The sequence below is a fragment of the Liolophura sinensis genome, chromosome 11, assembly GCF_032854445.1.
Source record: "Liolophura sinensis isolate JHLJ2023 chromosome 11, CUHK_Ljap_v2, whole genome shotgun sequence".
NCBI classification, from domain to species: Eukaryota; Metazoa; Mollusca; class Polyplacophora; order Chitonida; family Chitonidae; genus Liolophura; species Liolophura sinensis.
In genome coordinates, this window is record NC_088305.1 from 6,907,848 (window position 1) to 7,050,298 (window position 142,451).

A 142,451-nucleotide genomic window follows, 5' to 3' on the forward strand; every position below is an offset into this window, starting at 1 on the left:
TGAAGGCAGAAGAACCGCCTGCAGCTCGCTCTTCTTCATCTGAATAAGCGCTTAAAATGAATAATTTTCAAAAGTTATTTACCTTTGTCAGATGAGTTTCAGCGAAGAGAAAGGGCAATATGATTTTATGATTGAACTGGCTGTTGTTTCAATAAAATTTACTTTATGACCTCGACATTTCCATTGTATATTTTGTCATATATAGACATTACGGAAGGAGATATAGGAGATTTATCTTTATGTTTGGACCGAGGACTACCCTTCCTTGGAGATCGGCTGGACGATCTCCAAAGAGCGGGTGATGTATCCATCACATCCGCATCCGATGTCGAAGGACCAGCGTCCTACAACGATCCAAACGTAATAAAAGTTTGAACAGGATGCAGATTATTATTATTACTTTTCTGATGTATATTTTTCGTATTGTTTTTACAGGAATTGGGTTCCGGTTTGGTCGGTACTGTTTTCTGGTTTTATTTGTTGTATTGAATGTATTGGGTTGAGCAAGAATTAAGCGCAGGTTGAGCCGAAAGCTTCACAAAAGTAGAACTAGGTTTGTTCTTTCCAATGGGGCAAGTCATTGAAGTTTGAGTAGCAACAGATGCTACTCGCTTGACCACATTGGCAAAAGAAGTCTGTCGAGAAGTATTTTTAGAATAAAACTAATTTGCGGGCTTCCTGATAAAATATATCGTTTTTGAAGTTTATACTGGTTATTTGTTTCTCTTCGACCATAGGTGAACAGCTCCTAGAAGAGGTCATGTAATCTCCACCACAACAGCAGAGCTTAACCTCTGCTGCTACACTCGAAACCTTCATGACCGTCACTTCCGCATCAGAAACAAACCAGATCGAGCACATTTCCTCTTCTCGTAAGTCAATGATATCGTGATCCCTGTCACCTGTTATACCCTGACAGATCCTCGGGGAATTGTGAGGTCATGTAAAAACAGGAACATCAGTTATTTTTCTTTAAAGCTAATAATTTTTTTACGATTGTTGTTTCCGGAAAAATGCAATGATAATGCCTCCCGGATCGCCATTTTTTACGTTTTTTAATGTACCGAGTGCGCCCTGCACAGACCTTTTTTTAACACAAATGGATGAATTTTCGAGGCCGCCTTGTGTTCACTCATTGAGAGAACAATGAAAGCCGGTCAACTGTCTTGTCCGTTATCAGTTGAGTGTGACAAAACCGCGAAATTTCCTTTTTATCATAACTTGAAATCGGCTGAGAGAAAGTCCTCGCACTTAAAATAGAGACATTTGAAGAAAGATTTAAAGAAGACATCGCATATAGATAATAAAACTTCACCCCATGTGTCCCCTACCTGCCACACAGTGCCAACAAGTGCGATGCCTGAGCCTGGAGATACCCAGCAGGAAACACACCAAGGACAAAACATACGCACAAATCTGGAATTTAATTACAACAAAAGCAAATATCACACTGAATGTAAACAGTTACAATTGCAGTATCCATTATCTCATTATACCTATTATTACTGAACAAATATTTCGTAAAATTTACTAATTTTTTCTGACTAACGTTTATTTTACTTCGTCAAATTCCGAACATCCAGTTTAATATAAAAATGTACTGTTCTCTGTTCTACCAATTCTCACGCGATTAAAATTCAACGCCACTGGAACACGCAATAAATACAGAAATATACTCGTCAGTTTACATAGGTGAAATAAGTTCATGCAGATCCTAATACATCACACATGTCGCACCCACGGCAAACACAGGTGACACACATTTTAAGCGTTCTTCTACTGTATGCTCCAAAGTTAACCCGGATCCTGAAGGCAGGGGGTACGCTTACTCCCATTGCACTGTTTTTGATCAAGGCGGACCTGAAGTTTACATTGCAAAATTCGACTGCGTTTCACATTTTCCAGCAGTCTTCATACCCGGTGTTTGGCCTCTATGTCAGTATAGATCCGTGTCACCGCTTTAAGACACTTTTACCTGTCGACATATTAATTTATTTCATTGGTGTTTTACGCTGTATTCAATAATCTTTCACGTATACCACGGTGGTCAGCCTTGCAATGGGAAAAACCGTTATAGCTGTAGATAGCAGTATCTTAAGATGTACAGTCTTTGAAGTGTTGTCTGGTAAAAGTATGCATGGAATATTTAAGTCAGTCTATTTCTTCTCCGTATAAACACGGCTACTGACTTAAGACAAAAAGTACGAACACTTTAACAACTGCACTCATAAATCATGCAGAATGAAAGTCGAATATGGGGTCCTTCAGGTGACCGTGTCACATGTCACCAAATGGAAGAGAAACATCACGTTCTCATCCATTTAGCTCTGTATCTTTAGTACATAAGGAACTATTAGCTCTGAATTGTACTTTTTTAACTAAATGGAAGACCGCCTACTTTTCTTTATTTACCAAGAAAACAATAATTTCGCCTGAAAGCAACGCCACATATAGATCTTTGCTCTCACGTATGTTCAGCGTCACAAAAGAAATGGCTTCCAGTGACTTTATCTTAAAGCGTACAACAACATACTGATACAAGTGGGCTGCCGTTATAACCGACAGCCAGCCTCTGTGATGTGACACTATAAAAGTTTAACATCATTTACGATTTTTTTCTTCATTTCTCTTTGAGGACAATTCATGTGTGATGGGTATTTTGGAATACAAATGGGACAGGTTTGTAAAATGGAGGAAATGGATGAAAGAAGGATTATGACGTAACGTCACGTCGGTAATATTTCGGCCACATCGTGCTGAGAACATATTGAAAATTGGCAGTAAGTGGACTTCGAAAGAGGGAGTCAAAAAACCAAACTAAAATATATATACTTTCAAAAACCAGTGAGAAAAACCCATAGAAATTCGGTAAAATAGAATATGTAACCAGAAAAATGTTACATATCTGTATACACAGTATAAAGGTATAATTTATGACAGGCCAACAGTTCTCATACAATGACCACATCACCATGGACGCTGTGACATAAATCATACATGTATATAGAGCTAAGCCATCCGTGAACATTTGCAAACTGTATACTATCCAACTAGGATTTGTAACATGCCATATTAGGCACCACAAATTTTACACCCCGGAGCAATGCTCCAATCCCAGACTAAAATTGTGTGTTAAACGAGAAAATGACTAATTGGTCTCTCAAAAACATACCCTCTGTTAAGATTTTATCACAGGGTGAATAATATGGAATTTATTATCGCCACCTTAACACCCTGCCTGAGACAGGAAATACGTTTGGTCTCCCTGTGTGCGATAGCAGTATGATTTAGTATTCAACATCACTAATCAGCTCTTTTAAACGATACACGGAACGGGTTGTTTTTATTTCTCAACATGCAAGTTAGGATATCTCCTAACAGTTACAAGTAAAAAAAAGCTTCTCACGTTTCTTCTTATGTCGCCAAAATGTCTTTAAACTACAGTTTTCTCAACATCAGTCGTGAAAATTAGCGTGCAGTGATGACGTCAGCTTTAATAGCTGTCCAAACAGCTCACAAATCCGGTTTGAGCAAGTAGATATAGAGTCACTGTACAATGTCACGGTGAACATACAATCTTTAGTCGAGAGCTGTCAGATTCTAACAACCCAAGATGTTGTGCGTTATGTGTGTACTTCTTATGTTGAACACCGGCTTTGTGGCGTCTTCGTACAACACATTTTTGAAGAAGTTTGATGTTCAACTGTTGGTGGAACAAGCCGATGAGGTCGATCTTTCCTCGTGGACCGGTATGTATACCTGATACCATGTATGTAGTCTCGATTTAAGGAAGAAGAGAACAGTGGGGTAGATCACACACATGGAGTTGTGCTCGACTGAAATAGGAAATAATACTTATTTATTTGATTTATTTATTTGATTGGTGTTTTACGCCGTACTCAAGAATATTTCACTTATATGACGGCGGCCAGCATTATGGTGGGTGGAAACCGGGCACAGCCCGGGGGAAACCCACGACCATCCGCAGGTTGCTGGCAGACCTTCCCACTTACGGCCGGAGAGGAAGACAGCATGAGCTGGACTTGAACTCACAGCGACCGCATTGGTGAGAGACTCCTGGGTCATTACGCTGCGCTAGCGCGCTAACCGACTGAGCCACGGAGGCCCCTGGAAATAATACGAAACCGTTAGTGTTTCTGTATGTATTGTATTTTGTATTGGAAACATTCTGTTAAAAACACGATAACTGCAACTAGGAAAATTAAATTAAATTTGCCATTTAAAACCTTACCTGCAGGATTACAAGCTGAGCCACTTGAAGAAATAAAGTTATTCACCTGGATTCTAAAGGCCTGCTACCCAGAGCTTTGTTTACACTTGAGGAGCTGTCAACCGAACTTAAGAGAGAAAGATGCGATTCAGATCATGCGAAACCATAAATAAATATACCAAGTTTGTTTATTGCACCAAAAAATGTTAAATGTTAAAATAAGGGTTTAAATTTAAGATTAAGTTCACGGGAATAACTCCAATGTACTTGTTCTTTCCCACTGAAAAGTGTAGTACGCCTTTGTTAAAGGGAACACGATTATCCGAAGCCTCTCACTGATGCGGTCGCTGTGAGTTCAAGCTCAGCTCATGCTGACTTGCTCTTCGGTCGTACGTGGGACATTCATCGTGCAAGTTAAATATTCCTCAACAGAACGTAAAATACCAATGAAAACATTGAATAAATATATAGAGGGGGCATGCAGTGAATCGAATTGTGAGTATATATCGTGCTGAGCCTGCCAGTTTAAACAAAATAAATAATCCATATGAATGAGTAATAATCCAGTAGAAGAGAACTCACCCTGGCATGTGAACATTACAAACTGCAGATGGATAGTTTGATGTCCCATGAATCCAGACGGATTGTTTAAAACATCGAACACGGAAAGGACACAGATCAGAATTTAGTCACCAAACATGAGAAAGTCTACTCCGCTACGATGGAGCCAGCGCTAACCTCACAGCGGTACAAACAGCAGGAAATAATCGCCATACTTCTACAGATAATTATTAGATTATTCCATGCTCGGGTGTGGCTTCCGTCTGCAGTAACACAAGGTAGGGTACTGTAAAGTTACATGCATGGCCTTATTATGCCACAAATTTACAAAATATTGACAAGATCTCGTCAAAAACGCCCTTTGATTACAGGGCACACGACTGTAGTTGTACAAAGCTTTCTAATTCAGCCATATCTTCTAACAGAAAAGACCGGAGGACGAGCCCTACAATATCCCCTCAAAAATCCAAACGAAAAGGATGTCTGGATTTTCACTCTCTGAATGCAGAATTTGTTTAGCTACATCCTTATTTGAAACAGCAGCCTGTGACACGAAGTGAAGGAAGTCGCCAGTAACCTCCTGTAACGGTGACTAAGACACATTTTAGTTTGGCATTTCTATGAGTCACCAACCGTTGTTTCCATGCAGTAAAATTCATGCCTAATTTATTTTTGCCGGTGATAAAACACAAACGATTTACTTGATTGTTAATTTTATCGGCGTTGACAGGCTGTTGTCAACAGTGCAACTCACAATCGGCTGGCCCGACAGCATGGATCTTTGGGTCTAATCCAGCATTGCTCAACTTGGCTATAAAAAATGTATAGCCTGCTAATTGCGACACCGTAACAAATTCTCCACAGCTACTGCCATAATTCGGTGGATATCCAATCGATATCAGAAAAACCAGTCGAGAGCGCATTTGTGTCATCTACGTGGCCGAATTTTGAGCGAAAATCGGTCATCATATCCCGCAGTTGCTATGCTGTGCACGATTTTCCCCGTTCTAATACAACTCCGGTAGCCTATCTTTCAAAGTATTTCTTATAAAACTGTTCAACTTATATTATTTTCATGGTGCTTATAAAGAGGTGTACATGTAGGGGTACATTGGGTAGGCCTAATGCATGGATTGGGCTATACTTTGCAGGGCTTTTCAATGCATAATCGAGGGAGGTATGCACAGCATGACGTCACCCGGCCAGGGTTCCGGGATCGACAAGATAGAGAGAGGGTTCAACTTCAATGATTTTTGCTTTTTTAATGTAACTGGATAAAATGCACCTTACGGGTTAACACAGCATAACTATTATGTTTAGGGAAAATTTAGTGTGAAAATAAAGTCGTTGGAGTTCTTTTAAAGCACTGACTGGCTGTGACTATGTTGACCAATAAGTGGTCCGGCGTTCGAATCCAGACTTCACTGTTTTGGTCCGTTAGTCCTTCCAAAAACCTGATGTCATCCCATAGACATATGGTAACTCGTACTTATTTCTCAGTGGATAACAGAAAGACAAGATAATATTATGATTAGCACAGCCCTAATTTTCGTTTGAGAAGAAAGATGGCAATATCGGATTTCGGTAAAAATGTGGGCTACCTTGTGTGGAGCAGAAACATTACAAAAACTGTGACGGACAGCTACACCAATAAAGGCTGGTTAAGAACTCATGTTTTCTGATAAACGGTAAGGCCTTACCTTTTCTCCGTGATGTTTCTCCAAACGGGATCATGGAATAGATATAGTGTCCCGCCCAGTTTTGTTAGTTCTCACATCGACAGGGACAGTTACAGTACTGTATTTGGCGTAATTCCAGTAAATCATTCAGTTATGGTTTTGTCCAGAATTCGTCATCATAGGCTGATATTGTACAGGTCAAGTGTTTTTGTGTACATATGTTTGGAGAGTATCACCAAGATCGACGTTTCGTGCATTGAACGACGTTTTGGCAATTGCAATTTTTATCACGCCAGGATTTTTTTTCAGATCACAGCAATTCTCTCGAGTGCGCATATCCTACCGATTGTACAGTAATACAGCAATGCAACCACACAAAGAGCGGCGTGTACCAAGTGTTTCCGTTCGGAGTGGGAAAAGGCTTCCTTGTGTACTGTGACATGGTGACGCAGGGCGGTGGGTGGCTGGTGAGTTTGTAAATAGGGATAACAAAATGACAAACCTGTAACTCTCGTCATGAATTACGACAGATATACGAATGTCTACTACGACGCCCAGATCTAAGTCTGATAGACAATTCTAAACAGTTGGATGCCGTTTTAGAGATAAGTACGACACGAGTTTTAGGCCGTAAGTGGTAATAATTTTAAACAAAATACATAGAAATGTAGTTAGGTCCGTGCTCTGTAATGCTGCCTGCCACACATTAAACAGAGTTTCAACAAGTTAACTTGATTTTTTTTTTCATTCATTTAATTTTTTACGCCGGATTTATGAAGAAGAAAACTAGCGTACCTTAAAATGTTTCTGAAACAAAAACTCCTGGCCTAAGGCCAGTAAGAACTAGAAACATCTGAGGCCAAACCGTCAGACAACACGTAGTTTAGATTGTAATGAATTCATTTTCTTAGGTATGTTGTCTAATCTGTAGCAGACCAGATCACCCGGGCCGTAAAGGAATAAATAATATTCTCAAAGGAATAATCTCATGTGTAGGTCGACATCGTTATAGTCTATAGCTCTGCACCTCACTGCTAATTAACTATGTCAGTCCGGGAAATAAGCGCATTTGCGTTGAATGACGTGGCCAATGGTTAAAAAGGGTGGGGTCCAATGATTACCGTCCCCCAGCTCTTACCAGCTGCGTCTGTTGGACTATTGAACGAATGATTAACGATAGGTTTTTTTGGTTTCTTGAAGCCAACAAATTTTTATCTAATATTCAATGTGGTTTTCGTCAAGGTTGATCTACTTTAGATTACCCTGTTCGATTTAAAACTTTTATTCGTAATGGTTTTATTAATAATGAATATGTGGTGTCGATATTTTTCAACCTTGAAAAGGCCGGATACCACATGGAAATATAGTACTTTAAAAGATTTTTTTGATATGGGGTTAACGGGTCGCTTACCTTTATTTATATTTTAATTTTTATCTCATCGATAGTTTAAGGGAAGGGTGGGGCCCACTCTCTCGGACTCTCGGTAGCAGGAGATAGATGTGCCCCAGGGCAGTAACCTTTCACCAACACTGTTTAGCATAAAATTAATAGTTTGTTTAAAACATTGACACCTGGCACTGAGGGTTCATGAAATAGAGATGATTTCCTTATATGCTATCGTGCTAAAATATCAATTACATCGAGCGGCAACTGCAGTTTGTCTCAGTAATATCGAGAAATGGGCAGTTCCCGAAGGTTTTAGATTTTCTACGTCTGAAACTGTCGGTATGCATTTTTGTAATACACGAAAATTCCATCTAGACCCTTAACTTAACTTGTATGGTAAACCACTATGGATCCATTATTTACGGTTCCGCTAGGCAGTCGTATGTTCAACTGATGAGTCCGGTCCATCACCAAGGTATGAGGCTCAGCCTTGGTGATTTTAGATCCTCACCAGTAGAGAGTTTATAGTTAGAGTCTGACGAACCGTCTTTACATCACGGGCGTACAAAGCTGAACCTTCAGTATGCTTCAAAGCTTAAAACTCACTCAACAAATCCTGCCTATGCCTGTGTTTTCAATACATTATATGTAGACAAATATAAGAAATGTCCCAAAAGATCGCCTCGTTTGGTCTTCGTGTTCGAGACGGTATTCTGGAAGCCGGCATCAAGCCTGATGACATAGATCCAGAGACTTTTCCAGAGTCTACTCCATGGCTACTTCCACAACTTAAATTGATACTCGATTTAGGTTGACATGATAAATTAGATACAAACACTCTGATAATTCAGCAAAAATATGTTAAAATTAAGGCTATTTATATGGATTATAGATTTATATATACTGACGGGTCGAAGGGTGAGGACAAGAATGCGGCTGCAACTGTCTTAGAACCTCTAACTGTCTTGCAACCTTTCCAATCTTTTCTGCATTGGCCAGGGCTATTCTCCTGGCCTTATCATATGTTTCTTCTGGGCGTGCTCAGAGGGCTGTGATATGCAGAGACTCGCTTGCTTGCCTTTTGGCAATTGGGAACAAAAAATTTAAAAAATCCGTTTATCTTTCAAATTTTAGCCGTACATAGACAACTAATCAAAAGAGGTAAAAATAGTATATTCTCCTTGATACCAAGTCATGTTGATATCCATCCAAAAACAGTTGCAGACAGGGAGGCGAAAGCTGCCCTCAATAAACCCATATCTAAGATTAAATTTTCTTATACTGATTTTAAGTCTAATATGCTTAAATATATTCGTCTCCATTGGCAGGGTGAAAGGGACTTCAAAACAAACTACATGCCATTCATCCTGTCATTGGCTGTAATTCTTATCCTCTTGGAATGTCTCGTAGAGACGAAGTAGTTTTAACAAGATGCCGTGTTGGAAATTCTCGTCTAACACACAGTTTTAACGGGTTTTAAACACGTCTGTCCTTTTCATTGATTTATATGTTCACATTCTCTTCTTGAAACCCATATACTGATTCATAGATTAAAACATGTTCTAGGAACGATATGGTTGAAAAATTGCCAAGGTGGCGTAAAGCCATAATCATTCATTCATTCATTCTGTTTGGTTAATGGTAAGCTTGATGTTAACTGACATTCCAGGTGTTCCAAAGACGACAAGACGGCTCTGTTGACTTCTATCGTAACTGGCAGAGTTACACCGATGGCTTTGGTAACCTCTACGGGGAGTTCTGGTTGGGTAAGTTACCTTAGACCAGGTGAAGTGTCATGCAGTAAATTTTACTTAACTCAATTTAATAGCATCAAGTTTACATCACGGTAACGATAGATGTTTCCTTGTTAACTGGCTTTGGCGGGAAGTATGTTTTACTATATTATTCTTTTTGTTTATTTGACCACAGTCAGCATTATGGTGGGGGAGCCGAACACAGCATAAGGGAAACTATTCTAGATATATACCAGTAGAACAATTCGTATAATATATGAAATACTGTTCTTGTACTATGTATAAAATCCTTAACCCAGTCTAAGAAGGAAACCGACAAGTGATCTTATGACCAATAAATTTGCAAAATAAGGTACATGAAGTGACTTAGCAGTCATTAGTTTTCAGCGTTGCAGAGAATAGAGTCGATTTTCTAGGCATCGATATTGTCAGTATCTCATTCGCACTTTAATTGCAACTGCTCAAGAAATTATTATGTCGAACAATAAACCTAAGTGTTTAGGCAGCGTTAGAAATCAATGCGTCGAACCAGCCGTCGTGTACCAGCCGTCAACCAGTAAGGACGTTCAATGTCAATAATCGCAAGGCCAATTCCCCAAAACGACTCTGCTATTCGTACATGCATGCTGCATATAACAATGGACTCTAATGATCTGATCGACCAGCTGCTGACGGAGGTGCCGGCCACGAGTGTTCTTCCAAGGCCCGCCAGGAGGATTCTTCCAGGACAGGCCACAAGGGTTCTTCAAACGACACACACGCCCCTACGGATACGTCGTCTGATTAGAAGAATCGGCACAGTCAAGGGATACGCTAGCTCTTGCGTCAGGCGGGCAGTCCAAGCGATACCTGGGAAAACAAGTAACGGCCGAGAAAATTGACACTATGAGCGATGAGCACATCAAGAAGCTGTACTCCCCATATGAAGCTCGTCTTGGGGCTCAAATGACGAAGACTCTCGGGGAAGCCGCATTGCGATTCTATTCAAGGGAGGTCAGCATGCCACCCGAGAATCGTCCCAAGCTCGTAGCAGAGGTCGAAACCGACTTATATGTCGAACATGAGCTTAAAAGTGCTACTTGTGGGCTGTACCACAGCTATAGCATGTATTTAGCCCTGTTAACCAAGGTGCTGACCACTGCTAAGCATTGTTCATTTGAACACAGGTGCCCTCGAAATATGTCGTGTGATGACCAACAAGATGAGTACAGAGACTGTTACTGATAACCAGCAGGAGGAATAGCGGGTGACAATGGCGAACAGAAGTCCTGTGCCACCAAGTGACAAAAGTGCCACTCATCTCAAAAGAATCGCTCCGGGACAGGTTGATGCTGCCAAGGCGGAAAAGCCCATGGATGAACTTTGCTAAGCTAAAGCTTCTTAGCTACGGAGCGGAACGGCCGATGATCTCCCCAAAGATTTTGCCTCAGTGCATGCTGTCGGTACACCAAAGACGAATGCCAGCCTCAAGAATGCTCTACGGGGCGCTGTTGTTCCTGCGCCAAGGGCGTAAAGAAGTCACTACTGTGACAGCCATTGGGTTCACGCGATCCACAGACTCAGCAAGTACATCATTTAAAGGCTCGTCGCGACCCTTTGTCTATGCAGTGATCTAGTAGCGATGTTTTCTCCCATCAGTGATGGAAAGGTGCTGGCCAAAACGGCCTACCACGCAGCAGATGTCACTCCCCTGGCTTCTGGGTACGCGTGTCTAGGCAAGATCTTCTTGAAATGACCCATGACAAAGCTAGACACCACAGCCCAAGACATGGGAATGGTTAATGTTGATGTCCGCCTGGCTATAGTGTCGAAGGACATGCTAATTAAACAGGGGATCCTCCCTTCGGATATTGTGTGGTATCAATGTCCTCGATCACCATGATGATGGGCGGCGCGCTCGTAAACGCTCTGGTCTTAGGCTCAAACTATCTCTCCACGATGCTAAGGTCCTGAGGTGTAGACGAGGAGCGGAAGCGCCATGACAAGGCAAAAGAACAGTTCCAAGCCACCCAGGCAGCCCGAAAACGAACTGAGCCCTTAAACTGGATAAATGAAGTAGTCTAAACTTTACGGGATGTCGCCGCTGCAATCCGCGAGTACGCTGCGGTCAGGGGCAAACCACTTTTACCCAATGCACACAAAGCACTGCAGGGAACCGTAGCACAGTTCCTCAATTTCTATGTGCCGTCAGAAGACCAAAAGCTTTGGGAGATTACCTTCGTTATCCTGGCACTGTGCTTGGTAAGCCTTGCCAGTTATAGGACAGCTAGATCCAAAAAAGCACGCTGCGACAATGGTAGTGGCCTACAAACTAGTCAAGTAAAGAGACCGTGTTTTATCGCCGGAAGGCGTTTGGGGCCTTAGTGCCGACACAAACTTAGTAGTGAAGTGGGCAATTTTTTTTTTTTGCGTTCTCTTGATAGATCAGACCGTGCAATGATGGGTTTGCCCGAAAATCTATACTTCGCGATGCGTCGCCAATTTGCTGGTCGCCACAGGATTCCCGGCCCTCCGGCTAATGCGATGATTGATAGCGCGCAAAAGTCGCTCGACCTCTGGCGACAGGAGGAAAAGGCCATGATGTGTTTCCCACATCGGTGCTGGCGGGTACGAGCAATCGCCGAGCGGCGACCGGGCGGCTGCCTGAGCCTGTGGCTTCCACTTGTTTGAGATTGGTTGCACTGCGTGAATATGACGCAAGCCATGTACCCCAGCAGTAAGACAACCGCTCGCCCCGCCAGTATATACTCTAGCCCAAAGTGCCACTGGAAAGGGCTCGCAGCCATTAAGAATCATTAAGAACAGAGGCTCCCTTCATGGGTTGGTGTTTGCTATCTCTACCAGCCCGGCGAGCTGCGCGACTAATCCTGTGTGGTCCCTGAATGTGTACCGACTCTGGCGCTCTGTAAAAACTTTTTGAGGTGCCACCGGACACTCGGTTTTCACCAGATGAGGTCCTACAGCGTTGCTACGAGCTCATCTATGTAATCGTTAAATTCAACTGTGTCCACTGGAAGGGCATTTTGGTATCCATACGCCAGCGTGTCCACCCATTTTCAGCTATCCAGCGCTTGGAGTCGAAGGGTGAGAGCGATACCTTATTCAGATACCCCGTACCCCGTAGATGCGATGGCGCTCTGACTGCAGGACATCCATGCCATGGCGGAAGCTCTGCTTTTTGTAGAGAGCCTCTTTGTCCTGCTCCTGTCTGATATTCTCCACGGTGGCCTTTTTGAAACCTCTGGCTTTTTTAAGTTGTGGCCGCTGGTCTCAAGAATGCTGTACATCTTTGGGCGCAGGCCGATGTAATTGGCTATTGGACCTCCAGCACACCCATCCTTCTTCTTACCCAACACCTTCTTGTTCGGCATGCTTTGCAGTGAGTGGTCTTTTGGGTAGTCAGACGTCTCAGGTCTGTCTGGGGTCTGCATGTCTGTCCATATCCATGTGCACATCGTCTGTCTGGATCTCAAGGAGCAGGTTCTGTGTCAGTGTAAAGGAGTTGGCAATGCTCTCCGTACTGAACCTCCATCTGGTTGTGGTAGAAGTCATACATCAGGTGTTTGGAGAGGTCCAGGATGCGGCTGAGCACTTGGTGGAGTGTTTGCTTGTTGAGTTGAATGCGATTACTTTTCACGAGATTCTTGATCTGAGAATGCTTCTTAAGGAACTGTTGCTTTCGCATTTTGATGCGACAGTGACCATGCCACACCTAAGTGCTGATGAACGTCAAAGAGACATCGGCACATTGAGGCAGGTTGGAACGTCTCAGGTGTCGCCATACATTGTGGTACTCAGGAGTCCATCATATACAGACTGCATCACCCCTACCAGCGGACGCCCTCGTGTGACGTCAAACCATCAAGATCGCTTCATTGTCAATTCCCATCGTCGGAATCGATTCCTGCAAGCAGCCACTACAGCTCAAAACACAGTTGGAACAACTGTTTGCGTTGCCGTCCACCTTATGTTGGTTCACGTTTGATTCCATGTCACAGACGTACTCGACTTAACTGGGCCGCAGGTCATCGGAACTGGCGCAATGGGCAATGGAAGAATATCGTCCTTCAGATGAAAGTAGATTTTGCATAAACGCAGTGGACGGCCGAGGTCCAGTGATCCATGTGTATTGTAGAATGACCGTTGGGGAGAGCCTTCCGTCATGCTTTGGGGAACAATGTGCTGGGTACGTTACGGTCCGCCTGTGATCTTCCAAAACAATCGACAAGGATGTGGTACAGGCGTCACCGCGCAGCGTTACGTCGATGAAGTGTAGAGGCCTGTACTCTTTCTATTTTTTGTTTCAAGACGCAATCTTGTTCTAAAGCAAGATAATGCAAGAATGGTGTATAAAAGCTTTATATATCAAGGCGTAGCAGTAAGAATTCGTAACAACAGTGTAAATCAATAGTTGCTGCAATTTGCAGCTTTGTGGAAAACGCCGAAGCAAATATTAAAAAGAATAATAATCCTGGTAAGTAAGCATTCAGTTGGAAGCTAGTTGATAAGTGATGTGCCTGTTGGTGGGACAAACAATTGATCACCACTTGTTGACTGTGGACAATATGAATTAGATGAGAGTAAAACCAAACAGTGATATTCGCGGGTAATGTGGACGGTTCCCACATTCACCGGTGTTGCTGGCAACACAAAACTGCGTGTTTGAGAGCTCCAGTAACATATTGGAGTGTACTACTTATTATCAGTTAATTAAAGACCATCCGAAGGGTGATCAGTAGATGAAAACTGTACTGAGCACACTGGTATTACGCTTAGGTGAAGGATGTCAGCGGCTTTAAACTTTATGGTATTTGTTTGAAACTTTGGAATGGCTGGTTATTGTTTGCTATCGACTGGCTGAAAACGACTCAACAGATGAACCTGTATATCAAAGAGGGATTCTCTAATCCAGAATGACTACGATACATGGAGTATTCCTATAATTGAAAATGCTCAATGCTAGTCTACTGCCATATAAACCAACAATATCTTTTAAACAGCCTTAGTTAACATAAGAATGCAGTTCACCTCAGTTAAAAACTACAGATTAAAAGTGAAATCTTTATCGCAAGCGTTTTTGACTTCCACTGCGAAGACCTCGCTGTAACATTTTATTTCCATTTGCTGTCTTACCAACACACAGCTGAAACTATTTTCCGGGTTTTCAATGTAAACGTGAAATCTGATCTCTACAGCAGCAGAATAAATATGCCACAGTGAACATATTTGCCCAATAAGAAATTTTTAGCAAAACCAGTTTGGCTTAAATTGCGATCACATCTGTCAGACATCTTGACGACATTAACAATGTAACATAATATGCCGAAGAGATAAAATACGATGAACTGCATGCCACAAACAGCGCTTTGCAAGGTAATTCCCACAAATACAGTAGTCTGTCAAAACCATCCAATTTTGTCTCCCCAGGCCTGCAGAAGATTCACCTCCTGACCTCTCAGGCGCACTTTGAACTCCTCGTGAATATGAGAAGCTACACCCTGGGAAAGGGTTACGCTTCCTACAGCAGATTCCGTGTGGCAGACGAGTCTCAGAGCTTCCGACTCTTACTGGGCACGTTCAACGGGAATGCCGGTTAGTTGACCGACATGTTTTTTTGAGAGAAACATAAGATTAGAAAATAAATTTAAGCACATAGCAACTAAAATGGCAAAAATTATTTTGAAAAGTTTCAACTAAGCGTGAAAAATACGTTGGCGACTGTAGGAAAGATGATGGACAAACTCTGGGCGAAAGATGGAAGAGAAGTTACCAAAATTAAAAATATTCTTGATCATAGAAAAAAGTAAGGTGGGTGAGAAGAAAAAAATAGTCACCGAGGGAGGAAGAGGGGAGAAATTTTGGCGGCTGATTATCCTCAAAACTGAAAATATTGTCCGACACCCTAAGTACACACTCTAAATTTGGGTCTGAATTTTGACCTCATAGTTGCAATAGGACAATGTATGATTTGTTTATAGACATCACAAATACATGTAGTAGGACTCAGATAGGCCCAAAAATTGATAAATTTTACTCTGTAGACCTATTCATGCTAGCTGTTTATTTCGAATATATCAATATATTGATGACTTCTGGTCATCTTTGGTGGTTTTTATGTTAGATCACATTATGTGATATACACTGTACTTGTGATGTACCTTGTACGTGTGTCAGTATCACTAGTGATACCCTGATCATGTACAACACTAAAATGTCTATATACATTTGTGGTGACGGTAACCATGAACCACTATTCTATCAGATATCGGAACAACCAATACAATTTTGATTACAATGCTGGCTTGAGCCAGGTAATTCTTGTTAGGAAAGAAATGCGACCACGTATCTTTTGGTTGATTCGACTCCTCCCCGCAACTCCCACCCCACCCCACCCACTACCCACCCCACCTCCTAAAAAAACTGTTACTTGCGTTACTTTGACCCCATACTACTGACGAAGGAAAATCTGATCCTAAATTATACGGTCACTTCGACTCTTTACTTTTGATCAGCCGATTTTAGGGATTGGGCTTATGTGGATAGTGTCTGGCGACCAACTGTGTCCAGAATTTTCAACCATTTAATTTGTTCTCTCAGGTGACTCCTTGGCTTACCATAACGGTTTGGGGTTTTCAACATATGACCGAGACAGAGACTACAACGAGGCAAGCTGTGCTAAGGTATATAAAGGGGGCTGGTGGTACAATACTTGTCATCAGTCCAATCTCAATGGACGTTATGTTCATGTGAAGGAGAAATCCACAATAAATTCTGCATCTATCACGTGGTCCAGATGGTCGTCTAAACATCTCCCTCTTCAGTTCAGCGAGATGAAGATACGCCCGGTGAAAATCCACTAAAGAGACAATACTGTTGGTTGTTTAAAAATTATGGGCGAAAATAGATTAAAAGTTCTTGGTAATCGTTCCTGTTAAGCATTCACTTGATCTTTCTTTTTTTCTGTTTTTCGTCTTGTTTTAACGTTTGCAAATGATTTTAATGCCAAAAATGTTTAGAGGAGAAAAAAACTTTAAAAAAATGACACTACAGGTTGAAAAGAGCACATTTTTTCTATCTGATTGTGCATGTTGCATAATTTTGCGATTTTTCCTCACCATACATGTAAAGCCTGAAAACGGCAAAGCTTGCATAAATCACTGAGTCCATCGCGTCCACCATCTTTAACACCCTGTAATTTATGCTGGGGATGTGTTGCCTCTCAACCAATGAGAGTCGTTAAAACCGCCGGCTTGTTCGTGTAAACTCGGAACCTACGTCCAAAATCGGTTTTCCAATCGTCATGCGGAAAACGAACTGTTCTGTTCGCCTGTGGGTGCGCATATCCAACCACGCACGAAAGAGAACCAGTTTTCCTCGATGGGCGGTGAAGGTGTTTCAGAGCGCCAGGTGGAACTGAATCCGGTCAGACAAAGAATTGACGTTACTACAAGTGTGTAAAGTCGTCTAATAGGAGTGAGTGTTTGGGGTATAATGCCATACGTAACAAGTTTTCAGTCATATGACAATGAAGGAGTCCACAGATTGCGTGCAATGTGCCACATTGTTCCAGGACGGATATCAACGTCTCTTTTATGTAGTGCCGCTTCACTCAGACAACTTTCCGAAGATAAGTAAGGTGTCTCAACCGAAGCATTATACTTAAACGGGTCAACCAGTCGTTCCTCTATCCTCGTTATGCTGAGCGCCAAGCGAAAAAGTCACAAATTCCCCTTTGAAGGTGTTAGGTGTGACCTGACCCAAAACTGACCCTGGATCTACCACGTTTTGAAGCGGGCGCTCTACGAGCTGTGCCATTGGAGCAGGGGCATCTGAAAGGAGGAAGTGGTATTGCCCTTCCTGGTAGCGACGTAGGATATTGGAATGATTTAGAGCCTTGTGTTCGTGGGTTCGAACTCCGCTCTACCGTTCACCAAACGAAGGAGTACTCAGGTGACACAAGCTTTTACCACTCGAACCACTAACACCAAAGTGTGTATTCTTGAAAAATAATCAACTGCTCAGACACCAGCGTGACGTCATATCTGTCCTTTAACAAACAGAGTATATCCGTACCTTCCCGTCACACAGACAAACCACAACTTCACTGCACTCCAAAAATCCATAAATCTCCATACATTGCTCGCTCTATTGCATGGTCGAGAAGCTGTACCCCCCAAACTTGTATCTCCTCTCTAAACAAAGGCACTACAGGAAGATCTACGTCTTTAACAAAGGTACTACAGAAAGACCTAATTTTTAACATAGGCACTACAGGAAGTATCATTTTGGTATAAGCACTTTTTAGGCGTCAACCGTGTGGGTTCTTCAAACCTCTAGACGTCTGACTGAAGGACTAGAGTCGCAGATACGCGTACAGTATAGGGACATCTCCACGCTATTATTCTTCACGCAGATGTAATTGACAGAATTTCATTATATCTATTGTTTAATCTCTTCAGAATAATTACAGACTTCCTGAGTACTGTTCCTCCACATTTCGCCTTTCATTACTTACAACAGTTGTCATTTTATGAAATATGTTTTGTTACAGCAATTTGTAGACGATGGAGTGTTCGCAGTTCTGCATAATTTTTATGTTCATAAAATTCGTTTGCGCAGCTTTAATGTTATTGTATATTAAATGTGATGACATTACAGCCTTTTCAGTAATTCTAAACCAGTGACGTCTAATAAATTGCAGTTAATATCACTGCATTTTGGCACCTAATTCTACTTAAGCCAATATGCTATGGAGTGTGTAATTGGCTTCTATTTAACCATTTACATAAACAGACAAAATCTCTTTTTTAATTGAGATAAACTGACAGTCGGTAATGTGTGACCATTTGTCTCCTATCACACAGTTGTCACCACTCCAGTTTTATTCTCTATGATCCAAGTGTTGAATAATATCGCATATGGATAAAGTAGTTTTAACGATGTGTCGTATTGGGTATTCTCTCTTAACACAAAATTGTATTTCCGATGGCGTTAGTGCTCCTGAACACGACAGCAAACATATCCCTGTTAACTGTGTGATGTTGTCATTACTTAAAGTGTATATATATATATGTGTCATAAGAATATCATGGTCTTTCGGTTTTCACTAAGGTTTAGTTCTTTTAACTGGCTTTTTTAACTTGTCCGTATGTTTTTGGTTCATTTTGAATATTGTTAGATCGAAAACAATTCTCTGCTTCCTGGTGTGCTGTATGTCTTGGACGACCTGGCGTTAAGCCATAGTCCTTTATTCCTTCATTATCCAACTGGAATGGCTTTATAACAACATTTACATTGCCTACAGCATTGTACAACGCCTCTCCTATTTGAGCTGGTCTAGTGCTTTTTCTCCTTCTCCTAGCTTATGGAACTGTTCCGTGCACCTCCTTTCCTCGTGGAAGGAGCTACAGAGAAATCCATGCTGTTATATACATCTTCATCCTCATTAGCCGTCTTGGTTTTCCTCCACAGCTGAGTCTAAAATATCTAAGTGGAAACTCAGGGGAGGTTATTAGACAAACCGTTACTGTTATAATTGTAGGCACATAGATTAGCTGTGCGACAGCGGAGGTAAGACGGCAGAAGCCCTGATAGAAATGGCGCAGAATTACGTGGTGTAACTACAGGGCAACTATAAATTTAATACACTAAATAATTTTAAATTAAGTACACATATATCATACATCGGGATGGCAGGACAATGAAGATCATTCCACGCACCACCAGGACACAGATTGGCCCACCAACGACAATTGCAACAATACGACACAACTACCAAAGCAAAGTCGCCCTCCGGAATAAAACAGCTAATTGAAAATAATTATCCACTATGAAACACATATATTTCAAAAAAAAAATAATAAATGTATGTATGTATGTACATATGTATGTATATATGTATGCTTCGCGCTTTACGTCTTACTTCTAGGATAGAGTCATATGACGAGGAATCATTAGGTGTGTGTACATGTGTCTTCCTCTGGCAGGGCAAGTCCATGCCGCAAAAATGCTCCCTCACACCTTATCCCGAGGATGCTTTGACGTTAGGTTTGGCAAAAATATTGTTCGGCCAATCCAACGTCAGGGTGTGCTCCATTTAAAACCCCGATACGGTCGCCGGGACAGGTTGTCACAGGGAAAAATGAAATATTACATGAGTCTTAATGGACAGACATTTGCAGACACTTATGTTCCTTATCTTTTAGTCTGTCGAATTATCACAAGAACAACGTCCATCGCTCATTACCTAGGGTGTGTGGGCCCTAGATGCCTTGGTAATGCTCAAAGAGAAAGGCTGTACTGACAGTTTCGAGACACCAAGACCTTAAATAAGTATATCCGTTGTTGTCACTGTGGCGATTTTGCACACATGCAATTAGTGTGCTTCTGAATCGGAAGAGTGTAAAATCTGATTGATTATGAATCGTTTGACCCTTCGGCGAATGAAAAACGACAACACGATTAGAATCTATGTCCCAAATCATCAAACACAAGTATTTCAATCAAAACTGGTTTTGATGTGACACAATGGCTTTACGAGTGTTGTTCTGGAGTGAGCAATGTTGAGTGAGTGAGTCAGAGCTTGGGGTTTAACATCGTACTTATGACGACGAAGGAATTCTTCGAGTGCATGTAATGTGCCGCCTTCTTGCATTGCGGATTTTCACCGCTCTGTGATTTAGTGTTGCTTCACTGCGACGCAGCGCTACACTTCTGGCTAAACGCCATGTGAGGAATGTACAATTTCTTCTTTTAAAGTCTTAGGTGTGCCTCGACGATTCAGGATTAACCTAGGATCTACCGCTCCCGAAGCTCTACCAACTGTGCTATCGGACCGGTATTGAAGCAGTGGTTGAAATTACTCAATAAAAACGTCATGTGGTATTTCATAAAGCGTTCTACTGGTGGTGGTCATTGCGTGCAAGCAATCACGATCTGGCCATAAGGGGTACTGTCTTGCACAAGGAATGGCACCATCTTCGCCCGCAGAATATCAGGGGGTTGACAGATGGTATGACGAGGAGGGTTCAGGCTGTTTTCTAGACACACAGTGGATACACACAGCTCCCCTAGGTAAAGGGCTATAGCAACTGATTTCTGTACATAGAATATGCATCGTCTCTAGTGGGAGTGACGGGGATCGTTCGGGCGCTTTACAGTCCTTGATTTTAGATGTGATTTCCAGAGCTAGAAAGTGCTTGGAAATCATGTTTTCTCAAATAAGAGCTTGAAATTTAGAAAACGGTTCTTATTTTTTCTTGATCTCAAGTAGTTTACTACCAACATATATATGTAAAATGCTTGATGGAATTTATGTAGACTGCTGGTCAAAGTGGTCGAACACAAATTAAACCGTCATTCCACACATCGCTGCTAACGGAGGTTAACCACCTGTTAGATGTCGGTCTTGTCAATCTAACACCGCCCTGTTTTTTCCGAAAGTAATACCTTTTTTTGTACATCATTGATCATTGTTATGTTAACTGGAAGTTATATAACCAACTAGTTAGACAGATGAAGATAAACTTCAATCTAACAAATAAAGACTGGTAGCAGTGGGTTGCACATAATGTATAATGCTTTCAAAGCGGGATGACGAGCAGTGGATTGGGAGATCAAGATTTGTCAAGTCTGTACTTTTGATTTAAAGATAATCCCACAAGGTGTGAAGACTGGAAAATCCATCATACCTCTAAAATACTGCATACACAAATGGTTAGAGTATATTCCCGTTGTAGATAGTGCCCAAATTGTCTGGAAATAAACAACCACCGAATATACAATGTCGAATGTCATAAAATCTTTCCATATCAAAGGTAAAGCGGGCGAAACAAAACGAAGATTAAATGACTTGCCTTTTTGGGAGTTTCAGATTACTAATATTTAAGAAAGGAAACAAATACATGTACAGACGAAACATTGCAACATACCGTGCCTTGTATTTACATTTACTTAAATACATGTAGCCAGGATTTTACAAAAGCAGCCTAAATAAGTTGTCTTTCTTTAGCAATTACTTCGTAGGCCTTCATCAAACGCCTGTTTTGTTGGGGATTCATGATGGAAGTCTTGGTGTCCACGTGAGTTTCCTCGCCCAGCGCACCAGCATTGGGAACTGTTTCTTCACAAACTAGTCTAAAGGCCGCAGTTTGTCAGTGTAACACGCTGTAACATAAACACACAGAATGTTGTTCTGCGTCAGTTTTGCCAGTAAACTTTCTCCCTGGTGTGCCTTAATACAGCAACTTAAACTTAACAGCAAGGCTACAAAAAAACTCGCCTGTATGAGACACAAAAACTTCAGCTGAATGCATAAAGAACTGAAATCGTGGATTTGGTAATTTACCGTAGTTAATCAGCGATGGGGCACCCACGACCCCCCTCCCCCCGCCACACACCTCTTGCGTCACTGTACTTTATATCCATATCAATACATACAATACCTGTTAAGATACCAACTCGAGCATTTTGTCTAACCGTGATTCTAATATGCACTTTATAATACGTCAGAAATTCAGTAATTCACGATATTTAATACGCAACAAACCCAATCAACGATGGAATATCCACCAGGTGGTATTGTGCTCTACATGTGTGCAAAGCCTGACCCCAATATCTGCTGTACTTTTATAGATACCACCCTAACATTTTGTTTAAAATTGCTTTCTCTATTATTCGACGCCTTAGGACTTTCTTTGGTTTCTGAAAATATGGGACCATGACCTCGTCCACATGGACACAGACCCCATTACAACTTCCGTCTTTTGGGAGGTACGAAGGTAATTCTATGTATTTTAGGGTGTAAAGTCTTTTTTAGCTTCTGCCGTTCTTGGTGTGCAGGTGCATGCTTGGTATCAAAAAATATATATATGGAAATATATATGAATGGAAATTGTCTAAGGTTTGGGCAGTTATGAGTTTTAATGATAAAAGTTTGAAATTCTGGGCGAGAGGACACAAGGAGACAGGTGGTGATGAGGCTGCGGGTGACATCCCCTTCGCGTTGTTAGGCACCCCTCCCAGCTGCAGGCATGGAAAGGTCCAGATTTTGGCGGTCAGTCTATGTCAGTCTAGGTCAATATCTATGATTTTTACGGCTTCTTTCTCACAGGCTGGGCCAGGTATGTACCAAAGCTTTAGCGCTATAGCGCTAAACATTAACATTGTCGCTTACGGTGACACACTGGGTGGCCACATACCTCAGCATGGACTAGTCCGTGATCTAGGGGCTGAAAGTGTGGGTGCTACTCCAACCAGCCAGGAATGTGACTGTTCCACGCTGGGACTGGTTGCCGCCAACATCAAAACAAAATACCCTAAAATGGCGATTTTATTATTTTTCTTTATAAAATATTATAATGTGCGCATTGCAGTGTTTGGTGTATTTAACTGTTAGTTTATTTTTTTATAAATGCTAAGGATCAACCGATCAACTGATAATTTAAACGTGGACTCCAATGTTATGGAAATATATAATAGGACTACCTGACGAGGCCGTTAACATACAGTTGAACTGCCAACCGAGCATGAATATCGTTACGGACAATGTTCCAACAAAGGCAAAATGTTAATGTCAGTATCATAATTCACGTTTGACAGTAATTAATTTTCACGAAAAACAATAAATCTTAGAAATCATAAATAGTAAAGACAGAAATTCTCATAAAACCCAATTTTTGCTCAGTTATGTTTTTTTTAAACCCAGGTATCGTAAATATCAATCAAAAAAAAAACAAATACATGTAACATCGTTTAACAGCCAACTCGTCTAGGTCAAATCGTCTAATACCTTAGGTGGAATAGTCCATAGTCTATAAGTCAGGCCGCTTAACAATATAGGCTATGTATTGGATATTTTCTATTACTGGTTCCCTTTTATCTGCTTTTGTTTGTATTGTGAACTTGTACCTCATTTTTAAAATCTATATTTCTGGAAAGCTACATATTTACTGTTCAGACTAGAGACCCCGAGTAGCCTTGGAAGCGGAGTTCTGCAGTGCACAACAAGTTATCTCCCCTAACGTCAGCTCGCAAAGCATGAAGAGAAAAGTCAGATAGAGAAGACATTGACATGTGGATACATATACTGTTTTTGTTTTTAATAAAATACCGTTTTACAAATATTTGTATCTGGTTTGAGCCACGTACGCTTTGGTTCCTAAGACTAAAGTACATTTTTATTCCAGAATCAGAAATATTTTCATACTAATGTATATATAAATTTTTCTTACTTCAAAAATATACCATGATAAACATATATTTAATACAAAAGATACTCATCAGATATATTGGTAGTTTATGTTATGCACCAGAAATATTTTTATACATGTATCTTTCTTGAACAAGTTGTGTACAAATAATAGACATTGACTCACATGATAAATACACCCTGATAACAGTTTATTATTTAGTGCAGGATAATATACCGATTCTTATCCTAGTCCCTTACAGGGCCGTTTACTCCTGAGAAGTGTGTCAGCAGTTGGTCGGCAGCGATGATGCCGTCTGAATAATTTCTCCATAACACAAATATCTTCGACTGGTCATCTCTGGTGGCCTTACGCTGAACCTTGGTCAGCTTTCCCTCTGACACAAGTCTCACCTGAAGTCTCACCAATTGCGCTTCTTCAAACAATAGTTTGATAAGAATGTTAAACTACAGGTCACCTCGCCTTGCCCGGTGGTTGATTTTGCGGTGTCATCCCTCCACGAATGTAGGACATTTTCCCCTCCGGACATTCCTCACTCCCCGTCATTTTCCCCTCCTGGACACCCCCCCCCCCCCCTCCCCAGATATTTTCCCCTGTTAGACATTTTCCCCTGAGTACATTTTCCCCTCCCTATATATGTGCATGTATATATGGTTATTGGGACATGTAAATAGGATCTTCTTAGTGAGGTGTCTTGTAATGAATAGTCCAGGGGGGTCAAAATTAGCAATTTTCAGATAATGTTCACAAAATTCAGGTATTTTTCTTCATATGTGATAAAAGATTATGAATAGACCTCAGTTCTCTAGAATTTGAAGTAAGCTGTGTTAAGTCATTAATATTTATATACTACCAGGCAAAAGAAAGGTTTCACCCACTTCTTGAGCCCATAAAACAAAAACAAAGGCAGATATAAGAATTAAGAAGATTGGTTTATAAACAAGAATCATTGTGAAATATTCTCTCAAAAAGGCTTTAAAATATTGGCATTCAATTGGCCACAAAACACAATGAAAGAGACAAGGGGTCAGAAGAAAAAATTACACAAATGTAAAGTTAACAGGCAAGTGCATGTATAGTCACAGTATCCACAGAAATGAAGGACTACAGTCATCAGTAACGAGTGTGGCCATCCTAGGCATCAATGGAAGCAAGCACACGCCTCCGCATTGACGTCGTCAGTCGCCGGATGACGTCAACAGGGATAACGTTCCATAGGTTTAACAGAGCTTGCTCAAGTTCCTGTTGGTTAGTTGGAGGAGGCACCAGCTGTCTCAAACGGCGGTCAAGGTGATCCAAGGGATGCTCAATGGGGTTCATGTCTGTTGAGTTTTCTGGCCAGGGCAACACGATGACGTTTGCGGTCTCGAGGTAGTCTGTAACAATGCGGGCAGTGTGAGGTCTTGCGTTGTCGTGTTGCAAGATCGATCCTCTTGGCTGTCGTTGGAGGAAAGGAACGACGACAGGTCTCAGTACCTCATCAACGTATCGCTGGCCAGTCAGATTACCTTGCACAATAACCAGCTGCGTCTTCATTTGGTCACAAATCCCTCCCCAAACCATGACGCCTCCGCCTCCAAACGGATAAACCTCTCTTACGCAGTTTGGCGCGAGACGCTCGCCTCTTCGTCGGAAAATTCGAACTCTGCCATCGTTCCTGAATAGACAGAGCCTGCTCTCGTCTGTAAACAGCACTCTCGCCCAGTCACGTCGCTGCCACCGACGTACAATACGTGTCCATCGCAATCTGCGTTGACGGTGTAAAAGGGTCAAGGCCATCCCACGGAAGGGGCGGTAAAGTCGTAAACCAGCTGAACGAAGACGACGCAGTGTTGTTCTGGGGCCGCTGTTGACGTCGCCGTGACGAATCGGTTTCGGAGGTGGATCTGCCGGATGTAGCGATCTTCAGCCGCAGTTGTTAACCTCGGTCTTCCCGATCTTGGTCTGTCTTGGGTCTGGCCTGTCTGCTGATAGCGTATCAACAACCTCCTGATGGTGGTTTGGCTGCAGTTGAACGTTCTTGCAATGTGACGTTGCGAGACTCCCATGGTGGACATACCGATGGCCTGGTCTCGTTGCGCTTGCGTTGTCTTAGCATACTGTTTGTGTTTTTTCGGTCACTGAATGTCTGCTCTTTCGAGCAAGAGTATTTATGCAACATTACTGCACGTGCATCACGAGCCATGCCTCAAAAGGACGTTTTGCATGTGGTCGCAATTTCACAATTCCAATTGCTGCGTTGGTGACGATGCGTTCTGGTAGAGGAAACGATGCAGTCATACACTAAGTCCTGCTTAGACTCAAACCCGGAACCGCGCTTTTACTGTTTTTATGACAAAAAATACGGTGAAACCTTTCTTTTACCTGGTAGTTTACTTAGGCTAACCAGCTCTCTATTAATGGATTAACCCAAAAGCCAGGTATACTGGCTACAGTCATTTATTTGCATTGCTGGTTTGCCCTTCAAAGGCAATGAGCTCCTGCAAATAATAAAACATCTCTTTATCATGAATGAGATTTCCGTTTACTTTGTCTACTGTCTTTTCCCATATAAGGCCTACATTGTACTGACTGATTGTCTTACAAAGTTTTGATTAAATTAAATTGAACGCCAGATATGGAAAAAACTACTGCAAATGTTTTAAATGATTTAATGATTAAGAACAAGTCTGACTATGGATAATGGAGGACGGACCGCAGAAGAGGGGAAAATGTCCAGGAAGGGAACACACTCACACACACACACACACACACACACACACACACATTCGCGCCAAGGCGATAAAATGTGGGTCAGGGATTTGGTCAATCCATAGAGAACTATTGCCACAATAGTTCTTCTAAGATCTGTTGATCCTACATAAGTAATCCCCTACAGCTTTAAAAACTAAACTTGCATTTTTCGGAGTTGGGTTAACAATTCCAACGTCTGCAAAGTCAGAAAAAAAGATTTGTCTGAGTAGACTCATGAGTAAAACATGATGGATGGTCTTCTCAGCCTGACAAACATTACACAGATCTGAATCTCTTACCATGAATCTTTTCAAGTAGCCATTAACTAGGAGATGTCCTGACCGAAGTCGGAAACACAAGATTTCTACTTTTCTGCTAAAAAAGGAAAAAGGGACGCTGTTGTGAAGTTTGACAACAGGGTTAAATGAGTGATAAAAACGACCCTTCTCTGAAGCGTCACACTCAATTTGCCTTAGTTTAAATGATAATGACTTCACTTTGTTCAGGGCCTCGGATATCGTGAGTTTGAGATTAGAGGTAACATCACACAGCCTTAGGGCTCGTTTGGCTAGTCTATCTGCTCGTTCGTCACCAGGCACCTGAAAATGCCCAGGGACCCAAGCGAAGCAAATGTCAAGACCAGCAAAGAACAGAGAGGACGACTGAAAAACTAGTTCGCACAGGACAGGGTAGCATTTTGTCAACTTAAATTTCGTCATTGACTGTAAAGCACTAAGAGAATATCTGAATGTAACAGCTCTTAATCGTCCTAAATCCCAAAGAAAGAGCTGAGTATTCAGAATTGCATAGAATTCTACTGAATATACAGACATCCGACAATCTAAGAACTTTTTCACATCGCAGTTCTGAAATGCAAACCGAAACCCCAACCTTACCAGTGCCAGGGCACTTAGAGCCATTGGTATCAATTTGCATGTATGTAGACCCATTGCTGCTTGTGTATTCTGCTTAGAAATCACAGAAATATAGTTAGGACTTTAAAGTAAACTTTAAAGTATCGCAAGCCGAATCAAAAGCTTCACATCCATAATCAAGCCTGGGTCGAATAGACGACCTATACATTAAGAGTAAGGATTTATAATCAGCTCCCCAGCTTTTCCCAGATATAGACCTCACCAAGTTAAGCACTTTTTTTGCATTTGAAAACAATGTTTTCAACATGTTTGTGCCAAGTTAATTTGATGTCAAAAGTAACACCCAAGTATCGGAAGGATAAAGACAGCTTTTTGTTCGTGTTACCGAGCTTAAGTGATATGTGCGGCAAAATCCTCCTTTTCATGAACACAACCGCCTCTGACTTCATACACGATAAACGGAACACCCAAAGCTTACTCCATGGTGTTATTGCATGTAGACCCTGTTGGAAAAGGGTTGAAAAGGGTGGGAGATATTACACTACAGGCACTGAGGAGTACCATTCTCACTAGTCATTGGATTTGAGTACGTCCTACCAATTTGAACTCGTATAACTCTCGCAGACAAAAAGCTTTTCACCCAGCCGAGCATTTTACCTCCGAAACCAATATTCTGCATCTTGATGAGTAACCCTCTTCTCCACATCATGATGTATGCCTTCTACATATCCAAGGACACAACCAAGACAGATTCTCTGTTTAGAAACGACTTTTGGATAGAGGACTCTAAATGCACTAATTGATCTGATGTGCTCCAGTTATTTCTAAACACACTCTGCACATCTGAAAATATATTATTTTTAGTTAGAAACCTGAAGTTTACCATGGTCTCTATCATTTTACATAACACTAATGTTAAAGCTATCGGACGGTACGACCCCGGCTCTGCAGTATTCATTCCTGGCTTGGCAATAAGAATCACAGTGGCTGCTTTCCAGCACGCTGGGAGACTCATTCTTGGCCATAATTTTAAGGCGTTCATCAGGTAGGTTTTCCAACATAGAATAATATACCCCATCCTCCTCTGGTGTGGAATCTTATTTTCATACTCAGAGCTTGCTTAAGTTCCAGGAGAGAGAATTAGTTATTAATGGCCAGACCATCGAATAAAATATTATAAAAACTATGGAGTAGCTCTTATTCTTTGTGTTTGATAAAATCAGAATCAAAGTTGCTAGAACTTGAAACGTATGCAAACCTACCCAGTAGCAGATTACACTTATCAAAGTCACTAAAACAGGAAGAATTATCAAATATCAATGCAGGGGGCAGAGGGGGGCTCCGTGGCTCAGTTGGTTAGCGCGCTAGTGCAGCGTGAAGGCTCAGCAGTCTCTCACCAATGCGATCGCTGTGAGTTGAATTCCAGCTCATGCTGACTTCCTCTCCGACCGTACCTGGGAATGCCTGCAGCCAAAAATCATAAATATGGTAAATCATAGTCGAGGGTAACCCCCGGGTTGACTTTCCATAAGCCATAATGCTACCGTCGTAGTAAGGCCGCCGCTGTATAAGTGAAATATTCTTGAGTACGGCGTAAAACACCAATCAAATAAATAAAAAAATAAATGTAGGAATACTACTAGGCTTCTTAGCACCACTTACTACCTTTACCTGGGCCCTTACCCTCTTTAGTGGTGTTGAACTAGTAATGCCAGAGCAGTACTTTCGCCAATAGGCTTCCTGGGCTTGCATTTCCGATAAAAAAACGATATCGTTGATGAAGCGGATGTGAGACGCTCTGTTCTTAGCTCTCTTATTCTGACGTTTGGCATTAGCACACTCTATCGTCCACCATGGAACTGGGGGTTTCAACCAGGCCACCCCTGAAGACTTCGGGATGGAGACACTGGCTGCAGAGTTTATAGCGCCTGAAATGTTGTCAGTAAATTAATCAATGTTCTCAGACACAACAGATTCATTAAATCACGACAAGAATTCAATGGCGTAGGTATTCCAATCAGCTCTTTGTATTTTCCATCTAGACTGGTTACCTACATCATCATAGTGTGGTGATACCCCGAACGTAGCAACCACAGGGTAGTGATCACTTTCATTAGGTAAATCATAGTCCATATACTATGAAAAGCCAGGACATAACTCACTGGAACACAAAGTCAAATCAAGGGCAGATAACTTGTCCGAGCAGACGTCGAGTCTTGTTCCACATGCGTCGTTCAACATAATAGAATCATTAACTTCGATGATGTCTTCAACTACAGAACCACTGGCATCAGTTGATTAGCTACCTTACAGCACATTATGTGCATTAAAATCACCACAAATTATTTTAGGGCTCTAAGCAGTTGATACAATGACGCAAAGCTCAGAAATAATTAGTCTATTACTAGCATTGTACAGGTTTACTACATTTTTACTCTGTAAGGAAAATTTGAAATCCCTGGACTTTAAATTTCCCTGAATGAAATACCACTTTTCCTTAACCAGCGCACCTCTGGCAATACCAGTTCTATCAGTTCTTTTTATGATATATCCTGGGAATGTAAAGTTATAATTACGCTTAAGAAATGTTTCTTGGAGACATCAGGCTCAGCATTAAGATCAGCTAGGAAAACTTTGAATTCTTGACCATGAGCAAAAAAAGACTGAATGCTTTGATGCAGTATACAGAAAGCCGTCGTGAAAAAATAAAAACACGGATTTTAAGATTCTTGTATAATCCATTATTTACCGGCGATTTTCCTTTGCTTCAGCACAACCACAAGCTCAGAAAGAACAACAGTATCACTACCAAGATGGCGACGAGCACAGTTAGCGATGAAACTCATAACTTCCGAGTTCTTAGGAACTTTAGCACAATGAAACAAAATTTCTGTTATCATTACCACAACACTCGCGAGGGTAACATCTGAACAGTAGTCCGCCAGGATAGCCATGTCATTATCAGTCTGTACGCCAACAGAATTAGTTTGTGGTTTGGGTTTAGGGATAGGTGGGATAGGTGATTTCGGGTGTGATACACGCTCAAGGCTTCTAGATGCCTGGGTCGTCGTCATATGACTGAAAAATTGTTGAGCACGACGTTAAACCCCACGCACTCACTCCAGAAACCTGGGAACACTCTGTATCCTTTTGATCGGACAGCATATGGTCGGGATAAGTGTGTCCGGGACGAGCGTTGCGGGCAGATTTTTAAGCTGCGGAGTACGAAACATTTTCGGTAATTCTGATATACTGAACCTTACTTGCCTCCTTCCTGGCCACAGACCCCCATAAGTTTTCCATAAGCGACAATGTTAACGTTTAGCGCTGTAACTCAGTCCCAAACATTCCGAGGCCAATAAGCTTTGGGGCATACCTGGCCCAGCCTGTGAGAAAGAAGCCATAAAAATCTTAACATAGATTGACCACCAAAATCTGGACCTTTCCATGCCGGCAGCTGGGAGGGGTGCCTAGCAACGCCAAGGGGACGTCATTCACAGCCTCATCACCACCTGTTTCCTTGTATCCTCTCGCCCAGAATTTCAATCGTTTATCATTAAAATTCATACCTGCCCAAAGCTTAATTTCCATCATTTTGATACCAACCAAGCGCCTGTACACCAAAAACGGCAGGCTGGCAGCAAAAACAGACATTACAGCCTAAAATACACAGAACTACAATCAAACCCTACTGAAAAACGGAAGTTGTAATAGGGGTCTGTGTCTTCCTGGCTAGACAGCCGCCATAAGGAGCACTATGGCTACATCCACAGTTAACACGACATGACGACATAGATGGCTGGCAGTAATGTATGTCTTTGCCCATTATGGAAGTCAGCCTCAGCAAACGCTTGACCTGACCCCTGCCAGAGCATGTTACAAGTAACTCACGTGATGGCAGTCTTTTCACGGACTTCAAACTCTCAACAACCTCATCTGAGGCTTCAACAAATTTTACAGGATTGAACGAGCATACAGGGGATTCACCTACACCAGACATGACAACATCTAAACTACAGTTTGTTTCAGTTTCTCGTGCTTTCTTTCTGCCATCGCCTTCCTCACTATCATTTCTATTTCGCACCCGCTTGTCCCACCTTTAGGGTCACACCATAGTGAAATCCATATCGTCGCCATCGCTCTTCATTGTGGCTCAAATGACAAACAGTAGCCTAAGTAAACTAGGTGCAAGCGGGGTGAGATAATTTACAAGAAAGTTAGGAGAAAATGTATGGCCATGTATACTACAAAATAACTAAGTTACAAAAGACTATGTACAATCACGCCAACGTACTTAACTATATACATTTACTTTGAAAATTATACGGATTTAGTCAGCTACAAGCAACTGAAGTGCAAAAACAACATAAGCTCAGCTTACAAGTGGAAAAAAACACGTCTGTCCCGCTTGCTGACTCAACTGGAAGTCCCAGGAAGGGAAAACATCCAGAGGGAAATATGTCCGTTCCCCTTCCTGCACGTCACTTTTTGTCCAAATGGAACGCACTCGAGTGAATGTCCACACACTGTTTTCCATCTAGGTGACTGGACATAATCGAATAGAGATATCAGTTCTAGTGTTGTTACATTTCTCTCTTGCTACTTCTCAAAGGTGGGACGCACAAAATCAGCTAGCAAGAGCCGTGGCCGGGTATACGTTTTCAGCCAGGTATATCTTCCAATTTCCTGATCTCTATGATTATTTCAATCCTGCACATCCTGCTTTCCTGCTAGTTATGCCGAAGCTAACCTAACTATCGTTAGTGATCATCTCATTATTGTAGCATGTAATTCAGACATACTTATGAAGGGAGCTTATTTATTGTATACGTTTGATTTCCGTGTTCTTAAGCTGATATGTTTTTCTATGGCTCCAGAAATTTGGCAGCAGTTCCTTTCCTGTGTTTTGTTTCCGTCTGTTAGGTAGGGTATGCATGATATGTATGTAGGCAGTAGGCCTACTAAGGTTTCCCCGAAACGGTTGGTTTTTATCTCTTGGTATACAGCTTGGGTTGTGTCCTAAGATATAACGACACAATAAAGCGCCACAGCTTTCTTCTTTGGGACGTAAAATTGGCTTTACACTACAGTTTTAATGGCCCAGCGGTCAGTCCAGAAATATAGTAATCTGCAGTGTTGAGGTCAACAATGATAACTGTCAAATAAATGTGTGTGGAGAAAGAGTCCGAATTGGGGGTGGGGTTGAGTGGGTGCACGCACACCTGACATCGCGTTCTTTTTAAGTTCATCAATAACGTCATTTCCGAAAATTTCCAGCTATCCACGGAAAATATGTACAAAAAGAGTGGTTATCAAAAGATATAACATATGCCTCAAGACTTTATAGAAGATTGTTTTCTTGCATAACTTTTCCCTTAAAAGCAAAATCTTCGTTTTGGAGTTCTTTTTCATGTGTCCTTTAACAATGTTAAATTCGCCATATAGTAATGCAGCACATGATGGGCGGTTTATCTGTGTAACAAGCTTAATATATCCATAATTACTTTTGGTAGTTTGAAATTTGCATTTAAAAATTTTTCAGCATGGAGGACATCGGTTTTATATCCGTTTCTATTTGCTCATGCTGGTTTTCTCTCTGGTCGTACGTGGTCGCAGGTGCGCATGGTCGTGGATTTCCCACGGGCCCTGCCCAGTTTCCTCCTACCATTAGTGGAATATTCTTGAGTACGGTATAAAACACTAATAAAGTCAGATAATAATATGCAATAAATTCAGTTTTATTCTGTCTCCATAAGTTTCCTTAAACTTACCTTTACATACAGTGTGTCACACACTCTATGTGAGTAAAGAAAAACTTTTTTACTTGATTGGTGTTTTAAGCCCTACACAAGAATAGTTTACTTATACAGTTGCAGCAAGCATTATGGTGGTAGGAAATCGCAAACATTCACAGGTTGCTAGCTGATCTTCTCACGAATGCCGGAGAGAAATCCAGTCTGAACTGGGCGTGAACTTACAGCGACAGCATCGGAAGCTTTGAAAATTTTTCGAATTTAAAAAAGGGGTTTAAATCGTTTTCAAACTGACTCGTTATTTCGAAATTGATGCTACAATAAAAAATATATTTCTGCTGTAAACAGTCATTTCTATGCTAGTATATAGAGTACAACATACATTCTCGCACAGCTAAGGGACCCAAAGGCTTTCATCGGACGCTCCTTGTCCTCGATCATTTCTGTCATTCATACTGGTTCTAATCCAACTCTGGATAGTTTGACAATGGCCTTAAGTCGGAAATGACAAAATGTATAGCTTGTTGTGAACCAATTTAGTAGTGTTTTGCTGATCGCTTATCTTAAATCCCACTGATTAGGAGGATGCCTTCTGCAAACATTTGACTATAATCTGTACACAACTACTTGTGAAGACCTGTGCAGTGTGGACCATAGTGTATGCATATGTTAACAAAAACAGCAGCCTTAACCACACACCAGGGTTCCATCGCTCAGGACTTGTAACGATACAACACCAATGTACGCTTTCATGGAGATTATATTTTTTTTTCAGAATTTTACACAATTAAATGTATAATAATCTATTCACAGTTTGACTGAACATATCTTGACTGAAAATAATTGGCTAACAAAAAATTTATGAATGTTGTGACACATGCATGAGGCTCATTTTCATATGGTGGTTCTCTGATATCTATATAGACTATAAAAATGGCCATCCCCGGCGTCGATTTGTAGTACTTGCATAAGCAGTTATAATGACCAGTCCCGGCGTGGAGATGGTTCTACAGTGTCTATATAGGCTATAAAAATGAACAGCCCCAGTGTCGAGGTGATTGTGTGGTATTTACATAAGAATTTACAATGACTAGTCCCAACGTGGAAGTGGTTTTATAGTATCTACATGCATATAATTGTAATTCTTTATTTGTTCATTGAGGATTTCCCACAGCTCTATAGCCACGACGGGATCTTCTCGACATAATATCAACGTATATACATAAAATAACATAGAAAACAAAGAGAACAAATGACAGATCCATGTACACAATAAGGTGATGGGAACAAAGAAAGATCAAAATCAAATGATATTACTGCTGGGCTTGGATGGTGAATCTATCGCTTAGTTCAGATGAACCAAATAAGAGTAAGTACAAATGTGTTTAGAGCAACTGGTCAAAAATACAGAAGGGTGAACTTTTGGAGATATAATTCTAAAGATGCTTTTTAGCATGCGCTTTCTATGTGTGGCATGGGGGGGGGAGGGGCAGTCAAGGAAATAATGAGATGCATTTTCACATTTATGTTTACATTTACTACATGACTGATCGTCGATAATGTTATATTTAAAGAGGTCACCGCGAAGAGCGCTCAGTGCCGTTCTCATTCTACAAAGCAGAATAGAGGGAAAGGTGTCAAATGAATTATACACAGAGTTTAGATCACGGTTAATACCGTATTGAGAGTACAAAAAGTTCTTAACTGTTTCCAATGAAGAGTTTTGGATATGATCAGGCAATGAATTCCATTCTTTAGTAGTCTTGGGAAAGAATGAAGAAGAGAAAATCTGAGTTCGGCATTTAAATAATCCAAAGTGATATAGTCTATTTCTAAGATTGTAGGCAATTGATTCGCTGTAATACCTTTGAGTTAGTAAGGTATTTAGGTATAGAGGAGAGAGCCCATTGACGATTTTATGAAAAAAATAACAGAATGCGCTTGGATCTACACCGACTGTATAAGAGTTCCCATTTTAGTTCATTTAAAAGAGATTTATATAAAGTTCGACGTAAGTCTCCTGTATATAACAATGCTGCTCGGCGTTGGACATTTTCCAATGAGTTGGATAATGTAACGCTGCAGTTGTCAAATAGAAAATCTCCATATTCAATAAAAGACCTGATCAAGCCGAAGTACAGTGTAATCATACACTCTCTAGTTAGTGTTCGCCTGGCCCGACTAATCGCATTCAAATTCATATTACTTTTCTTAACTATAGCTCTTACCTGCTCATTCCATTTACCATTTTGTTGCACAATAATTCTGAGATGTTTGTGGGTCGGAACGCTCTTCACATCTACGCCATCTAAATACAATCTCGGATGTGAGGGATTGCTTTTCAATGATATTAAGAGATAACACAAGCCATTGACTAGCCCAGTTGAACAGACGTCCAAGATCACGATTAAGTTTAGCCTCAGATGTTGCTAAATCTAAGATTTCTTCAGACAAGGATGTGTCATCTGCAAATATGTTAATATTACATTCAATGTTCATATTAATATCATTTCAACCACGCAATTAGAGGATCTTCAGTTCCCAACTGCTCTAACTTAAACAGGAGACCATCATCTTTATCAAATGCCCTACTGACATCTAAAAATAGTAAATAGGTGTCATTTCCACTGTCAAGACTTTTGTATATGTCATGAACAATTTTTGTAAGCTGGTATACAGTCGAATCCCCAGGTTTAAATCCAGAGTTCCGTGGTATAAGAAGATTATTTGACATACAATACTCACACAGATGTTTATACATGACCTTCTCCAAGATCTTAGAAAGAGGGGGTTGAAGGGACACTGGTCGATAATTAGAAACTTCATGTCTATCTCCTTTTTTAAATACAGGGCAGACTTGAGAGAGCTTTCATGCTGTTGGAAAGACAGCTGTAGGTAAGGAAACATTAAAAAGATTCATTACGGAAGCTGCAATACAATCAGCAGAATTTTTAAGCATGAAGTTGTTCATACCATTAGTACAGAATTCATTCGCGTTTTCATCGTCATTTGACATGTTTTTGCCATTGACAGTAAGAGGAGGAATAGGCGGTTTTGTTTTCGATCCTAGTAGAGCTTTCATTATCGACCAGTATGTTTTTGTATCCAGCTGGGGGTTGGAGAGTTTACCTTTTAAATATGTGGAGTAACGCAGTATTGCTTGACGTTTAGCATTATTGGCCTCCCTTCTAGGTATGTAATATCGAAACTTATCCCCATAGGACATTTGTCCGTTTGTCCGTTTGGATTTTTTTGGAAACAACGATTCCTTACTCGTATCTTGTACCGAACATCGTTGGTCATCCAAGGCTTGTCACGTGGTCTAATAGTGGCTTTCTTTGCAACATGACAAAAACAAACTGTTCCAGACAAATAATTTGTCATTAACATGAGAGAAACTATTACGAACGGCATCAAATGGTGTAACAGAGATAAGATTGCGCAGAGCATGTAAATCGGCACATTTGAAGTCCCACACATGTCTTACAAAAGTCTTTGGTTTATCGTTACATAAGATTGTATAGGACCATAAATAAGACAATGGTCGAGATTAGCCATTGGTGAGGCAACTCCGTAGTCAATTACATAACCAATACAATCCGTTATAATTAAGTCCAATACATAAGCAGCATCATCAGTATATCGAGTGGGATCATTAATTAGTTGAAAAAGATTTTTCCCAGCTATCATATCATCAAAGCTCATTTTTAATTCGCTCATATCGTGGTATTTTTCCCAGTGTACACATGTATCATTAAAATCAAACATTATTAACACGGTATCGGGATCTTCTGTTAAGACCGAATTTAAATTTTCCTCCAGATTACTTAAAAAAAGCTTACGTAAATGAGCCGGTTGGTTAGGTGGGCGGTAACATTATGCAATCAGCACGCCTTTGTTATTCTGTTCCACCATTACCCATATCATCTCATTGCCATTCTCTAAATCCTTACGTCTAGTAACATTAAGAGATTCCTTGCAATAAATTGCCACCCCTCCTCCGTGTCTGTCTCTGTCCTTTCTTTCTATGCAATACCCATCTAGATTAACAGTATCATCAGGGATATCACCACTAAGCCAGGTTTCCCTTACACACATAACATCACAGTTATATTCCTTTGATAACACAGTGGACATTTCATCTAACTTAAAATAAGAAGACAGCTGATCATCACCTTGAGCCAATAAACTCATGGCATTAAACTGACAACAAGATAAATTGTGCAGATTTGGGGGTCATGGGTTTCTATGTACATCACCACACCTCATTAAGATTGCCATATGTATAACTAACGAGTAATGCAGATTGCATTGTGTACTTAGAACAGAAAAAAATAAATATAACAGTAAGGGATTCAATTCCCAAGAATATATTTCGCAAGTCTTCAAATAATGTAAATAATTTTCGAAGACGAAGACTCACTTTATAACACATATAATTATGCCATGCCCCAATTGCCACTCATAAGCTGTATGGTTTTATAAGCTATAAAGTGACCATTCCACACGTGGAGGTAGTTCTACATGTAGAAACCAATTAAAAACAAGCCTCGGACGAATTAAATATGATCTGTCCACAATAATGTGAGATCATCCAAGACAATGGACTATTTCTAGTCTGTACACGGAATTATCCGCAAGAAATAAAGACTTCAGCAGTTTAAAGATGCATATGTACAAATCTGGAATAATTTGAAAACTAAACTAAAATCATATACCACTGTGAATGTCAACTGTTACACTTCCATTAATCATTATCTTATTATTATTACCAATAATGAAACAATATTTTTCTCCATAAAATAATAATTTCTTCAGAATAGTTGACCTTATTTCTTCAGAACAGCGAATATTTTACTTTGTAAAATACCGAAAACCCAGTTTCAAATCAAAATGTACTGCTCACTGCTCTACAAATTCTCGCCTGATTTAAATTCAACCTCACTGGAACACACATACAAAAAATACAAAAATATACTCGTCAGTTTATATGGGTGAAGACAGTTTGTGCAGGTCCCTAATACATCACACATGTCACACACGTGGCAAACACATGTGACACTCATTTTAAGCGTCCTTCTATTGTATTCTTTAAAGTCAACATGACCAAAAATCAGTTCACGTTACGTCTCAAGAAATTTTACACTCCGACCAGCAAACACACTGGGTTTGATATTTCATCGTCGACCTTGCTGTGACGCTTTTGTTACGTATACGTGAATGTATAGATGTAATCTGGCTAAAGCCGACTCCTTTATTTGGTGTAGGCTTACGTCGAGTGCCTCATTGTGTATATCTGGTTTCGCTTAACCCGGTCCTGAAGGCAGGGGGTACGTTTAGTCCCAGTACACTGTATAAGGGTTTTGATCAAGGCGGATCTGAGGTTACATTTCAAAATTCAGCAGTATTAATACCCAGTGTTTGGTCTCCGTTTCAGTACAGATCCGTGTCACCGCTTTAAGACATTTATAACTGTCGACTTGTTAATTTATTTGATTGTTTTTTTCCGCCGTACTAAAAAATCTTTCAGTTACACGACGGAGCCCAGCAATATAGTGGGCGTAAAAACGTTATAGCTGTAGATAGCAATATTTCAAGATGTACAGTCTTTTAAGTGTTGTCTGTTGAACGCCCTTATGCATCGAATATTTCATTCAATCTATTTCTTCTCTGTATAAACACTGTTATTAACATGAGACAAAAAGCACAAACACTTTAACCAATACACTCTTGAATCTTGCAGAATAAAGGCAGAACATGGGGTCGGTCAGGTGATCGTGTCACATATTACAAACTGCAGCAGACACGTCACGTCCTCTTTTGCCGAACTAGGCTCTTTCCCTCCATTTAACACTCTGACTTATTATAAGGCACCATACATGTTCTGATCTTCTTTTCAGGGTTGTACTTTTTTAGCTAAAAGTAAGACCACCTACTTATTTTTAATCCGCTTTTTTTGTTGCTAAGAATTCAGTTTTTTCGGCTAAAAGCAACGCCACATACTAGTATAGATCTTTGCTATCACGTATGTTCAGCGTCACAACAGAAATGACATCCAGTAACGTTACTTTAAAGTGTAGATCAGGAGGCAAAATATTTATTATACAAGTGACTTGCTGTTATAACCAGTTGCTAGGCTATGTGATGTGACACTATATAACTATAACATTATTTATGGCATTTTTTTCTCGATTTTGTCTTTAAGGAAAATAGTTGTATGCTGGATATTTTGGAATACAAATGGGACAGGTTGGTAGAATGGAGGAAATGGATGGAAGAATGAATATGACGTAACGTCACCTCGGTAATATTTCGGCCTTATTGTGTTGACGACATATTCAAAAAAGTGACAGTGGATTGACCTTGAAAGACAGCGTCAAAAAGCCAGACTAAAATATAGACACTTGTAAAAACCAGTAAAAAATATTCAAACAAATTCGGTAAAATAAAACATGTAATCAGGAAGATGTTTTATACCTGTCCACAGAATATAATGGTATGGTTTATGACAGGCCAACAGCTCTCAAATAATGACCGCATCACTAAGGACGCTGTGACATAAATCATACATGCATATAGAGCTAAGCCATCCGTGAAGAACATTTGCAAAGTGTACATTATCAACCAGAATATGTTACATGCCATATTAGGCATCACAAAATACACACCTCGGAGCACTGCGCCCATCAAAAATAAAATTATGTGTTAGACTGGAATGTCCAAAATGACACATTGTTACAACTACTTGGTCTCTGCAAAACATACGCTCAGTTAAGACTTTATCTCAGGGTGAATAGCTTGGGGTTTATTATGTTCACCTTCACATCCTGTCTGTTTCACTAAAATACGCCTGACCTACCTGGGTACAATACCAACCTAACAGGTACAAGTACAAAAAAGCTTCTCATGTTACTTATGACGTAAAAATGGCTTTAAATTACAGTTTTCTTAACATCAGTCGGGAAAAGTAGCGTGCAGTGATGACGTTAGTGTTAACAGATGTCAAAACAGCCTACGTATCCGGTTTGAGCATGCGGCTATAAAGTCACTGTGGAACGTATGTGAACAAACAGTCTGCAGTCGAGAGCTGTCGAATTGTAACAATTCAAGATGTTGCCAGTTATGTGTGGAATTCTTTTGTTGAACACCGGCTTTGTGGCGTCTTCGTATAACACATTTTTGAAGAAGTTTGATGTTCAACCGTTGGTGTAACAAGCCGATGAAGACGATCGTTGCACGTGGACCGGTATGTACTTCTAATAACATCGATTTGAGGAATATGATAACAGTGCGGTAGTTCACAGGTATGGAGTTGTGATCGACTAACATATGACATAATACGAAACCGTCAGTGTTATCTTCTTCAGAATATATAAGCAACGTGTATTTCGTATTGGAAACAGTCTGTTAAGCACACGATAGCTGTAACTGGTAATTTCACATGATACTTCATGCATGGATTAAATTTGCCACAAAGTTTAAAACTTCACCTGTAGTATTACAAGCTGAGCCACTTAAAGAACTAAAGCCGTTCACCTGGAATTACCCTGAGTTGTGTTTGCACTTGAGGAGCTGTCAACCGAACTTAACAGAGAAAGATGCGATTCGGATCAATGGAGAACATAAATAAATATACCAAGTTTGTTTTGGGCACCATAAAATGGGATGCGAAAATAAGGGTTTAAATTTAAGATAAAGCTGAGGGGAATAACTCCAATGTACTTGTTCTATCCCATTGAAAAGAGTAGTACACTTTTGTTAAAGGAAACATGGGAGACCTTTGTGACGGAATAGTTAGTGTGCTAATGCAGCACAAACATCCGAAGCCTCTAACCAATGAGGTCGCTGTAAGTTCAAGTCCAGCTCATGCTGGCTTGCTCTTCGGTCGCACGTGGGAATTTCTGCCAGCGTGTTTCCCCCGGTTTCCTCCCGCCCTACCTGCTGTCCGCCATCGTATAAGTTAAATATTCTTCAATACAACGTAAAATACCAATACAAACAGTGAATAAATATATAGAGGGAACATACATTGAATCAAATTTTGAGTATATATCGTGCTGAGCCTGCCAATTTGACTGAATTAATAATCCATATGAATAATAATCCATTACAAGACAACTCTGGCATGTCAATATGACTTATGGTGGCCTGGCTAACTCAGATAATGAAAGTAGATCCCCATCTCTGGGCCTTACAAACTACAGATGGATAGTCTCATGTCCCATGAATTCAGTCTGCTTGTTTTAAACATTGAACACGGAAAGAAAACAGGCCAGAATTTAGTCACCAAACATGAGAAAATCTACTCCGCTACGATCGAGCCACCTCTGACCTTGTGAGGTCTCAGCAGTACATTCACTGCTGATATCTGGGGTCTCTCTATTTGTACAACACAAAGAGCAGGAAATAATCGCCATACTTTTACAGATAAATATTACATTTTTCCATGTTCGGGTGTGGCTTCCGTCTGCAGTAACACAACGTAGGCTACTGTATAGTTACATACATGGCCTTATTATGCCACAGATTTACAAAATATTGACAAGATCTCGTCAAAAACGCCCTTTGATTACAGAGCACACGATTGTAGTTGTACGAGGCTTTCCAATTCAGCCATATCTTCTGAAAGAAAATGCCGAAGGACGAGCCCGTACAATATTCCCTCAAAATTCCAAATGAAAAGGATGTCTGGATTTTCACTCTCTGAATGCAGAATGTGTTTAGCTACATCTTTATTTGAAACAGCAGCCTGTGACACGAACTGAAGGATGTCGCCATTAACCCCCTGTAACGGTAACTAAGACACATTTTAATTTGGCATTTCTATGAGTCACCAATCGTTGTTTCCATGCAGTAAAATTCATGCCTTATTTATTTTTGCCGATGATTAAACACAAACGATTTACTTGGTTGTTAATTTTATCGGCGTTGACAGACTGTTGCTGAAAGTGCAACTCACAATGGGTTGGCCGGACTGCATGGATCTTCGTGTCTAAGCCGGCACCGCTCAATTTGGCTATAAAAAATGTATAGCCTGTTAACTGCGACACCGTGACAAATTCACCCCAGATACTACCATAATTCGGTGGATATCCAATTGATATCACACAAACCAGTCGGGAGCGCATTTGTGTCATCTACGTGACCCAATTGTGAGCAAAATTCGGTCATCATATCGCGTAGTCGAAAATTTAATGTGAAAATAATGTCGTTGGAGTTCTTTTAAAGCACTGACTGGCTGTGACTATGTTGACCAATATGTGGTCGGGCGTTCGAATCCAGATTTCATTGTTTTGGTCTGTTAGTCCTTCCAAAAACCTGATCTCATCCCATAGACATATGGTAAGAAGTACTTATTTCTCAGTAGATACCAGAAAGACAAGAGAATATTATGATTAGCACAGCCCTAATTTTCGTTTGAGAAAAAAAAACATGACAATGGCAGATTTCAGTAAGAACCTTGTATGAAGCAGAAACATTACAAAAACTGTGACGGACAGCTACACCAATAAAGGCAGGGAAAGAACTGACGTTTTTTTTTTTAAACGGTAAGTCCTTACTTTTTCTCCGTGATGTTTCTCCAAACAGGATCATGGAATAGATACAGTGGCCCGCCCAGTTTTGTTAGTTCTCACATCGACTGTACAGGCATAGTACTGTATTTGGCGTAATTCAAGTAAATCTTCCAGTTATAGTTTTGTCCAGAATTCATCATCATAGGCTGATATCGTACAGGTCAAGTATTTCTTGTGTTTGGATAATATTACCATGATCGACGTTTCGTGTATTAATGTAAATCGCGATTAATATAATCAAGGAGGCATGCACGGCCTGACATCACCCGGCCATGTCTCCGCTGTCGACAAGATAGACAGACAGTCCAACTTTAATGGATTTTTTTAAAAAATGGAACTAGTTAACTTAATAGTTTTAATTGGAGTTTACAGACTTTGTGTTGTGTGTTTACGGAAAATTAAGTGTAAAAATAAAGTCGTTGGGGCTCTTTAAGGCGCCGACTGGCAGTGACTATCTTGAGCTATAAGGGGTCGCGTGTTCGAGATCTGTTTTCGCTGCTTTGGTCCCTTTAGTTTACCACGATCGACGTTTCTTGTATAGATGTGATTAGCAATTTTTCTCACGCCAGGATTTTTTGTCGAGTGCACATATCCTACAGACTGTACAGCAATACAGCAATGCAACCACACAAAGAGCGGCGTGTACCAAGTGTTTCCGTTCGGAGTGGGAAAAGGCTTCCTTGTGTACTGTGACATGGTGACGCAGGGCGGTGGGTGGCTGGTGAGTTTGTAAATTGGATTATAAAATGGCAAACCTGTAACTCTCGTCATGAATTACGACAGATATACGAATGTCTACTACGACACCCAGATCTAAGTCTGTTAGACAATTCTAAGCAGTTGAATGCCGTTTCAGAGATACGAACGACACGAGTTTTAGGCCGTAAGTGCTAATAATTTTTTTACACAAAATACATAGAAATGTAGTTGGATCCGTGCTCTGTAATGCTGCCTGTCACACATTAAACAAAACCAGAGTTTCAACAAATTAAGTTAATTTTTTTTTCTTTCATTTAATATTTTACGCCGGATTTATGAAGAAGGAAACTAGCGTACCTTAAAAAGTTTCTGAAACAAAAACTCCTGGCGCAAGGCCAGTAAGAACTAGAAACATCTGAGACCAAACCGCCAGACAACACGTAGTTTAGATTGTAATGAATTCATTATCTTATGTATGTTGTCTAATCTGTTTCAGACCAGATCAGATTGAAAAGGCGTCATACCACATGGAAATATGGTATTTTAACAGACCTTTTTGATATGGGATTAAAGGGTCGTTTACCATTATTTATATTTTTATTTTCATCTCGTCAATGTAAGGTAAGGGTGGGGCCCACTCTCTCGGACTCTCGGGAGCAGGAGATAGATGTGCCCCAGGGAAATATCCTTTCACCAACACTGTTTAGCATATAAAAAAATAGTTTGGCTAAAGCAATGACATCATTCTGACACAGGGGGTTCTTTATACGTGGATGATTTCCTTATATGCTACCGACCTAAGGATATGAATAATATCGAGCGGAAACTGCAACTTTGTCTCAGTAAGATCGAGGAATGGGTAGTTGTCAATGTTTTTAGATTATTTACCTCTAAAACCGTTGCTATGCATTTTTGTAATAAACGAAAATTCCATCTAGACCCTGAACTTGATTTTATAGTAAACCAGTGAAAATTGTTAAAGAAGAAATTTTTACGGGTTATATCTGATAGGAAATTATCTTTTTTACCTCACATAAAAATGCTTACGGCTAAATGTACAAAGGCTCTGGATATAATTAAGGTCGTGTCCAGTACCGACTGGAATGCTGACTGATCAGTTTTACTTAATTTATATTCATTAATTCATTATATCGTTCTCTGGTGAGGTCTAGATTGGACAGCGGTCCATTATTTACGGTTCCGCTAGGAAGTCGTATATTAAAATGATGGGTCCGGTCCATAACCAAGGTTTGAGGCTCAGCCTTGGTGCTTTTAGAACATCACCAGGGGAGAGTTTATACGTAAAGGGTAACAAGCTTTCTTTACATTACAGGTGTATAAAACTGAACCTTCAATACGCTACAAAGCTTAAAGCTCACCCAACAAACCCTACCTATGACTGAGTTTTCAATCCATAATATGTAGACAAATATAATACTAAATGTCCCAACAAGATCCTCTCTTTCGGTGTTTGTATTCGAGACGATATTGTAGAAGCCGGCATCAGCTCTGAGGACATAGCTAAGGTAACTTTTCCGGAGTCTCCTCCATGGCTTCTTCCACAACCTGAATGGATATTTGATCTTCGTCGACATGACAAATTAGATACAAACCCTCTGATAATTCAGCAAAATTTTGTTAAAATTAAGGCTGATTATATGGATTATAGATTTATATATACTGACGGGTCGAAGGATGGCGACAAGGTTGCGGCTGCAAATGTCTTAGAACAGCGGGTCACCTCCCTTCGTCTTCCATCCTCATCTTCAGTCTTTTTTCAGAGGCCAGGGCTATACTCCTGGCCTTATCAAATGTTTCTTCTGGGCGTGCCCAGAGGGCTGTGATATGCAGTGACTCGCTTGCTTGCCTTTTGGTAATTGAGAAAAATTTAAAAATTTTACATGGACAACTAATTAAAAGAGGTAAAAATATTATTTTCTCCTGGATACCAAGTCATATTGACATCCATCAAAACACAGTTGCAGACAGGGAGGCGAAAGCTGACCTCAATAAACCCATATCTGAGATTAAATTTCCTTATACAGACTTTTAAGTGTAATATTCTTAAATATATTCGTCGCCTTTGGCAGAATGGGTGGGACTTGCAGGTCCATAACAAACTGCATGCCATTCGTCCTGTCATTGGCTATAATTATTATACTCTTCGCATGTCTCGTAGAGACCAAGTAGTTTTAACAAGATACCGTGTTTGACATTCTCGCCTAACACACAATTTTTTCCTGCATGGGACCAGTGCTTCCGAGTGTGTTGGATATAATGCCTAATATGACATCAAACAAATCCTTGTTGACTGTGTAGACTTTGCTCATATTCGGCAGAGATTCTACACGGTCAACTTTATAGTTGACCTATTTGACAGCGTCGCTGGCGATGCTGTCATTGATTACCTAAAATATATAGGTTTATATTATAAGATATAACCCCTTTTACATTATTTCTTGTTTATATATACACATTAGAATTTAAAAAATGATTGTGGTTTTCAAGTTTTAAAGGAGGTTTAGCTGTTTTGACGGGTTTTAAACACGCCTATCCTTTTTATTTGATTTATATGTTCACATTCTCTTCTTGAAAACAATATACTGATTCATAGTTTAATACATGTTCTCGGAAAGCTATGGCTGAAAAATTGCCGATGTGGAGCTTAAAGCAACAATCATTCATTCATCCGTTCTGTTTGGATAATGGTAAGCTTGATGTTAACTGATTTTCCAGGTGTTCCAAAGACGACAAGACGGCTCTGTTGACTTCTATCGTAACTGGCAAAATTACACTGACGGCTTTGGTAACCTCTACGGGGAGTTCTGGTTGGGTAAGTTACCTTAGACCAGGTCAAGTGTCATGCAGTAAATCTTCCTTAACTCAATTTAATAGCACCAAGTTTGCATCACGGTGAGGATAGATGTTTTATTGTTAACTGGCTTTGGTGGGAAGTATTTTTTACCATGGTTATACATTATTTTGATTGTTTATTTGACGGCAGTCAGCATTATGGTGGTGCGAGCCGGGCACAACTTTAGGGACATTGTTCTAGATATAATGTACCAGTAGAACTATTCGTACAATATATAAAATACCGTTCTAGTACTATGTGTAAAATCCTTAACCTAATCTAAAAAGGAAACCGACAAGTGATCTTATGTCCTATGAATTTTAAAAATAAGGTGCATAAAGTGACTCAGCAGTCACTGGTTTTCAGTGTTGCAGGGAATAGAGTCGATTTTCTAGGCATAAAATCGATATCAACATTCAAAATATTAGCCTGGAAATAATATTCAGGCCATATTCAATTGTAGGTATCTCACTGGCAAAAAAACACTGTTCAAAAAACATTATGTCGAATGATAAACCTAAGTGTTTAGGCAGCGTTAGAAATGAATGCGTCGAACCAGCCGTCGTGTACCAGCCGTCAACCAATAAGGACGTTCCAGGTCAATAAGTGCAAGTCCAGTTTCCCAAAACGACTCAGGCTGGTATTTCTACATGCATGCTGCATATAACAATGGACCCTAATATTCTGATCGACCAGCTGCTTGACGAAGATGCCAAGGCCGGCCACGAGTGTTCTTCCAAGGCCGGCCAAGAGTGTTCTTCAAACGACACTCACGCCCTACGGATGCGTCGTTAGATTCGTAGAATCGGCGCAGCAAAGGGATAGGCTATCACTTGCGTCAGGCGGGCAGGCCAAGCGATATCTGGGAAAGCACGTAACGGCCGAGAAAATTGACACTATGGGCGATGTGGATATAAAGAGGCTGTACTCCCGATTTGAAGCTCGTCTTGGGGGTCAAATGACGAAGACTCTCGGGGAAGCTGCATTGCGATTCTATTCAAGGGAGGCTAGCATGCTTCTGCGTATACCACCCGAGAATCGTCCCAAGCTCGTAGGAGAGCTCGAGACCGACCTCTATGCTGAACATGGGCTTAACAGTGCTGTTTGTGTACCAACGCTATGGCATGTATTTAGTCCCGTTAACCATGACCCTGACCACTGCTAAGCATTGTTCATTTGAACACAGGTGCCCTCGAAATATGTCGGACGATGACCAACAAGATAAGTACAGAGACTATTATGGAGAAGAGAGGAAGAGAGGGTGACAGTGGCGAACAGAAGTGCTGTGCCACGGAGTGAAAAACGTGCCAAAGTTCCCAAAAGAGTCGCTGGGGGACAGGGTGGTGCTGTAGGAAGAAAAGCCAAGGCAATAAAGCCCATGGATGAACTGCGCGAAGCTAAAGCTTCTTTGCTACGCAGCGGAAGGGCCGATAATCTGCCCAAAGATTTTGCCGCAGTGCATGATGTTGGTGCACCAAAGACGAATTCCAGCCTCAGGAATGCTCTACGGGGCGCTGTTGATCGTCGTTGGCCTTGGAGTTCTATTGTTCCTGCGCCAAGGGCGTAACGAAGTCACTAGCGTGACAAAGCCGTTGGCTTCGCCCAATCCACAGACTCAGCAAGTGCATCATTTAAAGACTCGTCGGGACCTTTTCCTTATGCAGTGATCTGGTAGCGATGTCTTCTTCCATTAGTGATGGAAAGGTGATCGCCAACGCGGCCTACCACGCAGCAGCAGTCACTCTCCTGGCTTCTGGGTACGCTCGTCTATGCAAGATCTTCTTGAAATGACCCATCCCAAAGCTAGACACCACAGCCCAAGACATGGGAATGGTTATTGTTGATGTCGGCCTGGCTATGCTGTCGAAGGACATACTAATTAAACAGGGGGTCCATCCTCCAGATATTATGTAGTAAGAATACCCTCTATCGCGATGATGATGGGCTGCGCGCTGTTAAAGGCTCTGGTCTTCTCAGGGTCAAACTATCTCATCACGATGCTAAGATCTTCCGGTGTAGACGAGGAGCGGAAGCGCCATGACAAGGCAATAAAACAGCTCCAAGCCGCCTAGGCAGCATGGGCTCGAAAACGAACTGAGCCCTTAAACTGGATAAATGACGAACTTCGCCGCCAGGGTCACGCCGTCCAAACTTCACAGGATGTCGACGCTGCAATCCGCGAGTACGTTACGGTTAGGGGCAAACCACTTTTACCCGATGCGCGCAATGCACTGCAGGGAACCGAAGCACAGCTCCTCAATTTCTTTGTGCCGTCAGAAGACCAAAAGCATTGGGAGATTACATTCGTTATCCTGGAAGTGTGCGTGGTTGACCTGGTCAGTTATAGGACAGTTCTATCCAAAAAAGCACGCTGCGACCGGCCTAGTGGCGTACAAACTAGTCAAGTAATCCGAACAGACCGTGTTTTATCGCCAGAAGGCGTTTGGGGCCTTAGTGTCAACACAACCTTAGTAGTGAGGCGGGAAGTTTTTTTTGCGTCCTTTTGATAGATCGAACCGTGCGATGATGTGTTTGCCCGCAGAGCTGTACTTCGCGATGCTTCGCCAGTGCGCTCGGCGCCACAAGATTCAAAGCCCTCTGGCTAATGCGATGATCGATAGCGCGCAAAGCGACGACCGGGCGACAGCCTGAACCTGTGGCTTCCACCTGTTGGAGATTGGTTGGGCTGCTTGAATATCACTCAAGCCATGCTCCCAGTACTAAGACAACCGCTCGTCCTGCCAGTATATACTACAGCCCAAAAGGCTGGAAAGGGCTCGCAGCCATTAAGAATCATTAAGAACAGAGGCTCCTTTAATGGTTGGTGTTTGCTATCTGTACCAGCCCGGCAATCTGGAGGATGACCGTCGCTGCGCGACTAACCCTGTGTGGTATTGAATGTCTACCAATTCTGGCGTTCGGAAACCAAGCTTGGCGAAAAACTTCAGCTCCCACCGAATGTGGTCCTCCAGCGCTGCTTCGAGCCCATCTATGTATTCGTTCATTTCAACTGGGTCCACTGGAAGGGCATCTTGGTGTTACGCCAGCGTGTCCACCCCATTTTCAGCTATCCAGTGGTTGGAGTCGAAGGGTGAGAAGGATACCTTATTCAAATGCTGCCCGTAGATGCAATGGCGCTCTGACCGTAGGACATCCATGCCATGGCGGAAGCTCTGCTTTTTGAAGAGAGCCTCTATGTCCCGCCCGTGTCTGATATCTTTCACGGTGGTCCTTTTCAAACTTCTGACTTTTTTGATGTTGTGGCCGCAGGTCTCGAGGATGCTGTACATCTTCGGGAGCAGGTCGATATATTCGGTTATTGGACCTCCAACATAACCATCCTTCTTCTTACCCAACACCTTCTTGTTCGGCATATTTTGCAGTGCGTGGTCTTTTGGGTAGTCAGACGTGTCATAGAGTTTTGCATGTCTGGCCATATCCGTGTACACATCGTCTGGCTGGTTCTCAAGGAGCAGGCTGTCTGTGTCAGTGTAAATGATTTGGCAATGCTGTCCGTACTGAGCGTCCATCTGGTTGTAGTAGAAGTTATACATCAGGTGTTTGGAGAGGTCGAGGATGCGGTTGAGCACTAGGTGGCTCTTGTGGACCTGGATTGCTGCAAGATCATTGTCGAATATCTTGGCTCGGGAAAAGGCCGGGCCTGCTAACAAACGATGAAGCTTGTACTCCTCACTTGCTCGCACCAGCTTAACATCGACCCGTTTTCTGCGGTTCTCCATCGTTTTACCTAGGACACTGTTGTTCATAAGCTTGTGGCCGCTGGTGGCTTTTTTTCGGAGCTCCGTGTTCATCCGATTATAGGGCTTTATTCAGGGGCTCTGTTCGAATTTGAATTCACGGTGGATTCCGCTCGATCTATGATGCATCCTGACTGTCTACGACCACTTTTCCAGAATCCCCAGGATGTGAAGGAAGTTTTTGTTGACTGCCGGATTTTGGGGATCGAGACTTTGAGAGCGAGTTGAAATTTACACCACCAAGGGCTAGCATCACTTCTTCGAGTTTTTCCTTGATCTGGGGGCGAACCACATTTAGGAAAACTTTAGGGTCTGCACCGTGCGGATTGCCTTCGAGCACCTTCATGTGCCATCCCCGGCGATAATTTCCGATCAGGCATATAGTCTGGAGAAACGTAATATCATTTACAATGACATCCTCAAAAAGCTCTAGAACCTCCTGGTAGTCGGCAGTCGTTCTCAATGTTGTGGAGCGAGGTATTGGGTCAAATTCTTCCTCAATGACCTTCCTCTTCCTACCACTCTTTTTGCGAGGTGGGAGGGGGTGGGGGGGAGGTCGATATTTCCCAGGCTGTAATGGCTTTAGCAGGCGCTCCTTGACCCCGCACGAATGGGCTTATCCGTATTCGCCATGCTGATGGATGAATATATCAGCTGTAGCCATGCCTCTAAATGGGAATTTTAAAGGCAGCGAGGCGTGCAAATTCTTTCTGCACTGCCCTCTTATCACACCACCGCCCACTTCGATGTCCACATGCAATAGAGAGCCTTTAGTGTTTGTTAGTATCGCCGCACCCGCAAATTCGGCAAGGCTGTGTGCATGGGTCCTTGCGAAATCTTGCCAGGTGAACCTTACAGAAATCCTTAAGGCAGCTTGTACTGCAGAGCTCTGAGATTAATGTGAGCCATTTGCATGTGCTGTGTCCCTTGAGCAAGTTGATTGTACTGGTATATAAGCAATAGCCTGGGTATGTAAATGGAGAGCCGACAAGCGTCCCGAAACAACCTGTGTGGACATACGCACTCCGACGTACGTGCACTAATGGGAAAATTGTGTATGTACGTGGGGCCACATCTCACAGGGGTTATTGCCCTATCGAGTTGAACGCGGGTTGGGGACTCGCCAGACCGTGGGTCGGGCGCTATCATGTTAAGTGCACCAGAACCCCATGGTATATACTATGTTAGCTGTATTTACCATATATAAATACAGCTACCGATTCGTAATGTTTCAAGGACACTCCATGAAAGGCGTTTTCTAAGATTGATATATATATACTGACGATAAATATATAAGTGTGGAGTCAGAAATTCATATACCACGATAATGGTCAGACCCGTGTCCAAAGCAAATTTAAAATACGTTATCAGTGAATTTGTAAGAAATGATATATATATGCCTAATTTCAAAAGAATGCGAATTTTTCCAATGTCATTTCGGAAGTACATTCTGAGTAATCCAAAGTGTGTAGATATGTAATGGATGTTCCAGAGAGTGTTTTTCAATTTTAAAGATGAGTATCTTCCGCAAACGAAGCAAACGTGGTGTCAGGCGGCACTTAATCGTATTGATTTTAATTTTCATATTCTTCGTGAAGTGTTTGCGAGTTGAGTTGAATGCGCTTCTTTTTCACGAGATTCTTGGTCTGAGAATACTTATTAAGGAACATAAATCGTAGAGCACTTACTTTCGCATTTTGATGCGACAGTGACCATGCCACATCTGTGTGCTGATCAACGTCAAAGAGCCATGGGCACATTGAGGCAGGTTGGAACGTCTCGCGTTGTGGTCCTCATGGGTCCAGCATACTTCTGCTCCACTGCTTCACCACTACGAGCGGACGCCCTCGTGTGACGTCAAACCAAGACCGCTTCATTGTCAATTCACATCGTCGGAATCGATCCCTGCAAGCAGCCACTACAGCTCAAAACACAATTGGAACAACGAACCGACCCATCAGCACCAATACTGTACATTGCCAACTCAACGATGCGGGTTTGCGTTACTGTCAACCTTATGTTGGTTTACGTTTGATTCCATGTTACAGACGCGCTCGACTTAAATGGGCCACAGGTCATCGGAACTGGCGCAATGGGCAATGGAAGAATATTGTCCTCGTCGATTTTGCATAAACGCCGTGGACGACCGTGTGAGGGCATGACGAAGTAGAGGTTAAAGGTTCAGTGATCCATGCGTATTGTAGAATGACCGTTGGGGAGAGCCGTCAATCATGCTTTGGAGAGCAATCTGTTGAGGACGTCATGTTCCGCCTGTGATCTTCCAAAACACTCGGCAGGGATCTGGTAGAGGCGTCACGACGCATCGCTACGTCGATGAAGTGTTGTACCTGTACTATTTTTATTTTTTGATTGAAGACACAATCTTGTTCTACAGCAAGATAATGCAAGAGCGGTGTATAAAAGTTTTATATGCCAGCACGTATCAGTAAGAATTCGTAACAGAAGTGTAAATCAATAGCTGCAGCAATTTGCAGTTTTGTGGAAGACGGCCGAGAAAATATTACAAAGAGTAATAGTTCTGGAAAGAAGGAAAAGCCTCCAGGATTCAACATGGAAGCTAGTTGATAAGTGCTGGACAATATGAATTAGATGAGGGTAAAAGAAAACACTGTCATTTGCCGGTAATGTGGACTCTTTCCTTACTCACTGCTGTTGCTGGCAGCACACAACTGTGTGTTTGAAAGCTCCGGTAACATAATGAAGTATACTACATATTATTAGTTGATTAAAGACCATCCGAAGGGTGATCAATAGATGAAAACTGTACTGAGGTAACTGGCTTAGCTCAAGAATGTCATTAGTTGAAGTCAGGTAAGATAACATTTGGAGTCAGGTATACATGTAATATATATTATATAGTATTCAGTGATCAACAAGTGAGTTTGACACACCCAAACCCATAGGCAGCTTTAAACTTTAAGGTATTTGTGCGAAACTCTAGAATTGTTGGTTATTGTTTGCTATCGGTTGGCTGAAACTGATTCAGCATATGAACCTGTATATCAAATAGGCATTCACTAATCCAGAATGACTACGATACATGGAGTATTCCTATCATTCAAAGTGTTCAATTCCAGCCTGCTGCCATATAAACAAACAATTTCTTGTAAACAGCCTTGGTTAACATAAGAACCCAGTACACCTCAATTTAAAACTACAGATTAAAAGTGAAATCTTTATCGCAAGGGCTTTTGACTACCATTGCGATGACTTCGCTGAAGCATTTTATTTCCAGTTGCCGTCTTACCAACACACAGCTGAAACTAATTTCTGTCAATTTAGTGTAAACGTGAAATGTGATCACAACAGCCGCAGATTAAATCTGCCACAGTGAACATACATACCAAATAAGAAATCATTATCAGAACCAGTTTGCCTTGAATTGCGATTACATCTGTCAGATATAATGACGATATTATCCATGTAACATAATATGCCGAAGTGATATAATACGATGAACTGCATCCCACAAACAGCCCTTTACCAGGTAGTTCCCACAAATACAGTAGCCAGTCAAAACCATCCAATTTTGTCTCCCCAGGCCTGCAAAAGATTCACCTCCTGACGTCTCAGGCGCACTTTGAACTCCTCGTGGATATGAGAAGCTACACCCTGGGAACGGGTTACGCTTCCTACAGCAGATTCCGTGTGGCAGACGAGTCTCACAACTTCCGGCTCTTACTGGGCACATTCAAGGGGAATGCCGGTGAGTTGACCGACATTTTGTCTGAAAAAAACATAGTCTTAAAAAATAAATTAAAAAACAAAACATATCAACTAAAATCAGGCAAAAATTTGCCCTGAAAAGTTGCAACTAAATGTGATAAATTGCTCATCAGTTGGCGACTGTAGGAATCATGGTGGAAAAACTCTGGGCAAAAGGTGGAAGGAGAGCGACCAAAATTATAAGCGTCAAATATTCTTGGTGAAAGAAAAAAGTATATTGGGCGGAAAGAAAAATATAGTCACACACTGTGGTGGTTGTCGAGGTAGGGGAGGGGAGGGGGTGGTGGATAATTTTCCTCAAAACTGAAAAGACTGGCCGACACCCTAAGTAGGCATACTCTAACAATGGGTCTGAATTTTGACGTCACAATGGCAATAGGCCAATGTATGACTGGTTTATAGACATCACGAATACATGTAGTAGGCATTAGAAAGGCCAATAATGTTTCTAAATCAGCCTATGTAGACCTATGCATGCTCGCTATTCATTCCGAATATATCAATATATTCATCACTTCTGGTCATCTTTGATGTTTTTATGTTAGATCATATCATGTGATATACACTGTACGTGTGTCACCAGCGATACCCTGACCACATACAGCATTAAAATGTCTATGTTAAGACATTTGACGCTAACTTATACAGTCGCTTCGACCGTTTAATTTTGATCACCCAATTTTGCTGGTAGAGGCAAGTCTGTATAGTCGCTGGTGACCAACTTTTTGTTTTGGACTTATCGACCAGATCCTTCTCACAGTAAGCACGAATTAAATGAATAAATCCAGTCAATCTGAGCTGTGCAATAGTCTATGTGTCTACAGATTTTGAGTCATTTTTTTGTTCTCTCAGGTGACTCCATGGCTTACCACAACGGCTTGGAGTTTTCCACATATGACCGAGATAACGACTATTACAACCTGAACTGTGCAGTGAGATATGATGGGGCATGGTGGTACAATAGTTGCCATCACAGTAATCTGAATGGGCTGTATGTTCATGTGCAAGAGAAGTCCACCCCAAATACTTCATCAGTCACGTGGCACCGTTGGTCGTCTAAATATCTCCCTCTTCAGTTCAGCGAGATGAAGATACGCCCGGTCAACATCGATTAAATAGACGATGCTCGTGATTGTTTGTAAGTTATGGGCGAAGACAGGTCAATAATTCGTAGTAGTTGTTCCTTTTTAACTTTCACTTGATCTGTCCTCTTTGTTTTTCTCTTCCTGTTGTTGACCTTTTCAAATGATTCAAAAACAAAAAATGTCTAATAACTGAATATGACTTATGTTACATTTTATCCTATTAGTGGGGGAAATTTCGGACTGCAGAAACATATGACACCGTAGGGCTGATCACAATATGCCCAATGACTAGTCAATCATTTCCAAACTATTTTAATTTTCAAATTGGAGGGATATTGAAAAATATGGTGCATGAAGTGACTCAACCGTTATTAGTTTTCAGTGTTGCAGGGAACAGAGTCGATTTTCTGGGCATGAAATCCCAGTCAACAGTTAAATCATTAGACTGTGAATAATTTTCAGGTAAACTTCAATTGTAGGTTTTTCACTCGCACTTTAATTGGAACTGTTCAAGAAACTATTATGTCGAATAATAAACCTAAATGTTTAGGTAGAGTTAGAAATGATTGCGGCGCAACAGACACTCGTGTGCCAGTCGTCAACCAATAAGGAAGTTCCAGGACGTTCCAGGTCAATAATCACAAAGTATATTCCGCAAAACGACGAATAACAGAAACCACCAAAGAACTAAGGATGTATACAAAGTACGAAAATAGGATGGAATTATTCAAATAGAAGCAGTGAACAGTTTTCAATGATGTTGGAAAGACGCAAGGTATGTTCTAGGCGACTGAGTGAAATCATTATTCATATCTTTTACCGTCCTTCCATATCAGTTGTAGATAACAAGATATATATCGCGATTGCGCTCTCATTGCAACTGTTCATGTAGCTCACAGATCGCTAAACTTTTGTCCATAATTTCCAACAGCACTATTGAAAAAGTGTAAAATCTTAAAAAGGGCGTTTGATAGAGTGTCTTTGAAACATTACTTTTGAGCCGTTAGCTTATTTAACATATATATATATATATATATATATATATATATATATATATATATATATATATACTTACATATACGGTAATTTACTGTCAGCATCACACGCATTGCTTTCCAGTGAAGTGACCTTGTCAAGAAAACTAAAATAATGTGATGCAAAGCAAGATTTCGAGCGTTTGTAGCAAAACCATGCATTACATGAAAAAGTTAAAACCGGACTCGTCTGGAGCAGGCCAAATTACATCCAACTACATGCTTTTTATTTCAAAATGGAAAAATAGGTCACCATGTGACTTGAGAACTCTGAGGCGAGCTTAATCTCTTTGGAGCCGAAATAAGTAAATTTCTTAAACTGTATAGCCCCGTGAAGTGTTCTCATGTATTTTAAATCTCATGGGAATCCGACAAACGTTTCTGCAGATTTCCATATACACCCAACATGGCGAATAAGTAAAAGTTTTATATGCCAGCACTTAGCAGTAAGATGTTGTAATAACCGTATAAATGAATAACAGCAGCGATTTGCAGTTGTGTAGAAAAAGGCCAAGGAAGAACTAAAAAGTATAATAATCCTGGTAAGAGGAATAAACTTCTGGCATTCAGCTTCGAAGCTTGTTGATAAGTGATGTGCCTGTTGGTGAACAAAGAGTTGATCACCACTGGTTGACTGTGGACAATATGAATTAGATGAGAGTAAAACCAAAGACTGACATTTGCCGGTAATGTGAACTCTTTTCTTACTCACCGCTGTTGCTGAGGTAATTTCTAAGAATATTTCCTTACTCACAGTAATCTAAATGGGCTGTATGTTCATGTGTAAGAGAGTTCAAAGGTAAATAGTTCATCAGTCATTGGTATTGGTGGTACCATTGGTCGTCTAATTATCTCCCTCTTCAGTTCAGCGAGATGAAGATACGCCTGATGAAAATCAACTAAATAGACGATACACGTGATTGTTTATAAGTTATGGGCGAAGAGAGGTCAATAATTCGTAGTAATTGTCCCTTTTGAACTTTCCCTTGATCTTTCTTATGTTATATTTTATCATTTTAGTGGGATAAATTTCGGACTGCAGAAATATAACATGCCCTATAGCTGATCACAATATGTCCGATGACTAGGCAACCACATGCGAACTATCTCAATTTTTAAAGGAGAAAACACAAAACTGATGATAACTTTTTCGATGAAACTATTTACGACTTATCAGTCTTTTCTGTAGTGGAGATAGCATTCGTAATTGTAGATTTTTAACACAGAATGAAGGAAACGCGAGCGTCGAGTTCATTCTTTTTCAAGAACCTAGAGTTACTAGTGTTTTCTCCTACTTACAAGACACCATAGACCAATGCAATAATTGCAAATTTTTTTTCCAGGAACTGACAGTTTATGTTTGTGCATAACAATACAGACACTAGGAGAATGCGGTTATCCAGATTTCCGTGGAATATCTTTAAACGGATACCCTTCGTATAAAATAAATTTGGCATGTGAAGCTGCGTAATTGTTGTGCCTCCAGCTTGTCATGTTGGTACACAGTTGAATGCATCAGTATAAGGGGACATAAATTTCGTGAGCCAAAGTCTGTGGATGCGCAAATCCAGCCACGCATGAAAGAAGATTAGTTTCCTTCGCCCGGAGATGAAGGCCTTTTAGATCTCAAGAGGAATGGAATCCGGTTAGACACTGAATTGACGTCATTACAAACGTGTAAAGTCGTCTTAAAGGAGAAAGTGTTACGATCATCCCGGTTAGCTTAGTGAGGTATTAGAAATGATTTAGAGCCTTGTTATTCGAGGGTTCGAATCCCGCTCTATCGTACGCCAAACGAAAGAGCGCTAAGGTGGTACAAGTTTTCATCACTGAAACCGCTAAAAGTGTGGATTCTTGAAAACTAATCAGCTGATCAGATAAGAGCCTAACGTCACATTTGTCGTTTAACAAACAGAGGAGTATATCCATACCTTCACGTCACACCAGTAAAGCACAACTTTACTGTATCCCAAACATCCCACAAATCCCCATACAAAGCTCGCTTTATTGCGGGGTCGAGAAGCTGTACCCCCGAACTTGTATCTCCTTTCTTAACAAAGGCTCTACAAGAAGATCTGTGTCTTCAACAAAGACACTGCAAGAAGAAGTCATTTTGAAATAAGTACTGTTGTGCAATTGCCCAAAATTCAGGCGTCAGCTTTGTGTGGGTTCTTCAAAACTCCAAACGTCTCACGGAAGAACCGGAGGCTCATATACGCGTACAGTGTAAGGACATCGTTATCCTACTATTCTGCACAGAAATTTAATTGACAGAATTTCATTATATCTATTGTTTAACCCTATCAAAGCAATTACAGACTTCCTGTGGGCTATTCCCACACGTCTCTCCTTCCATTACTTGCAACAGTTGTCATTACATGAAATACGTTTTGTTACAGGAAGTTGTTGATGATGCGTACAGAATTCTGAAGACACTTCAGTTTTGCGTTGTTTTAATGTGAATGAAATTCTTTTGTACAGCTTAATGTTACTGTATATTAAATGTTAGGACATTACAGCATTTTAAGTAATTGTAAACCAGTGACGTCTAATAAATTGCAATTACCATCACTGCATTTGTGTACCTAATTCTACTTAAGCCATTGTGCTATGAGCGTGTAATTTGCTACTATTTAACCATTGACATGAACAGAATAAAAACACTTTTATAACTGAGGGAAATTGACAGTTCGTATTTTATCGGTTATGTGTGACCATTTGCCTCCTATCACACAGTTGTCGTCGCTCTAGCTTTATTCTCTATGGTCTAAATCTTTAATAATGTGTCATATAGATGAAGTATTTTAAGTACTTTTTGGGGATTCCCTCTTAACACAAAGTTGTATTTTCGATGGCGTTAGTGCTCCTGAACACGGCAGCAAACATATCCTTGTTGACTGGGTGAACTATTGTCCGGCGATGCTGTCATTACTTAACGTGTATATATATGTGTCATAAAAACATCATAGTTTTCGGGTTGTAGCTAAAGTTTAGATCTTTTCACCTGTCCGTCTGTTTTTAGTTTATTTTGGAATATTGTTAGATCAAAACCAGTTTACTGTTTCCTGATGTTCCCACCACGGTAAGTCTTGGCCGACTTGACCTTAAGCCATAGTCATTCATTATTTCATTATCCCCCTCGAATGGCTTTATAATAACATTCACATTGCCAGCAGCATTGTACAACTCCTCTCCTGTTTAAGCTGGTTTAGTGCTTGCAGCTCTGTCCCCTTTTGTCCTTCTCCTCGCTTAACGATCTCTTCCGTGCTCATCCTTTTCTCGTGGAAGAAACTACAGAGAAACCTATGCTGTTATTTACACCATTGTCCTAATTAGGCATCCTGGTTTTCCTCCACAGCTAAATCTAATAAATCTAAATGCAAAAGACAGGGAAGATTAATAGACAAAACGTTACCGTTATACATGTAGACACATAGAATAGCCTTGGTACGAGTCAAAGCCGGAGATAAGACGTCAGAAGACTGGAGAGGCACGTAGTGCAATTACAGTGCCACTATAAATTTAATACACGAATCAGATTAAGTACAGATATGTCATACATCGGGATGGCAGGGCAATGAAGATCGTTCCAGGCACCACCAGCACACAGACTGGTCCACCAACGATAACCCGAAACACAACAACACGTTAAGATCTTGAAATTTAGAAAATGGTTCTTATTTTTTGGTATCTCAAGTATTTTACAGCGAACATATGTATGTAAAATGCTTAAAAAAACTTATGTAGACTGCAAGCCAAAGTGGTCGAACACAATTAAAGCTGCCACTATACACTTAGGTGCTAAGGGAGATAACCACCTCTTAGCTACCGGTCCTGTCAATGTTATACCTCTCTATGTTTAGGAAAGTAATGCTTTTTGTACATCAATGACGGCGTAATGAGCGGAGGGAATAACAGTTCGTTTCCGTTACGACGACGGAATGAGGTATTTGTCCTTCTAATTTTAACTGGAAGTTAAATAACCAACTAGACAGACCGATGAAGATCAACTTCAATCTAACAAATGAACACTGGTAGCTGTGGATTGCACGTAATGTATAATGCGGGATGCCGAGTATTGGATTGGGAGATACATCAACTTTTACCAAGTCTATACTTTCGATTTAAGGATAATCCCGCAAGTTGTGAAGACTGGAAAATCCATGGTGCCTCTAAAACACAGCAAACACAAATGGTTCGAGGATATTCCCGTTGAAGATAGTGGTCAAATTATCTGAAAATAAATAACCAGCCAGTATACAGTCTTGCGTGGCATAAAATCTTTGCACTACAAAGGTAAAAGGGGTGAAAGAAGAGCAAAATTAAATGGCTTGCCTTTTCATATTACTAATATTTAGGAAAGGTAACAAATGGATGTACAGACAATACATTACAACATACCGTTCCTAGTATTTATATTTACTTAAATATATGTACCCTGGATTGTACAAAGCCAGTCTAAATAAGTTGTGTTTGCTTGGCGTTTACCTTGTAAGCCTTCATCAACCGCCTGTTATGTATAGGCTTAAGTCTCTTTGTCCACGTGAATTTCCACTTCCAACGTTCCAGCCTTGGAAACTGCTCTTCAGTTCGTCCTTGAACTCTTTGTTCACGGACAAGTCTAGAGGTTGGAACATAAATGTTGTTCCGCATCAGTTTTGCCAGTAAACTTTCTCAGTGATGTGGCTTAAATGCAGGTTAAATAAAAGTTTGTCAATGACGTCATTTCCGAAAGTTTCCATGTATCGATGGAACATATGTAGAAAATATCGGGGTTGTTAAAAGATATAACATTTTTTCATGTGTCCTTTAACAATGCTAAATTCGCCATATAGTAATGCAGCATATGATGGGCGGTTCATCTCTGTAACAAGCCTAATATATCCTTAAGTGCTTTTGGTAGTTTGAAATTTGTGTGTAAAACTTATTCAGCATTAAGGACATCGGTTTTACATCCGTTTATATTCGCCCATGCTGTTTTCCTCTCCGGTCCGTACGTGATCACAGGTGCGAATGGTCGTGGGGTTCAACCGGACTCTGCCCGGTTTCTCCTACCATTAGTAAAATATTCTTGAGTAAGGCGTAAAACACCAATAAGATAAAATCAAATAATAATGTGCAATAAATTCAGTTTTATTTTGTCTATATAAATTTTCTCAAAATTTCCTCTAAACTCAGTGTGTCACATATTATATGTGAGTAACGGAAGACCTTGTTATTTGATTGGTGTTTCAGGCCGCACTCAAGAGTATTTCAGTTATACAACAGCGGCCAGCATTATGGCGGAAGGAAATAGGAACCATTCACAGGTTGCTAGCAGACCTACCCACGTGGCCTACGGCTAGAGAGGAATCCGGTCAGAGCTGGTCTTGAACTCACAGCGACCGCATTTGTGAGAGGGTTCTGGGTCATTGCGCCACGCTGGTGGGCTAACCACCTCGGTGACGTCGCCGAAAACTTATTTTTACTTATTCGTTTCCTCTTTTGACACAAGGTATGACCCATTGCAGTTAAGTTGTATCTACGCATAGTGTCTTGGGCACTGTCATTTAAGGCCCGACATCGTTGGTGGTCAGTTAAACTCTTCGTAGGAAAGACTCTACTGTGTTCATATATACACACAAAAAAACGCTTTCCAAAGAATTTTTACACAATAAAAATTATATGTATATTAATCCATTTAAAGTTTAACTGGAGGCTGAACGATTCTTCACTGAAAATAATTGACAAACTAATCATTTATGAATTTCCTCATACATGCTCATTTTCTGTTTTTTAAAACAGTCATATGGTGGTTCTATATATATATATATATATATATATATATATATATATATATATATATATATATATATATATATATATATATATATATATATAAATCTTCTATTGAGACAAAGCTGCAACTGACGTTCGATGTTATTCATATTCTTAACTCGGTGGCATATCAGGAAGTCATCAACAAATAAAGAACCCTCTGTGCCAGATGTTAATGTATTGCTAGGCTATTTATTTTTATGCTAAACAGAGTTGGTGATAGAATGCTGCCCTGGGGTACACCCATTTCCTGCTCATAAGAGTCAGAAAGAGTGGACCCAACCCGTACCTAAAACTGACGATCAGATAAAAATTCTGATATAAATATTGGTAATCGACCTTTTAATCCCATATCCGCGAGATCTTTTAATATATTATATTTCCATGTGGTGTCGTAGGCCTTTTCAAGGTCAAAAAATATCGACACCACATGTTCGTTATTGATGAAACCATCGCAAACAAAAAGGTTTCAAATCGAAAAAGTTGATCCATGGTAGATCTACCTTGCCGAAAACCACATTGAATATTAGAAAGTAACTTGTTGGTTTCAAGCAACCAAACAAGTCTATCATTAATCATCCGTTTCATAGTCTTACAGTCGCAGCTGGTAAAAGCTATGGGACGGTAATTATTTGGATCAGTATGATCCTTACCTGGTTTGCGGACCGGGATTATACACGCCTCCCTCCATTACCGTGGAAAATTACCAGTTATCCAAATATCATTAAGCAAGTCCAAGAGACTCTCCAGTGGCTCTGATGGTAAATGATTCAGAAATTTATAGTATACGTTATCAGGACCACAAGCAGTATCGTGGGCCTTTTTTAATGCAGTCTTAAGTTCCTCGATATTAAAAGGGCCATTATAATCTTCTAAATTCTTAGAAGAAAAGGGCAATTTACTTTTCTCATTCTGGTTTTTAATATGTTGGAATTCTTTAGTATAGCTCTCAGAAGAATTAGCTGAAATTGTTCCAGCTAATTTGTTGGCTATATCAGATGGAGAGGTCAATATATTATCGCCATCTTTTAAATGCTGAACTTTTGCTTTATTATTTTTGCCCTTAAACTCCTGAACCATGTTCCAGACCTTACGCATGGGTGTATCTGACGTAATGCGCGAAACAAAGTTCCGCCAACAAGATGGTCTCTAGGACTTGAGTAATCGACGAGCCTTGGCTCTAAAAACATGAACCTGGTTTAAGTTATTATCATTCGGACATATATTAAAATTTCGCTCGGCCATTTTGCGGGCTTTAATGGGTTTGCGACAGTACTTATCATACCAGGGTTTACTTTTGGATTTTGGATTTGTCGAGGTCTTGGGAATAGTTCTATCGGCAGCTCGTAATACAAGATCATTAAATGTTAACATAGGATCATTTGCTCCATTGAGAGTCTCTGGAGTGATATCAGCCTCACAGAACATCTCAAATGCGATCCAATCTGCTTTATAGCATTTCCACCTAGCTACACGTTAATGTATGTTCTTGGATTATAGGAAAATGGTCACTACCACAAAGATCGTCATGCACCTTCCAAGAAAAATCCGGGAGAAGTGATGGATCCGTGATAGTGAGGTCGATAGAACCATCATTGGAATAACACAGTTCCTCCTTAGATAAGAAATGTTCCACTATCTTCCCCTTATCATTTATGTTATTACTGACCCATAGGGGGTTATGGGATTTAAAATCTCCCATTGGTATAAAAGGTTTTGGCAACTGTTCTATTAAATTATGTAACTCCAAAGCTAACAAAGAAATGCTCGGTATATACACTGGACATAATGTGATTGGTTCAGACAATGAAACACGGACGGCCTCAGCCTGAAGCTCTGTATCCAGCGGAACAGGGCTGTGAATAATATTGTTATTGATGAAGATAGAAGAGTCGCCTGCAGTTCTCTCTTCTTCATTTGAATAAGTACTGTAGAAGCAATAATTTCTAACAGTTATTTTATCTTTGTCAGATATCTTCAGGTGAGTTTCCTGAAGACAAAGGGCTATAGGATTTAATGATTGAACAAGCTGTGTTATTTCAATAAAATATACCTTAAGGCCTCGACAATTCCACTGTATAATTTTGTCGTTTATCGCCATTGCGGAGGGAGACGTATGGGAAATTTTTCATTGTGTTTGGATAGAGGACGACTCTTCCTTGGAGACCGGCTGGAAGATCTCCCTGGTGCGGGTGATGTATCCATTACATCCGCATCTGATGTTGAAGGACCAACGTCTTCCAACAATCCAAACTTATTATAAGTTTGGACAGGGTCCCTAGGGGCCTTAGAGGGACGCTCTGTTGGGCAACTGGGTTTACTAGGTTTATTGTTATTATTTTGAGGTTTATTTTTGGACATATTTTGGTTTTTAGGTTGACTAGGTTTAGGGATATCGGTTTGGTCAGTATTATTGGCTGGTGTTATTTGTTGTATGGAGGTAGTCTGGGTTGAGGGTGTATTAAAAGCAGGTCGAACACCTGAAAGGAAGATCTGGTATTCATATTTGAAACATTTGAAACAGGGTTTAAAGTCGACATGATGTATAAATATAAATTTCACCCCATATGTTCCCCACCCACCACGGAGTGCCAACAAGGGCGATGCCTGAACCCGGGAATACCCAGCAGGAAAGACACCAAGGACTCCATACGAGGTATACTCGAACAGAATGATTTATACCAAAGGTTAAATTCAATCTACTCCATTGACCCATAAGCCACCGCCTCAAAACGTAGTCCTGCAAACGATATTTCAGAAATAACATTTGTTCTCTAAATGATGTGCTGTTTTACAGGAAATTGGGACCACGCAGAGGCAAGACATGACCAAGCCGATTGTTCGGACCTGGCCCATCCGACCTCCCGTCTCTCTCCAAGTAAGGGCCAAAGTGACGTGTTGGGCGTGAGGATCTCGCAAGATCAACACGCCCTCAGCCACCAGGATGCCGTCCTCGTAGATTACGGGTCGCATCCCATGGCAAACAGGTCGCTTCTCGGTTGTCTCTCACAAAACCGAGAAGATGTAAGCTTATTATATTCACCGGGATCACACAGGAGAGCTCTAAGTTAGTCGACTTTTACGACAATCTTGCCTTGAGGGCTGAGGTCCTATTCTTATCACCCCGGAAACCCCACTGGGGTTTTAAAAAGGAAACAAATACATGTACACACAATATATTACAACATACCGTGCCTAGTATTTACATTTATTTAAATACATGTATCTCCGATTTACAAAGCTAGTCTAAATAAGTTGTCTTCGCTTGGGAATTACCTCGTAGGCCTTTATCAACCGCCTGTTTCTCATTGGTGTGCCTTAAATACAGCAACTTAAAATTGGTAGCAAGTCTAGCAAAGAGCTCGCCTGTATGAGACACATAAGTGCACAACTTCATTTCAATGCATAAAGAACAGAAATTTGGTAATTTACGGTAATTAATGTGATCCTAGAGGATAAGCGATGAAGGACCACCTCCCCTTCCCCTCTCCTCCCCTCCTCTCTACCGTCTCTTCTCCTCCCCCTTGCGTAATTGTGCTTTATGTAGTGGATAAATCCCTCGAAACTATGTATGCTTTGAAAATAATCCACGAGGCGCGAGCTATTCCCACCCGCACCCTTATCCCCAAACGCACTTCCCAGGAACCATGCTAATTCCGGTCTTAACTCAATCGATGACGAGCTCAGCAGGGATGTGCAGGAGGATGTCGTCATCCTGCAAAACATGGTGTTACTTTCCTGTTCATGATAGACAACAATATATGGGTCAAATGTTGGGCATGCTAGCTCCAAAGTGCGTTAAAATATTTGTTTTAAACTTTTATATTGTTGACAATGACAGCAGTCACTCTTAATTGTATGTAAGTTTATACATGTTAAGTTAAGTAAGTCCAGACGGCCTGACATTAATAAAAACCCAAAACGCACATACCAGAGCTTGATCTTTTCACAGCTGCCATCCCCGCCATTGTCTGCTTCACTGGGGATCTGTTTCTTTCCATTCCCTTTCAGAGAAACACAAAATCAGGATCAATTCATTGCACATTACATGCTATGAAAAGACAAGTGACCTCTGCTGCTGTACACACGTACAATAGAACATACAGTATTGTATGACTGGAAATGATGCACACTCTGGCACATGTATGGATTACCGGTACAAAACAGCGACCTTAAAAACCTGCCAAACTTTTTAGCATTTCTTGTTGAGACAGCTGTTCAGAAAGAACATAACAAAAAACCATAGTCTTGTATTAACCCACATGTACTCTACGAATGTTTATCATGTTTATATAGTAACACAATCTTAGAAGTGCATAGAATCTTAGAAGTAGAAGCCTGCATACAGTGTTGATATCCTGTGTCATTGTGGCATTGTTGGATACCTTTGTAGCATCAGACATATTTCACAGCATGCCAGGCAGAGCAATGGCGTTTAACATGCTTTGTGGCAAAGACAAATGGATTTCCGGCGTATATACCATGGGGGTATCCTGTTATCAGTGAGAATTTGTATAGGACCAAAGGGGTCTTCCCGTAGTAAATTTGGTAAATATGTTCTCTCTTTTCCGTGGAAATATGCTAGACGGAATTATCCAGTTAGTTATCTTTCGGCTTCGTCAATAACGTTTTATTCATCTCCCTCTGGCAGCCGTACATTGTCCATTGCATCTGTGAATTCCTGCAACAACATTGGAGATGGGTCTTCATCTGTTCGGCCATTAAATAATGTCAAACGAGTTACAATTAAAGAACGTAGCCACAAGTAGTCAGATATATCAATCTGTATGGTAACTACTTGCTCCTCAACAGCTCATCCTCCATGTAATTACCAACAGGTACATCAGATATTTCATCCAAAGATAAAGCAGATTTACTTAATTCCCTTATTCGGAATCTGACTTGCTTTACCCCATCAGATCGAGAGAAAACAGGTCTGTCTAACTCCTGTCCACACTCCACACAATCAATATCATGAAAGAAGGTTTCAGCTAACATAATATTACCTGCTAAATCCTCAGTGATAATTGAAGAATTGTCTTCCTTCTCCCTAACTCTTGTTTGTTTGATCTGGTAACCACACATGAGGGATATACACCTGGAAACTCCTTCTGTAGGTCTCTTGTATTTCCGTCCAAAACCGGAACACTACAGGCATGAGGACACACTTTAACTTTACTCCTTCTAACTCATTACCCAGGAAATATCTTCCACAGGCAAAGTATTAACAACCCCTACCGTTACTAAACCAGTAACCAAATCAGAAGTAAAGTTAACTTCCAGTAATGGAACTGACATAAAATTTGCATTTAAGACCTGAATCAAAACATAACTGTTAGCCTTATCAGAATGTGCAGGAAGCACATCTGCCAACAAGACTGACTAGCCCCAGTGTCCCTCAGTACACGAACAGGGGAGGTAACTCCATTACCAGTTACCACACTGTCCGACATGAATAACCAGTATGTCTCTGCAGCCATATGGTGGCGAGAACAAGGTGGAAACACGAAGCGATTGAGGTTTTCAATATGGTAGTCAGAACATCAAAAACGAAACAAAAATGTTCGGACATGTTTAAAATTAGACAACAAAAACCAAAACAGTTAAAACTGGAATATAATAATATCCAGAAATTTAAAATAGTATATCCAGAAATGATGATGACGTATTGAGCACCATATCCAACACACTCTGGGGCAGAGCCCCCCATCAAGAATAAAATTGTGAGTTAGACGAAAATGCCCAATACATCTCGTTAAATTACTTGATATCCACAAAACATACCGTGACTTTACAAATTTTAAGCCAGTGACAATGTGAACCAATGAGGTGGTTGGGTTGGGTGTGTGTTTTTCCGCTCGGTTACTTCGTTGAGGCCCGCGCTGCGTCGCCCAATGAGCGAGGAGGATGAGGGAGTCGTACTCGATAAGGGAGCAAAATAACATTGTATAGTATAATATTGCATAGTATACCATTGTAACAGTGTGTATAGTAATACATCATTTCGCGCCAAAACTGATGTCACGCGCGAAAGCGGCTCCTTCAGCTCCATGTCGCGCCAAAGCTGATGTCACGCGCGACAGCAGCTCCTTCAGCTCCATGTCGCGCTAAAAGTAGTAGTAGGGAATGTTGCAAACGCGTCATCTTGAGGAGGGGCAATTGAGAAGAGGCAGGTGTGTCGTTGAGTCCGCTCTCTTTGCGTGACGTCAGCCGCGTGACGTCAGCCGCGTGACGTCACACGTTCCATGTGGCGCCAAAATGTCACGCGAGAGAGCATCAGCTCCATGTTGCGCCAAAACGGACCAATGAGTAAGCTCCATGTGCTTTGCGCCCAAACTGGGTGAGCTCCATTTTCGCGCCAAAACTGATGTCACTGATGTCACGCTCGAGAGCAGCTCTGTTTTGCCGCTCGAGTATTTCGTTGAGGTGAGGGAGTCGTGGTCGAGAAGGGAGCAAAATAACATTGTATAGTGTAACATTGTATAGCATTTTATAGTATGGCATTGTATAGTATAATATTGTATCAGTGTGTATAGTATTACTGACATCGATTTGACAACAGGCGTACTCCTGTGTAATATTTTTGCACGACAAATTTCGTCACCCAACCTGTTTGCATCCAGGGGAATCACGTGGTCTCTAGCTTCTTATGTTTGTCTTATAGAATAGCTCGGCAGTCACACCTTTTCATGTATATGCAGAAGCGAATAGGGGCGGGCGATGACCTAGAGAGCAAGTGAGCTTAATGTAGCCATACAGGCCGCCTGGCTAGTTAGACAAAAAAAATAGAAAACAAGCGCTTTTTTAGCGCTTTCTTTTGAACTCCTGGAAATAGGATCATGTTAATGAGAATGTCATTATTTTGCTTAGTGTTTACGTGGCAATGCCCCCGTCTAGTGTGGACACATCACCTCAAAATAGGACTTTTCTTTCTCAGTTGGTATACCTGAACAATCACCGTAGTATAAACACATGCCGTATTTCGTATTATAAATGGTCCAATTTTCGATACTTGAGCTTTACTGGTGAAGTGCATTTGAAGCGACACAGCGAGTGTTACATAACCGTATGCTTCCAAGTTATGAACTTATTTCTCTTGGCCCGCAATTGTTTTCTCGTGTGGTTTGAATCACAAGAAGGGGTGATGGTGGGATATCAGATGTGATGTATCCAACCATATCCCTAACCGACCAGCCATAATGGTCATGTTCATGTATCCAGATTTGGCGACACTTTCATGATGAGCGACAGCTTTGATTGTCACAGCTTCAAGGTTTTTCCATCATTTCAAGTGATCGCTAAGAACATGGAATGGGTAAATGTGGAGAAAATATGTATTTTCATACCAGCAAAAGTTGGATTACGCTGTACAAAAATGAAATGTGATCCTATAACATGCTGTTTACCAGTCTCTGTAGTTTAGACTTCTTCGTCCTCTTAATATTTGAGTAGAGTTTAAGCCACAATTTCCAAATGATCTAAATCATTCTCTGTGCTTTTAAACACCATTTGAACATATTTTCCGCTTCACAAGAACAATTTTTTTTTTGTCCAATTTGTTCTCTTCTGATCTTATACGTTATATTGAGGGTGCATTGTAGGTCTGCCTGTCCTTTCCCTAGCTCTCACCAGTTAAGTGCTAAAGTTATAGTGTTTGCTCTCTTTTGTTTCTTGTCAACAGAGCAGAAATCTAATGGAAACGAGTCGCATCGCCTTAAAATTTATGTTATGGTCGTTTTGTGATATATTGACTTTCATGTGAACACTGTATTTGTAGGGCTGCCTTACTATCAAATAGGAGGATCCTGTAACTTTTAATGATTAACACCAGTCCCGAGGGTATTGACTGTAATTTACTGACATAAGAGACATATTTTCAGGTTTCAGAACACTGAAGATTTGTTCACCATGATATTTTGTGTTCACCGTTTTGTTTTATCCATTAACGATATACCATGAATAATATGATGGTTTTCGGCATTTTATGTACATAAATATATGTTAGTCTAAAGTCTAAAGCAAAAACAAAGGAGCTCAGATAATTATAACTAGTTCCGATGATGGGAATTACCTTAAAGCTACAACAATTATCAAATAGAACATCGTATGTATTATTTGATGATTCAAACCGTTCATGTTGTCATTAGGCTGTACATATTTTACGTACGAAGAAAAAATTGGTGTGCAATTATTCAGATGTGCTGTTTTGAGGGAGGGGTCTCCGTGGCTCATTTGGCTAACGTGCTAGCGCAGCGCAATGACCCGGGAGTCTCTCACCAATGCGGTCGCTGTGAGTTCAAGTCCAGCTCATGCTGGCTTCCTCTCCGGCCGTACGGCCGTGTAGGGTTAATGTGGATTTATGTTTCCCTAATCCTGCACGTTGTTTTACTTGCCAAAAATTTGGTCACGACAAGGGCCAATGCAAAAATCAACTTGTTTGTTTCAAATGAAGCTGCGATGGTCATGATGGTTTAGACTGCAGCAACCCAGTTACGTGTTGCAACTGCGGTGGAGTTCACATGGCCTCCTCCTGGGACTGTCAGCTTCTCCTTAAGGAAAAACAAATAATAAATTTAAAAACAAAAAACAATATCTCTTATCAGGAGGCCCGCAAATTGGCCTCCCTTTCTAATACTTCACGGCAATCTTCGTTTGCCATTGTGGTCAAGAGAGTAGCCTCTGTTGCTACTCAAACTTCACTGACTTGGCTAATTGGAAACGACAACCTTAGTTCGATACCTTTACAGCCTGCTCAACTTGCCCGTAATTCCTGTTCAACCCAGACCACTACAGTAAATAAAAAAAACGGTAAATAATACACACAAACTGATAAACCTGAACGTGATCAAAGCAAAAACAAAACTGCCAGGAGTAAGTCTGAAAATAAATCTCATAACCAAAATAATAACATAGTGGCCCCACAGAGCGTCCCCTAAGGCCACTAGAGACCAAATCCAAACTTTAAATAAGTTTGGATCGTTGGAGGACGTTGGTCCTTCAACATCAGATGCGGATGTGCTGGATACATCACCCGCACCAGGGAGATCTTCCAGCCCGTCTCCAAGGAAGGGTCGTCCGCGGTCCAAACATAAAGAGAAATTCCCGATACCCCTTCCTCCATGAAACCTTCTTTATACCAAATTATACAGTGGAATTGCCGAGGTCTTAACGTAAATTTGATTGAAATAACACAGCTTGTTCAATCATTAAATCTTATTCCCCTTTGTCTTTAGGAAACTCACCTCATGACATTTGGCAAAGATAAGACAACTCTTAAAATTAATCATTATACAGTACTTACTCAAATGAAGAAGAGCGAGCTGCGGGCGGTTCTTCTATCTTCATCAACAATATTATCCACAGCCCTGTTAATCTGGATACAGAGCTTCAGGCTGTGGCCGTTTGTGTTTCATTGCGTAAAACAGTCACATTATGTTCTGTGTATATACCTCCGAACACTTCTTTGTCAGCTTCTCAGTTAAATAATCTTACAGAACAATTGCCTAAACCGTTTATTATAATGGGAGATTTTAAATTCCCATAACCCTCTATGGGGCAGTAATAACATAAATAATAAGGGTAAGATAGTCGAAGACTTCTTATCGAAGGAGGAACTGTGTTATTTCAATGATGGTTCTAATACCTATTTACATCCGGGTAATGGAGCTTATTCTGCTATCGACCTTACTATCACGGATCCATCACTTCTCCCGGATTTTTCTTGGAAGGTGCATGACGATCTTTGTGGTAGTGACCATTTTCCTATTACACTAGAGCATATCACTTCCAATTCTTTAGAACGTGTAGCTAGGTAGAAATTCGACGAAGCAGATTGGATCGCATTTGCGATGTTTTGTGAGGCTGATATCTCTCTACAGACTTTCAATGCAGCAGATGACCCTATATTAAAATTTAATGAGTTTATATTACGAGCTGCCGATAGAACTATACCTAAGACCTCGACAAATCCGAAATCCAAGAGTAAACCCTGGTACGACAATGACTGTCGTAAAGCCATAAAGGACCGTAAAAAGGCTGAACGCAGATTTAGTCATTGTCCTACTCATAATAATTTAAAACGGGTTCGTAATCTTCGAGCTAAGGCTCGTCGATTACTCAAGTCCAAGAGACGATCGTGTTGGCGGAACTTTGTTTCGGGCATTACGTCAAAAACACCCATGCGTAAGGCTTAAGGGCAAAAATAATAAAGCAAAAGTCCAGCATTTGAAAGATGGAGATAATATATACACCTCTCCATCTGATATAGCTAATAAATTAGCTGAGACAATTTCCAAGAAAACTTCTACCGAGAATTATACTAAAGCATTCCAACATAATAAAATCCAGAAGGAGAAAAAAAGGAAATGCCCTTTTCTTCAAAAAATTTAGCAGATTATAATTGTCCTTTTAATATCGAGGAACTTAAAACTACATTAACAAAGGCCCACGATATTGCTTGTGGTCTTGATAAGGTATATTATAAACTTCTGAACCATTTACGACCACAGCCACTGGAGACTCTCTTGGACTTGCTTAATGATATTTGGATAACTGGTAACTTTCAATCCTCATGGAGGGAGGCGTGTATTATCCCTGTTCCCAAACCATACTCATCCAAATAATTACCGTCCCATAGCTCTTACCAGCTGTGTCTGTAGGACTATGGAACGGATGATTAATGATAGACTTGTTTGGTTTCTTGAAATCAACAAGTTACTTTCTGGTATTCAGTGTGGTTTTCGGAAAGGTAGGTCTACTATGGATCACCTTGTTCGATTCGAAACTTTTATTCGCGATGGCTTTATCAATAAGGAACATGTTGTGTCGATATTTTTTGACCTTGAAAAGGCCTACGACACCACATGGAAATATGGTAATTTAAAAGACCTCGCGGATATGTGATTAAAAGGTCGATTAACAATATTTATATCAGAACTTTTATCTGATCGTCAGTTTAAGGTACGGGTTGGGTACACTCTTTCTGACTGTTATGAGCAGGAAATGGGTGTACCCTAGGGCAGTATTCTATCACCAACTCTGTTTAGCAAAAAAATAAATAGCCTACCAATACATTAACACCTGGAACAGAGGGTTCCTTATATGTTGATGACTTCTTGATATGCTACCGAGCTAAGAATTTGAATAACATCGAACGTCAGTTGCAGCTTTATCTCAATAAAATCGAGAAATGGGCAAATTAAAAACGGTTTTAGATTTTCAACATTTAAAACTGTCGGTATGCATTTTTGTAATAAACGGAAACTTCATCTTGACCCTGGGCTTAAGTTTTTGTGGTGAACAGGTTAAATTGTTGGACAAGCATAATTCTTAGGTATAATATTTGATAGTAAGCTATCTTGTATATCTCATATTGAAATGCTTTAAGCTAAATGTACAAAGGCTCTTGATATAATTAAGGTCGTGTCTAGCACCGATTGGGGTGCTGACCGATCAGTTTTACTTAATTTATATCATTCTCTGGTGAGATCTAAATTGGATTATGGATCCATCCTTTACGGTTCCGCTAGGAAGTCCTATATTAAAATGTTGGACCCTGTTCATCACCAAGGTTTGAGGCTCAGCCTTGGTGCTTTTAGAAACTCACCGGTAGAAAGTTTATACGTGGACGCTGATGAGTCTTCCTTACATTACAAACGTATAAAACTGAGCCTTCAATATGCTACAAAGCTTAAAGCTCATCCAACAAACCCTGCTTACGACTGTGTTTTCAATCTATCATACGTAGACAAATATACTAAATGTCCTAACAAATCCGTTCGTTCAGTGTTTTCCGGAAACTCCTCCCTGGCTTTTTCCACAACCTAAACTAATATTTGATCTACGAAAACATAATAAATCACATACAAATCCTCTTATGATTCAGCAAAATTTTGCGAAAATCAAGGGTAATTATCCGGATTACAAATTTATATATACCGATGGGTCAAAGGATGGGGACAGGGTTGCGGATGCGGCTGTCATAGAACAGGGGGTCACTTCTCTTCGTCTACCACACTCATCTTCTATCTTTTCTGCAGAGGCCAGAGCTATACTCTTGACCTTATCATGTGTGTCTTCTGGGCGTGCCAAGAGGGCAGTGATATGCACTAACTCGTTGTTTTGTCTTTTGGCAATTGAGAATAATAAATTTAAAAATCCATTAATTCCTGAGATTATAGTCTTGCATAGAAATCTGGTTGAAAGAGGTAAAGATATCATATTCTGTTGGATACCAAGTCATATTGGTATTCATGGAAACACAGTCGTAGACAGGGAAGCGAAGGCTGCCTTAAATAAACCTGTATCTCATTTTTTAAAGTCCCGTATTCTGACTTTCGCCCAAATATTCTGAAATATATTCGTCGCCTTTGGCAGGGTGAATGGGACTTGCAGATTCATAATAAACTTCATGTCATTCATCCTGTCATTGGCTACAATTCTTATACTTGTCAAATGTCTCGTAGAGACCAAGTAGTTTTAACGAGGTGTCGTATTGGGCATTGTCATGTAACAAACAATTTCATCTTAGATGGGAGCAGTGCTCCCGAGTGTGTTGGATGTGATGCACAATATGGCATCACAGTCACTGATTCTATACAGTCAGCTCTATATATGATTTATTTGACAACATTGCTGGTGATGTTGTCATAAAATATTTGAAGGCTATTGGCCTATATCATAAAATATAAATTTTAATTGTCGTAAATATTTATAAATAAATATACATATAGATTTGTAGATAGACTATTTTTAAAATATGATTGTTTTCGAGTTTTACCTCTTATTTTTCTTTTATCTGATTTTAAACACGTCTGTACTTTTTGTTTTACTTTTGATGTTAACACTATCATACCGAAAACCTTAACCGTCTCGTGTTGTCACTTTGTTCTCGCAACGATATGGCTGAAATACTGCCGATGTGGCGTTATGCCTTAATCATTCATTCATTCATTCCTTTTTTAAATATTAGTTATTTGAAACTCAACAAAAGGCAAGTCATTTTATCTTGTTCTTTGCCCCACCCCCTTTACCTTTGTAGTGGAATGATTTTATGCCATGCTTGATTTTATATTCGCTGCTTGTTTATTTCCAGATAATTTGGCCACTCTCTACAACGGGAATATCTTCTATCCATTAGTGTTTGCAGTAATTTAGAGGCACAATGGATTCCTCAGGTCTTCAAACCTTGCGGGATTATCCTTAAATCGAAAGTACAGACTTGACAAATCTTGATCCATCTCCCAATCCACTGCTCGGCATCCCGCTTTGAAAGCATTATACATTATGTGCAACCCACAGCTACCAATGTTCATTTGTTAGATTGAAGCTTATCTTCATTCGTCTGTCTAGTTGGTCATATAACTCCCAGTGAACATTAGAAGGAAAAATGCGACAGCCCGTTGTCGTCATGGAGAAGAACTGTTCTTCTCTCCGCACATTGATGTACAAAAATTGTTACTTTCCAAAACATGGGAGCGGTATTAGATTCACAACAACGACATCGAACACGTGGTTACCTCCCTTAGCACCCATGTATATAATGACAGTTTTATTGTGTTCGACCACTTTGTCCTGCAGCCTAGATAAATTTCGTTAAGCATTTTACAAACATATATTGGCAGTAAACTACTGGAGACAAAAATAAAATCAGAACCGTTTTCTAAATTTCAACATCTAATTTGTAAAAACGTGATTTCCAAGGACTTTCTAGATTTGAAAATCACATCTAAAATCAAGGGGTTTTATAGGACCTGAACGAAGCCTGTCACTCTGAGTAGAGATGATACATATTCTATGTAGAGATACCAGTGGCCATAGCCCTTTTCCAGAGGGGAACTGTTAATCGGGTGTATCCACTGTGTGCCTGGACGACAGCCTGAAAAACAAACCTCGTACCACCTATCAGCCCCTGATACACTGAGAGCAAAGATGCTGCCATTCCTCGTGCAAGGCAGCTCCCATTTGAGCCAGATCATGTACAGGTGAATACATTGCTTTCACACGACGACCACCTGGCCCAGTTGACGTAAAATGCATTATGGGATACCAAATAACGCTTTTATTATGTAATTTCAAGCAAAGCTTCAACACGACTCACTCCAGAACCACATCCGTAAAGCCATTGTTTCATATCAAAACCAGTGATGATTGAAATACATGTGTGTTATCATTAGGACACATGGATTCTAATCATTTTGTCGCTTTTCATTCGCCGAAGGGTAAAACGATTCACAACCAGTCAAACTTTAAACTCTTCTGATCTAGAAGAATATGAATCGCATGTGTGCAAAATCGCCACAGTGACAAGCAAGGGGGTTACCTAATTATGTATATGTCGAGACTGTCAGTACAGCCGTTATTTTAGGTAGTTTCTTCTGGAGGTCCACCTGTTTTGGAAGTTGTGTCGTGTTGTCTCGTTTTCGGGTTATCGTTGGTGAACTAATCTGTGTGCTTGTGTTGTGTGGAACGATCTTCATTGCCCTGTTATCCCCATGTATGATATATCTGTACTTAATTTCAAGTTAATTCGTGTATTAAATTTATAATTATACTGTAATTGCACTACGTACCTACACTACTTCTATTAGGGCATCTGCCGTAATGTAGCAAGCACTAGATCAGCTTAAATAGGAGAGGTGTTGTACAATGCTGTAGGCAATTTAAATGTTGTTATGAAGCCATTCGAAGGAGATAATGATGGAATGCATGACTATGGCCTAACGCTAGGTCGGTGAAGATATACTGTGGCGAGAACATCAGGAAGCAGTGAATTGATTTCGATTTAACAATATTCAAAATGAACTAAAAACAGACAGACAGGTTAAAAGACCAGTTAAAGGAAAGAAACCTTAGATATAACCAAAAAACCATAATATATTCATGACACAAATATATACACGTTAAATTATGACATCATCACCAGACAATTAAGTCCACACAGTCAACAAGGATATGTTTGCTGCCGTGTCCACTAACGCCATCGGAAATACAATTTGGTGTTAAGAGAGAATACCCAATATGACAGATCGTTAAAACTACTTTGTAGTCTACTATGAGACATGATGAAAGACTTAGACCATAGAAAATAAAACCAGAGCAGCGACAACTGTGTGATAGGTGGCAAATCGTCACACACAGCCGATGAAATACGGATGGTCAATTCATCTCAATTATAAAACCGTTCTTAATGTAAATTGTTAAATAGTAGCAAATTACACGCTCCGGGCATAATGGCTTAAGTAGATTAGGTACAAAAATGCAGTGATGTTAATTGCAATTTATTAGACGTCACTGGTTTAGAATTTCTGAAAACGCTGTAATGTCATTACAATAACATCAAAACTATGCAAAGGAATTTTTTAACCATTTAAACAATGCAAAACTGAAGTGTCTTCAGAACTGCGAATCCTGTATCACCAAACAGATTGGTGCAAAAAAATTATTTCATGTAATGACAACTTTTTTAGGTAATGAAAGGTAGAATGTGTAGGAACAGTCCACATAAAATCTTTTGTTGTTCTGAAAAGATCAAACAATAGATATAATGAAATTCCACCAATTAAATCTGCGTGAAAAAGAGTAGTATAGGGATGTCCTTACACTGTACGCCTATCTGAGCATTTACTTCTTCAGTAAGTTATGAAAGTTTTGAAAAACCGACATACAGTTGTCGCCTGACTTTTGGATAGTTGCACAAGGGTGCTTATTCCAAAATGACTTCTTGTAGTGCCTTTCTTAAAAACGTAGATCTATGTGTAGTGCCTTTGCTAAAATAGGAGATAGATGTTTTGGGGGTACAGCTTCTCGATCCCGCAATTAAGCGAGCAATGTATGGAGATTTGTGGATGTTTGGAGTACAGTCAAGTTGTGGTTTATCGGTGTGACGGGGTGGTACGGATATACTCTGTTTGTTAAAGGACAGATGTGACGTCACGCTGGTGTCTGAGCAGTTGATTATTTTTCAAGAATCCACACTTTGGTGTTAATGGTTCGAGTGGTAAACGTTTGTGTCACCTGAGTGCTCCTTTGTTTGGTGAACGGTAGAGCGGAGTTCGAACCCACAAACACAAGGCTCTAAATCATTCCAATATCCTACTTCGCTACCAGGAAGGGCAATACCACCTCTTCCTTTCAGATGCACCTGCCCCAATGGCACTGTTCGTAGAGCGCCCGCTTCAAAAGTCGGTAGATCCAGGGTCGGTTTTGGGTCAGGTCACACCTTACACCTTCAAAGGGGAAGTTGTGACTTTTTCGCTTGGTTGACCCGTTTAAGTATAATGCTTCGGTTGAGACACCTTACTTCCCTTCGGAAAGTTTTCTGAGTAAAGCGGCACTACATAAAAGAGAGGTTGATATCCGTTCTGGAACAATGTGGCACATTGCACGCAATCTATGGACTTCTTCATCGTCATATGACTGAAAACTTTTTACGTATGACATTATACCCTAAGCACTCACTCCTTTTAGACGACTTCATACACTTGTAGTATCGTCAATTCTTTGTCTGACCGGATTCAATTCACTTGGTACTCTAGAAAGCCTTAACCGTCTAGCGAGGAAAAGTGGTACTCTTTCATGCGTGGCTGGATATGCGCGCCCACAGACTTTGGCTCACGAACCTCGCGTCGCCTTATACCAATGGTTTCATCTGTGCACGAACATGACAAGCCTGGCGGCACAACAGTTTCGCAACTGTCAGTTCTTGAAAAATAATGTACAATTATTGCATGGGTCTATAATGGTGTAAGTACGTGAAAACATTCGTAATTACAGGTTCTTAAAAAAATGAACTCGACGCTTGTGCCTCCTTCATTCTGTTTCAAAAATCAACAATTACAAGTGCTATCTACAGAAAAGTCTGATGTTTTGAAAACAATTCCTTCTAAAAAGTTATAATCATTTTTGTGTTTTCTTCTTTAAAACTTTAGATAGTTCGGATGTGGTGGCCTGCTCATTGGGCATATTAGTATTGTAATTAATCTTACGGCATGCTATATAAATAAAATGATAAAATATCACATAAGCCATATTCAGTTATCAGACATTTTTTTAAATCGTTTGAAAAGGTTAAAAACAAGAAGAGAAAAGAAAAAGAAATACCAAGTGAAAGTTTAAAAGGAACAATTAACAAGAACTTTTGATCTGTCTTCGCCCTTAATTTTCAAACAATCACCAGTATCGTCTTTTAGTGGATTTTCACCGGGCGTATCTTCATCTCGCTGAACTGAAGAGGGAGATATTTAGACGACCAATGGTACCACGTGACTGATGAAGTATTTTCCTGGGTTTTTTTCCTTCACATGAACATACAACCCATTGAGATTGCTGTGATGACAACCATGGTACCACCAGACCCCATGATATGAGGCAGCACAGTTCACCTTGTTGTAGTCCTTGTCTCGGTCATATGTGGAAAACTCCAAGCCGTTTTGGATAGCCAAGGAGTCAGCTGAGAGAACAAAAAAAAATGACTCACGAACACACAAATTATTGCACACCTCAGATTGACTGGGTTTATTCATTTGATTCATGTTGACTGTCAAAAGGATCTGTTCGATAAGTCCAAAATAAAAAAATTGGTCGCCAGCGCCAGTTTTTTGTTTTTTTGGCGGGTGGGGCGAATCAACCAAAACTTACGTGGTCAAATTTCTTTAAAGATGACCAGAAATAAACAATATGTTGATATGTTTGGAATGACCACCTAGCACGCATAGGTCTACATAGGTTGACTTGTCAATTTATGGGCCTATCTAAGGCTTACTATATGTTTTCGTGATGACTATAAACAAATCATAAATTGGCCTATTGCCGTTGTGACGTCAAAATGTAGACCCAATTTTAGAGTAAGCCTAGTAAGGGTCAGGGTCAATCTCTTGAATTTTGAGGAAAATCAGCCACCAAAATTTCTTCTTATCCCCCCCCCCCCCGACTACATGTTTCTTTTCGGCCACCATACTTTTTTCTTTGACTAAGAATATTTGACGCTAATAATTTTGGTCGCTTCTCTTCCACCTTTTGCCCAGAGTTATCTCACCATCATTCCCACAGTCACCAACTGCTCAGCTATTATTTACGCTTAGTTGCAACTTTCAGGATAACTGTTTGGCCGATTTTAGTTGATATGATTTATAAACTTATTTTCTAGGATTATGTTCCTCTCAGATAGAAAAAAATGTCGGTCAACTTACCGGTATTCCCCTTGAACGTGCCCAGTAAGAGTCGGAAGCTCTGAGACTCGTCTGCCACACGGAATCTGTTGTAGGAAGCGTAACCCGTTCCCTCGGTGTAGCTTCTCATATTCACGAGGAGTTCAAAGTGCGCCTGAGAGGTCAGGAGGTCAATCTTTTGGAGGCCTGGGGAGACAAAATTGGAGTCAATTGGATTACCATGTGCTGATAGAATTTAAAGGGGATGTGGGTTTATTAATTTTTTTTTTTGTGTGTTTTGCAACAGTAAGTTGAGTGCCCCGTCCACACTACAAATCAGATAGGTTAACATTGTCCAGCACTGTTGTCGTGTGTTGAGCTATATTTTTTATTTACCAAACTTTCGAAGTGAGGTAAGTGAGGGAAACGCCCACGTTACCGGCAAATGTCACTTTTTGGTTTTACTCATCTAATTCTATTAACCAGTTGTGATCAACTTTTTGCTACACCAACAGGCACATCACTTAACAATCAGCTTCCAAGCTCAATGCTGGAAGTTTATTCTTCCTACCACGATTATTATTCTTTTGCCTTGGCGTTTTCCACAAAACTGCAAATCTCTGTTTTTGTTCATCCAGTTGCCATGTTGGATGTTTATGGAAATCTCCAGAACTGTTTATCAGATCCCCATAAGATTTAAAATACACGAGAACACTTCATGGGGCTACACAGCTTAAGAAATTTACTTATTTCGGCTCAAAAGAGATTAAGTTCGCCATAGACGGCTCATGTCACGTGGCGATAAATTTTTGCATTTTGAAATAAAAAGCATGTAGTTAGATGCAATTTGGCCTGCTTGAGACGAGTTTGGTTTTACCTTTATTATACAATGTAGAGTTTTTCTATAAATTGTTATAAACGCTCCAAATCTTTCTTTGTTTCACATTAGGTTACTTTTCTTTACAAGGTCACGTCACTGGAAAGAAATGCGTGATGGTGACAGTAGATTATTGGAAATATGTAAGTGTGGAGTCAGAAATTCATATACCAAGATAAAAGTAAGATCTGTTTCCAAAACAAATTTAAAACACGTTACCAATAAATATGTAAGAAATTAAAGTAATGCTTCAAAGGCACTCCATCAAACGCCTTTTCTAAGATTTTAAGGCGAGTACAACAGTGCCGTTGGAAATTATGGACAAAGGGTCTAAAGATCTGCGAGCAATAAGAACAGTTGCAATGAGAGCGCAACTGAGCTACATATTTTGTAATCTACAACTGATATTGTAGCACTGTAAAAAACTTGAATACTGATTTTACTTAGTCGCCTAGAACATATCCTGCGTCTTTCCAACATCATTAAAAACTGTTGACTGCTTCTCTTTGAATGATTCCGTCTAGTTTTTATATACCTCTTGAGTTCTTTCGTGGTTTGTGTTATATGTCGTTTTGGGGAATTGGCCTTGCAATTATTGGCCTGGGACGTCCTTATTGGTTGACGGCTGGTCCACGAGTGTCTGTTTCGACGCATTGATTTCTAACGCTACCTAAGCACTTAGGTTTATTATTCAACATAATACTTTCTTGAACAGTTGCAATCAAAGCGCGAGTGAGATACCTACAAATGGATTTGACCTGAAAATTATTCACAGGCTAATGTTTTGAGTGTTGACTTGGATTTCATGCCTAGAAAATCGACTCCGTTCCTTGCAACACTGAAAACCAATGACATAGGATCACCTGTCGGTTTCCTACTGAGACTGGGTTAAGTTTTTACGCATATTACGACAGCAGTATTTCATATATTGTACGAATAGTTCTACTGGTACATTATATCTACAATAATGTCGCTAAGGTTGTGCCCAGCTCCCTCCACCATAATGCTGACGGCCGTCAAATTAACAATTAGAATAAAGTAACCGTGGCAAAATATGCTTCCCCTCAAAAGCCATTTAACAATGAAAAACCTGTAGTTACTTGGTGATGCAGACTTGGTGATATTAAATTGACGAACATTGGTTAAGTAAGATTTACTGCATGACCTTTGACTTGGTCTACGGTAACTTACCCAACCAGAACTCCCCGTAGAGGTTACCAAACCCATCAGTGTAATTCTGCCAGTTACGATAGAAGTCAACAGAGCCGTCTTGCCGTCTTTGGAACACCTGGAACGTCAGTTAACATCAAGCATTAACCAAGCAGAGGCATAATTACCTTTTGGTGTTTTACACCGTGATTATTTCACTTATACGACAGCAACCATCATTATGGTGGGAATCGGGCAAATCCCAAGTAATACCCATAATTAAAATATGAACCATAGTTTTTACATGTTTCCAGCCTAAGAAAATCTTTCCGCTCTTTTTGTTATGTGCTTGGCCATGCGTTTTTGTATGGGTGTAGGAGTGGTTGACACGTGTTGGTGTTAGGTGGTTTTCAGACTAGAAACTTCAAGCAGAATGTGTTTTAAATTAATATATCAGTTTTATTAATACAACTTATGAAACCGTCATTTCGCATGTCCGAGTAATTTTCGCTCCAAAGACGCATATTGGACATATTACCACACGGCCGACGTCTAAATTGGCGGGTTTGTCAAACCCCACGATTTCCAGTATCATTCTTTAAAGTGACGTATACAGCTCTTTTATAGTAACTCGTCATCACAGAGCCGTTTTGTCTTAATACCAGTTGTCTGTATAGTTTATGGGGGCAAGCAGTATGGGGTAGCATACTCTTAGGTCGCTTTGATCTCAAATTTATTTATTTATTTAATTGGTGGTTTACGTTTTATTTTCGCTTGTGCGACGGTGGCTATCATTAAGGTGAGAGGACACTTGGCAGAGCCCGGGGCAAACACAGGACCATCCGCAGGTTACTGACAGACCTTCTCACGTGCGACCGGAGAGGAAGCCAACATGAGCTGAACGTGAACTCACAGGGACCGCACTAATGGTGTATTTTTAACCATTAAAATATCAAATAAAAATACAAAAATAACTAAATTTGTTGAAACTTTGTCATTTCTCTTGAATATGTAACATGGTGCATTAGAGAGCACGGATCTAACTACATTTCTATGTATTTTGTTTAAAATTATCACCACTCGCCTTCTTAAATTAGTGTTGTTTGTATCTCTGAAGCGGCATTCAACTGTTTAGAATTGTCTAACAAACTTAGATCTAGGCGTCGTAGCAAACATTCGTAAACCGATCGCAAAGCATGACAAGCGTTACAGGTTTGTCATTTTATAACCAATTTACAAACTCAACAGCCATCCACCGCCCTGCGTCATCATGTCACAGTAAACAAGGAAGCCTTTGCCCACTCCGAACGGAAACACTCGGTAAACGCCGCTCTTTGTGTGGTTGCATTTCTGTATTACTGTACAATCGGTAGGATATGCGCATTCAAGAACGTTGCTATGATCTGAAAAAAAGTGGCGTATTATAAATTGCGATTTACATCAATACACGAAACGTCGATCATGGTAATACTCTCTGAACACTTGTACAAAAGAAATACGTGACCTGTACGATATCAGCCTATAATGATGAATTCTGGACAAAACCATAACTGAATGATTCACTAGAATAACGCCCAAATATAGTACTGAGCTTCTCCCTGTCGATGTTAGGACTAACAAAACTGTGCGGGCCAAAAGGTAAAAACCTGCAGTTTATTAAAAACGTCAGTTTTCAACAAAGCGGTTTGCGCAGCCTTTACTGGTGTAACTGTCCACAACAGTTTTTGTAATATTTCTGCTTCACACGGGGTACCCCACTTTCTAACTGAAATCCGCCGTTATATGTTTTTTTTTCTCAAACGAAAATTAGGGCTGTGCTAATCATAATATTCTGTTATTTTTCTGGTATCTCATGAGAAATAAGTACGACTAGACATCGTTACTATATGTCAGTGTGATGACATCAGGTTTATGGGTGGACTAATGAGCCAAAACGGCGAAATCTGGATTCGAACACGCGACCCCTTATTGCTCAAGATAGTCACAACGACTCGGCGCTTTAAAGGAGAACACCAGCGACTTTTCTTTCACACTAAATTTTCCCTAAACACAATATTTATGCTGTGTTAATCCGTAAGGTGCATTAAAAACAAGGTAGTTTATCTTGTACCATTTAAAAAAAACCCATTAAAGTTAGACCCTGTTTATCTAGTGGACCGCTGAGGCTTGGCAGGGTGACGTCATGCCGTGCATGCCACCCTTGATTATGTACTGAAAAGCCGTGCTAAGTATAGCCGAATCCATGCATTAGGCCTACCGACTATAGCCGGACGTGTACACCTCTTAATTAGAACCCTGAAAATAATATAAGTAGAACAGTTTTACAACAAATAGTTTGAAAGATAGGCTGCCGGAGTTGTATTAGATCGGGGAAATGCGTGTACAGCATAGCGACAGCGCGATGCGATGACCGATTTTCGGTCATATATCGCCCACGTAGATGACACCAATGCGCTCGCTACTGATTTGCCTGACACCGATCGGGCATCCACCGTATTATGGTAGTGTTTGTGGAGAATTTGTCACGGATTCGTAGTTAACGCTATAAATTTTTATAGCCAAGTTGAGCGATGCCGGCTTAAACACGTTGATCCATACAGTCCGGCCAGCCGATTGTGAGCTGCACTGATGGCAAAAGTCTTTCACTCAACGCCGGGGAACTAACAATGAAGTTAAATCTTTGCCTTATATCACCGACAAAAATAAATAACTGAATGGAAACAACGATATTGGACTCATAGAAATGCCAGTTTGAATTGTGTCTGGGTTACCGTTACGGGCTTCAAGGCATGCTCTGGTTTATCACAGCGCACAGCGGTCTGTAAGCGAGGTGTGAACCGAGCTGGGGCCACACTGCAGCCTCGTGGCTGTTGTACTACACGTATAGAGACTTCCTTCAGTTCGTGTCACAGACTGCTGCTTCAAAAACCAAACAGCTAAACAGCTTCTACATTTAGGGACTGAAAATCCGGACGTCTTTTTCGTTTGGATTTTGGGGAGGATATTATAGGGCTTGTTTTTCGACCTTTTCCTTTACAAGGCTTTGATGAACGTACGACTACGATCGTGTGCCCCGTAATCAAATGGCGTTTTTGACGAGATCTGGTCCATATTTTATGAATCTGTGGTATAATTGAGCCATGTATGTATCTTTAAGTGTAAGTGTACCACTGTGACCTCACAAGGTCAGCGGTGGCTCAATCGTAGCGGAATAGATTTTGTGATGTTTAATGACCAAATTCTGCGGGTTTTTTTTTTTTCCCTGTTCAACGTTTTAGACATTCGGAATGGATCCAGGGGACGTCAGACTATACATCTGCAGGTTGGTCTGCCCAGCGCTGGGGATCTACTTTAATTATCTCAGCCAGCGAGGGCATGTTGACATGCCAGAGTTAGTTCTCTTTCTACTGGATTATTACCCATTTATATAAATTCACTCACATCATTTGTTTAAATCAAAGTCTATTTGCTCAAATTGAAGGTAAAATATCTCTTCATTCAAACTGAAACTTATGCACGATATATACTCGGAATGCGGTTCACTGCATGCCCCATCTATATATTTATTCGTTAATTTTGATTGATATTTTACGTTGTACTCGAGAATAATGAACTTATACGATGGCGGACAGCATATATGGTAAACCGGGAGAAACACATGAGTTGGATTTGAACTCAAAGCGACCGCACTGGTGAGAGGCTTCGGGTTCACTGTGCTGCATTAGCGTACTATGCTTTTCAACAGGAAAGAACAAGCCCATTGGGGTTATTTCTGTCACCTGTATATTAAATTTAAACTCTTGTTTTGACATCTGATTTTATGGCGCATTTATTTATATTCTCGAATGATCTGAATCACATCTTTCTCTCTTAAGTTCGGTTGAAAGCCCCTCAAGTGAAAACACAACTCAGGACAACGGGTCTTTAGAATCCAAGTGAATGATTTAAGTTGTTTAAGGTTATTTATTTGATTGGTGTTTTAGGCCGTAATCAAGAATATTTCACATATACGACGGCGGCCAGCATAGTGGTGGTAGGAAACCGGGCTGAGCCCGGGGGAAACCCACGACCAGCAGGTAAAATACAGCAGGTAAAATTTTAAACTTTGCTGCAAATTTCATTACTGCATGAAGTATCATGTGAAATTACCAGTTGCAGTCCTTATCAAAATGTTTAGTATACGAAATACATGTTGATTACATATTCTCAAACAGATAACACTGACGGTTTCGTATTATGTCATATTTTGGTCGATCACAGCTCCATGCGAGTGAACTACCGCACTGTTCTCAAATCGAGCATAAATACATGTTATCAGATGTACCTACCCGTCCACGTGGAAACATCGTCTCCATCGGCTTGTTCCACCAACGGTTGAACATCGAAGCTCTTCAAAAATGTGTTATACGAAGACGCCACAAAGACGATGTTCAACAAAGAAGTCCACACATAACGGACAACATCTTAGATTGTTAGAATCTGATAGCTTTCGACTAAAGATTGTACGTTCACATACAGTCTACAGTGACTTTATATCTGCTTGCTCAAACCGGATTCGTGGGCTGTGTTGACAGTTATTAACGTCATCACTGCCCGCTACTTTTCCCGACCAATGTTAAGAGCACTGCCGTTCAAAGCCATTTTTACGTCCAAAGAAAAAATATGAGAATTTTTTTTCTACTGTAACCGTTAGGACACATCCTAACTTACTTGTTGAGAAATAAAAACAAACTGTTTTGTACCGTTTAAAAGAGCTGATTAGTTACGTTACACTTTGTTGAATACTAAATCATATTGATATCGTACACAGGGAGGCCAGGCGTATTTCTTGTCTCAGGCAGGGTGTGAAGGTGACCATAATAAACTCCTAGCTATTCACCCTGAGATCAAATCTTAACTCAGGGTATGTTTCGCAAAGACCAAGTAGTTTAAACGATGTGTCATTTTGGGCATTCTCGTTTAACACACAATTTTTATCTTGATGGGAGCAGTGATCCGAGATGTGGAATTTTTGTCGCCTAATATGACATGTAACATATCCTCGTTGATAATGTACACTTTGCAAATGTTCTACACGGATGCCTTAGCTCTATATACATGTATGATTTATGCCACAGCGTCCTTGGTGATGCGGTCATTATTTGAAAGCTGCTGGCCTGTCATAAATTATATCTTTATATTGTGTATACAGGTATATAACATTTTCCTGATTACATTTTTTTTATTGAATTTGTTATTGATTTTTTTCACTGGTTTTTAAAAGTGCCTGTGTATTTTAGTTGACGCTCTCTTTCGAAATCCATATACTGTCACTTTCTAAATATGTTCTCAGCACGATATGGCCAAAATATTATCCTCGTGACGTTACGTCATAATCATTCTTTAATCCATTTCCTCCATTCTACCAACCTGTCCCATTTGTATTCCAAAATATCCATCATACAATTATTTTCCTCGAACACAAAATCGAGAAGAAAAATCCGAAAAATTAATGTTATACTTATGTACTATCACGTCACAGAGGCTAGCAACGTTATAACAACAACTCGTATAATTACGTTGTCTTTCTTCTACACTTAAAGGTAACGTCACTGGAAGCCATTTCTGTTGTGGCGCTGAACATACGTGATAGCAAAGTATTATACTTGTATGTGGCGTTGCTTTCAGTCAAAAATGTTGTATTCTTTGCCAAAAAAAAAAACACTCATCGGATTGAAATTAAGTAGGCGGTTTTACTTTCACTCCAAGAAGTACAACTCTAAAAGGAAGACCAGAGCATGTACGGTCCCTTATTACAAGATAACAAGATACAGTGTTAAATGGATGGAAAGAGCCTAGTTCGGCAAAAGAGGATGTAATGTCTGTTGCAGTTGGTGACATATGACACGATCACCTGAACGACCCCATATTCTGTCTTCACTTAAGAGTGTACTGGTTAAAGTGTTTGTGTTTGTTATGTCAATAACAGTGTTTATACAGAGAAGAAATAGATGGACTGAAATATTCCATGCATAAAGGCGTTCAACAGACAAATCTTAAAACAGTGTACATCTTAAAATACCGCTATCTACAGCTATAACGTTTTCCCCTCTCCATATTGCTGGCTACCGTCGTATAATTGAAAGTTTATTGCGTACGACGTAAAACACCAATCAAATAAATTAACAAATCGACAGTTATAAATGTCTTAGAGCGATGACACTGATCTGTACCGAAACAGAGACCAAACACTGTGTGTGAAGACTGCTTGAAGACGTGAAACGTAATGGAATTTTGTAATGTAAACCTCATATCCGCCTTGATCAAAACCTTTATAGGCTACTGTGCACTGGGACTAAACGCACCCCGTGCCTTCAGGATCCCGGTTAAGCGAAACCAGATATACACGCTGACGCATTTGACGTAAGAGTTCACCAAATGAAGGAGTCGCCTTAAGCCAGATTAGATCTATACATTCATGCATGCGTAACAAAAGCCTCACAGCAAGGTCGAGGATGAAATGTCATGCCCAGTGTATTTGCAGGTCGGAGTGTAAAATTTCTTGAGACGTAACGTGAACTGAATTATGGTCATGTGGACTTTAGAGCATATAATAGAAGAACGCTTAAAATGAGTGCTACATGTGTTTGCCACGTGTGTGACATGATCTATGAGGTACCTCCACAAACTTTTTTCAGCTATATAAATTGACGAGTATATTTTTATATTTTTTGTAAGTGTGTTAAAATGTTTGTTTCATTAATAATAATAATAATAGTAATAATAATAATAATAATATAATGATTAATGGGATTGTAACTGTTGACATTCTGTGTGGTATATGCTTTGGTGTAATTGGTTTTCTAAATATTCCAGATTTGTACATATGCTTCTGTAAACTGCTGCAGTCTTGATTTCTTGCGGATAATTCCCTGTTCAGACTAGTAATGGTCCATTGTCTTGGATGATCTCACATTTTTTGGGACAGATCATATTTACTTGCTACAGATTCACTTCCACGCTGGGGCTTGTTTTTAATTAGTTTCTACATGTAGAACCACCTCCACCTGGGGAATGGTCATTCTAATGTTTTACGTAAATATTATAGAACCACTTCCACGCTGGGACTGGTCATTTTATAGCCCTCGGCCCTTGTGGACTGGTCATTCTAATTCCACAGAATCACCTCCACGCTGAGGCTAGTAATTTTTATAGCCTATAGAGGTACTGTAGACCCCCTCCACTTGGAGACTGGTAATTCTGATTGCTTATACAAGTACTACAAATCCACGCTGGGACTGGTCATTTTTATAGCTTATATAGATATTATAAAACCACCATATGACTGTCTAAAAACAGAAACTGAGCCTCATGCATGTTTGACAAAATTCATAATTTCATAATTTGTTTCCCAATTACTTTCAGTCAAGAATTGCCCAGCTTCCATTCAACCTGAGAATAGATTTCTGAACGGTGAAGTGTGTAAAATTCTGAAAAAAATATATAAAGCTCCGCGAAAGCGTAAATTGGTGTTGTGATTAAGGCTGCTGTTTTTGTTAACATATGCATACACTGTATATATGGTCCACACTGCAGAGGTCTTCACAAGCAGTTGTGTACAGGTATAGACAAATGTTTACAGGAGACATCCTCCTAATCAGTGGGTACTAAGGAAACACTGGGATTAAGACAGGCTATCTTCATCCCAGGAAAACGCTACTACCTTGGTTCACAACAAGCTGTACATTTTGTCAGTTCCGACGTAAAGCCAAGGTCAAATTATTCGGAGTTAGATTAGGATCAGTATGAATGACAGAAATGATCAAGGATAAAGAGCGTCCGATGAAAGCCTTTCGGTCCCCTAGCTGGGCGAGAATGTATGTTATACTCTTTATACTGGCATAGTATTGACTGGTTACAGTAAAAATATATTTTTATATTTAAACACCATATTCGAAAAAACGAGTCAGTTTGAAAACTTGTTAAACTGTTTTTTGGGGAAAACTCTAGTAGTAAATAAGTTTTCGAAGCCGCCGTCGCACAGGTGGTTAGCGCGCCAGCGTGACACAATGACCCAGGAGCCTCTAACAAAATGCGGTCGCGGTGAGTCCAGCTTAGACAGAATTCCTCTCCTTAGGAAAGGCCCAGATAGCACAGTTGGTAGACTGTCCGCTTCGGGATCTGAAAAAAAGAAATCCTTGGTCGAGTCACACCTAAGACCTAAAAAGAGAAAGTTGTAACTTCCTCGTTTGGCATTGATCATGAAGGGGATAGTGCAACGACTGGTTGACCTGTATCAGTACAATGGCTCGGGCGGGGCGGCTTACTTGCCTTCGGTAAGTCGTCTCAGTGAAGCAACACCAGATAAAAGAGCAGTGGAAATCCGTCCTGCAAAAATGAGGCAAATCACATGCACACTAAGGATTACTTTGTCGTCATATGACTGAAAAATTGTTATATAAGACGTTGAACCCCAAGAACTCCCTCTCCGGCCTTAGGCGACATGAGAAGGTCTATTATCAACCTGTGGATGGTTGCGATTTCCTTCCACCATAATGCCGTCCACCGTTGTGTTAGTGAAATATTGAGTACGGCTTAAAACACCAATCAAATAAAAGAGTTTTCCGTTACTCACATATAGTGTGTGACACATTCCGTGGAGAGGAAATGTTGAGGAAACTTATGTGGACAGAATAAAACTGAATTTATTGCATATTATTATTTGACTTTATCCGATTGGTGTTTTACGCTCTGCTCAAGAATATTTCACTAATGGTAGGCCCATCATGTGCTGCATTATTATATGGCGAATTTAACATTGTTAAAGGACACATGAAAAAGAGCTCTAAAACAAAGAATATGGTTTTAAGAGAAAAGTTATGGAAAAAAAACAATTTTTTTAGCAAATCTTTTTTGAGGCATATGTTATATCACTTAATAACCACTCTATTTTGTACATATTTTCCGTGGATAGCTGGAAACTTTCGGAAATGACGTCATTGATGAACTTACCAAGAATGCGAGATCAGCTTTGCGTACACCCACCCAACCCCACCCCCAATTCGGACTCTTTTTTCCACACACATTTGTTTGACAGTTATCATTGTTGGCCTCACCACTGCACATTACTTTATTCCTGGACTGACCTCTGGGCCATTAAGAAAATTGTAGTGTAAAGCCAATTTCACCTCCCAAAGAAGAAAGCTGTGGCGCTTTTTGTACTTTTATATTTTAGGACACAACCCAAGCTGCATACTGAGAGATAAAGAGCAACCGTTTCACTGCCTACATACATATCATGTACACCGTGCCTAACAGTCCGAACCGAAACACAGAAAAGGAACTGCTGCCAAATTTCTGCAGCCATAGAAAAACATATCAGCTTAAAAACACGGAAATCAAACGTATACAATGAATTAGCTCCCTCTATAAGTATGTCTGAATTACATGCTACAATAATGAGCTGATCACTAACGATAGTTAGGTTAACTTCGGCACAACTAGGGAAAAGGAAGGATATGCAGGGTTGAAATAATCATGGCGATCAGGAAACTGGAAGGTATTCCCAAGGTATACCCTGCTGAAAAGGTATACCCGGCTTCCCTTCTTGTCAGCTGATTTTGTGCGTCCCACCTTTGAGCAGTAGCAAGACAGAAATGTAACAACACCAGAACCGATAGCTCTATTCAATTATGTCCAAGCCATCTGAATGGAAAACAGTGCGTGGACAATCAGAGACTGGAGTGCGTTCCATTTGGACAAAGAATGATGTGGAGGCATAGCACCCCAGAATCAACTACTGGGCAAAGCGAGGTTACCTGCAGTTTAACATTCTCATCAAACTATTGTTTGAAGAAGCGCAATTGGTGAGACTTCAGGTGAGACTTGTGTCGGAGGGAAAGCTGACCAAGGTTCAGCGTAAGGCCACCAGAGATGACCAGTCGAAGATATTTGTGTTATGGAGAAATTATTCAGACCGCATCATCACTACCGAACAACGGCTGACAAACTTCTAAGAAGCACACGACCCTTTAAGGGACTAAGATACAAATCAGTATATGATCATTATCCTGCGGTAAATAAGAAACTGTTATCAGGGAGTTTTTATCATGTAAGTCGTTGTCTATTATTTGTACACAACTTGTTCAAGAACGATACATGTATAAAAATATTTCTGGTGCATAACATAAACTGCCTGTATATGAAGAGTATCTTTTGTATTAAATATACGTTATTATGCTGTATTTTTGAAGAAACAAAAATTTATTTATACATTAGTATGAAAATATATTTGATGCTGGAATAAAAATGTGTTTTAGTCTTAGAATTCAAAGCGTGTGTAGCTTAAACAGATACATGTATTTATAAAACTGTATTGAAAATAAAACCAGTATTTATATCCACATGTCAATTTGTTCTCTGACTTTTTTTTCATGCTTGGTGGGCTGACATAAAGGGGGATAACTTGTTGTGCACTGCAGAACTCAGCTTCCGAGGCTACTGACCGTCGCTAGTATGAACCGTAAAAATGAAGCTTTCCTGAAATATAGATTTTAAGAATGAAGCACTAGTTCTCATTACAAGCAAAAGCAGATAAAACAGAACCAGTAATCCAAAATATCCAATACATAGCCGATTTTATTAGGCGACCTGACTTAGACTGTAGGCGATTTTACCTGAGTTGTTAGACGATTTGACTTGTGCGAGTTGGCCGTTATTGACCTGTATTCGACCTGTATGATATTTACGATACCTGGATATCAAAAATTAATTGGGTTTTAAGAGTAATTATATTTTCATTATTTATAATTGCTAAGTTTTCCACCGTGAATTATGATACTGACATTAATATTTCGCCTCTGTTGGAACATCGGTCAAAACCATATCCATTTTCGGTTGACAGGTTAACTGCATTTAAACAGTCTCGTCCACAGTTAGACCTATTATATATTTTCATAACATTGCAGCCTACTATTAAAATTTATCATATTTCCAAGATTTCATTTTCTCTCAAAAATGTCCACTTGTAACGTAACTCCTGTTTAGGGGCTAACGTTCAGCTACAGTTTTACTACCGCCAGCATGTGTCTATATTGCGCGCGTTAGGCCTGCACCACACCTAAGTAGTTGGGAGACACGTACAGGTTAACTTCGGTGCAGATGATTTGGACCTTGTTAAAGCATCGACTGCTGCGATCGGTTGATCCTTAGCACTTATAAAATATAAACAGTTAAATACACCAAACACTGCATAGCGCTAACTATAATACAAACACTCATTTTATCACACACAAAAATATAATAATAAAAATGCGATTTGAGGGTATTTTAGTTTGATGTTAGCGGCAACCAGTTCCATCGTGGAGCAGTCACATTCCCTGCTTGTTGGAGTAGCACCCAAACTTTTAGCCACTAGACCACAGACTAGTCCATGCTGAGGTATGTGGACAAGATCATAGTCCCGTTTTGTCAGAGACCAAGGAAAGTCCTTAATGAGAAAAAAAACGAACTGTACTGTTTACTACCTTCTGGGAAGAAGAGTTCTACCGGAAATGTACGAGCTGCACTGCGGCGTTTTCCGACAGAAATTCTTCTTCTAACACAGAAGACTTCAGGACAAGTTCTTAGGTAAAATGGAGTTGCCCAGATCGGATTTTGGCACAGACATTATTTATAATTTATAAACTTGAGGGACATATTAGAATTTTTTTCATGGCATGCACATGCAAAGAAAAGCATACTCTTTTAAATGGTATTTGTTTGGTGTATATTAAAGTCAATGTTAGACAAGATGTTAGAGTTGGTACCTTAACAGATATTGTATGTACTGACCTGAGGTTTTACATGCACATAATGCACAATGACGCAAGGGGGTCATCGCTCCATCGCTCCAATTTTAAGTGGCTGTATTTAAGGCACACCATAGAGAAAATTTACTGGTAAAACTGACGCGGAACAACATTCTGTGTGTTTATGTTACAGCGTGTTACACTGACAAACTGCAACATCTAGACTTGTCCGTGAACAAACAGTTCAAAGACGAACTGAAGGGCAGTTCCCAGGGCTGGTACGCTGAGAGAGGAAACTCATCGAACCAGCAGAGAGAGGACAGCAAGACTTCCATCATGAAGCCCAAACATAACAGACGGTATATGAAGGCATACGAGGTAATTGCCAAGCAAAGACAACTTATTTAGCCTGGTTTTGTAAAATCCGGGCTACATGTATTTAAGTATGTTGTAATGTATTGCCTGTACATGTATTTGTTTCCTTTCTTAAATATTAGTAATCTGAAACTCCAAAAAAGTTATGTAATCTTGCTCTTCTTTCGCCCGCTTTACCTTTGTAGTGGAAAACTTTTATGCCATGTTACATTGTATATTCGGTGGATGTTTGATTCCAGATAGTTTGGCCACTATCTACAACGGGAATATCCTCGAACCATTTGTGTTTGCAGTAATTTAGAGGCAACATGGATTCCTCAGTCTTCACACACTGTGGGATTATCCTTAAATCGAAAGTACAGACTTGACAAAAGTTGATCTATCTCCCAATCCACTGCTCGGCATACCGCTTTGAAAGTATTATACATTATCTGCAACCCACAGCTACCAATGTTCATTTATTAGATTGAAGTTTATCTTCATCTGTCTGTCTAGTTGGTTATATAACTTCCAGTTAACATTAGAAGGGAAAATGGGCCAGTCCGTCGTCGCTGCGGAGACGAATTGTTCTTCCCTTCACACATTATGCCGTCAATGATGTACAAAAAAAAAGTATAACTTTCCGAAAGGACAGAGCGGTATTAGATTGATAGGACCGACATCTAACAGATAGTTACCTCCCTTAGCACGATGTGTGTAATGACAGTTTTAATTGTGTTCGACCACTTTCGCCTGCAGTCTATATAAATTCCGTTAAGCACTTTACAGAACCGTTTTGTAAATTTCAAGCTCTTATTTGAGAAAACATGATTTTCAAGCACTTTCTAGCTCTGGAAATCACATCTAAAATCAAGGACTATAAAGCGTTTGAATGAACCCTGTCACTCTGACTAGAGATGATACATATTCTGTGTACAGAAATCAGTTGCTATAGCCGTATACCTGATGTAACTGTGAATTGGGTGTATCCACTGTGTGCCTGGATGACAGCCTGAACCCTCTTCCTCATATCACCTGTCAGCCTCCTAATACTTTGAGGGCGAAGACGCTGCCCTCCCTCGTGCAAGGCAGCTCCCATTATGACCAGATCGTGATTGCTTGCGCGTGATGAAAACCACCAGTAAAAGGCTTTATAAAATACCAAATGACGTTTTTACTGAGTAATTTCAACCACTGCTTCAATACCGGTCCGATGGCACAGTTGGTAGAGTGTCCGCTTCGAGAGCGGTAGATCCAAGGTTAATCCTGAATTTTCCTGCAAGAAGGAGGCAAGGAGATCACATGCACTCGAAGGATTCCTTCGTCGTCATAAGTACGATGTTAAACCCCAAACTCTGACTCACTCACTCAACATTGGTGACTCCAGAACAACACTCATAAAGCCATTGTTTCACATCAAAACCAGTTTTGATAGAAATACATGTGTGTGATGATTTGGGACATGGATTCTAATCGTGTTGTCGTTTTGTATTCGCCGAAGGGTCAAACAATTCATAATCAATCAGATTTCACACTCTTCTGATACAGAAGAACAGGAATCGCACGTGTGCAAAATGGCCATAGTAACAAACTATTTGTCTCTATGTACAGCTGTTCTCTTTGAGCATTACCAAGGAATCTCGGGCCCACACACCATTGGTAATGAGCGATGGACGTTGTTCTTGTGATAATTCGACAGACAAAAGGATAAGGAACACAAGTGTCTGCAAATTTAAGTCCGTTGAGACTCAATTAACATTTCATTTTTTCGTGTGACAACCTGTCACTCTGACACTGGATTGGGTCCATCCTTGGCCGAACAACATTTTTGCCAAACCTAACGTCAGAGCAGCCTCGGGCTAGGGTGTGAGGGAGCATTTTTGCGGTATGGACTCCCCCTGCCACAAGAAGACACATGTACACACAACTAATGACTCCTCGTCATACATACATACATACATACATACATACATACATACATACATACATACACATACATACATACATATATTTTTTTTTCCAAGTATATATGTCCCATAGTGGAAAATTATTTTCAATCAGCTATTTTATTCCGGAAATCGACTTTGCTTTGGTAGTTGTGTCGTGTTGTTGCGTTTTGGATTTTAACGTTGCTGGACCAATCTGTTCCCTGGTGGTGCGTGGAATGATCTTCATTGCCCTGCCATCCCAATGTATGATATATCTGTACTTAACTTAAAATTAATTAGTGTATTAAATTTATAGTTGCACAGAAATTGCACTACGTACCTCTACACCATTTCTATCAGGGCTTTTGTCGTCTTATCTCCGGCTTTGACTCGCCCCAGGGCTAATCTTTCTATCTACAGGCACAACAGTAACGGTTTCCACTTAGATATTTTGAATTCAGCTTTGGAAGAAAACCAGGATGGCTAATGAGGATGAAGATGTAAATAACAGCATGGACTTCCCTGGAAATCACATGTAAAAATCAAGGACTAACCCTGTCGAACCCTGTCACTATCATTAGCGATGATACGAATTTCCCTGTAGCTCCTTTCCTTTGGAAAGCAGGTGCATGGAACAGATCCATAAGAGAGGAGAAGGAGAAAAACCAGGATATTTTTATGACACACATACACGTTAAGTAATGACAGTATCACCGGACAATTAAATCCACACAGTCACAGATATGTTTGCTGCCGTGTTCAGGAGCACTGAAGCCATCGGAAGTACAATTTTGTGTTAAGAGAGAACATCCAAAAACTACTTAAACTATGTGCCACATGATTAAAGAATTACACCATAGAGAATAAAACTAGAGCGGCGACAACTGTGTGATGGATGGCAAATAGTCACACACAACCGATAAAATACGGACTGTCAATTTCCCTCAATAAAACAAGAGTTTTTGTCTGTTTATGTAAATGGTTAAATAGTAGCAAATTACACGCTCCTTAGCACAATGGCTTAAGTAGAATTAGGTACAAAAATGCAGTGATGTTAACTGCAATTTATTAAACGTCACTGGTTTAGAATTATTGAAAATGCTGTAATGTCGTCACATTTAATATACAATAACATTAAAACTGCGCAAAGAAATTTTATTAGCATTAAAATAATGCAAAACTAAAGTGTCTTCAGAATTTCGAACACTACATCGTCTACAAATTGCTGTAACAAAACGTGTTTCATGTAATGAGAACTGTTGTAAGTAATGAAACGAGAAATGTGGAGCAAAAGTGCTCAGGAAGTCTGTAGTTATTCTGAAGGGATGAAAAAATAGATATAATGGAATTCTATCAATTGCATCTGCGTGAAGAATAATAGTGTAGAGATGTCCCTATACTGTACGCGTATCTGAGCCTCTAGTGCTTCGGTAAGACGTTTGGGGTTTTGAAGAACCCACACAGTTGATGCTTAAACGGAGCTTATCCCAAAATGATCACTTCTTGTAGTGCCTTTGTTAACAAAAACAAACCTTCCTGTAGTGCCTATGTTAAAAATTAGGTCTTTCTGGAGTACCTTTGTTAAAGACATAGATCTTCCTGTAGTGCCTTTGTTAAGAGAGGAGATACAAGTTTGGGGATACAGCTTATCGGCCATGCAATAAAGCGAGCAATGTATGGAGATTTGTGGATGTTTGGAGTACAGTCAAGTTGTGGTTTATCGGTGTGACCGGAAGGTACGGGTATACTCTGTAAAAGCTTGTGTCACCAATATACTCCTTCGTTTGGTGAAGGGTAAAGCGGGGTTCTAACCCACGAACCCAAAGCTCTAAATCATTCCAGTATCCCACTTGACTACCAAGGAGGGCAATACCACCTCCTCCTTTCAGAGGCACTTGTCCCAATGGCACAGTTCGTAGAGCACCCGCTTCGGAGGACGGTAGGTCCAGGGTCAGTTCTGGGTCCGGTCACACCTAACACCTTCAAAGAGGTAGTTATAACTTTTTCGCTTGGCGTTCACCATGCCGTGGATAGACGAATGACTGGTTGACACGTTTAAGTATAATGCTTCGGCTGAGACACTTTACTTGCCTTCGGTAAGTCGTCTCAGTGAAGCGGCACTACAAAAAACAGATGTTGATCTCCGTTCTGGAACAATGTTGCACATTGCACGCAATCTATGGACTCCTTCATCGTCAGATGACTGAAAACTTGTTAAGTCCGGCATTATACCCCAAGCACTCACATAACGACTTCATACACTTGTAGTAACGTCAATTCTTTGTCTGACCGGACTCAATTCCACCTGGCGATCTGAAACGTCTTCTCCCCCATCGAGGAAAACTGGTTCTCTTTCGTGCGTGGTTGGATTTGCCCATCCACGGGCTTTTACTCACGAAATTCGCATCGCCTTTTACCGATGACTTCACCTGTGCACTAACATGACAAACCAGGCGGTACAACAGTTACGCAGCTTCGCACGCAAAATGTCTAGGTTTTATACGAAGGGTATCCCGTTAAAGCTACTCCATATAAATCTGGCTAACGGCATTCACCAAGTATTTATGTTATTATGCACATGCATGAACTGTCAATTCTTGAAAAATAATGTACAATTATTCCATGAGTTTATGGTGTCGTGTAAGTAGGATAAAACACTCGTAACGGAAGGTTCTTGAAAAAGAATGAACTTCGCGCTCACGCCTCGTTTATTAAGTTTCAAAAATCCACAATTACGAATGCTATCTCAACTAGAGAAGGCTGATGTTTTATAAATAGCTCCTTCTAAGACGTTATAATCAGTTTTGTATTCTAGCTCAAAAAATTCAGATAGTTCGGATGTGATTGCCTAGTCATTGGACATATTGTGATTAGCCTTATGGCATACTTTATTTTTTAATCCGAAATATCTCGCACTGGATAAAATATAACATACGTCATATTCAGTTATTAAAGGAGAAGAAAACTTGAATATATAACAAATACCATTGAAAACAATATGCATTTGCTCGCAGGTGCATGCCATAAAAAATTATAACATGTACCTCAAGTTGATAAGTTATAAATCAATTCAGCGCCAAAATCCGCTGTGGGCGACTCCATTTTGCCTAAGAAATAGTCCTGCAGTCTTCTGTGTTAGGAGGAGAATAGTCGTCGGAAACCGCCGAAGTGCACTTCGGACATTTCCGGTAGAACTCCTCTTCCCAGAAGGTAGCGAACAGTACAGTTCGTTTTCCGCCTGACAATCGGGAAACCGGAATGTTGGACGTAGGTTCCGAGTTAACACGAGCAAACCGGTAGTTTTAACGACTCTTATTGGATGAGAGGCAACACACCCCCAGCACAAATTACATGGTGTTCAAGATGGAGGACGCCATGGACTGTTTTCAGGCTTTACTTGTGTGGCGAGCAAAAATTGCAAAATTATGCAAGAGGCACCACCAGATAGAAAAAATGTGCTCTTTTCAGCCTGTAGTGTCATGTTTTTAAGTTTTCTTCTCTTTTAAACATTTTTTAAATCATTTGAAAACGTTAAAAACAAGAAGAAAAACAGAAAAAAAAGATCAAGTGAACGTTTAAAAGGAACGATTACCACGAACTTTTAATCTATTTTCGCCTATAATTTATGAACGACCAACAGTATCGTCTATTTAGTGGATTTTCACCGGGCGTATCTTCATCTCGCTGAACTGAAGAGGGAGATGTTTAGACGACCATTGGAACCACGTGATAACTGAAGGATTTTCCTGGGACTTCTCCTTCACATGAACATACAGCCCATTCAGGTTGGTGTGATGACAGCGATTGTACCACCAGGCCCCATGATATGCCGTTGCACAGTTCGCCTTGTTGTTGTAGTCTTTGTCTCGGTCATATGTTGAAAACTCCAAGCCGTTGTGGTAAGCCAAAGAGTCACCTGAGAGAACAAAATAATGGCTCAAAACCTCTGGACACACAGACAGACAGATTATTACACAGCTCAGACTGACTGGATTTTTTCACTTGATTCCTGTTTACTGTTAGAAGGATCTGGTGTTTAAGCCCAAAATTAAAAGATGGTCGCCAGCAACTATCCAGATACGCCCAATCCCTAAAATTGGTTGATCAAAAGTAAATGGTCGAAGCGACCGTATAATTTAGGGTCAGACTTTTTTTCGTCACTAGTATACCGTAAAAGTAACGCAACTAACAGCTTTTTTCTGGTGGTGGTTGGGGTGGGGGGAGGGGGAAGAGTCGAATTAACCAAAACGTACGTGATCGCATTTATTTCCCAACTTGAATTACCTGGCTCGAAGCCAGCATTGTTATCAAAATTATATTATATTGGTTGCTCTGACATCTTATATAATAGTGGCTCATGGTTACCTTCACCGCAAATGTCTATATATAGACACTTTAGTGCTGTACATGGTTAGGGTATCACTAGTGATACTGACACACGTACAGTGTATATCACACGTACAGTGTATATCACATGATGTGATCGAACATGAAAACCAGTAAAGATGACCTGAAGCGATCAATATATTGATATATTCGGAATGAGCAGCTAGCATGCATAGGTCTACATAAGTTAATTTATCAATTTATGGGCCTATCTAAGGCTTACTATATTTTCTCGTGATTTCTATAAACAAATCACACAGTGGCCTATTGCCATTGTGACGTCAAAATTCAGACTCAAAGTTGGAGTAGGCCAACTTAAGATCTCGGCCAATCTTTTCAGTTTTGAAAAAAAATAAGCCACCAAAATCCCCCCCCCCCCCCCTTCCATCTGTGACTATATTTTTCTTTCTACCCACCATACTTTTTTCTATGACCAAGAATATTTTTGATTTTGGTCACTTCTCTTCCACCTTTCTCCCAGAGAATGTCCACCATCATTCCCACGGTCGCCAACTGATTGGCTATTATTCACGCTTAGTTACAACTTTTCAGAAGAGCTCTTTGACGAATTTTAGTTGAAATGTTTTTAAAATTTATTTTCTAAGCTTTGTTTCTCTCAGAAAAAACATGTCAGTCAACTTACCGGCATTCCCCTTGAATGCCCCCAGTAAGAGTCGGAAGTTGTGAGTCTCGTTTGCCACACTGAATCTGCTGTAGGAAGCGTAACCCGTTCCCAGGGTGTAGCTTCTCATATTCACAAGGAGTTCAAAGTGCGCCTGAGAGGTCAGGAGGTGAATCTTTTGCAGGCCTGGTGAGACAAATTTGAATGGTTTTGACCGACTACTGTATTTGTGGGAACTACCTCGCAAAGCGCAGTTTGTTGAATGCAGTTCATCGTATTTCATCTCATCGGCATATTACGTTAGATGGACAATGTCGTCAAGATGTCTGAAAGATGTAATCGCAATTCAAAGCAAACTGCTTTAGATAATTATTTCTTATTTGGCATGTATGTTCACTGATGAAGATTTAATCTGTTGTGATCACATTCCACGTTTACATTGAAATTGACGGAAATTAGTTTCAGCTGTGTGTTGGTAAGAAAGCTACTGGAAATAAAAAAAGTTTCAGCGACGTCATTCGCAATGGAAGTCAAGAGCGTTTGCGATAAAGATTTCACTTTTAATCTGTAGTTTTAAATTGTGGTGAACTGCATTCCTATGTTAACTAAGGCTGTTTTAAAGAAATTGTTGGTTTATATGGCAGCAGGCTAGCATTAAACAGTTTGAATAATAAGAATACTACATGTATCGCAGTAATACCGGATCCCTATTTTATATACAGGTTTAAATGGGGAGTCGGTTTCAGCCAACCGATAGCAAGCAATAAAAAATCCCGAGTTCCGCACAAATACCATAAAGTGTAAAGCTGCCGAATGGGTTTGAGTGTGTCCACACCCACTTCTTGATCACTGGATTATATGTATACTTGCCTCCAACTGCTATCTTACCTGACTCAACTTCTGACATTCTTCAGCTAAGCTTAATACCAGTTTAGCTCAGTACAGTTTTTACCTATTGATCACCCTTCGGATGATCTTAAATTAACTATTAATATGTAGTATACTCCAAGGTGTTAGTGAAGCTTTTGAACCACACAGCTGTATGCTGCCAGCAACACCGGTGTGTGAGAACCGTCCCACATTACGGCTAATGTCCACTGTTTGGTTTTACTCTCATTTAATTCATATTGCCCACAGGTGGTGATCAATTGTTTGTCCACACCAACAAGCACATTACTTATCAATGAGCTTCCAAGCTGAATGCTGAAAGGTTATTCCCTCCTACCAGGATTATTATTCTGTTTAGTATTTACTTGAAGTTTTCTGCAAAGCTGCAAATCGCTGCTGTTATTATTTGCACCGTTATTACAAAATGTTACTGTTATGTGCTGCGTATAAAACTTTTATACACCGATGACCTACAGGGTCGCTATGTCGGGTGTATATAGAAATCTCCAGAGCCGTTTATCGGATTCCCATGAGATATAAAATACATGAGAACACTTCATGGGACAGTTTGAGAAATTTATTTATTTCGGCTCAAAGAGATTAAGCTCGCCAAGTCACGTGGCCCAATGTCTTTTTCGGCACATCGATTCGTAATTCTACCTAAACACTTAAGATTTATTGTTCGACATAGTACTTTCTTGAACGGTTGTAATTAATCCACAAGAGAGATCTTCAGTTGAATTTGACCTGAGAGTTATTCACAGGCTAATGTTTTGAATGTTGACTTGGATTTCATGCCTAGAAAATCGACCCTGTTCCCTGCAACACTGAAAACCAATGACAGATGAGTCACTGCATGCACCTTATTTATCAATACCCTAGGTCATAAAATCACTTGTCTGTTTCCTGTTTAGGGATTTTACGCATAATACGACAACAGAATTTTATATACTGTACAAATAGTTCTACTGGTTCATTATATCTAAAATAATTTCCCTAAGGCTGTGCCGGCTCTCACCACCATAATGCTGACCGTCGTCAAATTAAACATCAGAATAGTATAACCATGGTAAAAAATGGTTCCCGCGAAATCCAGTAAACAATAAAAATCTGTTCATTACTTGGTGATGTAGACTTGGTGATATTAAATTGACGAACATTGGATAAGTAAGATTTACTGCATAACCTTTGACTTGGTCATTGGTAACTTACCCAACCAGAACTCCCCATAGAGGTTACCAAAGCCATCGGTGTAATTCCGCAAATTACGATAGAAGTCAACAGAGCCATCTTGTCGTCTTTGGAACACCTGGAACGTCAGATTAACATTAAGCTTACCATTTACCAGAGGGATAATTACTTTATGTTTGGTGTTTTACACCGAACTCATCATTGTTTCACTTACACGACGGGCGGTCAGCAGTGTGATGGGAACCGGGCAAAGCTCAGGGAAACCCACGAACCCACAGGTTGTTGCCTCAGGAATAATTAAAATATGAACTACGGCTTTGACATATTTCCGGCATGAAAAAATCTTTCTGCTGTTTTTGTATGGGCGTGGCCATGCATTTTTGTATGGGTGTAGGAGAGGTTGACACGTGCTGGTCTTAAGTGGTTTTCAGACTAGAAACTTCTACTTCTACAGAATGGTCTTTTAAAATTAATGCATTTGTTTTATTAAAACAGGGAACTTGTAAAACCGTCATTTCCCATGTCAGAGTAATTTTTCACTCCACAGAAGTATATCGTCCGGTTATTGGAATTATTACGGTCGATTTCTAAATCGGCGGATTGTTAAACCCACGATTTCCAGTATCAAGTGACGTATACAGCCCGTTTATGGTGACCCGTGGTTACTACATTTCTTAGTATTTTGTGTAAAATTATCACCATTTACGCTCTTTAATTAGTGTTGATCGTCCTCTCTGAAAGGTCATTCAACTCTTTAGAATTGTCTAACAGACTTAGATCGAGGCGTCGTAGCAAACATTCGTAAACCTATCGTAAATCATGACCGGGGTTACAGGTTTGTCATTTTATAATCCCTATTTACAAACTTACCAGCCATCCACCGCCCTGTGTCACCATGTCACAGTACACAAGGAGCCTTTTCCCACTCCGAACGGAACACTCGGTACACTCCGCTCTTTGTGTGGTTGCATTTCTGTATTTCTGTACAATCGGTAGGATATACGCATTCGAGAAAATTAGTGTGATCTGGAAAAAAAATCCTAGTGTAGTATTAATTGCGATTTACATCAATACACGAAAAAGTCGAACATGGTAATACTCTAGTATGTTTACTTGCTCAAGACGATGACCAGCTTTCTTCGTACTTCAAAGTAGAGGAGACATCGACTGTTCTATCTCGAGAATAAGACTATGACTTTATCTGTGTTAGTGAAACCTGGCTTAGTTGTGAAATTTCAGATGACTTAATAAACACTGATGGATATTTTATAGAAAGAAAAGATAGGAATAGGCATGGAGGAGGAGTACCTATTTACTGTAAAACATGTCTTAATGTCACTCGACGAAACGATTTGGAAAAAGAAAACAAAATGGTGTGGATCAATGTGGATTGTTATGAAAAACATGTTTTTACGGATGTCTGTTATTGCCGCCCAATCAATCTGCTAATGAACGGGAGCTCTTCATTAATAACCTAGACGATTCTATCACATCTGCTTTAATAGAAAAATCCGGACGTACTATTAATTTGGGGAGATTTCAATGACAAATTATCGAATGGGGACGACTTCTACGATGAGAGTGAACTAAAAATGAGTTTGTATTACTTGATCAAGGGAAAACAACCCCTTTCAACTTATCGATGAACCCACTAGGTATGCCGACGAAAGTGGTTATGTATTAGACCTAATTATTACTGACAGTATTGGATATATAGATGACTATGGTGTGGCGGCACCACTTGCCAATATTGACCACTGTACTATCTATTATACATTACAAATCACCCGATATGAAAGACCTAAGACTTGCAAAGACATGTTTGGGACTACAAATGTGCCGTAGGTTTATGTCATCTCCTATGTGTTACGCCTTGGGATGTCATTGATGAAATCTTCCCTGACATTAACGACACAGTTTATGTTTGGAATAAATTATTCCTATCATGTTGTAACGAATGTATACCACACAAAACTATCACAATTTGCCCTCGTGACAAACCCTGGATGACGAGTGATGTTCGTTTTAAACTACAGATCAGAAACAGATGCTTTAAAAAATTCAAACGTACCAAAAGAGAGGAAGACAAATTCCGTTTCGACATTTCTAGACGTAAAGCCAATACTGCAATACTGCGTTACTCCGCAAATTTAAAACTTAAAAATTTATCAGAAGCTCAACTAGACCAAAAACGTACTGGTCAGTGATGAAATCTTTATTAGGCCCAAAAGCAAAGCCCCCATTTCCTCCTCTTAATCTTGATGGTAAAAAGGTGTCGAACAACAACGACAATGCGTATGAATTCTGCAGTTTCTTTGCCTCCCATTCAATTCTACCGCAAACAGTACCAGATTTACCCCCTCTTACATACCTTACCAACTCACGACTTCTTTGCATACAAACTTGTGAGAAAGAGGTGACTTCTTTACTTAAAAACCTAAGTACAAGAAAAACGTCTGGATGTGATGGTATAAGTAACTTCATGCTCAAACATAGTCCTGAAAGTATTGCTCCATCTCTAACTAAACTATTTATTTTTTCTTTACAGTCTTCATGCAAATTCTTTCGTGTTAGTCCAGTATTTAAGAAAGGGGATAGACATGACATTTCAAACTATCGACCGGTATCTCTACAACCTTCGCTTTCTAAAATACTGGAGAAAGTTGTATATAAACACTTGTATGAATATTGTATCAGTAACGATCGTGTAATGCCGAACAACTCTGGATTCAAACAAGGGGACTCTACCATATATCAGTTACTGAAGATAGTACATAAAATATATCAAAGCCTTGACATCGGAAATGACATGTGTATGATCTTTCTTGATTTGAGTAAAGCATTTGATAAAGTTTTGCATAAAGGTTTTCTGTTTAAGTTGGAAAAATTCGGTATTGGAGATCCATTACTTTCTTGGCTGAATGACTATCCGACTGATAGAAAAATCAAGGTCTGTATTGATGGTACTGAATCAGATGCCAAACCTATTTCCTGTGGGCTACCTTAGGGTTCTGTACTAGACCCATTACTTTACTTAATATTTGTAAATGATATGATTACAAACATTGAAAGTGATATTGACATTTTTGCTGACAAGTCACAATTGGAAGAGATGAATAATTTAACTGACTCAGAGGCTAAACTAAATCGAGATCTTGATCGTTTGTCAAAATGGGCAAGTCAATGGGTTGTTAACTTTAATGTACTTAAAACTGTTTATTTGCTTATATCTTTAAAATGTAACCCGTGTCATCCTAACTGATAGTTAGACGGTGTTAACGTAAAGAGCGTTCGGTCCCACAAACACCTCGGCATTACTCTCCGATATAAATGTAAGTGGAACGAACACATTCGAGCTATAGTAAAGAAATCAAACATGACATTAAGCACTTTCTACAGAGAAAAGAAAACTCTCACTAGAAAATGTCTTGTCACTCTCTTCCAAAGCCTAGTAAGGTCGTCAATCGAATAAGGCAATGTTCTGTACAACTGTAGCCTTAAATTGGCAAACTCTCCTGAAGCTATCCAAAGAAGCGTGGCATTACTCTGTACTGGAGGATTACGTCAGACGTCATACAATAGTTTATTAAGTGACCTCAAATGGGAATCTTTACATAATTGACGTCGATTCCATATAATTCTGCTCTTCCATAAAATTGTAAATGGACTTTCTCCGCCTTATCTAAAAAGGATAGTAGAGAGCAGAAATATCACTGATACAAACACATACAACCTTCGAAGCAGGAAAATGTCCGACTTTATAAAACTCGCATTCCGGTTATTTTTCTCCTCTTTCCTCCCCAATGCTGTCAAAGATTGGAACATTTTACCGTCTCATATCCGCAATTCTGCAGTTGGAATAATAAAACAATTTCTGTTTTCAATGCCGAATGAGAATGGGACTTAGCGCTCTGAATGCCAATCTTTTTAAGTACAATTCAAGCAATGTTCGTGCGTGCCCGTGTTGTAATCATCTATGTGAAAATGTACTTTAGTATATCTTTAAATGCCCCAAAAATGTCACACGAAGAAAGCATATGTTCGAACAAATTACATCAACAATATCTCCAGGCGTAAACTACACAATATGTATTCCTTCAAGTTCAAAATATATTTGTAATATAATATTATTTGGATCCGGTGAACTAAATCCGGATGAAAACAAAATTGTCTTAAAAACTGTGCATAAATTTATTGCAGAATCAAAGAGATTTTAAATCGATGGGCAGCATTAAAATTTCTTCTTATATTAAATGATAATGATAAATATTATTTCAGTAAGTAGTCATTATGTCCTTGCATTATAGCCTCACTTTATTACATATCGTATGATTCATTCTTTTGTGGTCATTGCATATAGTACATACATATGTGTATAGTCTATTCGGTCCATTATCTATCTGTATCATTTTCTTTCATTTATGTTTGTAACCAATTCCTTGTTTTGTCTTGTTCATAGATTATATGTTGTCGAGGAGACCCCCGAGTGGCCATTGGGCTGTGGGGAATCCTCGTTAAACAAATAAAGCATTACATTCCATTACTCTCCAAAGATCTGTACACAAGAAGTATTTGACCTGTATATCAGCCTGTGATGATAAATTTTGGACAAAACCATAACTGGAAGATTCACTTGAATTACGCCGAATACAGTATTGTCCCTGTCGATGTTAGAACTAACAAAACTGGGCGGGCCACTATATCTATTTCATCATCCCTTTGGAGAACTTCAAGGAGAAAAGGTAAGGGCCTCACGTTTTAGGCCTACCCACTGTACCCCTACATGTACACCTCTTAATAAGCACCATGAAAATAATATAAGTTATACAGTTTTACAAGAAATACTTTGAAAGATAGTCTACCGAAGTTGTATTAGATCCGGGAAAAGCGTGTACAGCATAGCGACTGCGCAATGCGAAGACCGATTTTCGTTCATATATTGGCCACGTAGATGACACAAATGCACTCCCGACTGGTTTGTCTGACACCGATTGGACATCCACCAAATCATGGTAGTATATGTGGAGAATTTGTCACAGATTGGTAGTTAACGAGCTGTAGATTTTTATAGCCAAGTTGAGCGATGACGGCTTAGACACGAAGATCCATGCAGTCGGGCAAGCCGATTGTGAGTTGCACTGATGACAACAGTCTGTCACTCAATGCCGGTAAAACTAGCAATCAATTTAATCCTTTGTGTTTTATCACCAAGAAATATAAATAAGGCTTGAATTTTACTGAATGGAAACAACGATTGGTGACTCATAGAAATGCTTATTTAAAACGTGTCGTGGTTACCGTTACGGAGGCTACTGGCGACTTCGTTCAGTTCGTGTCACAGGCTGCTGTTTCAAATAAGGATGTATTTGTGTATTCAGAGAGTGAAAATCCCGACGTCTTTTTCGTTTAGATTTTTCGGGAGATATTACTGGGCTCGGCCTCCGCCCTTTTCTTTCAGAAGGTATGGCTGAATTAGCAAGTCTCTTACTACAATAGTGTGCCCCACAATCAAGAGGCGTTTTTGACGAAATCTGGTCCACATTTTGTAAATCAGTTGCATAATAAGGCCATGTATGTAACTTTATGTAACTTTCTGCGTTGTGTTACTGCAGACGGAAGCCACACCCGAGCATGGAATAATCTAATAATTATCTGTAAAAGTATGGCGATTATTTCCTACTGTTTGTGTTGTACACATAGAGAGACCCAAGATATCAGCAGTGACTGTAACGTCACAAGGACAGAGGTGGCTCGATCGTAGCGGAGAAGATTTTCTCATGTTTGGTGACCAAATTCTTACTTGTTATCCTTCCGTGTTCGATGTTTTAAACAATCAGTCTGGATTCATGGGACATGAGACTATCCATCTGCAGTTTGTAATGCCCAGAGCTGGAGTTCTACTTTCATTATCTGAGCCAGCGAGGCCACTGTAAGCCATATTGACACGCCAGAGTGAGTTCTCTTCTACTGGATTATTACTCATTCATATGGATTATTAATTTAGTCAAATTCGCAGGCTCAGCGCGATGTATACTCAAAATTCGATTCACCGCATGTTCCCTCTATATATTATTTATTGTTTTCATTGGTATTTTACGTTGTATTGAGGAATATTTAACTTATAGGATGGCGAATAGCATGTAGGGTGGGAGGAAGCCGAGGGAAACACGTAGGCAGAAATTCCCACGTACAACTGAAGAGCAAGCTAGCATGAGCTGGACTTGAACTCACAGCGACCGCATTGGTGAGAGGCTTCGGAGGTTTTGCTGCATTAGCACACTAACTATTTGGTCACGGAGGTCTCCCATGTTCCCTTTAACCAAGGCGGACTACGTCTTTCAATGGGATAGAACAAGTACTTTGGAGTTATTCCCCCCAGCTGTATCTTAAATTTAAACCCTTATTTTGACCTCTAATTTTATGGTGCAATAAAAAGTTGGTATATTTAAGTATCATGTGAAATTACCAGTTGCAGTTATCGTGTGCTTTACAGAATGTTTCCAGTACGAAATGCGTGTTGCTTACATATTCTCAAAAGGATAACACTGACGGTTTCGTATTATTTCATATTTCAGTCGATCACAACTCCATGCATGTGAACTACCGCACTGTTCTCATGTTCCTCAAATCGAGTATAAATAAATGTTATCAGATGTACATACCGGTCCATCTGGAAACGTCGTCTTCATCGGCTTGTTCCACCAAGGGCTGAACATCGAAGTTCTTCAAAAATGTGTTATACAAAGAGCCCACAAAACCGGTGTTCAACAAAAGAAGTCCACACATAACCGACAACATCTTGGATTGTTAGAATCTGACAGCTCTCGACCGAAGATTGTATGTTCACAAAAACTCTGCAGTGACTTTATATCTGCTTACTCAAACCGGATTCGTGAGCTGTGTTGACAGCTATTAACGTCATCACTGCACGTTACTTTTCCCGTCTGACTTGTAACTGTTAGGACATATCCTAACTTAAATATTGAGAAATAAAAACAAACCGTTTCGTGTATTGTTTAAAAGATCTGATTAGTGACGTTACACTTTGTTGAAAACTATATCATATTGGTATCGCACACAGGAAGACCAGGGGTATTTCTTGTCTTAGGCAGGGTGTGAAGGTAAACATAGTAAACCCCAAGGTTTTCACCGTGTGGTGAAATCTTAACCAGGGCTTCCGCTAGCGCTCGTCATTATCGACAATGGCGATTAAAAAATTTGCACTGTCGATAAAATCGGGGAAATGGCGAAAGTTTCTGGCGACAAAATTATTTACTCGAGAATATATACTGGCTATTGAAGAGGTGGAAATGGCGACAGTGTGAAGGCTCGTAATGCAAATGGTCATGTGTTGTTCTTTTCTTTTCTAACAGAAATAATGGGTTGGTAAACGTCATCACAGTTTCGTATAAACCACGTACGTTTATTTTAATTTATTTTTTTAAGCAAACATCACATCCGTTTTTCAAAATTATTTAAAAAAGAAACGGTAGCAGAGCTTCCGCTGGTGCTCGCCATTGTCGCAAATTAAGAGCAATTTTTTGAAATGGCCGTAAAATTCGAAAATATGCGAATGTTTTTGGCGATGAATTTTTTTACTAAGAAAATGTACAGACGCTATACACAAAACACCAGGCGAAGATTTCCTAGTACTTTTCAGGCATGAGAGTTTTCTGTGGTTTTATGACAAGATTACAAGATACAGTTTTAAAGGAGGGGGTGGGGGGAAGAGCCTAGTTCGGCAAAATAGAACGTGATGTTTCTGGTACAGTTGGTGATATGTGACACGATCACCTGATCGACCCCATATTCTGTCTTCATTCTACAAGATTTAAAAGTGTATTAGTGAAAGTGTTTGTGCTTTTTGTTTTATGTCAATAACAGTGTTTATACGGTGAAGAAAAAGATGGACTGAAATATTCCATGCATAAGGGCGTTCAACAGACAACAATTAAAAGACTGTACATCTTAAAATACTGCTATCTACAGCTATAACGTTTTTCCCCCACTATCTTGCTGGCCGCTGTCGTATAATTGAAAGATTATTGAGTACGGCCTAAAACACCAATCAAATAAATTAACAAGTCGACAGTAATAAATGTCTTAAAGCGGCGACACGGATCTCTACTGAAACAGAGACCAAACACTGGGTATGAAGACTGCTGGGAGACGTGAAACGTAATGGAATTTTGTAATGTAAACCTCATATACGCCTTGATCAAAACCCTTATACAGTGCACTGGGACTAAACGTACCCCGTGCCTTCAGGATCCCGGTTAAGCGAAACCAGATATACACGCTGACGCACTCGACGTACGTCTACACCAAATGAAGGAGTCGGCTTAAGCCAGATTACATCTATACATTCACGTATACGTAACAAAAGCCTCACAGCAAGGTCAGCGATGAAATATCAAACCCAGTGTGTTTGCAGGTCGGAGTGTAAAATTTCTTGAGACGTAACGTGAACTTATTTATGGTCATGTGGACTTTAGAGCATACACTAGAAGAACGCTTAAAATGAGTCTGACATGTGTTTGCCATGTGTGTGACATGTGTGATGTATTTGGGGCCTGCACAAACTTTTTTCACCTATATAAAGTGACAAGTATGTTTTTGTATATATGTTCCAGTGGCGTTGAATTTAAATCGCGTGAGAATTTGTAGAACAGAGGGCAGTACATGTTTATATTAAACTGGATTAGTCAGAGAAAAATGCGTCAACTTAACGAATGTTTCATGAATTGTAATAATAATAATAAATTCACTGTGGTATTTGCGTTTGGTGTGATTGGTTTTCTATATATTCCAGATCCGTACGGATTGTTCTGTAATGTGCCGAAGTCATTATTTCTTGCACATAGTTTCGTGTTGAGACTAGTAATCGTTCATTGTCTTGGATGGTCTCACCTTGTTGTGGACAGATAATATTTAACTGCTCCGAGGCTTGCTTTTAGTTATTTTCTAGATTTAGAACCAGAATGCTCATTCTAATTTTTTTTACCAAAATAACACAGAACCACCGAGTACTACATAGGTACTTTACAACCGCTTCCTTGTGAAGACTGGTCATTCTAATATCTTATGTAAATACTATATAACCACCTTCATGCTACTACAAATCGACGCTGGTGCTGGTCATTGTTATAGCCTATATTTATACATATATCATAGAACCACCATATGACTGTTTTAAAAAACAGAAAATAAGCCCCGTGCATGTGTGACAAAATTCATAAATGATTTTTTTGTTAATTATTTTCAGTCAAGAATTGTCCAATCTTCAGTCAAACTTTGAATAGATTAAAATACATACAATTTTTATTGTGTAAAATTTTGAAAAAAATATAACGTTCCATAAAAGCGGAGTATCTTTATTGTATCTTTACATTCCTGAGCAATAGGACCCTGGTGTGCAATTAGGACTGCTGTTTTTCTTAACATATGCATACACTGTATATATGGTCCACACTGCAGAGGTCTTCACAAGGAGTTGTGTACAGATTATAGACAAATGTGTGCAGGATGCACCTTCATAATTATTGGGAATTAAGAAAACACTACTACAATAAGCTATACATTTTGTCAATTCCGACGTGAAGCCAAGATCTAACTATCCAGAGTTGGATTAGAATCAGTATGAATGACAAATAATCAAAGGATGAAGAACGTTTGATGGAAGACTTTGGGTCCCTTAACAGTGCGAGAATGTGTGTTATACTCAGTATACTCAAAGTAGTGACTGGTTACGGTAGACCTATATTTTTGTATTTGAACATCGATCTCGAAATAACTAGTCGGTTTGAAAACTCTTTGGAAACATTTTTGTGTGATTATATAAACACAGTAGAGTCTTTCCTACGAAGTGTTTAACTGATCACCAACGATATTGGGCCTTACATCTTACATGACTGTGCGCTTACAACTTAACTGCAATGCGTCATACCTTGTGTCACAAGAGGAAACGCATAGGTGATAAATAAGTTTTCGGCGCTGTCGCCAAGGTGGTTATCGCACCAGCGTGGCGCCATGACCCAGGAGCCTCTCACAAATGTGGTCGCCGTGAGTTCAAGTCCAGCTCAGAGCGGATTCCTCTCCGGCCGTAGCCTACGTGGGGAGGTCTGCTAGTAACCTGTGAATGGTTGCGATTTGCTTCCGTCATAATGCTGGCCGCCGTTGATATAAAATAATCTTGAGTATGGCTTGAAACACCAATCAAATAAAAAAGTTTGGCGTTACTTTCAAATAGTGTGACACACTGAGTTAAGAAGAAATTTTGAGAACATTTATGTAGACTGAATAAAACTGAATTTATTGCGTATTATTATTTGACTTTGTCTGATTTGTGTTTTACGTCCTACTCAAGAGTGTTTCACTAATGGTAGGCCCATCCTGTGCTCTATTATTACATGGCGAATTTAACATCGTTAAAGCACACATGAAAAAGAACTCCAAAATGAAGGTTATGGTTTTAAGGGAAAAGTTATGAAAAAAAAAACAAATTTTTTTATTCTTTTTTGTCGCATATGTTATATCTTTTAATAACCTCTCCATTGTCTGCACATTTTCCGTCGATAGCTGGAAACTTTCGGAAAAAACGTCATTGACGAATTTATTAAGAACGTGAGATCAGCTTTGCGTACACTCACCCAACCCCCACCTCTAATTGGGACTCTTTTTTTTCCACACACATTTGTTTGACAGTTATCATTGTTGACCTCACCACTGCAGTTTACTTTATTTCTGGACTGAAATCTGGGTCATTATTAAATTGTAGTGTAAAGCCAATTTTACGTCCCAAAGAAGAAAGCTGTGGCGCTTTTTGTACTTTTATGTCTTAGGACACAACCCATGCTGCATACTGAGAGATAAAAACCAACCGTTTCACAGAAAGCTTAGTAGGCCCCCTGCCTACATACATATCAAGTATGCCCTACCTGACCGGCTGCAACAAAACACAGGAAAGGAAATGCTGCCAAATTTCAGCAGCCGTAGGAAAACGTGTCACTTTAAAAACAAGGATATCAAACGTATACAATAAATTAGCTCCCTCTATAATTATGTCTGAAATACATGCTACAATAATGAGCTGATCACTAACGATAGTTAGGTTAACTTCGGGATAACTAGCAGAAAAGCAGGATATGCAGGGTTGAAATAATCATGGAGATCAGGAAATTAGAAGGTATTCCCAAGGCACACCCGGCTGAAAAGGTATACCCGGCCACCCGTCTTGCCAGCTGATTTTGTGCTTCCCACCTTTGAGCAGTAGCAAGAGAGAAATGTAACAACACCAGAACTGATAGCTCTATTCGATTATGCCCAAGCCACCTGGATGTGTGTGTGGCATGGATGGAGACAAGGTGGGAACAATCAGAGACTAGAGTGCGTTCCATTTGGACAAACAATGATGTGGAAGGTTGAAACCACAGAATAAACCACCGGGCATGGCGAGCAAGTGCAATCGGTGAGACTAGTGTCAGAGGGGAAGCTGACCAAGGTTCAGCGTAAGGCCACCAGAGATGACCAGTCGAAGATCCTTGTGTTATGGAGAAATTATTTAGACGGCATCATCACTGCCGACCAACTGCTGACACACGTCTCAGGAGTAAACGGCCCTGTAAGGGACTAAGATAAGAATCAGTATATTATCCTGTACTAAATAATAAACTGTTATCAGGGTGTATTTATCATCTCAGTCGATGTTTGTTATTTGTATACAGTTTGTTGGAGAAATATACATGTATGAAAATATTTCTGGTGCATAACATAAACTGCCAATGTATGATGAGTATCTTGTATTAAATACATGTTATCATGGTGTGTTTTTGAAGTAGGACAAATATATATGTACATTAGTATGAAAATATTTTTGATGCTGGAATAAAAATGTGCTTTAGTCTTCAGAACCAAACCGTACGTGGCTCAAACCAGATACATATATTTGTAAATCTGTATTTCATTGAAAATAAAATCAGTACATAAACGCACATGTCAATTTCTTCTCTATCTGATTTTTTCTTCATGCTTGGCGAGCTGAAGTAAAGGGAGATAACTTGTTATCTACTTACAGAACTCCGCTTCCGAGGCTACTCGCTGTCGCTAGTCTGAGCGGTAGAAGTGGAGCTTTCCTGAAATATAGATTTCAAAAACGAAGTACAAGTTCTCAATATAAACAAAAACAGATTAAAGGGAACCAGTAATCCAAAATACCCAATACATAACCTATATTGTTAGGCTAGCCTATATTGTTTGCCTTAGAAAGAAGACGATTCGACCTAATGTTTTAGACGATTTGACTTAGACGGGTTTGCTGTTAGACGATATGACCTGTATTCGGAATGTATTTTTTATGATATATGATACGCCTGGGTATCAAAAAATAAGTGACCAAAAATTGGATTTTATGAGAATTTATATATTTACGCTCTATCATTTCTAGGATTTCCTGTTTTTCGTACAAATAAATCATTCTCCACCGTGAATTATGACACTGACATTAATATTTCGCCTCTGTTGGAACATTGTCCGAAACGATATCCATTTTCGGCCAATTGCATGTAAACCGTGTCATTCACAGGTAGGTCTATTATATATTTCCATAACATTGGAGTCCACGATCAAAATTCATCATATTTCCATGATTTCATTATCTTTCAAAAATGTCCACTTGTAACTTAATTCCTGTTTGGCGGCTAGCGTTCAGCTACAGGTTTACTACTTCCAGCATGTGTACAAATTGCGCGCGTTAAGCTTACACTACACCTAAGCAGTTGGGAGACACGTTCAGGTTTACTTCGGCGCAGATGATTTGTACCTTGTTCAGGCATCGACTTCTGCGATCGGTTGATCCTTAGCATTCATAAAAAGTATTCTAAGCGTTAAATACACCAAACACTACATAGCGTACATTAAGATATAAACACTCATTTTATACAAAAAAAATAATAATAATAAAAGCGCTATTTGAGGGTATTTTGTTTTAATGCAACTAGCCCCAGCGTGGAGCAGTCACATTCCCTGCTGGTTGGAGTAGCACCCCCGCTTTTAGCCAATAAAACACAGACTAGTCCATGCTAAGGTACATGGACGAGGTCATGACCCTATATTTTCAGAAACCAAGAAAAGTCCTGAGGTTACGAGCGACACAAAAATGCCTGCACATTTTTAGTTCGCCTATATTAAGTACAGGTGTAGCTTATGTGTAACCCTGAGCGTTGGCGTCGAATAATAGAGAAAGCATTTATAAACAAAATGTTAGGGGCGGTATCTACGTTTCCACACATGTAGAGCACAATAGCACGAGGGGGGGGGGGGGGGGGGTATTCAATCGTTTATTGGATTTAACATAGTATATAGTGTATATTAGAATCACTGTTAGGCAAAATGCTAGAGTTGGTATCTGAACAGGTATTGCATGTATTGAACTGAGGTGTTACTTGCATATAAAGCACAATGATGTGGTGGGGGAGGAGGGGAGGCCTCTTTCGCTGATGCTTTATGATCACATCTATTACCGTAGATAAATAAATTCACAATTTTATTTTTCTATGCATTCAGCTAAAGTTGTGCACTCATGCTTCTTATACAGGCGGGCTCTTTGGTAGCCTTGGTACCAGTTTTAAGTCGCGGTATTTAAGGCACACCTGGGAGAAAGTTTACTGGCAAAACTGACCCGGAGCAAAATTGTGTGTGTTTATGTTCCAGCGTGTTACACTGACCAACCTCTAGATTTGTCCGTGAACAAAGAGTTCAAAGGCGAACTGAAGGGCAGTTCCCAAGGCTGGTACGCTGGGAGAGGAAACTCACGTGGACACCAAGACAACCACCATGAAGCCCATGAAGGAAGTTCAAAAAAGGCAAGTCATGTAATCTTGTTCTTTGCCCCACCCCCTTTACCTTTGTAGTGGAAAGTTTTTATGCCACTCAAGATTATATATTAAGTGATTGTTTATTTCCAGATAATTTGGCCACTATCTACAACGGAAATATCCTCTAGCCATTTGCGTTTGCAGTATTTTAGAGGCAACATGGATTCCTCAGTCTTCACACTGGGATTATCCTTAAATCGAAAGTACAGACTTGATCCATCTCTCCCAATCCACTGCTGGGCATTCCCATTTGAAAGCATTATACATTATGTGCAACCCACAGCTACCAGTGTTCATTTGTTAGACTGAAGTTTATCCACATCTGTCTGTCTATTTGGTCACATAACTCCCAGTTAACATTAGGGCCGTCCATAGATATTTGCAACAGCAGGTTACAACTCCCTGGTAGATTCACTGAAATGAACCCGCTAAGTTGTTTGCCGTGGTGTGTCCATTGAACTGAGAGAATGGGTGTCGACACCATCTGCTTCCCAAACACAAATATACACATCAAGTTGCCTTGACTCAGTCTTTCAACTGAGGCTTTCATCAAACAGCAGTACAGAGCTGTCCCGAGACCTCACCCTCTCTACCGCCACATTCTTGAAATGTGGAGCAATCCCAAAACAGCTTACATGCCAGTTCTTTGTCTCACCACAAAAAACGTTGTCGAATGCCACTGTCTGGAAACATAGCCATGTAAGCTAAAGCTGCCGCCAGCCTCTCTGTCAGCCCTGGCGCCCAAAAACTCAGTTTGAGTCAGTGTTCGACAAGGCTGGTGTTTTTTTCCACTCGTGCCACCTGTTAATACCGACTCAGTAATACTATCCTGAATAGTGCCTAATGCTTCTTACTTGACACGAGCTGAGGGCATTTCTGAAATTCATGGTGAAACTGCCAAAGGTTGCTAAATACACTTTCCCGGTGTAGTCTGCGGGAAATGCGACAGTCCGTCGTCCTCATGGAGACGAACCGTTCTTCTCTCCGCACATTACGCTGTCAATGATGCACAAAATAATGTTACTTTCCGAAACATGAGAGCGGTATTAGATTGACAGGACCGACATCTAACAGGTGGTTACCCCTCTTAGCACCGATGTGCATAATGACAGTTTTAATTGTGTTCAAGGACTTTGGCCTGCAGTCTAGATAAATTTCGTTAACCATTTTACATACATATGTTCGCAGTAAACTACTTGACACCCAAAAAAAAAAATATATATATATATAATAACCGTTTCTAAATTTCAAGATCTTATTTGAGAAAACGTGATTTCCAAGCACTTTCTAGATCTGAAAATCACATCTAAAATCAAGGAGTTTAAAGAACCCGAACGAACCCTGACAACTACGACCAGAGAGGATACATATTTTATGTGCATACATTAATGGATACGGCCTTTCACCTGGGAGGAACTGTGAATCGGGTGTATCCACTGTGTACCTGGCTGACAGCCTGAGCCCTTCTCATACCACCTGTCAGCCTCCTGATACTCTGAGGGCGAAGTTGCTGCTATTCCTCGTGCAAGGCAGCCATTTGAGCCAGATCATGTACAGGTGAATCCATTGCTTCCACACGACGACCACCTGGCCCAGTTGACGTAAAAGGTTTTATGAGATACCAAATAACGCTTTTATTATGTAATTTCAAGCAAAGCTTCAACACGACTCACTCCAGAATCACACCTCTAAAGCCATTGTTTCATATCAAAACCAGTGATGATTGAAATGCATGTGTATTATCATTAAGACACATGGATTCTAATCATTTTGTCGTTTTTCATTCGCCGAAGGATAAAACGATTCACAACCAATCATATTTTACACTCGTCGGATCCAGAAGAACATTTATCGCATAATCGCCACTGTAACAACCTCGGGTTACTTAATTAAGTTCTGGGGCCTCCGTGGCTCAGTCGGTTAGCGCACCAGCGCAGCGTAATAACCTAGGAGTCTCTCACAAATGCGATCGCTGTGAGTTCAAGTCCAGCTCATGCTACCTTTCTCTCCTGCCCTACGTGGGAAGGTCTGGCAAAAACCTGCCGATGGTCGTGGGTTTCCCATGGGCTCTGTCCGGTTTCCACCCACCATAATGCTGGCCGCCGTCGTATCAGTGAAATATTCTTGAGTACGGCGTAAAACACCATTCAAATAATTAAATAATTAAGTTCTTTATGTATATGTCGAGATTGTCAGTACAGCCGTTCGCTTTGAGCATTACCAAGGAATGAGTAATCGATGTTCTGCTAGTGACAATTCGACAGATAAAAAGATAAGGAACATAAGTGTCTGCAAATTTAAGTCCGTGGAGACGTATTTAATATTTTATTGTTTCATGTGAGAACCTGCCACGGCAGCTGCATCAGGTTTTTAAATGGAGCACACTTTAACGTTGGATTGGGGCCATCCGTGGCCGAACAACATTTTGCCAAACCCAACATCAAATGTGTGATACACTTTTGCTGCATGGACTCGCCCTGCCACAAGAAGACACAGTACAGGTACACACACCTAATGACTCCACGTCATATGACGAAAACATTGTTAAGTAGGACGGAAACCGCCAAGTGTACATACATACATGTATTTGTTTTGTTTTTTTCCCAAGTACATGCGTTAAATAGTGGAAAATTATTTTCAACTGGCTATTTTATTCCGGAGGTCCACTCGTTTTGGTAGTTATGTCGTCTTGTTGCGTTTCGGGTTATCGTTGGTGGACTAATCTGCGTGCTGGTGGTACGTGGAAAGATCATCATTGCCCTGCCATCCAGATATTTGATAAGAGAAACGTTGGACAATACTGTAGGCGATGTAAATATAGTCATAAAGTCATTTTAGGGGATTAATAAAGAAATAAATGACTATTGATTGATTTATTTATTTATTTATTTGATTGGTGTTTTACGCTGTACTCAAGAATATTTCACTTATTCGATGGCGGCCAGCATTATGGTGGGAGAAAACTGGGCTGAGCCTGAGGGAAACCCACGACCATCCGCAGGTTAAATGAATGACTATGGCTTAACGCCAGGTCAGCCAAGACATACCGTGGCAAAGAACGCAGTGGATTGTTTTCGATCTAACAATATTCAAAATGAACGGAAAGCAGATGGACGCGTTAAGAGGCCAGTTAAAAGAACTAAAGTTTTGTTAAACCCGAAAACCATGATATGTTTATGACATACATATATACACTTTAAGTAATGACAGCATAGCCGGACAATAAAGCCCACACAGTCAACAAGGGTATGTTTGCTGCCGTGTTCAGGAGCACTAACGCCATCGGAAATACAATTTTGTGTTAAGAGAGAATACCCAATACGGCACATCATTAAAACTACTTGATCTATATGCGACATGATTAAAGACTTAGACCATAGAGAATTAAACCAGAGCGGCGACAATTGTGTAATAGGTGGCAAATGGTCACACATAACCGATGAAATATGGACTGTCAATTTACTTAAATTAATAAAGAGTGCCTAATCTGTTTATGTAAATGGTTAAACAGGAGCATATTACACCCTCCCTAGCATAATGGCTTAAGTACAATTAGGTACAAAAATGCAGAGAATTTCATTAACATTAAAACAATGCAAAACTGTAGCGTCTTCAGAATTGCGAACACTGCGTCAACAAACTGCTGTAAGAAAAAGTATTTCATGTAATGACAAATGTTGTAAGTAATGAAAGGTGAAATGTGTAGGAACAGTCCAAAAGAAGGCTCTAATTGTTCTAAAGAGATTAAACAATAGATATATTGAAATTTTATCAATTAAATCTAGGTGAAGAATAGTAGTATAGAGATGACCTTATACTGTACGCGTGAGCCTCTAGTTCTTCAGTGAGACGTTTGGTGTTTTGAAGAACCCACATACAGTTGACGCCTGAATTTTGCGCAATTACACAACGGTACTTATTACAAAATGACTACTTCTTGTAGTGCCTTTTTAAAAACGTAGATCTTCCTATAGTGCCATTGTTAAAAAGGTGTATCTTACTGTAGTGCATTTATTGAGAGAGGAGATACAAGTTTGGGACCCCGAAATAAAACGAGCTTTGCATGGGGATTTGTGGATGTTTGGAACACAGCCAAGTTGTGGTTTATTGGTGTGACGGGAAGGTACAGATATACTCTGTTTGTTAAAGGACAAATGTGACGCCACGCTATTGTCTGAGCAGTATGGAAGACTCCACCATTTGGACCCCCGTAGGGTCTCCGGGGTGACAAGAATAGGGCCTCAGCCCTCTAGGCAAGCTTGTCTTAGACGGAGGCTAACCTAGAGCTGTCCCGTGTGAACCCGGCGAATATAATAGGTTCACATCTTCTCGTTTGTGTAAGAAGCAACCGGGGAGCGACGTGTTTGCCGTGGGTTGCTACCCGTGATCTCCGAGGACCGTATCCTTGTGGCTGTGGGCGTGTTGCTCTTGCGAGATCCTCACGCCCAACACGCCACTTTGGCCCTTACTTGGAGAGAGACGGGAGGTGGGATGGCCCCGGCACCAGGGAGATCTTCCAGCCAACCTCCAAGGAAGGGTCGCCCTCCGTCCAAACACAAAGATAATCTCGTATAAGTCTCCCTCCCTTTTGTCGTCCATATTCGACAAAATTATGCAGTGGAATTGTCGAGGCCTTAAGGTAAATTCTATTGAAATAACACACCTAGTCCGATCAATAAATCCTATTGCCATTTGTCTTCAGCTGAACTCACCTGAAGACATCAGACAAAGATAAAACAACTCTTAAAAATTACTTCTTATTCAAATGAAGAAGAACGAGCTGCAGGCTGAGGCCGTTCGTGTTTCACTGTCTGAAACAATCACATTATGTTCAGTGTATATTCCGAACATTTCTTTGTCAGCTTTCCAGTTACATAATTTAATAGATGGGGCAGAAGGAATATAAATAATAAGGGCAAGGTAGCGGAATTTTTATCTTAGAAGGAACTGTGTTTTCAATGATGGTTCTAATATCTATTTACATCCGGGTACTTATTCTGCTATCGATCTCACTTTCACGGATCCATCACTTCTCCTTGCTTTTTCTTGGAATGTTCATAACGATCTTTGTGGTAGTGACCATTTTTCTATCATCCTAGAGTATATCTCTTATAATTCTTTAGAGCATGTAGCTAGGTGGAAATTTGATAAAGGAGATTTGATCGCATTTGAGATGTTCTGCGAGGCTGATATCACTCCAGAGACTCTCAATGCAGCAGATGATCCTTTATTTTTTAAATTTATTGAGCTGATAGAACTATACCTACGACCTGGACAAATCCAAAAGTAAACCCTGCTACGACAATGACTGTCGTAAACCTATCAAGGACCAGAAAAAGGCTGAACGCAAATTTAATTATTGTCCTACTGATAATAATTTCAACCAGATTCGCAGTTTTAGAGCTAAAGCTCGTCGATTACTCAAGTCCAAGAGACGAACTTGTTGGCGGAAGGTCTGGAACATGGCTCAGAAACTTAAGGGCAAAAGGTAAAAAAGTCAAAGTTCAGCATTTGAAAGAAGGAGATAATATATTAACTTCTCCACATGGTATTGCAAATAAATTAGCTGAAACAATTTCCAAGAAATCTTCTTCTGACAACTATCCTTCGGAATTCCAACATACTAAAAACCAGGGGGGGAATTAAATTGCCCTTTTTTTTCTTAAAATTTAGAAGATTATAATCGTCCTTTTACTACTGATGAACTGAAAATTGCATTAAAAAAGGCACACAATACTGCATGCGGTCCTGATGACGTATATTATAAGTTTCTGACCCATTTACCGCCTAAGCCACTTGAGACTCTCTTGGACTTGTATGCATCCCGGTCCCTAAATTAGGTAAGGATCATACTTATCCAAATAAAGACTATGGAACAGATGATAAATGATAGACTTGTCTGGTTTTTTGAAACTCTGTTTAGCATAAAAATTAATAGTCTGACTTAAACTCTTACATCTGGTACAGAGGGTTCTTTGTATGTTGATGATTTTCTGATATCCTACCGCGCTAAAAATATGAATAACATCGAGCGACAACTGCAACTTTGTCTCAGTAAGATCGAGAAATGGGTAGTTGCCAATGTTTTTAGATTTTCAACGTCTAAAACCGTTGGTATGCATTTTTATAATAAAGGGAAATTACATCTAGACCCTGAACTTAATTTTTATGGTGAACCAGTGGAAATTGTTGGAGAAAGTAAATTCTTAGAGGTTATAAAAAATTATCATTTATACCTCATATTAAAATGCTTAAAGCTAAATGTATAAAGGCTCTGGATATAATTAAGGTTGTGTCTAGCACCGATTGGGGTGCTGACCGATCTGTTTTACTTAACTTATATCACTCTCTGGTGAGGTCTAAATTTTGACTGTGGATTCATCATTTATTGTTCCGCTAAGAAATCATATCTCAAAATGTTGGATCCAGTCCATCACCAAGGTGTGAGGCTCGGCCTTGGTGCGTTTAGAACCTCCCCAGTAGAGAGTTTATACGTAGAGTCTAATGAGCCTTCTTTAGTCCCCTCCATGGCTTTTTCCACAACCTAAAATGATATTCCATCTACGTAAGTATAATAAATCAAATACATATCTTCTTATTATTCAGCAAGGTTTTGCTCAAATCAAGGTTAATTATCCAGATTACAAATATATATATACTGATGCGCCAACGGATGGGGACAGAGTTGCGGCTGCGGCTGTTTTAGAACAACGGGTCACTTATCTTCGTCTGCCACCTTCATCTTCTATCTCTTCTGCAGAGACCAGGGCAACATCCAAGGCCTTATCATATGTTATGCAATGATATGCAGTGACTTGCTCTCCTGCCTTTTGGCAATACATCATAGTAAGTTTAAAAATCCACTAATACTGAAAATGTTACCTTTACATAGAAAACTAATTAAAAGAGGTAAAGATATTATATTCTGTTGGATACTGAGTCATGTTGGTATCCATGGAAACACACAATCGTGGACAGGGGGTGGGTGGGGGTGTGTGCAAAGGCTGCCCTATATAAATCCATATCAAAAGTTAAAATCTCTTATACTGACGTGAAGTCTAGCATTCTTAAATATATTCGTCGCTTTTGGCAGGGTGAATGGGACTTATAGATCCATAATAAACTGCATGCTATTCATCCTGTCATTGGCTACAATATGTATACTAACGAAAAGTCTCGCAGGGACCAAGTAGTTTTAACAAGGTGTCGTACTGGGCATTCTCATCAAACACATAGTTTTATCCTGGATGGGAGCAGTGTTCCCGAGTGTGTTGCATATGATGCCCAATATGGCATCAAACACTACCTGGTTGACTGTGTGGGCTTTGTCTATGTTCGCCTAGATTCTACATAGTCATCTCTATATATGATTTATTTGACAGCATCGCTGGTGATGTATTGGGCATTCTAAGACACAATTCTTTATGTGACGGGATTCATTTCCTCTTGGCGCTCTGAAAAGCCTTCACAGCCAATCGAGTAAAACTGGATCTCTTTCATGCGTGGTTGGATATGCGCACCCACAGGCTTTTAGTCACGAAATTTGTATTGTCTTTTACCGATGACTTCATCTGTGTACTAACATGACACACCTGGCGGCACAACAGTTACGCAGCTTCGCATTCAAAATGTCTTGGTTTTATTTTATACGAAGGGCATCTGTTCCATGGAAATCTGGCCAACCGCATTCACCAAGTATTTGTATTGTTATGCAAATACATGAACTGTCACTTATTAAGAAGATAATGTAAAATTATTGCATTGGTCTATGGTGTAGTTTAAGAAGAATAAAACACTCCTAACGGAAGCTTCTTGAAAAAGAATGAACTTCGCGCTCGCGCCTCGTTTATTAAGTTTCAAAGATCTAGTTACGAGTGCTATCTTCACTTGAGAAACGACTGATGTTTTCTAAATAGTTATATATTTTTGTCATCTTTTAAAGATTAGGATAGTTCCGATATGGTTGCCTAGTCATTGGACATATTGTGATTAACCTTACGGCATGTTATATTTCTATAGTCCGAAAGTTCTCGCACTGGATAAAATATAACATACGTCATATTCAGTTGTTAAACATTTTTTTGCTTTAAACTCATTTGAAAACGTTAAAAGCAGGAAGAAAAACCAAGAAAAAAGCTAACGTTAAGGAGGAACGATTACCGCGAACTTTTGATCTATTTTTGCCCATAACTTATAAACATCCAACAGTATCGTTAGATTTTCATCGGGGGTATCTTCATCTCGCTGAAATGAAGAGGAAGATTTTTAGACGACCATTCGAACCACGTGACAAATAAAGGTTTATCTGTTGATTTCTCCTTCACATGAACATAACGTCCATTGAGATTGTTGCGATGACAAGCATTGTACCACCAGGCCCCACGATATCTCGCAGCACAGTTCCCATTGTAGTAGTCGTTATCTCGGTCATATGTGGAAAACTCCAAGCCGTTATGGATACCGAAGGAGTCACCTGAGAGAACAAAAAAAATGGCTCAAGATCTCTAGACACATTGAGAGACAGATTATTGCACAGCTCAGATTGACTGGATTTATTCATTTCATTCATGTTTACTGTTAGAAGGACCTGGTCTGTAAGTCTGTAAGGCACTATCCACATGCGCCCAATCCCTAACATTGGGTGATCAAAAGTAAAGAGTCGAGGCGGCCGTATAATTTAGGATCAGATTTTCCTTTGTCAGTAGTATACGGTCAAAGTAACGCAAATAACCGTTTGTTTTGGGGAGGGGGGGGGGAGAGGGAGTGGGGGGGGTGGGGGGAGTCGAATTAACCAAAACATACGTGGTTGCATTTCTTTCCTGACTAGAATTACCTGGCTCGAAGCCACCATTGTAATCAAACTTATATTGGTTGCTCTGACATCTGATATAATAGTGGTTCATGGTTACCGTCACCACAAATGTCTATATATGGACATTTTAGTGCTGTATGCGGTCAGAGTATCACTAGTGCTACTGACACACGTACATTGTACATCACATGTAGTCTATATCATAATGTGATCTAACATGAAAACCACCAAAGATGACCAGAGGTCATCAATATATTGATTTGTTCGGAATAAACAGCTAGCATGAATAGGTGTAGAGGTTAATTTATCAATTTATGGCCCTATCTGGGGCTTACTGTATGTATTCGTGATGTCTATAAACAAATCATACATTCTCCTGTTGCAATTATGACGTCAAAATTCAGACCCAAAGTTAGAGTAGGCCTACTTAGGGTGTCGGACAATCTTTTCAGTTTTGAGGAAAATCGGCCACCAAAATTTCTTTCCTCCTTCTCCCTCGGTGACTATATTATTCTTCTCGCCCACCTTACTCTTTTCTATGACCAAGAATATTTTTGATTTTGGTCGCTTCTCTTCCACCTTTCGCCCAGAGTTTGTCCATCATCATTCCTACGGTCACCAACTGATCAGTTATTTTTCACGCTTAGTTACAACTTTTCAGGATAATTTTTTGGCGATTTCAGTTGCTATGTGCTTAGCTTATTTTCTAAGCTTATGTTTCTCTCGAAGACATGTCGGTCAACTAACTGGCATTCCCCTTGAACGTGCCCAGTAAGAGCCGGAAGCTCTGAGACTCGTCTGCCACATGGAATCTGCTGTAGGAAGCGTAACCCGTTCCCTCGGTGTAGCTTCACGAGGAGTTCAAAGCGCGCCTGAGAAGTCAGGAGGTGAATCGTCTGCAGGCCTGGTGAGACAAAATTGGATGGTTTTGACAGACTACTGTATTTGTGGGAATTACCTCGCAAAGCGCTGTTTGTGGGATGCAGTTCATCGTATTTTATCACTTCGGCATATTATGTTACATGGATAATGTCGTCAAGATGTCTGAAAGAGGTAATCGCAACTCTAGGCAAACTGCTTTTGATAATGATTTCTTATTTGGCATGTATGTTCACTGTGACAGATTTAATCTGCGGCTGTTGAGATCACACTTCACCTTTATATTGAATTGACGGAAAATAGATTCAGCTGTGTGTTGGTAGGACGACAAATGGAAATAAAGTTTAAAGCTGCTGATGGGTTTGCGTGTGTCACACTCACTTCTTAATCATTGAATATATTATATATATATATTATTACGGTATTGAAAACGGCAACAGAAAACAGACTCAGTGACTCAATATTACAATGTAAACAATGGCTTTATATATAAAATGAGACGTACAGTTTTACAGACAGTTCAACAACAACAACATAAAAAAACATACACATCAGTATTACCGGTCTTTAAAAGTTTCCTGTTCACCTTTGTATCCCAAGGAACGTATTCCAGGAGATCCAACGTAAAGACCATGGGATAAACACACACTTCACCCAAGTCACAAAGTGTCCCAGACAGGTACTTCGCTAGGTTAGCGAACACGAACACAGTACACAGGTTACACAGAACTGGAACAGTCAAGCCTTTGAATGACGTCACACCCGCAGAGCACAACACAGGGTAAATACAAGCATGGAGGTATAATCCACTTTAGAACAGTCACAGCTCCCGCAGAAGCTCACAAACGAGCCGTTCAGAGACGTAGAGTAATGTCACCTTGTGGTAGAACGAACGTCCTTTGCAAAACTGAAAACTTCAGTTTAGAGTCCTTGACGGTCAGGTGAGGTCAGCGTGTTAAACAAACTACACAGTCAACACTGTATAATCATAATAAAGATCCGAACACCAATAAACGTGACTTCCGCAGAAATTCACATAAACCAGACATCAGTGGTACACAAACGGTGCCGGCATAAAAATCTGTCCTCCCAAATGAAACTGGCATCACCAGCTCATATCAAAATAGTGGACTCGATTCGAGAGCGTCGCACACTGTCCTTGCTCCCAGTGGATGCAGCAAAAATACCTCCTCTCTGCACAGAAAACACGGCTTATATACGTGACAGGTGGATTCAACTATTTTTAAACACAGAATTAACAGCCAATGAACAGCCAGTTAAATAAACAAAGCCTTGAACAAGGTGCTTTCCACCAGGTCCGCGCTGTACAAATATAACAGAGCCTGTTATGCTTATAACATACAACACAAAGGTCCGCAGACTAACAGTACATGAAAACGTTAAATAGTCATACATAACACCCCCACCCTTCAGGGAAAGAAAGTTTTGCATAAAACTTTCTTTAACATATTCATAATTATGAATAATAATAACGTTTACCACAGTCTTTAAAAACAAAGCTGCAGAAAACCAACTAGACACGTGACAAACAATCAGCAATCACATTATCTTTCCTTTTATGTGTCTAATCTCTAGATTAAATTCTTGCAAAAGCAAACTCCACCGTAACAATCTTCGGTTTTTACCTTTTAGTTTGTGCAAAAAGGTTAAGGGATTGTGATCTGTATACACAACAATGCGGTAACTTGACGAAGTCACATATACTTCAAAATGCTGTAATGCTAGAATTAAGGACAGACACTCTTTTTCTATTGTCGAATAATTTCTCTGGCACTTGTCAAATTTGCGAGAGAAAAAACATACAGGGTGATCAACGTGATCTGTTTCATTTTCTTGTAACAAAACTGCCCCAGCAGATATATCACTAGCATCAACAGCTAGCTTAAATGGTAAACTAAAATCAGGTGCTACAAGTATGGGGCCGCCGCTTAGCATGGCCTTTAATCTATCAAAAGATCTCTGACACTCAATGGACCACAAGAATTTAGCACCTTTCTTTAACAGCTGAGTTAATGGCTCACTAACAAATGAAAAGTTTCTACAGAACTTACGATAATAACCTGCCATGCCCAAAAAACGCTTTAATTCTCTCTTACAACTTGGCACTGGAAAACAAGAGATAGCACTGATTTTAGAATTAACAGGTTTTACCTGACCCTGTCCGACAACATGCCCTAGATATGTGACAAAAGCACAACCAAACTCACACTTGGCCAAATTTACTGTAAGATTGGCTTGGGACAGTCTCACAAATAATGCCTCCATGATAGTTAAATGTTCCTCCCAAGTGTCGCTGAATATAATTACATCGTCGATGTAAACACGACACCCTTCAAGGCCTGATGTAACGTTGTTCACAAGTCGTTGAAAGGTGGCAGGACTGTTCTTCATCCCAAAGGGCATGAATTTGTACTGGTATAAACCATCTGGGGTAGCAAACGCTGACACCTCACGAGCGCGCTGCGTGAGCGGTACTTGCCAAAATCCTTTCAATAGGTCAAACTTGACGACAACGCTGGACTTTCCCACGGCATCGATACAGTCGTCAATCCTTGGAATGGGAAAGTTGTCCGCTTTAGTGACGGCATTCACTTTGCGATAGTCTATACACATACGGTACGTCCCATCTGGTTTTGGCACAAGAATACAAGGTGAACTCCAGTTACTGTTACTGGGCTCGACCAGATCATTTTCTAGTAAATACTGAACTTCTTTTCTCAAGTATTCAGTTTTAGTTGGGTTCAGTCTGTATGGGTGCTGTTTAATCGGCTTGGAATCTCCAACTTCAACATCATGGTAGATGGATTCAGTCCTGGTTGGAACATCAGGGAACAAATGTTCATATCGACGAACCAAATCCTTCAACTGCTGGCGTTGCTGATATTCCACATGACCCAACACAGAATCAATGTCCTCAAGAATACTTGAATTCTGGAGTTTGGCTGACCGGAACCTTAAGTCAAAATCTTGATCATTCCTAACAGCTGGATCAGGGCATAAGTTAGAGGTAACAACTCCACTAGGATGTACAACATTGAGATCAGTGCTATCTCTGTCTACATATGGCTTTAACATGTTAATGTGACAAAGTTGTCTAGATTTGCGCCGATCAGGAGTGAAAATAATATAATTAAGATCACTTAGCCTCTTGTCTACTACATAAGGTCCAAAATAACGAGCTTCAAGTGGCTTACCACTAACTGGAAGTAAGGCCAATACCTTCTGACCAACTTCAAATCTGCGTCTTACTGTCTCTTTGTCATACTTAGTTTTCATACTCTTCTGAGAAGCTGTAAGATTCTCTCTGGCTAACTCACATACTCTGTTGAGCTTAGTACGAAAACTTGACACATACTGTAATAGGTTAACATTGTCACTATCACCAGACACAAACTTTTCCTTGAACAACTGTAGTGGACCACGCACAGTATGGCCAAACACAAGCTCAAATGGACTAAATCTAAGTGACTCTTGTACAGACTCTCTTACAGCAAACATTAACAAAGGTACACCCTCGTCCCAATCTTTCCCTGTCTCAAAGCAGTAAGTTCTTATCATACTTTTCAGTGTCTGATGGAATCTCTCTAGTGCTCCTTGACTTTGTGGGTGATAAGCTGAGGACTTATACTGGCTAATACCTAGCTCATGCATAACTTGTTGGAACACACCAGACATGAAATTTGAACCCTGGTGTGACTGTACTGACTTAGGCAGACCAAACATGGTGAAGAACTTAACTAAAGCCTTAATTACAGTCTTGGCAGTAATATTCCTTAGTGGAATTGACTCAGGGAAACGAGTTGAAGTACACATTATGGTTAACATATACTGATTTCCAGACTTTGTCTTAGGTAGCGGACCAACACAATCTATTAAGATTCTACTGAATGGCTCACCAATTGCAGGAATAGGTCTCAAGGCTGCCTTGGGGATTGTCTGGTTAGGTTTCCCCACTAACTGACATGCATGACAAGACCTGCAAAATTCAGTAACATCTTTCCTTATTCCTGGCCAATAAAAATGACTGAGAATCTTATGATAGGTCTTATTAACACCTAAATAACCTGCTAACGGCGTTTCATGCGCTATGGTCAGTATGTCTTTACGATAAGACTTGGGCACAACTGCCTGATGCTTAACTGCCCATTCATTCTCCATCGAAACATCGGGAGGCCTCCACTGCCGCATCAATATGCCAGACTTGACATAGTAGTAGCATGGGTCAGGTAAAGATTCACCATCTTTAGCTGCATCATTAAACAAGCAAGAAATACTTGGATCACTGTGTTGTTCAGCAATCAACTCAGTCCTACAAAATGGCTGATCACCACTAACAAAATTAGTATCTACTTCCTGCTGGCTGTCTAATTTGGAAGAATCTCCATCCAACATGTTGTTGAGAAAAGTCTCACTCAAATCAACAGTACTACCCTGGTCCGTACTGACTTTTCTAGACATAGCTCTTGTAACAACACAGGACGGATATAAACCCGCTATCTCGCTTTCAACTGGCTCTGTGACTGAATTCAGAGAAGGCTTATCAACCATTAAGGGATCAACAGTAACTTTATCATGTGCTAAGTCATTTCCCAACAACAAATGAATACCCTCAAAAGGTAATGAAGGCTTAATGCCTACCCTGACAGGTCCAGATATCAAATCTGATGGCAAATAAATATCATGAAGGGGAACACTGACAAAGTCACTAGACTCTACTCCTCTAATAAGGGCACGAACCCCAGAGTACGACTCTTCAGAAAAGGGCAGAGTATTCATCAACAACAGAGAGATGCCCCAGTATCCCTTTATATCTTTATAGGGGTAGCACCAGACATGTCGCTTCTAAGCGACACTGAACCAGAATTGATAAACGGAGCAAAGCTATCCATAGAGCATTTGGGAATCTTATCCAATCCCGTATCAGCTAACTCAGATCTGCTTTTAACTGCTGATGTAACTTCCGGCAATGTTTTGTGCATTGCAACACAAAGACCTGTGGGCTTAGACTCATTCTGAGCTTCCCGTATCCTTTTCAACTTGTAACATTCACTCATCACGTGACCTACCCGCTTGCAAAAATTACAAGTGACCCTATTTCGAGGACTACCATTCCAATCTGAACTACGTGAACCATGAGCTGTAGAACCACTGGAGCCTGGTGTAGAACTCTTCTGTGTAGAGCTACCTCTACCTGTTGCATGTGACTGGGTATTTCTTCGTGTAAATGAATTAAATGGCTTACCCGTGTATGTAACCTTATGTGTCAAGGAATAATCATCAGCTAAACTGGCTGCCTCTTCAAGTGTACTCGCCTTCTGCTCATCAACGAACACCTTTACATCATTATGAATACAACGCTTGAACTCTTCTACCAGCACAAGCTGACGCAAACTTTCAAAATCCTTGCCTATTTTCTTGGCTATACACCAGCAATCAAACAACTGCTCCTTAGCTCGACCAAACTCAACGTATGTCTGATTTCTACCTTTTTCACAGTTACGAAATTTCTGGCGGTAAGCTTCAGGCACCAATTCATAACCCTTCAAAATGACTTCTTTCACATAGTCATAATTGGAAGCACTCTCTACACTTAACTGAGTGTAAATTTCCCTGGCCTTTCCAATTAGCACACTCTGTAATAACATAGTCCAGAACTTTTTAGGCCACTTCAAACTATTTGCAATTTTCTCAAAATGCAGAAAATATTTATCCACCTCTTTTTCCTGAAAGGATGGAACTAACCGAATGTATTTGGTCACATCAAATCCTGAACCCTGTCTACCGGAAGGACCCGGTTTCTCATCTCTCTCAACCTCTAACTTTTTCATTTGGAACTCCAATTCTCTTTCCCTCTCTCTCTCCTCTCTCTGCACTTCCCTCTCTCTTTCCTCTCTCTGCACTTCCCTCTCTCTTTCCTCTCTCTCTCTCTGCATTTTCAACTTTTCTAACTCTATCTCATGTTCCCTCTCTTTCTCTCTTTCCTCTTTCTCCAATCTCAACTTTAACTGCTTAAACTTAAGCTCGGCATCAGACTGACCCTCGAACTCATAATCAGATAATGCAGAACTATCAAACTTCCCTATCTCCACTAAATGTTTCAACAAAGTATACTGCATATCTCTTTTCCTCCATGAAGACTTTACGGACAAACCTAAAAATGTCCCTAACTTAACCAAGTCTTCCTTCTTTAAACTCTCAAAAACACCCTGATCGGGCGCATTAACAAACTGTTTAGGATCAAAATCTCCCATTGTAAATATTTAGCAGATATAACAGAGCCTGTTATGCTTATAACATACAACACAAAGGTCCGCAGACTAACAGTACATGAAAACGTTAAATAGTCATACATAACAATATATATATATATATATATATATATATATATATATATATATATATATATATATATATATATATATACCTGACTCCAAATGCTATCTTAACTGACTCCAACTGCTGACATCCTTCAGCTAAGCGCAATACCAGTCTGTTCCGTACAGTTTTCATCTATTGATCACCCTTCGGATGGTCTTTAATTACCTAATAATATCTAGTATACTCCAATATGTTACTGGAGCTTTCAAACATACAGCTTTGTGCTGCCAGCAACAGCGGTGAGTGAGGAAACTAGTCCACATTACAGGCAAATGTCAGTGTTTGGTTTTACTCTCATTTATTTCATATTGCCCACAGTCAACAAGTGGTGATCAATTGTTTGTTCCACCAACAGGCACATCACTTATCATCTAGCTTCCAACTGAATGCTGGAAGTTTATTCTACTTACCAGGATTATTATTCTTTTGAATATTTGCGCTTGGGCGTTTTCCACAAAACTGCAAATTGCTGCAGCTATTGATTTACACTGTTGTTACGAATTCTTACTGCTACGTGTTGGTATAAAAAAGTTTTATACACCGCTCTTGCATTATCTTGCTCTAGAACAAGATTGCGTCTTCAAGCAAAAAATGGAAAGAGTACAGGCCTCTACACTTCATCGACGTAGCGCTGCGCCGTGACGCCTCTTCCACATCCCTGTCCAGTGTTTTGGGAGATCACAGGCGGAACGTAACGTGCCCAGCAGATTGTTCCCCAAAGTATGATTGAAGGCTCTCCCCAACGGTCATTCTACAATACACATGGATCACTGAACCTTTAACCTCTACTTCGTCATACCCTTACTCGGCCGTCCACTGCGTTGATGCAAAATCGACTTTCATCTGAGGGACGATATTCTTCCATTGCCCATTGCGCCAATTCCGATGAACTGCAACCCAGTTAAGTCGAGCGCGTCTGTAACGTGGAATCAAACATGAACCAACATAAGGTCGACGGAAACGCAAACCCGCATCGTTGAGTTGGCCACGTACAGTATTGGTGCTGATGGGTCGGTTCGTTGCTCCAGCTGTGTTTTGAACTGTAGTGGCTGCTTGCAGGAATTGATTCCGACGATATGAATTGACATTGAAGCTGGTCTTGATGGTTTGACGTCACACGAGGGCGTCCGCTAGTAGTGGTGATGCAGCCTGTATATGGTGGACTCCTGAGCGCCACAATGTCTGGCGACACCTGAGACGTTCATCAGCACTCAGATGTGGCATGGTCACTGTCGCATCAAAATGCGAAAGCAACAGTTCTGCAATTTATGTTCCTTAAGAAGCATTCTCAGACCAAGAATCTCGTGAAAAGGAAGAGCATTCAACTCAACTAACAAACACTTTTGAGGAATATGAAAATTAAAATCAATACAATTAAGTACTGCCTGACACTACGTTTGCTGCCTTTACGGAAGATACTCAACTTTAAAGTTGAAAAACACTCTCTAAAACATCCATTACATATTAACACACTTTTGATTACTCAGAATGTACTTCCGAATTGACACTGGAAAAATTCGCATTCTTCTGGAATGTAGCATATATATATATATATATATATATATATATATATATATATATATATATATATCAATTTTTCCATATTCACTGGTAACGTGTTTTAAATTTGTTTTGGACATGGATCCGACCATTATCGTGGTATATGAATTTCTGACTGCACACTTACATATTTACCGTCAGTATATATATCAATCTTATAAAACACGTTTGATGGAGTGTCATTGAAACATTACTTTTTGAATCGGTAGCTGTATTTATATATGGTAAATACAGCCAACGTAGTATATACCATGGGGGCGCACTTCATACGATAGCGCAATAGGGCAAGCATTTATGTGAGATGCGGCCACACGTACATACACAACTCCCCCATTTGTGCACGTACGTCAGAGCGCGTCTGTCTACATGGGTTTTGGGGAGAATTGATAATGTGCGTTGGGGCATGTTTATGCGCAAGCACTCAAAAAAATTTGGGGTCATTTGGGCTACCCCCTGGAGGGCCCTAGCTGCGGCGCGTTTGTCTACACAGGTTTTTTATGGGAATTGCGCATGTACGTCCGTGCGTCCGGACGCTCTCCATTTAGATACCCAGGCTATTCCTGATATACTAGTACAATCAACATGCCCAAGGGATACAACACATGCAAGTGGCGCACATTAATCTCAACAGAGCTCTGCAGTAAAAGCTGCCTTTGGGATTTCTGTGAGGTTCACCAGGCAAGACTTCGCAAGGGCTCATACACTGCCTTGCCGAATTTGCGGGGGCGTCGATAATAACAAAGAAAGGCTCTGTCTCGCGTGTTGACATCGAAGTGGGTGGTGGTGTGATAAGAGGGCAGTGCAGAAAGAATGTGCACGTCTGGCCGCTATTGAAATTCCCATTTAGAGGCATGGTTACAGCTGATATATCCATCCATCAGCATGGCGACTACGGATGAGCCCATTCGGGAGACAGTCAAGGAGCGCCTGCTAAAGTCCTTACAGCCTGGGAAATATGACCTACCGCCCCCCCCCCCCCCCCACCCCCAACCACGCAAGAAAAGGGGTAGGAAGAGAAAGCCATTGACGAAGGATTTGACCCAATGCCTTGCTCCAAAACACTGAGAACTACTGCCGACTACCAGGAGGTTTCGGAGCTGTTTGAGGATGTCATTGTAGATGAGTCCCTGGAAGACTCCATGCGTAATCAGAAATTATCTCCGGTTATGGCACGTTCATATGACCGCACGCCATCCGCACGCTGCAAACTCTAGAGCTTTCCTCAAAGCTGTTCGCTCCAGGATCAAGGAAAAGCTCGAAGAACGGATATTAGCCCTTAATGGTGTGAAAGTTCAGCTCGCCTCCAAAGTCTACCTCCGCAAATCCGGCCGGATGAAGAGGCAGTTATCAAAGCCTTCCCTCACATCCTGGAGATTCTGGAAAAGTGGCCGTAGAGAATCAGGATGGATCATTGATCGAGCGGAAGCTATTTGGCTGGGCATCGCTAGATACCAGCCGCTGAGAGGAGGCTCCTACATACATTGCCAGCAGCTGTGAAGAAGAAGAAGGCGGCGTCAACACGGAGAACAAAGACGACCACTGCCTTCGATGGGCACTCCGGTCCTCTCTGTTTCCTGCAGCCAAAGATACACAGAGGCCCAAAAACTACCCAACGAATTATGGTGTCAACTTTGAAGGGATCGACACCCTCACACCCGTCTCACAAACCCCAAAAGTCGAGCGCCAGAGCAACTTTCGGCTTGGACAAAGGCGTGATCATGCACCACATCAGAAAACAGGCAGGGGATTTGCCTCGTATCAGAATGAAAGCAAATTCCACTACACCTGGGTCAAGGACTTTAACCGCCTTCTCAATGGCCAGAGGAAACACCCGGAGCGAAAGCATTTTTGCGAGCGTTGCCTGCACGGCTATACCAGCTATACCAGGACCTGCTGGAGGTACACAAACCAGAGTGCAAAGGTATCGGCCAGACTGCCGGACCATTACATCATCTATGCATACTGAGGCTCTGACTACTGAGGTCGAGGGTAGTCAGGATCACAGACAAAGCAACACAAGAAAAACACAACTACATGCTGAATGCAGTTACTTCTACATCGTGGTGCGCTGTGATGGGCAGACAGTGCCGCCACTTGAATGTCGCGGCCCAAATGTTTTTCCTCCACGCACTGCATAAAGAGGAGCGCAAGATCAAGACGGTGTTGAAGGCCATGAGGATGACACAAAAGGACTGGCAGACCTACAACACTGCCACGACCTGCCATGTCTGTAAAGTAACTTGTAGTTGCAGGGCAACTGGACTGGGCCACATCACAGGGAAATACCGGGGTGCCGCAACCTGAAGCTGCGGCTAAGCCCCAAAACAACCAAGATTCCCGTGGTCTTCCACAATCTGCGGAACTATGACTCCCACCTGCTGATGCAGGCCATTTCGAAGGTGGAATGTCGCATTCCCTGCATCTCTAACAACACGAAGAAGTATGTCTCCTTCTCTCTGGGGACGTTCCGCTTCATTGACAGTGTACACTTTCTGCTGGCATCGCTAGTGGCAGCCAACCAACCAGAGACATTGCAAATCACGGCCCAGTATGAACCAAACCAGCAGCATCATGAGATTTTAATGCAAAAAGCCATCTACTAATAGTACATTGACTCCTGGCAGAGCTTCACAGAGCCTAAACTCCCCCCAAAAGAGGCTTTCTACAGCAAGCTCTCGGAAACGCACATCGGCGATGAGGATTATGTCCATATACAACTGGCCTGGAAGGTCTTCGGACGCACGACTCTGTCGGACTACCATGACGTCTACAACCGCAATACTGTTGGCGGATATCTTCGAGTCCTTCCGGAAGACCTGCCTGAGGCAGTACAGCCTTGATCCCACCTACTCCTACACCAGCCCCGGCTTGTCTTGGGATGCTATGCTGAAGAAGACGAAAGTGGAATTCGAGCTGCTCACAGACTATGGCCAGCATCTTTTCCTCGAGTAAGGAATGGGTAGTGACATCTCAATGGTGCCCAAGTGGCATGCCCAAAGAAACAATCCCCTCGTCGAAGGTTATAACCCTTAGAAGCCTAGCAGTTACATTCTCTACCTCGACGCCAACAACCTATACGGCTGGGCTATGAGCCAGCCACTGCCAACAGGTGGCTTTCAGTGGGTGGAAAACTCTCTTCTCTTCTTTCTCTTCTGTCTTCTTTTTACGCCGTACTCAAGAATATTTCACGTATACGACGGCGACAAGCATTATGGTGGGAGGAAACCAGGGGGAAACCCACGATCATTTGCAGGTTGCTGGGAGACCTTCCCGCGTACGGCCGGACAGGAAGTCAGCATTGGTGCATCGACACCATTGGTGAGAGGCTCCTGGGTCAGTGCGCTGCGCTAGCGCGCTAACCAATTGAGCAACGGTGGCCCCCTGGGTGGAAAACTACGACCAACTCACAAAAGCGATCGCAGAGCTCCCAGTGAGCAGCCCTGTGGGCGTCATCCGTGAGGTGGACCCTGAGTACCCAAAGAAGCTTAACGATGCGCAAAATGCATATCTGCCAGCACCAGAGCGCATGGTGGTCCAGAAGGAGTGGATGTCGGAGTTTCAGGTGGGTCTCATCGGCGACAAGAGGGGGGGGGGGCACAACATCAAAAAAGCCAGAGGTTTAAAAAAGACCACCGTGAAGGGTATCAGGCAGGAGCAGGACAAACAGGCTCTCTTCAAAAAGCAGAGCTTTCGCCATGGCATGTATGTCCTGCCGTCAGAGCGCCATCGCACCTACGGGCAGCATCTGAATAAAGTATCGTTCTCACCCTTCGACTCCAAGCGCTGGATAGCCGAAAATGGGTGGGCACGCTGGCGTATGAACACCAAGATGCCCTTCAAGTTAACACAGTTGAAATTAACGACTACATAGATGAGCTCGTAGCAGCGCTGTAAGACCACATCCTGTGGAAACTGAGTGTCCGGTGGCACCTCAAGAAGTTTTTACCGAGCGCCAGACTCGGTACACATTCAGGGACCACGCAGGATTAGTCGGGCGGCGACGACTACCCTCCAGCTAGTAGAGACAGCAAACACCAACCCATGAAGGCAGCGTCTGTTCTTAATGATTCTTAATGGCTGCCCTTTCCAGTAGCCCTTTGTGCTAGAGTATATACTGGCGGGGTGAGCAGTTGTCTTACTGCTGGGAGGGGGGCATGGCTTGCGTGATATATAAGTAGCCCAACCAATCTCCAACAAGTGGAAGCCACAGGCTCAGGCAGCCGCCCGGTCGTCGCCCGGCGGTTGCTCGTGCCCACCAGCACGATGTGGGAAACACATTGCGGCCTTTTCATCCTGCCGCCAGAGGTTGAGCGACTTTTGCTATCAATCATCGTATTAACCAGCGGTCTGGGAATCTTGTATTGGCGACGCATCGCGAGGTATAGATTTTCGGGCAAACTCATCATCGCACGGTCCGATTTATCAAACGGACGCAAAAAAATTGCCCGCTCCACTTTTAAGGATGTGTAGGCACTAAGGCCCCAAAAGCCTTCTGGCGATAAAACACGGTCTCTTCGGATTACTTGACTAGTTTATAGCCCACTAGGCCGGTCGCGGTGTGCATTTGTTGGATCTAGCTGTCTTGTAACTTCCAAGGCCAACTAAGCACACTCCCAGGATAACGAATGTAATCTCCCAATGCTTTTTGTTTTCTGACGGCACATGGAAATTGAAGAGCTGTGCTTCGGTTCCCTGCAGTGCATCGCGTGCATTGGGTAAAAGTTACCGCAGCGTATCCCTGACCGCAGTGTACTCGCGGATTGCAGCGTCGACATCCCGTGAAGTTTGGACGGCGTGGCCCTTTCGGCGCAGTTCGTCATTTATCCAGTTTAAGCACTCAGTTCGTTTTCGGGCTCCCTGGGTGGCTTGGGGCTTTTCTATTGCCTTGTCATGGCGCTTCCGCTCCTCGTCTACACCGGAGGGCCTTAGTATCGTGGAGAGATGGTTTGACCCTGAGAAGACCAGAGCGTTTACCAGAGCCCATCATCATCGCGATCGAGGCCATTCTTACTACATAATGTCCGGAAGAAGGATCCCCTGTTAGCATTAGCATTAGCTATTAGCATAGCCAGGCCGACATCAACAATAACTATTCCCATGTCTTGGGCTGTGGTGTCTAGCTTTGGGATGGGTCATTTCAAGAAGATCTTGCCTAGACGAGCGTACCCAGAAGCCAGGAGAGTGACTTCTGCTGCGTGGTAGGCCGTGTTGGCCAGCACCTTTCCATCACTGATGGGAGAAGACATCGCTACTAGATCACTGCATATAGAAAGGGTCGCGATGAGTCTTTAAATGATGCACTTGCCGAGTCTGTGGATCGCGCGAAGCCAATGGCTGTCACGCTAGTGCAATAGGAACAATAGAACTCCAAGGCCAATGACGATCAACAGCGCCCCCGTAGAGCATTCCTGAGGCAGGCATTCGTCTTTGATGCACCAACATCATGCACTACGGCAAAATCTTTGAGGAGATCATCGGCCCTTCCGCTGCGTAGCAAAGAAGCTTTAGCTTAGCAAAGTTCATCCATGGGCTTTTCGCCTTGGCAACACCAGCCTGTCCCGCAGCGATTCTTTTGAGATCTATGGCACTTTTGTCACTTGGTTGCAGAGCACTTCTGTTCGCCACTGTCAACCTCTCTTCCTCCTGCTGGTATCAATAATAGTCTCTGTACTTATTTTGTTGGTCATTGTTCGACATATTTCGAGGGCACCTGTGTTCAAATGAACAATGCTTAGCAGTGGTCAGAGCCTTGGTTAACGGGACTAAGTACATGCCATAGCGGTGGTACACAAGTAGCACTGTTAAACCCATGTTCGGCACATAGGTCGGTCTCGAGATCTGCTACGAGATTGGGACGATTCTTGGGTGGTATAGGTAGAAGCATGCTGGCCACCCTTGAATAGAATCGCATTGCAGCTTCTCCGAGAGTCTTCGTCATTTGAGCCCCAAGACGAGCTTTAAAATCGGGAGTACAGCCTCTTTATATCCTCATCGCTCATAGTGTCGACTTTCTCGGCCGTTACGTGTTTTCTCAGATATCGCTAGGCCTGCCCGCCTGACGCAAGTGCTAGCCTATCCCTTTGCTGCCCCGATTCTACGAATCTGACGGCGCTTCCGTAGGGGCGTGAGTGTCGTTTGAAGAAGACTCGTGTGCGGCCTTGGAAAAACACTCGTGTCCGGCCTTGGCATCTTCGTCAAGCAGCTGGTCGATCAGATCATTAGAGTCCATTGTTATATGCAGCATACATGTAAAAATACCAGCCTGAGTCGTTTTGGGAAATTGGCCTTGCGATTATTGACATAGAACGTCCATATTGGTTGACGGCTAGTACAAAACGGCTAGTTCGACGCATTGATTTCTAACGCTCCCTAAACACTTAGGTTTATTATTCGACATAATGTTTTTTGAACAGTGTTTTTTGCAAATGAGATACTTACAATTGAATATGACCTGAAAATTACTTACAGGCTAATATTTTGAATATCGACTTCATGCCTAGAAAATCGACTCTATTCCCTGCAACACTGAAAACCTATGACTGCTGAGTCACTTTATACACCTTATTTTAAAATTTGTAGGGCATAAGATCACTTGTCGGTATCCTTTTTAGATTGGGTTAAGGATTTTACTCAGAGTACTATAACAGTATTTTATATATTGCACGAATAGGTCTACAGGTATATTATATCTAGAATAATGTCCCTAAAGTTGTGCCCAACTCGCACCACAATAATGCTGACCGCCGTCAAATAAACAATCAAAATAATATATAACCATGGTAAAAAAAAATACTTCCCGCCAAAGCCAGTTAACAATGAAACATCTATCGTCACCGTGATAAACTTGGTGCTATTAAATTGAGTTAAGGAAGATTTACTGCATGACACTTGACCTGGTCTAAGGTAACTTACCCAACCAGAACTCCCCGTAGAGGTTACCAAAGCCATCAGCGTAACTCCGCCAGTTACGATAGAAGTCTACAGAGCCGTCTTGTCGTCTTTGGAACACCTGGAAAATCAGTTAACATCAAGCTCACCATTATCCCAACAGAATGAATGAATGATTATGGCTTTAAGCCACATCGGCAATTTTTCAGCCATAACGTTCCGAGAACATGTATTAAACTATGAATCAGTATATGGTTTTCAAGAAGAGAATGTGAACATATAAATCAAATAAAAAGAAAAACCCGTTAAAACAACTAAACTTTCGTTAAAGCTTGAAAGCACAATCTTTTATTAAAATTCTAATAAGTATATATAAACAAGAAATAATGTGAAAGCAGTTATATCTTATAATATAAACCTATCTATTTTAACGATTCAATGATAGCATCGCCAGCGACGCTGTAAAATAGGTCAAATATAGAGTTAACCGCGTAGAATCTCTGCCGAATATGAGGAAAGTCTACACAGACAAGGATATGTCTGATACCGTATCGGGCATACATCCAACACACTCGGGAGCACTGCTCCCATCCAGGATAAAATTGTGTGTTAGACGAGACTGCGCAACACGACATCTTGTTAAAACTACTTAATCTCTACGAGATATGCCAAGAGTATAAGAATTATAGCCAATGACAGGATGAATGGCATGCAGTTTGTTATGGACCTGCAAGTCCCACTCACCCCGCCAAAGGTGACGAATATATTTAAGAATATTAGACTTAAAATCAGTATAAGGAAATTTAATCTTAGATATGGGTTTATTGAGGGCAGTTTTCGCCTGCCTGTCTGCAACTGTGTTTCTGTGGATATCAATATGACCTGGTATCCAGGAGAATATAATATTTTTACCTCTTTTAATTAGTTGTCTGTGTACGGCTAAAAATTTGAAACATCAACGGATTTTTAAATTTTTTGTTC

General features: G+C 40.6%; 3 protein-coding genes across 6 annotated transcripts; 1 reads left to right on the top strand and 2 right to left on the bottom strand.

The window, feature by feature from the left end:
* Nucleotides 1-3,588: 3,588 nt before the first annotated feature.
* Nucleotides 3,589-55,095, top strand: LOC135477639 (fibrinogen C domain-containing protein 1-like). 4 transcript variants are annotated; one of them, XM_064757807.1, is made up of 5 exons: nt 3,589-3,749; nt 6,781-6,938; nt 9,528-9,624; nt 53,632-53,796; nt 54,669-55,095. In XM_064757807.1, exons 1-5 carry the CDS (start codon nt 3,614-3,616, stop codon nt 54,929-54,931), a joined length of 819 nt encoding a protein of 272 aa, XP_064613877.1. In that variant the 5' UTR covers nt 3,589-3,613; the 3' UTR covers nt 54,932-55,095. The 4 variants fall into 4 exon arrangements, with proteins under 4 accessions (XP_064613877.1, XP_064613878.1, XP_064613880.1 ...); XM_064757808.1 differs by lacking the exons at nt 53,632-53,796; nt 54,669-55,095 and adding exons at nt 15,040-15,204; nt 16,210-18,615; XM_064757810.1 differs by lacking the exons at nt 3,589-3,749; nt 6,781-6,938; nt 9,528-9,624 and adding exons at nt 40,274-40,429; nt 43,328-43,479; nt 46,194-46,290.
* A 23,897-nt stretch (nt 55,096-78,992) lies between these two features.
* On the bottom strand, nt 78,993-95,145 carry LOC135477802 (fibrinogen C domain-containing protein 1-like). The gene is made up of 5 exons (XM_064758005.1): nt 95,010-95,145; nt 83,162-83,327; nt 81,967-82,052; nt 79,941-80,105; nt 78,993-79,201 (listed from the first exon to the last, which is right to left on the bottom strand). The coding sequence occupies exons 1-5, from the start codon at nt 95,143-95,145 to the stop codon at nt 78,993-78,995; spliced, it is 762 nt and encodes a 253-aa protein (XP_064614075.1).
* A 4,479-nt stretch (nt 95,146-99,624) lies between these two features.
* On the bottom strand, nt 99,625-105,165 carry LOC135477803 (fibrinogen C domain-containing protein 1-like). Its single transcript, XM_064758006.1, has 5 exons — nt 105,133-105,165; nt 103,932-104,087; nt 103,083-103,179; nt 101,004-101,168; nt 99,625-99,890 (listed from the first exon to the last, which is right to left on the bottom strand). Exons 1-5 carry the CDS (start codon nt 105,163-105,165, stop codon nt 99,625-99,627), a joined length of 717 nt encoding a protein of 238 aa, XP_064614076.1.
* Between the last annotated feature and the right edge of the window lie 37,286 nt (nt 105,166-142,451).

What these genes read in the sequence shown, in the direction of transcription:
- LOC135477803 (XM_064758006.1), bottom strand. Translation starts at nt 105,165, where the DNA reads ATGTCGAAACGGAATTTGTCTTCCTCTCTTTTG. An exon ending in CACAGGGCGGTGGATGGCTG is followed by an intron (nt 103,180 to 103,931) that starts GTAAGTTTGTAA and finishes CTGACGTTCCAG; the next exon opens with GTGTTCCAAAGACGACAAGA. An exon ending in GGCATTCAAGGGGAATGCCG is followed by an intron (nt 99,891 to 101,003) that starts GTAAGTTGACTG and finishes TTGTTCTCTCAG; the next exon opens with GTGACTCTTTGGCTTACCAC.
- LOC135477802 (XM_064758005.1), bottom strand. Translation starts at nt 95,145, where the DNA reads ATGGGAGCTGCCTTGCACGAGGGAGGGCAGCGTCTTCGCCCTCAAAGT. An exon ending in CCAATTCACAGTTACATCAG is followed by an intron (nt 83,328 to 95,009) that starts GTATACGGCTAT and finishes ACTTTTTTTCAG; the next exon opens with ATCATAGCAACGTTCTTGAA. An exon ending in CTACGGGGAGTTCTGGTTGG is followed by an intron (nt 80,106 to 81,966) that starts GTAAGTTACCGT and finishes TTGTCTCCCCAG; the next exon opens with GCCTCCAAAAGATTGACCTC.
- LOC135477639 (XM_064757807.1), top strand. Translation starts at nt 3,614, where the DNA reads ATGTTGTGCGTTATGTGTGTACTTCTTATGTTGAACACCGGCTTTGTG. An exon ending in CGATCTTTCCTCGTGGACCG is followed by an intron (nt 3,750 to 6,780) that starts GTATGTATACCT and finishes ATTTTTTTTCAG; the next exon opens with ATCACAGCAATTCTCTCGAG. An exon ending in CTACGGGGAGTTCTGGTTGG is followed by an intron (nt 9,625 to 53,631) that starts GTAAGTTACCTT and finishes TTGTCTCCCCAG; the next exon opens with GCCTGCAAAAGATTCACCTC.